Here is a 144179-nt window from a genome sequence, read left to right as displayed (position 1 = left end):
AGTTATCAGGAAACGGCCTGCAATCCCGTTTTAACTGGATTACCAAAATTGTGAACAGATTCTTAGTAAATTAGAAGAAGGTAAAACAATCAAATAAATAACTTTATTTATTTCTGCATTAGTATGATAGTTAGTCCCAGAATTTCTGCACTGGAATAAATCCCGATTTTTATTATTACGTAGTGGAATCTGAAAGTTTATCAATGCAAACAATTCTGGGATATAAAATGCATTATTAAGAGTTTTATATAAAAATACCAAGTCAGTGAAAATTTCCTTTTCTGACAATTTATTCACTTTCACATAATTTAAAAGAGTATTGCAGTTCAACAAATTTTACGAAATACCCATTATAAAACATAGAAAACGAATGAATTGATTTTGAATTCCTTCAACAGCTTGTACATGGATATTATAAGGTAGGTTCCAGACGGAGGAATTATACTCAAGCTCACTTCTAACAAAGGCAAAATATAACATTTGAATGCATTTAATATTAATTATTATTTTTTTGGTAAACTAATGTTTAAGACAAAATTTCTTAAGCATAGCACAAAGGGTAACAATTATTTTTATAAGCAATAATTATTAGCCTGAAACACTCATCCACATTGAAAAATCTCCTGATAAAAGATACATGACGCCAACGCGACAAAAACAACGGGAAAAAAATGCAAAAAAGAAAAAAAAATGCAATAAGCAGTAATTGTTGAATGAAAAACTAGTATATATTGAATTATTTCGCGGATAAGAGATAAGCCGCCATAGCTCAGTGGTCAGAGCTGTCGACCGGAAATCGAACGGACACGGGATCATGTCTTATTTTTAACTATTATTATTTAGTGTGTACGAAAGAGCGAGGACACTTTTTGACACACTTGCTAATAACAGCTGTTGTACACGAGAAAAAATACAAATGACAGTGACGGAGTGTGGATTTTTTATTTATTTTTTGTTTTTAATGGAAACAAAATGTTACCGGACAGCAAAGCGCCCATAACATTTTTTACTCCAAATGGGCTGAGGAATAGCTGGTTAAAGTTTGTCGGGTACTCGCCGATACATCCTGTATATAACCAACCGCTCGAGTGGTTAAGATACTAAAATTCTGTTTTTGATTTTTTTTTGTACAACCCTGTTGAAGGTTTATGACATAGAATAAAGAAGAAAACTAGAAGTGTCTCCAGCACGAATTTTCTAAACAATGTAGCACGCGGTCTGTCTCTTATACATACCTGAAATTGTATACGGCCATCCCCTTTGAATTTCGTAATCATGGTGAAACACAGTTTTGTGTGAAAATATAGACACAAATCGGGCATATATTTGAATCACGGAACACGCCCACAAAGCACTTCTTTTGTTATTCTATAGTTCAGGGTGAACCGAAAATGCTTTGGTTTATGAACTGAAATTTTATTTTCAGACCACGGGCAGTTTTTTTAATGATATTATATTGGACCAATTTCAAACTTTTCCCACTCTTTTAAATTTTTGACCGTTACCGGTTTCAGTCTATTACGGTTATATTTTTTTACTAGGTAAATAATTTCAATACTTCGATATGGAAATTATGTTACGTTAAACGGGGTTATCAAAAGGCAAATATCTAGTTATAGCTACCAAGCTACTTTTTGAAACTTCAAGGCACCTATTTTGATCATATTTTTTCATATTGTACATGCACCGGGTAGCCAAGTCACTCCGGGCAATTTGTCACCCAACCCGCCCGGTCCAGGTAAACGGGCGCTAATGAGACTGGGGACGCTATAAGATAAGCAAGAAGGTGTGACTAAGATAATGTCCTGGGCAGGTACCTACTTTAATGATCACAGCGTTCTGATGATGGATCATTCGATGATGTTATTAGGTAGGTACTGCGATCATGACTCAACCTCAAACTTTTTTTCAATATTTAAACATGAACATTTTGACAGTACCTATGGCAACTAGGAAATCTCACAAAAACGCAATTTTCGATGAGAGCTGTTTGAAGTAGGTAACAATTCTAATAACTTAAAAAATATATATTATTACTGAACAGGGTATCGATTCTGCTATCCATGCCGCTCGCAATCGCAGTCGAAAGTGCATAGGTACCTACATTGATCGACATTATTATTCTTGAGTCTCGTGGAAGGTACGAGTACATAATTACATACGCCAAACGTCAAAAGTCATTCCACTCGTACAATGGAATGAATTCGTCGAGAATTGAGGCACTGAAAGACACTTTTGCATGAAGTCCATTCATGCATATTTTTTCCGTTATTTTGGTTAAAATGTAGTTGTACCACTGTCTATTTTTTTTTCTTTCCTTTCCTAAGACAACTACCATTATGTCTTTTATAGTTATCCGGGAAATTTATATATTATTGTTCATTGGCCATTATTGACTGGGCGTAGCGAAGTCTTGTTTTAACTCAAACTTTTCGATTTCATCTTTTTGTAATTTTGTTTGTTACGTTCTTAAATGTAATTGCTCAAATGTTACTTTCTCAAATGTAATTTATCTAAAAAAAGGACTAAAAAGGCTTTTTTTGTTGATATCCGAGTTTATCCGCGATGCACTAATAACATCATCTCGTCCTCTCAGTACAATGTCTTATTTTAGGTTTGGTACAGTTGAACGAAGCCACCTATCTACTTAAAACCTCAATAATTTACCGGGCGACTGAACCACAAACGAACCCTTTCATATTATGTGTGTACATTGGTCTGTTTAGAATCGTATAATTAATTCGACTTCCATCAAATAATACAGTTCGGTTAATTACAGTGTGCCCGTACGCTGTTCACTGTGCAGTCTGAAAGTTTCAGTAGTTTGGCCGCGCGCGTTGACCGGAACTAATGGATCCCATACGAATAATATGATACATATGAGATTTTTCAAAGGAAATACCGTTTCGATTGTCTTGGGAATTCATATTCGTGGGAGTTCATCAGATTGAGAAGACATTTGAAGTTTACCAAGTGGAAATTTTCTACGCTAGGAAGTAAGCGACGGATACAACATTTTCATTTCTTCTTATTGTTACTTTGACTTCGTATAAAGGAAACAATAATATTTGTATGATGCCTGCTTATGTTATTTATTTATTCATGTTCTTCATAAAATGGTTATTAACCCATATATTTTGGAAAAGATCACAAATTTGGGGTACATGTAAGTATAAAAGGTTAAGGGGGCAGTCGTACTATTTTGTGACGTACATCAAAAGTTTTTTGCTGAACTGTCTGTAAGTGACGTTGATAATGTCATTTGTCATTGCAAACTCGTTAAACAGTTGAATCGCTTTGTTGATTGGTGCGTTCCGATAGGCGTAAGTCCTCGATTTAGGAGTATAAAAAGTGCATGGGATTTCCCACGAGTATATTTCTTAGTAGTATTTCAATATAGTAGTATATTAGTAAGTGGATTAAGTATAGAGATTAGTTAAAATGTTCGCCTAATATTAATTGTTATGATTTTCGCAAAAGCTTTCCCGAGATTTAAATTTCCTTTTATAATCGAAATACCTAATGTATATCGACCAAAACAAAGAAAATTTTTCAGCATTAGTAAAAAAAGGGATCGGTAATTTAAACTCTGAGCTTTGATAGTTAAATTTTAGCCGTTAGGAACAAAAAGGCAGTTGTTTTCGATTCAAAATTGTGTCCAAATATACACACAAAAGTCCTTAAAATATAATCGGAAATACAAAAATTACATTTTACATATCTAAGTAATTAATATATCTAACTTTAATACGCATTTCCAAGTAGGTACTTACTTCTGTCGGATCATCATACGCATTTCCAAGTAGGTACTTACTTCTGTCGGATCATCATACGCATTTCCAAGTAGGTACTTACTTTTGTTGGATCATTACAAAATGCCAAAGCTTATAAAATAATTTTATTTGTTTGACAAAAAAAAAATTGATTTATTTCTAACCCCTATCGTGCAGGCGATCAGTTTTCACGTACAATATTTTTGTTGGAAAATTTGCCATTATAATCGTGCGTTAGATTGGGCCATTTCAAAATGTTATTAGAAACATGATATAATGTGGAAGTACGTGGAATTAATGCGCCATAATAGCCCACACATTACAGAAATTATTTCTACAAATTTGCATTTAAAGCATCGTTTAACAAGCAAAGTGCCGTGGCAAGTATCACAAGGCGAGCTTATTTGATTCCTATGAAAGCTTCTGTTTATTACCACCAGGGTTTGTGGGAAACTAATTTAAGGCATTAAAATATTACCGCTTATTTAATAGGCAAGCAAAATATTTTTCTGTATAATTTGAATTTATTATTATTTATAGCTCGACTCAATAAAAAAAATATTTTTTAAATTTTGTTGGTAAGTTACGGCGTGCAATTTTATGCTCTAAATAAAATTTTATATTGGAACGCAGGAAGTGTGTTATTTTAGAGTGATTTACTATTTACGTCATTATAAAAGTTTATTAGGTATTGTTTGTAGCAATTAACCTTATTTCATTTTGATTGATATACGATGAACGTTCTACCCACAATCAATGAGAAAATTTTAATACACACTTATAAAAATGGTTTTCTGATAGTATCAATCCATTTCCTATCATTAAAGGTATTAAACTTAATTTTCCATTTGTAGATTCCTGTACGACTAGAAAATTATTCTGAAATCATTAAAATTATAAAAGTGTTTTCCAAAACAAATAAAAAGTTATATTTCGGTTTCAATTTATAATTCGAAAACATTCCAAATTCTGTATTTTTAATGGATAAAGCTTTCGGAAATAAGAAAACAAGCAGGGTATAAAAAAATAGTAAAAACTAATAAACTGTACCCATTCAAGCGATTGGTTGTATACACTCGTATGTACAATACCATATTATCTAATTTTTGCCAACTGTTTCCAATCGTCTGGACCCAGTAAGAATATGGCATCCCCAATTGAGGTATGTTGTGAGGCTGAAGGTAGTGGAAGTGTAAAGAGGTAGGGTAGATGAAGGTGAGGGTGTACCTGGCTATTCAGATCTGGTCACCAAATACGGCTAAAGCCATTTCAAGCAACTTTTCTACTCTGAATGGTGGTCTTACACCAGGGCGATACTGAGAGTATCTTTCATTCTGGAACGTGCCGTAATATACTTTATATTACTTCAAATGAATAAATTGTGAAGTAACACAAATTACTAAAATAAAATCTTGCGCAAGTCGGCATTTGAACCCGCGAACTTCGGCTTGCTAGTTGAGAGCCTTACCCCTCGATAAAAATTAATATGGGAACATGTGAACATATATAGGTATTATCCCATAGGTACTATAAATTTGGCAAATTATGACAAGCGACACCTTGGAGGCCGTGCTAAAAGTAGCGGCTTTTGTCTCCCGACTGTCGGAATCATGTTCTTACCGTGCTCGCAAATATCGCTAACTGAACTAAGGTGACGGAATTCTTCAATTTTGAATTGACATGCGTCCTTATCGGTCGTCCGTGCTAGACCTCCACGTAGATTTATTTGGTATCAAAATTTATTTTCTCCATTTTGTGAAAAATCAAATGCATTTTTTCCATATTTATTTACGCCATAATTTACTTGGTTGAATTCTTCAAATCAAATCAACTCACAAAAACAACCCTATAACGACCGACAGTATCAAAAAGGAATCACTCGAGACATTAGCATAGTTAGCAGTAGCTATACGTTGGTCTGTAGCTGCCGATAACTGGCCACTAGTAGCTGGTAGCTAGCTGCTAGCTGGTGGTCACTAGCCTCCCAGTGGCTGTCCGATAGTCAGTTGGCTGATAAGGGTATGCGGGGCAGTGGCGGCTGCCTGCGGTCGCAATAACCGAATCTGCATAATAATATAAATCGGGGTTAATGTTGTATGCGCGTGGTCATGACAGGGTTAAGGCCTCAGTGGACGATCATCACAACTTGCAAAAGACGTTTTGTTTTAGGGTTTGATCAATCCCTTCTGAGAGATATAGATTTATAAGATCATTAAATTGCCACCTTCCAGTAGTATTCGTTTGCTATCCTACATGTCTGTGATTGAAAAAAATAAATTTTTATTTCGATGGTGTTATTACCCTTTGCGAAAGATTTTCAAGGATAATATTCCGCGTTGATATCCGCATTTGATCTTTATCACAAGCTCAGCAAAACAGGAAATTACCAAGTTTTTATTGTTTTAACTTCTAAAAATTACAAAATAAAAATCACTTAATTAAAACTGTATGTCAGCGCTTCTCTGATTGAATATAACCAAATACAGTTTTAAAGTATTAGTTTATCCGGGATTTATTGTAAATTAATTGTTTATTTATTTATATATACACATTGTTGCATTGTATTTACATATAATAACCATTTCTATTGTTCTCTTTTATGTATTTTGTATTTATATTTTTTTTATCTATGTATATTCTGTATTTATAATAAGTAAAAAAATGTTATTCTTTTGTAAAAGCCGCTATAATCGGCGTTAGTAAATAAATAAATAAATAAATAAAAAATAATATCAGAATTTGCATAGTTTTCCCGTGAGCTCCTCGGGTTTCCGCATTAGCATATCCAAGTGATATGGCGGGGAAATTGCTTTGGTTCATGTTGCCTGGCACCAGCGGAAGGTAAAGTTACCCCCCTACCTCAATCCACCCAACACTACAAGCACACCTACCCCCGCCGTATTACGTTTCCTTCCCTGTGTAGCTATCCGCTACTTTCATTATTTTAATCCTGTTTCCAACATAGAATCGCCTGCCCAGCAACAAAAATTGAAATAAACCGATTTAAATAACTATTCTTCATGGAAAAGCACCAACATAAGCTATATTACATTAACCAATGACCTATTCAATACTTATACTTACCTATGTGCTCTCGGATTGCTTTTCAGTTCTGGGTTTTAAAACATCATGAGATTTATTTAAAAAAATATACCCTTAGACATTCCGTATGGACGCATGCATTTAGTACCCACTGAGGTTAGCCTTGAACCCATATTAAAAACTATACTAAAATCCGTAATTTGCTCATTAAAAAATAGGTTAGGTAAATGGTTTTTTTGTTAAAGATTAATCAAAATTGATAATAAATATCGAATTATTCTTTGTGTCACCGTTAACATTTACTTTATTGTACTTTAATCAAAAACAATTATCTAAATTGTTAAAATAATTGATGAAGATGATGCCCTTGATTAGAAATAACACGTTGTTATTTTCGTTTTAATATAAAGCAAAAAATATTAACGATGTCTTGTGAAGACATTGACAGTTGTCAATATTCATTTGTTTGTAAACAATGTATTAAAATGAAAACTGAAAATTATAACGTTGAGATGGAAATTATAATAATTTTGATATAAAAAGTAAATTGACTGAAAAACAATGCATTGAGTAGATATAAACAAATATAAAGCACTAATTTTTTTCGGTTATAATATATGTATAGTTATATGTACTTATTTACAAAAAATATTCATATTATATTTATTTTTGTTTAAGTATATTGTAAAGGTTATACTCCGATGTAATAGTGAGATATTCAGGATCAAGTAGAGGGATTAATACGGCAGAGCAGAGATCTTAAACTCATGATTGTGGGATTAGTCTTCTGTCAAATAGGTAGGAAATCAAAAATAAAAAGAGGATGAACTTTAACAAAACTACAATGTAACCATCAAAAGAACACAACATGGGAGTTCAAAGTATATCAATGTTACATAAAGAATATAAAGTATACACATACCAGATGGACTCCTGAACAAACTATGCTAACTTAACGTAGCCGAGAATTGTAGGAAAAACAACGGATGGCGAACGAAAACTTGATTGTGGTAGAGGGGAACAGACCCGTGACAGGACCTCGGATCTACCGGGAACGGCGTGGAATCCAGGGAAGCCAGGACATCCTTCACATAGGGGAGACAGGGCGCAACACCTTCAAAGCGCTTCTGTAGAATCTTCATCCGAGAAGCACGTGGAAACCAGGGAAGCAAGGTCATCCTTCACTTAGGGGAGACAGGGCGCAACACCTTCAAAGCGCTTCTGTAGAATCTTCATCCGAGAAGCACGTGGAAACCAGGGAAGCAAGGTCATCCTTCACTTAGGGGAGACAGGGCGCAACACTTTCAAAGCGCTTCTGTAGAATCTTCATCCGAGAAGCACATGGTCCAACCAGACTCCAAGTCTTACGGACTTCGGAAGAACCTATAGCAATCCGTGACTTCACGACGCGAGGTTAAACAGGCATAATATTCTAGCCACAACTAGGACCAATCTCTTTACGATTTCAAGTCCAAAACACAAAATCCACAAAATTGAGCACCGGCCATCACCGAAAAAAGCGGAGTTCCATAACCTCCACTAAAAATAAAAACCCACGCGAACTATTCGTGCTAGGAAAAACACCCCGCGCCCTTTCTAAAAGATAAGAACAACTTCTAATCACATGATTAACTCAGATTAAAACACTTTAAAAGGTGAGTGACTAATTCACGTGCAGCTAGCCCCAGCTGAACGGGAGGAAATCACCATAAACAAAAACTCTTTTTCTTCCCCAAAAAATATTGCCAAACTTCAAAAAAAAAAACCATAGACAAAATAACCCAAATAGGCAAGAACTGCACTTGTCACATAATATTTATATGACAATATATTCACTAAAGTGGATTTTAAGCCAAGTGTTTTTAAATAAAATTACAAATACCTACCTATGCATTCCCAAAAAATAGTAACAGTAATTGAAAAGAATTTTTGAATATATGTTTCCGCTTCGTGGTGTCACAAAAAAAACTTCATTACGGCATCTTTCCAATAATAGTTCAAAGTATGCCCACTTATATATTGTTATATATATTGAAATTGGTAGGTTACTTCCATTTCCATTATGTAAGCAAATCTCAAAGACACCTAGTTTTTATTTTATCAGTAAATCTCGTTTGAACGAGAGAAAAAAAAACAAAACAATTTCGTGTATTTTTTAATGAAAGCAATTAAAGCCATTTCAGTAGATAAATAATACAGGCACACCCAATCTTGATAGCCGCCCCGTTATTCGCCATCGAAGAACAATGGAGTAATGGAGTAATGGCCCTTCTCCAAAATAGCCATTAACAAACTTCAAGCAATGATCAAACGTATTCCGTGAACTTGCGAACGCATGAATATTCATAGATCCAGGGAAATTTCTTTCGCGTTATTCTTTACACTTTATATACTTTATTTTATTTTTATTTTATTAATACAAGACTTAGAGGGTACATATTATAGTTTTTTTGATATTTCACCCTCCATGCTAGGGATGACCCTGTGTTATGGCGGGTGAATTTTACAGTTTGAATAGAATCTATACATTACTATGGTATGAAAAAATAATAATAAAAATTGTGAAGAGCTAGTTAGGGTTGCAAGAAGAGAATGAAGAAGTTAGAGAATTATAAGAAGATTATAAGATTATAAGAATTACTCAAATTATTAGTAAATAGATCATACTAATTATTTATTTACATACTATACCGCTAAGTTAGGGAATAAGGATTATGTTATGTTAAGTGTTTAAATGTTTATTATGTGTTGTATGATTATGTATTATGTGTTACAATAAGTTATGTTTTGTCTGAAAGGTGATTAAATTGATAGAGTGTAGAATGAATGGGTATTGTAATTGTAATGTATTCCGTGTGTAAGGATCCATTTCGTAATTTGTTTTTTAAAGGAATGAGGTTGACTCGCAGTTTTTAGGTTTTCAGGGATAAGGTTAAAGATTTTAGGAGCTAGAAAGAAAAATTGTCTTTGAGCTGACGTGGTATGTAGTGAGGGTACTTTGTAGTGACCGTTGGTTATTGTTCTGGTGGTGTAGTTGTGTTGTAAAAGAGTTTTGTTTTTATATTTGAACAGGAAATGTATTAGCGAAAATTTTAGGTGGAGTTGTCGTATATTTAAGACCTTATACTCTATGAAGAGTCGAGTGGAGGGGTATCTTGTCGGTCGCTTGTTAATGACACGTATTACCATTTTTTGGGCTTTTAGAAGAGGTTCAATGTTAGATTGTGCACATCCACCCCAGATTATAATGCCGTAAGCTAGTAGGGATTGGCAGAGAGCGTAGTATACAGTTTTAAGAGTTGAGGTAGTAAGGATATTTCTTAGATTTCGAAAAGCATAAGAGAGCTTGCGGATGCGTGGGGTTAGACTGGCCAAGTGGTGATCCCAACGAAGATGTTGGTCAATGATGACCCCCAGGTATCTTATGTGAGTGACTTGTTCCAGAGCTGGGCAATTACAGGAATAGCAAGTTCTCAGACAGGAGTGAATTATTATCTTCTGGTTGTTGGTAGGTTGGGTTGCAGCTGACAGACTGAAGGTTAAGAATTTGGTTTTTCCAGCATTAAGTGTAAGGAGATTATCATCTAACCATTTTTTTTATAAGGTCTATGTCGTTTTGAGCTATGTCGAATGCTCCTTTCCAGTTTTTATGTCGGGATATAAGCACAGTGTCATCTGCAAAAGATATTAGTTTTCCGGTTATGGGAAGGTTACAGAGTTTATTTATATAAATGAGGAACAGAATAGGGCCTAGGACACTTCCTTGTGGGACTCCGAATTGGATAGGTAAAGGGTTACTTACAGATATGTTGTTAATTTTAACCGTTTGCGATCTATCAGTTAGGTATGATGAGAACCAGTTAAGAGTTCTACCTCGAATACCTATTTGAGTTAGCCTTTTTAGAAGTATGGGGTGGGAAACCGTGTCAAAAGCTTTGGCTAAGTCTAAGAATATGGCTAAGCAGGAATCGCCTTCATCCAGGGTGTTAGTGATCTTATCAGTCAATTCTAAGATTGCAGATTCTGTGTTTAGGTTGTTTTGAAATCCAAACTGATTAGGCGAGAGAATCTTCTGGGTTTCTAAATGGGAGACAAGCCTACTTTTAACGATTTTTTCAATGATTTTCGACAAGACACTTAGCAAGGAAATGGGTCTATAGTTTTCTATATTTGTTTTGTCACCACCTTTATGTATTGGGATAACCATTGCATGTTTAAGTTGGTGAGGGAAGGAACCGCTTTTAAAGCTTAGATTAACGATGTGTTTTAACGGCTTGGTAATCAAGTGAACTATGTGTTTTATTATGTAGGGAGAAATATTGTCATTACCAGCAGCACTGTTTGTTTTAATGGTGAGGATTGTGTCAACGATTTCTTTAGTAGAGGTTGGGGCTAGAGTGAATTCGAGGTGAAGAGAGTTCTGTTGTCTTACCCGTGGGGAAAAGAGTTTTTGTGTTTTGTTGGTCATTTTCAGGATGTTGTTGGCTAAGTTCGTACCGATGTTACTGAAAAAATGATTGGAATGATCGGCTAGGGTTTTTGGGTCATCATGTATTTGGATATTTTTCCCATTAATAACGAGTGATTGAATTTTGTGTGAGGTTTTTTTGTTTTCTGAGATGTCATTGACTACGTTCCAGATTACGTTACTGTCATATCCTGATTCTTCAATTTTTTTTTTATAATAGTTTTGCTTAGTTATTATTATTAGATTATTGCAAATGTTACGATACTTTTTATAGAAGCGCAAGAGTTGGGGGTCTGGGTTGTTTAGGGCTTGTTTGTGGAGTCTGTCTCTTTTGCGTATACAGAAGATAAGACCATTTGTAATCCATGGTTTTAATTTCTTTTTTTTTGTTGGATGGCGTTATAATGGGGAAAGTAGCGTGATTAATGTGAGCAGTTAGTGATGCAGAGAAATTTTCTAGGGCTTCATTGACGTTTTCAGAAAGCAGGATAGATTCCCATTTTTCTTCTTTTAGATTCTTCATCAGATGATCCATTACAACAGTTTTATGGGAAGGATTGCTGGGCTTAGGGGGAGATGATTTAGTGTTGTGTAGTTCAAGAATGGTAGAGTAATGGTCAGTTACAGTGGATTCGAATACAGCTGAGTTAGCAGTTCGCTTTGATCTAACCATAATGTGATCTATGCATGTCTTAGTAGTGAGGGTGACTCGTGTAGGTGTGTTGATATAGGGTATAAGGCCATGTAGTGCCATTAGGTTTAAGTAATTTGTAGTGTGGGGGCTGGATTCATTTAGGATGTCTATATTGATGTCACCGATTATGATGAGATCATTGGTTTTTTCATGAATAAGTTTTTCTAGAGAGTATAGAAAAGGGGTGACATTGTTGGACTTAGGGGAGCGATATATGGCAAGAATATTTAAGTTGTCGATTGAGATATTAAGGCAATTTGCATGGTCGAGTGTAATTTCAGATACTGTATGTGTTAGGTTAGATTTGGCATAAACTATGACCCCGTCAGATTGTGACCTGTGGTGAGACGTGTTGTACACAGAGTAGTTGTTTATTACTTTCGGGATGTAATTAGCGCTAATCCAGCACTCTGACAGTACAATGATATCAAATTCATTTCCTAAGTCAGTAAGTAGAACAAGTAGGTTATCAAAAATTTTTTTTTGACTACGGATATTCATGGCAAATACTTTTAGAGCTTCTGATTTGGAGATAGTTTTTTTTAGTGCATTTATATTGCTTGTTGTTTGTGTTGTGTTATTAAGGAAGTACTCAATAGAGTTAATTGGGTCCACTGTGGGCATCTGTGTATGGTGGGTGTTTGTGTTCATCAGCGACTGGGTAATTTAGGTTTATGTGTAAGTTTGTTGATAAACCATGAATATTGTTATTTGAGATGTGTTTTTGTCGGTACTTAGTGTCTTCTGTTCTTGAGAGAATAACATTAATTAAGCAAGTAAGTATACATAGAAGATCTACAATCGTAATGGTTATTAAATGCAATGAAAGTATGAGATTTATTTGTTTGATTATAACTATGTAGATAATTATAATGTTGGAATGGATTACATGTATAATCAGAGTTACGCAAGTAAGGATTGTAAGTGTTGGTGTTGAGGGTAAGTGGTGTACATATGACTTATTGTGGTTATGAGCACTGGAGTGTGAGAGGTTAGTTTCATTTTTGGTTATAGCTATGATGTTTTTGTATTTATGGATGAACCTGGTAAAGTGATAGGAATTATTTGAGTAAGTGGTGCCATAGGTGTATAAAGATGATAATGGTAGTGAGAAATTTTTACAGTATCTATACATAGTTCTGTCATAACAGAGTTCAATGACATTTTTATTGCAGTAGGTGGTGATTTTCTGGTACTTAGGGTCAAATTCAATTGTATATAAATAATATTTTGGTATTGCAGGGTAATGAGCAATGTTTACATAAAGACTGTTGTAATAGAAAGATATAATCATTAAGTAATGTTTAGAGAGAAAGTAAGAATTGTGGCTATAGTATGCGGTTTTTGTATATTTATAGAAAATGAGAGTGGTGTGATTGTAGAGGATTACGATGTAGGCAAGACTAGGAAAAAATAAGCCTGGATAATTTGGATTTAGTAAGTTACATTTACGTGTAATGATAGTAATGCTATTGTTAATTAAAATATGTTTTGGGTGGTTAAAAAGGTATAGAGTGGCAGTTCTTGGAAATGTGTGCATGATGACATTAAATATAGGCATACCGTGTATCTTTAGTCATATAAGTTGGCGTTTCACTCGTTCAATATCTTCTTCATTGTGTATTGATATTATTTTCGAGTCGTCGGTCTGCCTAAGTAAGATACGGCCAGATTTTATCCATGTGTATTTGAAGTGATGATCTCTAGCAAATTTTTTTGTCTGGGCCAGTAGAAATTTGCCTTTTGCAGTTATGTGTTCCGAGATGTAGATTCGATTTCTTTCCTGCGAGAATCCAAGATCTACTGTGTTAATACTCACACAGTTAGGTGCCCAGTAAAGTTATACTATGCATAATTATTGTTGAAGGAGGTCGTAGTTTTTAATGCGTTTAGTGGGCCGGCTTGCCAGGGTATATAATGGTTAGCCAGTTTAGTGCCCGGAAAATTAAAAAAAAATTATGCCTTAAAAAACATACACAGTGTTTATTTACTGCACACAATCCACCAAACTCATTGGAATCATGAATATATTCTTGTGAATTGTCGTGTTATAACCGACTTAGTACACTTAAGAACAACTAATGCATAAAATTGTGATCTAAGCTGTAACTGATTTTAAGGACAAATTTTCCATATGAAGGTAAATGAAATCGATTATCTGCTAAAGAATTTTATTTTATTAATATCCATTTTGTTTTCTTGAAAGAATAATTAATTGAATAAATGAAATGGATTCTTCAAATTGGAAATTAACCCACTTCGCGACATCCGATCGAGCTGAAATTCAACAGATAGACTCGTTATAGATGAAAATGTATCTTTCAATTGAATTGTGAAACTTAGGCATATAAGTGCATTTTTCTAAAACTGGATTGCTTACAAATTTACAGCAGTTAATATACGAAATAAATCTCGGTACCACAATTCGGATTAGTCTTCAGTTCAGTTTCAGTGCCGGCAACCCGGGCGTTTATTTAATTTCAAGGTTGTTTACATTGTTTTCTTTTCTTTTACCCGCCTCACTAGACAAAGTCTGTTCCGAGGCGGGTAAATCACATATTATATTTGTTCCAAAAGAAATGTATGTATTTAAAAAAAATGTATATATGTATGTAAAAAGACAAAAAGATACAATTATGTGGTGGTAAATTAAATATTTACATACATACTTTTTTTTAATTTTTTTTTTTTAATTTTTTTTTTTATTATTTTTTTATTAGTTACATTCCATGAGAAGATTGCCTATATAACATAGATAAAAGTAAAAGTAAAATTAAATTTTGTGACAATTGAATATAGATATAGCGGTTACATGATAATTAGTATTGCAAAATTGCAGTTTCTCGCATTTGTTTTATTTGAATATTATATAATTTCGTGAGAAATTGTATGAAATGTTATTTATTTAGAATATTTTGAATATCTGTTCTTTCCTTTTCATTCAGCCATAGTACAAATCTTTTGAACAGCCAATTCAAATTATTTGGGGTGACGTAAGTTTTTGTTTGTGTTAGGAAGGTATTGAAAATGTGTGGTGCTAGGTAAGATTCGTGTTTTTTTGCAAAAGTTGATTTGATATGGGGAACTTGAAAGTGCTTATTAGTTTTTGCTCTTGTGTTTTGCGAGTGAGGTATATGGAGATGTGAAGTTTTGATACAGTTTTTGTAAATGATCTTCCTTATGAATAGTTTATTTACGTCTAGTAATTTGTTTTTGATCATTAGCTGTTCCGTCGGATGTTGGTAAGGTTTTTTAAACATAATTCTAATTATTGTTTTGTGATTTATTTTAAGAGAATTGAGGTAAGTATCTGCTGCTCCTCCCCAAACTGATATTCCATACGTTAAAATACTTTGACAGAGTGCGAAATATATTTTTTTTAGTTGATTTAATGACATGATGTTTCGTATTGTTTTGAAGATGTATGATAATTTTCGTATTTTTTTTTGATAATATATTAATATGGAGATCCCATTTTAGTTTATGGTCAACAGTAAAACCTAGATATTTAATATTGTCTGCATAAACAATTTTGTCACAAGTACAGCATGTGTTATTTGACGAAATATTGGTGCAGGGGTTAAGATGTAGTTGTGGTTGGTTATGTGGTTGACCAGCCTTTGTTTTGCTAAAAGTTAGATATTTTGTTTTTGAAATGTTCAGTGTTAGTAGATTATTTTGTAGCCATTTATTTACTACAGTCATCCCTGTTTCTGTGTTTTTGAATACCTTTTCCCATGATTGTGCCTTGAACAAAATTGCAGTGTCGTCTGCATAACTGATTACTTTGTACTCATTTTTTCCTAGGTTTATCTCAGTTAGACTATTTATATATATGAGGAATAGTATGGGACCCAAAACGCTGCCTTGCGGTACTCCATACCTGATATCTGCTTTGTCACTGCTGTATTTATTTATTTTTACTATTTGCTGTCTCTTTTCAATGTAGCTGACAAACCATTTTAGCGGTTGACCAGTTATACCGATATTTTTGAGTTTTTGTTGTAGTAAGTTATGCGAAATGGTGTCGAAAGCTTTTGCTAGGTCTAAGAACACCCCAATCACCTTTGATCCGCCATCTATGCTTTTCACTATATAGTTGGTTAATTCTGATAAAGCATCTTCTGTACCCATTTTGGCACGAAATCCAAATTGACGGCTTGAGAGCAGGTTGTGTTTTTCAAGGTACGCAAGTAATCTTTTTTTCATAGCTTTTTCTAGAAGTTTAGATAGTGAGTTTAGCAAAGTGATTGGTCTATAATTTAATATCAGAGTTTTGTCTCCCGATTTATGTATTGGAGTAATACATCCTATTTTTAAGTGATCAGGGACAATTCCGAGCCTAAAACTTTGGTTGAAAATGTGTTGAAGCGGTATAAGTATGTATTCTCGTAGATTTATCAGTATTTGATTGGAAATGTTATCCGGTCCCATCGCGCAATTTGGTTTGAGAGATTTAATAAGATCCGAGATTTCCTTTGTATTTACTTGATAAGCATTAAACGAGTGATTTGGTCGTATGGAAGAGCAAAGTTTGGATAAAGAGTCTTCTGATGTACAGTTTTTTTTAAGAATTTTTTCCGCTAAGGTAGAGCCAACTTTTGAGAATTGTGTGTTAATAAAATTAGCTATTTTATTAGGTTCATTGTTTGTTAAGACTTTGTCTCCGTTTATTAATAGTTCTTTGATATGTGAATCTTTCTTCAGAGTGGAATAAGTAATATTTCTTACAATTTCCCAAATTTTTTTAGGATCATTTTTGGCGTTTTTTATTTCTTTTTTGTAATATTTGTATTTGGCATGTTTAATTAACTTATTACACAGGTTTCTATACAGTAAGTAATCATTCTTTAGTTTGTTATCATTCGGGTTTTTGTGGACTCGCATATGCATTGCATCTCTTTTATGAATACTGTTGACTATTCCTTTTGTGATCCATGGTGTTATTTTTTTTTCTTTATGTGTGTAGTTCTTTTGTGGATTTTTTGTGGTGTGTTTGGTTATGTAGGTTTCAACCGTATTTATAAATGTGTTCAGCGCTGTGTTTGGGTCTGTTTCATTTAGTACGTTAGTCCAAAGTTCATCGTGAATATCCGATTTTAGGGACTTAAAGTTTATTTTGTCTTGCATGTTGTCATTTTTGTTTTTACTTTGTTCTTTGTTAATATGTATGTTTAATGTAGTTGTAAAATGGTCAGTGACAGTTGAGCGAATAATGGATGAAAAAGTTTTTCTTCTAGTTTTAACGAATATATGATCGATGCAGGATTTGGAGTGTGATGTAGTTCTTGTTGGCGAGTTTATTGTAGATTTAAGTCCGTAGTGAGTAAAAAGATTTAAGAATTCCATAGTTTTTGGTAGGCAGTTTAATATGTTAATATTCATGTCACCAGCAATAATTATTTGTTGAGTTTTTTTATGTTCTTCAAGAAGTTTATTTAAGGAATTTAAGAAAGGGGAGAGATTGTTGTAGCAAGGTGGTCTGTATATAGCAAATATAGAAAGACATGGGCCAAGGGATATTTGAATGCAGTTTGCTTCAGTTATGTTAATTTCTGATATGGAAGATTTAATTGAATCTTTGACAAAGATTACTATACCATCATTTTGATTTATGTGTCTTGTGGTCTGGAATGTGGTATAGTCATTTAAGTTTAAGTTGGTGTAAGAATCACCTAACCAGCATTCACTTAGGATAATGATATCGAAACTTATATCTATTTCATTTAGTAGGACACAGAAACTATCAAAGTTCTTTTGAATACTTCTTATGTTTTGACATATTATGCTTAAACTGTGTTTTCCTGAGACAAGGAATTTGTATTCTTTTGCTTGGTTAAAAGTGTATTCTGTGTTATTTATTGTTTCTAAGTCAAAATTCAGTGCAGAAACCATTTGTTACAAGGATAAAAATAGAAATTTGGATGGAAAGCCAAACATGATAATCTACATAAGATTTGGGAATGTTTATGGTTATTATTAAGTACGAAGTAATATAAGGATACAGTTTGGCGCCTACTTCAGGAACAATTTCTTCCGCTGTTGTACTTATGTCATCAATTTGTTGGTTTTCCTCTAGTTCTTCAATGAGGATGGTGGTATTTTCTGAGTTAGATTGAATTGCTCGCGAGTCGGTTGATCGATGGCGAATATATACTCGCCTTGTTGTACTCCATAAGTAGGTGAAAAGGTAGTTTCTTGCAAATAGTTTGTAGAAATATAGTCTTCTTGTTGTGTGAGTGGCTAGATGTTCATTTATGTGTATAGGTCCACGCCGTCTTGCGAATCCTGTTTTGTTAATGTTCCGTCTCACTTCATTTTTCTCTGTTTTTTTATTGCAATTTTTATCTGTTTCCAAAAACTTATCTCGACCATTTGGATTTTTAAATTTGATTATAATCAGTTTTGGAGTTGCATTTCTCAGAGATGCAATTTTTTTTGGTATATCAGGTGTTGGTATATTACGGTTAATTACCGTTAAAAAATTGGTTTTTATCTTTGTAGAAGCCATAATAAACATATTGAGTAAATAGTGTAATAAGTTTTTTTTTCTTCTTTTTAAATCATCTTAGTAGGTAAATCGTTTAGGTGTCTTATTTCAACCACCTTTGAGTCATTTGTTTTTCTTACCAAAATTTTTCCCGATTTCACCCATACGTACTTATATTCTTTTTCTTGTGCCCTTTTTCTGGCATTCCAGTGTAGATTTTTATAATAAGGCGTTAGTGCTGCATTTAGGTAAACGTATTGGGCTCCTTCCCCGTTGAATTTTTTTATCGGATCACTATATTTAGCAGCTAACATGGTGCGTGCTTTTGTGATGTCTGCGAAATTAATCATGATTTTTTTTTGATCATTTGATTTGTTGGTTATAATTTTGTAGGTATCCTCTGGTGCCATTATGACGCCCGCGAGCTCCGCGATCCGCGTCAGAGTATGGACTGGGGATAAGTTGTCTTGCAATTTTATACCGCTTATTTCTATACTGTTCAATAGGGCTGATTGTTCCAGATCTGCCAGGTGAACTTCTACTGCAGCCAATCTTTTTTCTTTTTCGGCTAGTTCTTCCTTGAGTTTATTTACTTGATTTGGTGTATCCATGATTTTTGACAGTTTGTGTAATATGTCATCGTATTTTTCGTTAACGAAGTTAGTAAAGCTTTTTATTTCTTGCAGCTCTGATGCAATTTTGTTGAGCATAACTTCCTTCATTTCTTCAAATTTGGAATTGATAAATTCCAAGATAGAGTCGCTGTCAATGTTAATCATCGACTGATGAGCCTCCGACGGAGAGTCCATTGTGCCAGACGCGGTTGTTAGTGGTGACGATGTTGTCAGTACTTTCTTCACGTTGGAAAACTTGCTGCGAGATTTGGACATTTTCTTGATGTTGTATTTATTTATTTAATTCGTTGGAAAGTTTCTATTGTTTGTTCATAAATGCCCCTTATTAAAATAATTAAAATTTAAAATATATAATTTAGTTGTTTAGTCTATGACAAAAATGACACTTTTTTTTTTCTTCTTTTTTTTTTTCACAAATTCAAATCCATAAATTGTCTTTGGTTTACAATGACTTGTAGTTTGTCATATATTTATTTTAACAAAATGTGTAGTTATTTTACACTGCCACTACCGGATAAACTGTCACTTTGTTTTACGTAACTCTGGTTTTTAGGTTTATATTGGATTACTGTGTTGATTTGCTTAATTGTCACTTATTTTGGTATAAAGTTTGGAGCTGTCAGAATCAGCTGTTGTTTGTATACCTATGTGCGCGGTTCGCTCATTTTAGTCAGTCCACAGGGAGGAAGGTTCAATTCTTTGTCAAATAAACAAAATATCTATTATTCAAAATAGATATATTTAAAATTTAAAATTTATTGGATGATTTTTTATTTTTTTAAGTACATAAGTAGGTACATGGTTTAGTATTGCATCTATCTCGCTAGGAAATTCTGTATTGAGAGCAGGTGCAATTTATAATTATATTAAACAATAAGGAAAAAAAAATGTTTTTGAAAGAAAACTTCAGCAGAAGTTGGTAAATATTGAGCTTTATTTGGGCACGTGAACTCGTTTACCACAGACTTCTATTCATTGAAATATCATATTAATTACCCTTCTTACAATGTTGCAAATGCTCATAATCAGAGGCGTCGGTAGTCGGACGTTTCTACCGCAAAACAACCGCAAGAAACCATACCACAACCGTCCTCATTTATCACCGATAAGTATCTTCAATCAAAGGTACGAACTTGATTATTAGAACGGGAAAAACCACGTCACTGAGTTGATACTGCTATCAAGTTGCTACCGTTGCATTATTTTTCATAAATTTTATTGTTATTTTTATCTTATACACGTAGAAAAATAAGTATTGCTAATTTATTAAAAACTAAATAACCATTGCACCGTTTCCCCAAAGGCAGAGCAGGACGTACCCCCAAACAACTCGGTTATGGCACACACTCCTTGCCTCATTCACCTTCATACATCGTCTCATAGTTACATACTCTTCTAAGTCACTTGATCGTGCCTTGGGCGTCCCCGATTTTTTTTCGATCCTCCACTAATGGAGTTACCTGCACTTAACCTTATTTCAATATCTCTGTCAGCCTTCCCATCTCTCGTAAACATACTTCCTGAATTTATTAAGAATCTCTTCAATTTATTGCCTATCTGGTTACAAACGGGATTGCAAATCTTTTTGTAAATTCCTAATATATCGGAACATGTGTTCATGCGGTTCCATGATAACTCAACGCAGTGACAATTCAACACACTTTTAAAAAAGTTATATAAAGTCATTAGAAACGATGAAAAAACATTTTTTTTAACCTAACCCAGCCTAACTTAACCTAACCTATATAACCCAGTTAATGAAGTTTTTGTTTAATCACTTTCCATGACTTTATATAACTTTTTAAAGATGTGATGAATTATCATTGTGATGATTTTTCCGGTTACCGTTCATTCACCTGCATTTGCATTGATATAATGATGAAATGCGAAAATATTACGATTTTTGTGACATCGTGATAATATATTCATATTTTACTAAGAGTTTAAGAGGAAACCCTTGTATTTCATTCGTTAAGAGCGTGCAACCCAGTTTTTAACAGGATTAACAATAAGTCGAAGAGATTCTTAATAAATTAGCATTAGGTACTCAGTTTACTCCGTTTTTGATTTTCACAGTAGAAGACATTGAATGAAAATACTAATACTGATTTAATTTAAATATTGTCAAATTGGAACGAATGTGTTCGTCCATCCGATCACTGGGAAACTGAAAAAAAACAGTTGGCAACTCCAGTTGCTATCATGTGTATTTCAATGGCGTTCCGCACACGGCGCGGCAAAAACCAGTTTTCAACGGCGACGCAACTAGTCACTCGAAACTCCGCCTGTGCCTTTTAAGTTGCCAGTTACCCATAGATATGTCAGTTTTCAAGAACTTTTCGATTTTTCCATGCCTCATGAGCTGTCAGATTACGATATGTCCGAGCAGGTAAACATTTTTCAGGAGGTTGAAAAGTTCCATTGCATTAACGACTAAAAGCCTCCTGATTTGCAACAAAAAACATAATAGCGGATACATCAGCACTTGATTCCGCAAACATTTTTTTCGAATTATGATATTGACAGATAACAGCTGAGGTGTTCTTCTTATTATATTGTTAAACAAGTTTAGATTAATTGTGGAATCGTAAACTTGAGTTGCGCCAGAGAAACTCGATTGCCAACCAGTTTCAGTTGACTCGTGAGCGGATGGACTTATGGTGGTAAACTACCTACCTATATCTACTAATAATATTTTTTTCCAGGAATATTATTTTAATTCTGCATTTGAAATGTGCATTTCTTCATTTACATTTATTTGACTTAACAAGGAGTTAATCTTGACAAGTAAATTCTGATCTTGAGATTTGTCAATCGTCTGTGCTTTTTATGAACATGCAATTAATTATTAATCCTACAATTTTAAGGCCCATTGATTTTTCCCTGGTCTGCGTTACATACGAGTATTATAATATAAAGAACTTTAAACGTTCTTTAAACGCAGGTATTGGTGAGTTCACTATTACAGCCAAAGGCCGGAACAGCCATAAGCGAGGCCATCAAAAAATCATTCCCGGTTTTCAGCCTAGCTGTAGGTACTGGAAGTAGGCAGGAGGTTAGATAGGTACTACTAGGCGGTCAGCGGCTTGAGTTACCGGAGCACCGCTCGTAATTACACCTTTGAATGGAAAATGGATTTTAAAAGTACCTACCCGAGTTCCCATTCCGAAATGCTAACTCTCATAGACTCCGTTCAACGCGTGTGTAGGAGACTGTGAGTATTAAAAAAATATATATAAATATTAAATCAGTTTTATATTGATCATGTCAGTTGATTTGACAACAAATTGCGGTTAGAGTAAACATGATGTAACTGAAGTCTTTAGGAGAGAATAAGTAAAGCAGAGAAGATTGTTACGATTGGCTACATGAGCGTATGTTTTAAAGTTATCTGTATTTAGTGATTTTTTATAATCTATATGATAATTAATAGTTTTTGAGTAGGTACCTATACAGGTAGATAAAAACTACTTTCGGGCACGGTCATGTTTTCTTCAAACCGAAATTAAAAAAACGCATTTTTAATGAATTTTTTATTAAAGTAAATCAATGTTAATAATGTTATTATTAAGTTCTGCCGGTATTTTGGTTATTATTATTGTTTCATCTATTTCGGCGTTCAAAGCTATATGTAGATATCTCAACGTGGCATAACTACCGTTTGAAAATGGCTATAAATGCCGAAAAAATATATATTAATACAAAGGGCGTATATAAGAGGGAGGGCTTACAAACCCGAAAAAAAGATAATACATATTTTATTAAGATTACAATCCTAAAAAATACCAAAATGATTTGCACCGTCTTTTGTTTTCATAGATGTGGTAAGTAAATTTTTCATTCCCCCCCCCCCATTCTCTCAGGCCCCTACCTAAGAATTGAACCCTGCCCCATGTGAATTATATAGCAACGCCCTTGATAATTACCCTATTTTAAAAAATAGTAATAATAATATTTTGACGATTTGTATATCACCGTAATGATTATAAACGGCATGTAGCTACTATTACTTAAAAAAAAACATTTTTTCACTGTTAACCCTCGTTACTTTATATGATTCCTAAAAACTGTTTAATTGGTTCTGCTGCTCCGTGTATTATCGATATATTATAATACACATTCACTCAAATATAAAGTAACAATTTATTATCAATTTTTGATACAATATTTCTATAAATTTCCATTTATAAATAATTTTCCGAATCAAATCTATTAAATTTAAAAACAAAACAAAACACGAAACTTTTTATTGAACGTAGTATATTTCTATAATGTCTAGGGATGTGAAAATGTGAAGTTTTGGAAGCGAGTCCGTGGGAGCTGAACAATATGAACAATAACAGCATTAATACTATACACACATACAACCTTACCACCCCTACCTCTCTCCCTCTCTCTATCTCATACATCTACACACACACACACACACACGCATGCACACAAACACATACACACACATACATATGTTTACCCACCTGTACCGGTATTAAATTTAAAAAAAATCTAAAATGCTTTGGGACAAGCTAACTTTTTGCAACTATAACTTAGTACTTAAATACGTTATTAAATTAAATAAATGTTTTTGTTACTTTCGCAATATTTCGTTCTTATATAATTTTCTTACAAGTTTCAATATTTTTTTATTACATTATTCACATGAAGGAAATCCATTATTTGTTTATTTTAGCTATACTGAAAAAATGTCGTCCTGAAAATAAATAAATACCAATCTCGTTTGTAACTCTGGATTAATGATTTCGGGTTTTTTTTTTTGTTTAAATGATATTTTCAAAATTGGAACCAATTTTGTCAAGAACTCGAGGAATTGATAAAGTAGGTAGGTACCTAACCTATTGTAAAATATTTTATTTTTTAATTTTCAAAATTGGAACCGATGTGTCCAGAATTTAGACCAGCAAATAAACCTATATTATTATAATATTTTCAGCAGAAATGCATAATATATTAGTCGATGAATGCCCGCTGCATTCATTCCCCGGCGGGATTGACGGGGTCCACAGGGCGACGCCTGAGGCCCTAGACTGGCTATCTAACCTAGATGTTCCCCTCTGACCCACCTACCACACGAAAGAAGAAGAAGAAAAAAAATCTATATTTAAATTGTTAATTATTATTTATTTCATAGGGTTAATCTTGACAATTAAAGGCAGATTTCGTTTTTTTTAAGTTTCTGCGCTTTTTTATATTTTCAAGAATGCCTTATTTAGGTAATAACTAAGTATTTCGTATCATTATTATTATTTATAGTTACAAATGTAACTATAAATAATCTACGTAACTCCTTACCTGTGCACGAAGAAAACTTACTGACATGAAATAATGTAAATTTATAAAAAAAAAATCTGGCTAAATTATTCATTTCCCTGTTAAAAACTGGACTGCAGGCATTCGACGAATGAATTAGCAGAGTTCCTAACAAAGCGAATAGTTAAAACGAATGTTTTATGAGGATGGCGGAACACGTGTTCATACAAATATTGATATTAAAATAGACATACCTACTGGTATTTTCGAATTCCGTCCTTAGATTTATTAGGAAAAGAACACGTATTTTCTATATATTCTGAATGGCTAATATTTTAACAGGAAATTGCTACATATTTTTCACATGATCATTGATCTCTGGTTAGGTTAGATTAGGTTAAGTAGAAATTCTAGTAAGTGGTAACATGGAAAATCAATCTCTTTTGAGGAGGTTGCATTACTTTTTTTGAATCACTCTGTAGACAGCCACCATTATTAGTTTCCTAACTGTTTAATATTCAAATCATTATTCAAAAACTCATTGTTGTGTTCTACGAGACCACAGTAACTAAGGAGAGCCACACACCGACGCAAACCAACATACACGTTTTTATACAAAACATAAGAGGGCATTATATATTATACACGCCCATTTTATCTAATCTCTGATTCACATTACTCAAGAGTACGACTTTGCGGTGGCTTAATTCCTAAACAATACTCTATTCTGAAATTCATGAACGACGATAACAAAGGCTAATAATAAATCAAAAATGATGAAAAAACGGTAAAGTTGTGTTTTTAAAGTTGGTCTGATACAAATCCTGATGAATGGCAGTTAGACATGGAATTGGCAGTCAAAGGATCAAAGTATGCAGAAGAAATTAGATCAGATTTATGAAGTAAGTACCTACCGTAAAAAGAGGTAACTTTGATAATTTTTCAACTTTGAAATTAAATAAACTTTTTGTGAAAACCTTCGTGTAATATTTATTTTACGTGCTTAAACTATTGAAATATAGCTATTTTTAAAAATGTATGTGTTCAGGGTGTAAAAAAAATAAAAAACTGGTTCATCAAAGTCTCCTCTCCGAGTGGGGCGGCTTTGACATCCCATGATTTTATAAGCTAATTTATATCCCAATACTAAAAAAAATATTAAAATTTCTGATTCCGAAAATGCAAGTAAATTATTATACACATTGACAAACACTTATATGCATACTTTGCAATGTAAATGACACGGAACTATGATAATCGTTGTGGAATTAAAAATTGTTCTAACTTTTTTTCTGTAACAGAAAATATTTGAGAAATAGCATCACAATTCAATCGACATTGTGTTCACCGTAACTCAAAAGCAACTAATTTTACACTTATTTTTGAAGCATCCTGAGGATATGTTGTGCTTCTTTGTCCGAAAAAAAAATCGTAAAACATAAGTGTCTAATCGTAGCGAGAATTATTGCAGATAATCGCAATTTTCAAAGTAGCCCCGTATTACGGTACCTTGATATTTCACGAATTTTGAGATCTAAAAAGAATGCAAGGCCGATGTTATTCAAATTAGTATCGTTAGGAAAGATGGCTTCTGTGTCTCGAAAACGTCAAGCAGTCGATAATTAGATAGTACCACTTATCTAAGTAATTCTAAGAAGTATAATCGTAGACGTCACAGGAAAAAAATAATGGTACTTTCAAGTAGGTATCTAGATCAAAAACTATCGTGCAACAATTTTTTTAGGACGAAGTACGAAGGAGGAATTACCAGTACAAGGGTGATTGATTGATGCAAAAGGGCGTAAGCGACAATTTAGTAAAAATCGGTTATATATACAGTTTTGATCAGGCATAAATTCTAATCAAAACTATGTGATTAACTCATTTTTTACGAAATTGTCGCTTATGCCTTTTTGCTTTTTCGGTGTCGAAATGTGTAATTTGAATATTGGAAAGCATAGCTCCAAAAATCTTTTAAGATTGTCGGAAGGTGGTTGGGTCAAAGAGGGTAGTGTTACATTAGTGTAAGTAATAAAAAAGGGTTTCTCTGTACGGGTGGAAAACGTAAAAAATAGGTAGGTACCTATCAAACTAATAGGAGAAAGTTAACATATTTTTTGCTTTATTTTTATGAACGAAGCTACCATCACGTCAGGGCCGGCCCTATGCGGGCGCAATCGGAGCAGTCCGCTCCGTGCGCCGAATTGCTAAGGCGCCAAGGCGTCGATAATACCTCACCTAGCATATCACCCTTGAGATTATTATTTATAAAAACGGCGTCACACGCTAAATACAAATCATCTTAATATTATTGATTACAGTGATTTCCTACCTAGGCCCTAGGCGTCTAGTGGTTTTGACAAGGGTCGCCTAAATTGTACTTGCGCCAGGCACCGCGCCGTTTGGATCAGGGCCAACCCTGCATCCCGTATATCATTGGTAATAATATTATGTATCTTTACTGCATTCTCAGTACTATAAATTTACTGGAGTCCCACGAAGCAATATTTCCAATATACATTATTAGGTAGAACAAAACTAAGGAGCCTAAAAAAGATTTGTATCTTCATTGAACATGTGTGCGGCAATGATTTTAATTTATGCAAAATTAGGTAGGTACTTCCCATATTGCCTGTAGCCTCACGAACAAAGGAAATTTTACTCACCCTAACATAACATAGCGGCCTCTTTTGGATGCTTCCACGTTCCAACTCTTACCTTCCATGCCTCTATGTACGCTACGAAGGTACAAGTAAATGGCCTATGGTTAAGCTAGGCCCGCCATGAATTTATTCCACATGAATATTTATTAAGGAACGGGGGATTGCCCTTTGTAATCGAAAGAGCAGGGAATTAAGCAAATCGCGGGTCGCTCGTAGCTCGTAGCGAAGCCCGACGTAGGCAGCAGGAAACCGTAGAGCCGTAGAGCCCAGCGTTTGGTGCCCGCCGCCCAATACCAGTGGCGAGTCGAGCGGCCCTGCCACCGGATGCTACGGACACAGCCGAAGTGGATTCGGACACGCCCGACCGCCACAAGCATGGCGATGCATTAAAGATGAGCAGTGGAGGCTCGTGGAGATATTAAATGGAGGAAGTGCTTTTTACCGACGAACGAACAATGAAGACAAGACTTTCAAATCAAATAGCATTTCCTCGTTTACTTGCAACTTGTAAGCTGTAGTCCCATTCTTGATTGCTTGATTTGATAAATTCAATCACTGTTTTCATAATAATCTCTGCAAAACCGTACTAGTGCAACTTATCTAAGATGAAAAGGAGGTGTTTGATTTCGTTATTTATAATGCTTTTAAGATAGCCCTCATAAAACCTTATAAATAAGTACCTTGAAAATTTATTCCCTCCAATTTTTAAACATTAATTATAATTAAAATATACATATTTAAAAAATGTCAGTGGACACTAAAAAACTTTCTGTGTATGTTTGATATTACATTGGTTTAATATTTTGTTGAACACTCTAATAGTGTGGGTAAATATATTTTTAACATAATATCTGGGTTTTCACCTATCTGCCAATTTATTGAAGTGAAAATTTTTTACGCGCGTTTTTCATTTTCGAGGACCGGAGTAAAACCGACTCATGACCGTCACGAAAAACCGTGATCATTTCGCTATAGGAGCCTAGCTAATATTATAAACCTAGTTGAGGTCACTATCCAAACTCAGCTTCGCGGTCTAGAGGCAGAGCGCCCGACTGTTGTCGTGAAGAACCGAGGTTCGATCCTCGGTCTAACTATTTTTTTTCTTTTTGTGATTTTTTTAATACGAGGAAAAGTGATAAAATGCTCTCGTGCTGCGACTTTTAGATATTTTGACTTTATGATATTTTGGTCGAAATATAGCTTACAAATCGAGCCGGTAGAGTCGCTCTGTAATTTGATTAATTATTTTTATTTTGAATCATTAAAATTACTAATCAAGGCCGATAACGCGACTAATTACCCTCGCAGATGTGCGTGACAAGTTTTTTTAGTAAAAAACACAGCCGTAAGTGAGTTTTTCAAAATTTAGAAATGTTTTTCAAATTCAGACTACATACGGGTATGAGACTGTTAAAACACGATAGATCTTTTCCAAAACGGACAAATATACGGAAATATTTTGAAAAACGACAGATATGACTTCACACTGCCGATATATCTTCGATTCGACCCTATATAAAGCGTTAACGAGACGTTATGTAATATTATTCATTTGCCGTATTTGAAAACGAAAATTTGCGCGGGACAAGTCAACTGAGGAGTACACGTTGTATACGCGGTTCTCGTCGCGCGAGATACCTCTCCTAGCGGTCTAGAAGCAGAGCGTTCGACACTCTTTATGCAGGACCCGGGTTCGAATCCCATATTTTTATAACTTTTAATTTTTTTATCACATGCTACTTATAAATATATCAATATTAGGAATCTAGTTAAACGTTCATTTGTTAACAACACGCCTATAAATAAATTTATGCTTTTTAAAACTATAATGTACAGCATTCTGAATAATAATAATATGAAAAAAAAGAGAGTGAGAAGAATACTAAAAGTTTCACTTTCGTCGTGCGTAGGTTTGCCACACACTGTATTTTTTTTAATATCCTTAATCGTAGACTAAAATAATTTCCCTAGATAGGTCGATGGACCATTGGGAGTGGTCAAAAGGTCTCCCCAAACCAGCCTTTCCCGATCTGGCACCCTTGCTAAATCCTATGGTATAGGTATTGGTTATCCCATAATATGTTTAAATGGATCCCGGGGCGGTGGTACCTACCTAAACCAGCCTTCCATATTGCCAATACGGTAGGTGTAATTTTTTCTTTGCCGAATAAATTTTATTATATTTTTTCGTTGTTTGTTAAACCATGGCCGCATAATTACGAAAAAATATAATTTATCAGCTATCCGATAAAATCACTATCACGGATAATACATTTAATTTTGTTTTTGTTTTGTGGTTTATACGTAACAAGTAAATAGGTGGAACCTTAATTAATATCCTATTTTTTAAATCTATTCTCAGTTCCCATGAGAAAAATTGTGGCAGTGTAAATCTTATTTTCTGTGAAGTGAAAATCATTAAAAACTGGTGGAATTTTTTGTAATGGCCTTACTCATTGTGTGGGTAGGTAGGTACCTCACATCAGCCATGCAAAGCGCTCCGGCAGTAATTTGGAAACATTGAAGGTTCCCACATTAGGCCCACCTCGAGTGAACTTTTCCACTTCTATTGTCTTAGAATGGGTGACATTTGAATAATCGATTTTCCGCGCCGCTTCCAACCCTCCCCTCCCCTGGATGATCCGTCGACCAATCAGTACCGCCCATGGCTAAGCCGCACCTACTTGACCCCGCCCCCGGTCTCGCGTCCAATCAGGCACGCCCCTCGGTCAAAACTTTTCAAGAGCTACCCGACTCAAGGCGAGACGGCACTGAACTTTTATCAACGACGTCTGCAATTTAGTGGCACGTTATCGAAATGTGAAACAAACAATGCAGGCGATTTTTGATTTATTTTTACAATTACACAGTTCTTTTTACTCAGTGGTAGATATATATTATTTACTTGAAAACTGGGATCTCTTATAAGGTTTTAACAATATCAGAGGTTGCGCAAAGGACTCGAAGTAAAGGCTGTTTGCGATGGGCCGTTGGTTGTATCTTTATGAATGGTCTTTACATATGGAAATATTATTATTGTTGCCTATTGGTGTTTTAGCTACTAGGGTGGTCCGGCGGATGAGTTTCATTGTCTGACCAGTCTTTGTTTATTGAATTGAATCTGAGGTTTAGATTGGGTTTTTCTATGACTGTCGTGATGAAAGCGATGGCCATAGAAAATTATTCTTTTGGAGTGGTAGCTACCTACCTATTGATACCTAGGAATTTCCGCATAGGAATCTACGACAGAAGGAAGGTTTAAGCAGGAATCTCAATTGCCTAATAACCGCAGGTAATATATTTTTTGATAATTAGTATGGAATAAAAAAATAAAAAAATAATTTCACACAAATAGACCATTTTTTTATTAATTATGTACGCACCTGTGTAGGCAGGTAGGTAGGTACCTTCTAATAATTACTAAGTTGTCTCGCTGTTGTTAATTTTTCTGATAAGAATCATATCATATCTGATTATGATTACCTACATTGTTGTGCTCAATTGTTGGATTCAATAAGAATTATTTCAACATCTTCGTTAAAACTCTAATTTATTTTCTCACTCACGTATTTCACATAATTTTATAGAAAAAAATTAATACGGTAGTTTTAGCAAAATACTGTTAAAAATATCTTAATAAAATATTAGTCATTCAGAATATATCTGGCCTTATCGTAAAAAATATATTGGAGATGTGAAAATATTACAATTTTTAAGAACACTTGTACTGATTTTCTCCTAACATATATTAATTAACAATATTTTATATCAGTAAGTTATAAACATTTGCGTATGAACTCGTGAACATATTAGGTACTTTCTTAAAATCAAAATTATCAGAAAGTTATAACAAAAAAAAAAAAAACTTGCTTTTTTTAAGTAGTAGATACCTACCTACTAATAGACTACTGTCCAATTATTATGCAAAACAAGAAATGGTAAAAATAAAAGTAACAGAAAAGTAACGGTTAGTATACTTAATGAATGAATGAAACAAAGTCATATGTTGTACAAATAATGTATACCTACCTAAGTACCCTCACGGAGAGATTTTACTAATATGAAATACTGTTAATTTATTAAAAATCTTGTCAAATTATTTGTTTTCTTGTTAAATATGGGATTGCAAGCAGTGGCGGCCGCTGTCCTAAAAAGGTGGTGGTTCACTGACAATCCAAAATAAAAACAATATGACAAAAAGATTATGGGTAAATTATAATAATTATTCCACCCACCTTATTTGTAGATAAGGTCTATTCTACGTTGTTTGTGAAGAGCAAAAACTTTCAATACTGAATACAGATAAAGCATTCAAACGGTCTTGACTGTTACCCTCGTAAACCACATTCCCCTATCTGACATTTTTTCCATCATCAAAGATAGATCCCGCAATGTTTGGTCGGAGTATTGGCACATTGCTAGTCAATCCAAGGGAGCCTGCTATGCCTCAATACAAAGGACTATTCCATCAAAACCGTGGTTTCAGCAATTCCCTCATTTTTCCAAAAAAGAAATTTCTTCACTCATTCGAATGAGGATCGGACATTGTTCCGTTCCTTCCCATCTTTTTAAAATTCACGTCATTGACTCCCCAGATTGTACGTTCTGTGGTCTAGAAGTGGGAACTTTAGATCACATATATTTTGGTTGTCCCTCTCTAAACAAATATCCTCTCTTCTATCAAGCCTTATCTAAAATTGCCTCCCCCCCATTCAACATCTCATCTCTTCTAAGTCTGAACTCGACTCCAATTTTCATTATAATTTTGAAATTTGCCTATTTAAATAAAATTAATATTTAAATTCACCTTTCATTTCTCAATAATTTTAAATGATGGCCAAGAACGCCCTTGAAGGGTGAAAGCCAGAAATAATGAAAAAAAAAAAAAAAAAAAAACTTGACTCATCGTGTTTCGCAAGAATGATTTAATTCGTTTTAGGGTAGAAAAACACCTTTCGCTTTCCACAGATGTCATAGGTATTGTACATATTATTTTTAAAAGCTTCACACACTCCGAAAACGACTCGACTAAATTATTTTTATAAAAAAGTTGCAAGATTGCCACTGCACTATCGGCGTTAATAAACTGTTATTATTTCTTATATATTCGACACTGACTACACTCATTTTTATTTCTTATAAAGTTACAAATTAAAAGGATTAAGTTCAGTATTAAGCTTGATCAAATTACTCGATAAATCAATACCACAATAATTACGTCACGGCTCGCGATAACGACGCTATTATTGTCCACTATCGATGAAGTTCGAAGTTCGACGAACTTCGGATGTATTCGGATAACCTCGGGTTCATCGATCGGTAATCTTTGGCAATGATCGGGTTATGTCGGCGGCGTGTGTCACACGAAAATCAGCTAATTCCTGGTACAAATGGCTAGATTGACGAGCTTGCAGTGTTTGAAAAAAAAATACAAAAACGTATTTTCGTCCGTTTGCAAATCTGTGCACACGGCGGAACCGAGCGCCGCGCAGCGGCCATTCTTTATACTTGGAGAATCGCTCTCCCTGATAATATTAATTGCATTGTATTGGTAAGTAATATTTTTAAATGATTTTTATAGTTTTTATAGTCTTCAGTAAGATATTATTAATTAATTTTAGCCATTACAATTTAGATAGTGCTGCACACGAACGCACTATGCGACCAGCCGCCACTGATTGCAAGCCTATGACGATGAATTGAAAGAGTTACTAAAAAAATATCAGTCAAAAGCGAACGTTTTATAAGGACGGCGGAAAACGGGTTCATGCAAATACTGATATTAGGAAAAGAACACCTGCTCTCGATATATTCTGAATGACTAATATTTTATCAGCATGTTGGCTTCCTCATACTACATTATTAACGCTACAGTTCTCCTTTCGTACCTAATATCGGTAAAATAACATGCCTATTTTTAATTAAGTATCTACTTACCTACCAATCAGAATGTTTTTAAACAATTATATTTTTAAGACTTGCTTGAACTATACGAATCTCTGGATGTAGCAATATTTAGGGAATGTTTATTCCAGATAACCTGGGCTTATTTGTCCGAGATGGTGCAACTAATCGGTTATCAGCATTAAATCTGTATTAAAACTACAAGGTAAACCAAGACCAAACGTTTATCTGACACATGCATAGTTCCGAATTGTGCCGCCTTTATTCGGTGTAAAATAATTAGAATTTTACTGTTTTGTATTTTTTTTAAAGTGATAATATGTTACGCTTTCCACTTGATATTTAGTATGATAAACCTTGAAAAGGCTGTTTACGGAATGCCTAAATAACCTGCTTGGTTGGTTGATGACGACAAAGTGGGATATATACTAGCCAGTACTCGTCAGTACAGCCTACTCGGGTCCCTAGTAAAATAGTGTCTCTAAAAACCTTTATGGTATGTAATTTAATATTCTGATTGTTATTTTGAAGTACACGGCAAACAGATAGATTAAGTTGACTTCTCTTTTATTTTAGCGGAAGTGAAATGATCTCATATTAGATTACAGTTTATTTTATTGTGAAATACTTTAAATTAACTGCATATTCCAACACTGAAATCAGCGACCATCAATATCATGTTTAATTGGTGGAATTAAGAAGTTAAAACAACTTTCTCTGGCAAAAGTGAGTTGGTAGATGATAGTCGAAAAAAAATACACTTTTATATAAATAATTATCATAAAGAATCAAAAAATATTTAGTTTTAACAGAAACAATTATTAAATTTCGTGTTCTAAAAGTTACTGAAAAATAGAAAACAGTTTTTACTATTCATTTTATTGGTAAAATAAAATGAATAAAAAAATTTTGAGTGATACCTTTGTTGGTTCTTTTAATCAAAAATATACATAACGATACATTCATTTAAGTATAATAAAGCAGTAAATTAATGTCTTCAACTACCCGGAAGAAGAAAAACAAAACCGGTGGGTAATAATTATATGTAAAATAAAATTAGTGGTTACTTTCTTTGAGTGTAAATCACAGGATAATGTTAGGTACCTACCCGAAGAAATGTCAGACAATAACATTTGGCCTAAATATTGAAATGAAATAAAAAGATTAAAAAAATAAAACTCTATCACCATTTACACTTTTATAATTATTATTATTTTTATATTAACTCCACACAGGAGGCCCTGAAGAAAATAATTTCCCTCAGGGCCTATGTCATCTTTGGGGATGCTGTGTGGAGAGTCTTTTTGTGGAGAGGAGGAGTGAACATCGGTCTTGAAGAGTCCCAAGTTGTAGGAAGGAGGAAACACAGAGGCCGGCAGTTCATTCCACAGCCGAGCTGTTGAACTGTTGAGCTGTTGAACGGCACGCTCCACGTGAAATATACCTACTCTCAGTATCGCTCTGGTGTAAGACCACTATTTGGAATTGAAACGTTACTTGAAATGGCTTTGGCCGTGTTTGGTGACCACATCTAAATAGCAAGATACTTCCCACCTTCATTTCCCCATCTCCTTCCTCTCCCCACTACCGTCGCCATACCCCAATTGGAGAAGACGCCAACTTTATTATTGATTAATCTGATTTGTTTAAAAACATATTTTCTTACATGTTCTTACAAACATTAGATAAAGATAGTTATAAATATATTTTTTTTTTACTTATATTTCTGATAAATGTCTCTTTGGCCACTGTAAATCACTACGTCACTGTTTGAAATAACGAACAGCACATAATAATAATTCATTGTAGCAGTCGGGTCGTTGGGTGCGCGGAGGATGGAGCAAAGCGAACTCAAACAACGTCTTATTATCTGCTTCTGCCACGAGATGATAAATGCTAAAACGCTACCAGACTCTTAAGGACTCGCAAAGGGTACAAAACAACCACCTCCATCTACTGCAAGCACTCCTGTTATCCTTCTCTACTTTGTAGGTTATACTTATAGGTAATACTACTTAGTAGATAACAGTGTTGCTTACAGTGACATATAATATATATTTCTTGATGATAAATAATACACATTTAATCAAATTTGTTGATTTTTATTAGTTTCCATAGCTACGAATCTTTTATTTGATTATTTCATGATAAGTTACTCATTTATTATGTAGTAGGTATGTTTGCCGCACGTTCCAGAGTCATAGATACTTTCAGCATCGCATTTGTGAAAGACCACAATTCATAGTCAAAATGTTGCTTGAAATGGCTTCAGTTGTGTTTGGTGACCAGATCTGAATAGGTACTTCCTCTTCCCTATCGTATTCCCCTTCCTACTGCCTTAAGCTTCACTGTATTCAGACGGCTGGGAGCAGCTGGAACTCTTTATATATTTTCTTTTTTACAAGAAGATATTAATATTTTTTTTTAGACTACAAGAAAAAAATATAAATCATGACTTTCAGAAAAATTACACCATGCAGAAAATAGACAACAAATTTGTTTTTTAAATGAAAATATTAATAGATTTTTTTTTCTAAACTTTCAAATACACACGTAACAAAGACAAAATTTGTTTCAAATACCTACTGTAAAAATAACATATCACGGATTAGGTGTGATGATCAAAATTCAAGTTATTGAATGATTTAATTTAATAGCGATAATATATCTGGCGGTGAAATCCGATTTTTGATAATTCTTGCTTAGTTTTTTTTTCTTCGGTAGGGTTTTATTTTCTTTTCTTTCTTTTTTTTTCATTTAAATTCTATTTAAAATTTATTTTTAAAATAATTAATTAATTTATCTTTATTTTCATCTCTTTCTTATATCAGTTAAAGCATTACCTATTTAACAAATACATTACATTTCACAAAATAATATATTAAAAAATGAATCATCTAATTTATATAATTACCTATACACAAATTTCGACTACCATAATACGGATATGTGTCTAGTGTGGTAGTCGAAAAGCATGTAAAAAAACTGTATTCAAATATATTTCATGAATAAAGATAAAAAAAATATTAAAACACATGTCTACATGGTGTAATAGTATGTCGTAAATCAAAAAAATGCAACAAAGTTTTAAGGCTTTTTTATTGAAATTTTTAATCTCTTAAAAATATTTTAGATGCTTCAAGTAAATGCTACGTGTACATATCTTGTCCTTTGATTTTAGACTTTGCTTTAGAGTTCAAAATCTCCTACTTACGAACCATTTTCGGTCATACTTTTATTTTTTAATGTAAAAATGAAAAATGCTAAAACATTTTAATGTTTGTGCCTGAACTTCGCAACATAAAATAAAACAGCTTTTGGCGATAATTTCTTCCTGGCATAAATCAAAACCGGCGTTTGGTGGTAAGAGGGAATTTAAACATTATCGCCCTATACATAAATACTGTTATTGTTTGCTGCCCAATCCCAAATGTTACACGACGTGGAGCATATAAAAAAATTAAAAGGGAATTGCTAAGTGCTGAAATAATAACCCCCAGATAAAGTGCAGGTAATAACTCCAATATAAATTATAGAATAGAATATAAATTATAGAATAGAATGTAAATTATAGAATAGAATATAAATTATAGAATAGAATATAAATTATAGAATAGAATATAAATTATTAATCAACATTTCATCTCTTAAAAATCCCTGCACTCCACTGGTTGGTAGATATTCTCCTCATAAGCGAGGATTTATGGTTTGAAAATAGGCGGCTCGTGATATTGACGACACTTCCGTAGATATCTTTTCCTATAATAATGTAATAAATCACGGGTTATGCAGCGCATCTTTATCTATGATTCACTACATAACTTGCTTAGGAAAATATGGTTGTTTTGGTTCTGGTTAGAACATGAAAAATATCGAAATATTTTTCAGGAATAGTGTTTAGTTTGACGCACGAGAATAGTTAAGTCTTTGAGAATTCCATGTAGGAACGTAAGTTTTTTCAATTTTCTTTGTTATCGTTAAATAAATTGGAGAATTCTTGCGGTCATATCTACGCACATTAATAAAAGTGAAAAGAATGAGACAAATAAATAAAGGCCATGGTTAAAACAATGGCATTGCTCTATCAGAGTCTATAAATATCGTACCCATTTGAGATTTGCACTCTGTACCGTGCACTGTAGTGCGTAACCTTATCAACGGTAACATCGAGAGCTTCCTAGGTCTACGTACGATCTGCAGTTTGCATTGTCTACTATCTGTATCTGTACAGCCGCCACGGCCCCCACCACCTCACCCTTCCCACCCACCCCCTGCCGAGGTATTCACACCTCACCATCGCTAATGAGCGTCTACCATTACGCCCTTTATTTTAATTCCAACCGCTCTCAGCAGACAGGGATAAAGATATGTTTACGAGCTCTGTCGGCGAAACAAAAGATCACCTGTGCTCACTACCGAAACCGAGAGCCACCTGTCCTTTTCCCTTGCGCGATGCTCGCCGGGGAGCGAACGAGAGCGGTCGCGAATCGGCGTTGAGTACAAACGCCAGCGCTACCGCGTCCAGCTCTCTCCCACACTCGGGCGGGGAGGAAGGAGAGAGAAGGCAGGCGACGTGAAACCTGATCGAATTAAGCCGGTAGGAGTGAGAGCGCCGATCGAGTTACGGCAGTATAGAATTTAGCCGCTTCTGTGCAAACGAAAGGTGAGCTTCTGGCGCCGCCTTCCCTGTCTGACAGCGGCTCCGGAGTGGTGCAGAGGGAGACGCAAGAGCCGCTGATTGATGAGCGGCGCACGCGGGCGCAGGCGGCGGAGGCTGCGGTCTGGGCCGAGTGCGATGCGAGCGCGATGCGAGGCAGCCAGGCCGGACAGGTTGGTTAGAGGCTGATCGCTCGCCCAGTAAGGTTGACCAGGAAGTGGCCGAGAAACAATGATCGATTAATTCTCAAATTCGGAATCGCGTTTCGGGTTTCAAAAAACGCGCTCATTGTGGACGAGCTAATCGCGCGCGAATGTCGTCGGTCGATACCCCTCGAATATTGTGAACATGTTTTATAAACTTTTAAACTTTCGTGAACATTTTTTAATATCCAGTGATTTCCCAAATAGAAAGGAAGTGATAACAACAAACTTTATTTGCGTGTTGGAGTGTTAACAGCTGCGAGATTACGCGCCGGCACTTCTGAACAAATACCAAACTTTCAGTATTGTGAATGAAATATCCGGACTGATCGTCGCTTCAAGAACATCTGAACAAACTGAGTACTTGAATGATTGCGAATTTCATTGACAATTTTCATTGTGAGGCTTCGTTTCATCAAAATCAATTTTCCTTTTGAAGATACTCCAACAGACAGTGTCAATAAACCTGATGACTGAACAGACTGTACTCAATTAGTGCTTTAGACAAACAACTGTCTGTCCTGGTTTTGTGTTTCGAATTGCCGTCAATCTCTTGTAAAAGAAATTATATTTTTAATCAAAGACTATAAATAAAGTGGACAAGTTTGAAGAATCTTTTCATCGATATCGAAATGACTCAAAAGTCAGTTTGGATACCAGGAACGCAAAATATCTAGAATCTCCCAGATTTTGGCAAGTTTCTGCTTACTCTTCATATCACCACAGATACGTGCAAGGAGCCAGGAGCAGAGAAGGTGGAGGAGTATCGGCACAGTCTGTGGCTGGTCGCTGTAACATGTTAATATCATCGCAGGCAGGGGCAGTGAGCGAGTTCTCCCCCGCGTCGTGCTGCGCACCCTGGAAGATGGAGCCTTCGGGCCCTCCTGCACCCCAATCTCATCCCTCCGGCATGTCATTATCGCCTACAAGTAAGTTATCAAACCTTTTCATCAAGCAAACTTCGGAATTAAAATGTTTTTTCTTCAACTTCAATTCACACATGTCGGTGGATAATTGAACGAGAGAATTTATTGTACGATTTGCTTTATTTGTTTTTTTAGAAATTATATACCTAACTAACAACATAAAATTACACCAACGATTTAGTGGCAAGTTCGCTATGACAATACAATCATTTTCATACACACTTTTCAATCATAATTACCTGCATAATTTATTTCAGATATATCAATTACCTAAGGTTGATAAATAGAAGAAAGTAATCCGATAACCACCCACTTCATCTACCGATCAAGAAAATGGGCTTGTAGTTAAATGCATTTATACTTCTGTACTTTTTATTAGGAAAATTGATCATCAACTTGACAACACTGCACATAGAAAAATAAATAATAAACAACACAACAAAAAAATCTTCTGAGAGGTGTGCGTAACTTAAACAGTCCTAAATGGTTTTCCAATGTGTCATAATTATTTGAAGCACGTCAAAACAAATAGACTGATACGAATAAGTATGTAGTTAATTTTTCAGAAATCGTCAGTGCATATTAATATTTCATGTTCCTGGTAGGTTCCTATCTACAAACGTGGGTAAACAAATAGTTAATTGGAATAAATTTATTTCCCTGGTAAGATTCTAGCTATCTTTTCTCCTATGGTCGAGATGCAAAATCTTACAAATAGCGTAAATAAAGAAAATAGCTGTTTTATTAACCCGTGGCATCAGCACTGCCACCATCAAAATCAATACTGCGTCGGTTTGTATACGTATTTTCACTGTGCAATTATTTTTTTACATCATTTTAAAGAGACCCGTACTCATATATTGCTGTATAAAAAAATGTTTAGTTGAATAATATTTTCTGTGTTAGAAATTTGAAGAATGAAAAAAAAAACGTAAAATTGAATTTGAATCGCAATTCTAAATTCAAACGGATTGAACTCTCAATAAAGACGGTGTGCATGAATAAATATAAACACGTACCCCAAAATGATCTGCGTGTACCCAATATCCGTAAGTAGGGAGGTACCTACCCCATTGTCTATGTTTTGAAAAACAATATTAGGTAGGTACCTAACAACGGTGTTTAGGCCTTAGTTAAAATGGGAACTTAATTGTATTGTAGTTATGTGAGGATCATGAGCATGAGTGTACCTAAGGAGGACATAAAATGACGCAAAAGGGCATGGAAGAAGAATACGAGGGCGTTCCAGGAATATATAGGTATATGGTATGATCAAGCAAATAAATTTCATGGGCACTTTAGTCTTGTCTTGTGTCTTAGAAAAACAGAAAACTGTGTAAAAGTCGCAATAATACAATGAATCGCGATAATTTTAAAAGTACGGAGATTTAATTGGCAGTGTAGTTAAAAAAACTTACGAAATTAATGTAATATATACCATCTTAATTTATATCGATTTAAAAAAAAACGTTTCGTATCACTTTAGTGATACCATAAAATTCTACAAAACAACATTTTTATGTGTGGAATATAATTCACATTACAAACTATTTACTTTACATTAAATTTATTGTCTCCTTCAAAGACCAGTTTCGCATAATAAAATCACGAAACATGTTTCGTAATAAAATATCGAAATTTACATAAAATACTTAAATCTGATACGCACAGAATAACAATAATTTACATTTAACATACTCCCGCGATATGTAATCTATTTTAAAGTGGATGTCATCTCACAGTGTTTTTCTGACATTCACAGCAGGCTTTTTACAAAACTTTAAAATCGTATGTAAATTCTACCCCAAGCAATTAAATCAAAAACACTATATTTTTTAAATGAAAAGCCGTGGGTGCTTTCTTCATGAGGGGTAATTTATTCCTTGGATTTAAATCAACGTAATTTATAGGAATTAAACATATTTGTAGATTGGCCTATTTGAAATTTTAATTTTTATTCGTACCTACATTTCAACATCCACATTCAAACATAAATACAATTTTTTTTTAAATTTCGTTTTCATGGTTAAATTAATTCTCCAAGTTTGAATATTTTTTATCCCGCCAAAAAGATCGCAATAAGAGCAGTAAGAAGCGGGTGGGTGCGTGACGTCATCTGTGCGCTGAACGTCCTGCGGTTAGTCCATTTTGTATGGAGATTTTTTTTATTCTTTAGTAAGGAATTCCAGTATATTTTTATGAATGTTTACTGTCTAACTAAATTAAGGGTATTTTTTATTTCAAAATTTCATACTGACATTAATTTATAGTGATTTATTTTTGGGGTATTATGCCGTGTTGCGCTACCTCCTTCTTTAGCCAACGTTTTAGAAAGAATTGCAGTGTCCATCATCGTAATTTAAATTACACATCCGCCCTGATAATGGACACTGCCATGCTGTCCGAAACGTTGGCTAAAGAAGCAGGTAGCGTAACACGGCATAATACACCAAAAATAAATCACTATAAATTAATGTCAGTATGAAATTTTGAAATAAAAAAAATACCCTTAATTTAGTTAGACAGTAAACATTCATAAAAATATACTGGAATTCCTTACTAAAGAATAAAAAAAATCTTTAGAATTTGTGATTCTCGTCAAAAAACATGGCCAAACAAAGGCCGTACACTGAAGTCTACACGCTATCATCGATGTATCTACTTAGTTCACGCCGCGACAGTACGGCGGGTTCTAGCCACGGGGTTATTGTCATTACTTTGAATTTAACAAAACCCTCTAAAATTTCTGATACTACGATGTATGTTAAAACAATCGACAAAAATAACCACAAATCATCACAAAAACTCAGATCAACCTACCTAACTACACAATATAAAACAATATACCACCCTCTTTCTCTTATTACAGAAGTACGCATGACAGAAAGAGTAGTTTAATTATTACTTTGTACTAAAATAACACGGAGTACATTTGACATTAGATTTTGTTCGACCAATCATGGAGCTCATGTACAGTAAAGCTTTTAAATAATTTTTCAAGAAGGATATATTAATTTTGAGAGTAAAAACATAGAAATATAAAACTAAATTCTGAATCGGCGTTTTTTGACCTAGATGAATAATTTTTCTTATTTATAATTATATGTTTACTTACATTCCTCATTCTAGGTCGGTAGGTACGCGTAAACGCGTCTAGTTCAATATTCAAAGATAAGAGTAATTTGTAATTTTAGCGCCACGTAAGGTTGACACTATCAGATGTTTTTGATATTTGTTTAATAATTATATCTCTATAGGCAATATAAATAATATACCTACTCTGGGAAGTCAACAGAATAAAGCAGCATTTCCATTGACCTTTAATTTTATTGTTTCAAAATATAGAGAATATAAATTAATACGTACCCTAAGAATTTTACCGAGCGTTCCTGAGCACATTTGGAGTAAAAAATGTACATGTCATTTTACTATCCAATGAAATTTAATTTTCAGTATCACAGGAGAGAGAATGCGTATCACGTGATCCGTTCGCGACGCATAACAGTGTGATCAGTGGTGACGTGTGATAGAAACATAAAAAAAAAAAAATATATATATTTAAAAAAAACGTAATCATCGGGCATCAAAATTCAACAAAACAGACGTACCTATTTACTATAGTTAATTTATTTTGCATTCAAAAATTATAAGTAAGAGTTTAGCAATTTACAGTAAAATTTGTCTGTTTTGTTTTTCGAATTTGCATACAAAGAAAATGTTATTTACAAAACTGAATTTGATGAACAAAAAATTAAAAATTATATAAAATAACACACCTAAAACGGAAACCTAAAGTTCTTAAAAATAAAATAAAAACAATAATTCGGACAGAAACAATCCTTCACCAACAAAATTATTTAATTTACATTAAATTTAATGTTGGTCAGTATCTACCTATCAAATAAACAATTTAAAGCAGTCTAGCTACTACTTATGTATCTACCAGTGGCGTGCGGTTTGTAACCATGTAATCTTCTTCTTCTTAATATATAAAAAAAAAAACTTGCGTATGCTTTCGCTCGCAAACCTCAAAAAGTAGTCAAATGATATCGCTGAAAATTTCAAAGTTTGTTTAATTTAGTGCTAGGAGTGTTTAAAAAGTTGTTTGAATGGTAGAAGAAGGCAGAGACGCCCGGGGAATACTTCAAAATAATGAATGAGATACAGAGTCGAATTAAAGATAATATAATGTAGTTTTTTAATAGTAACATTGTGGTATACAGTCGTGAATGGTGAATAAAGTAAAATACAAGAAATGGACGTGTTTTATGGTTTAAAATTCTGGCAAAAATTTAAATTTCCAGTACTAAACTGTCTTTCACCAATATTCAAATGGGATGGCCATGTCCGTACGGGCGATTTTCGGCATTTGAGCGTTCGCTTTACTTAGTGTGCCAAATTTATAGAACATAATAATTCGTTACAAACGGTGAAATCTAGGTGGATTCATTAGCTTTAGACTGCAGTAAGCAGTTTATATGCTTCCATATTCTTTTTTTGAGGAATGATATTAATTAAATACTATGGTTAATGTATATAAGGTTAATACACCTATATAATGTTTACAACTAATCGCTCGAGTGGTTATACGATTTCAGGCAAGTGTAAGAGATGCAATGCTAAATGGGTTAGAACCAAAAAATACTAATTCAGTAGCGATAATCGTTTCTATTCAAATCTGCATTGATGGCATTTCTGGTGTTTATATTCTATTCAGTGCCATGTAGCAATGGCGTTCCTCTGTAAGTGAAGAATTAATTTAAAAAATAGAAGTTTGTTAAACGTTTGTTAAGATTGCTAATATGTATTCTTACCCGCCATTTTTTACCAAGCCTTGAAGCCAACTGTTTTAGAATTCTTCGACTGAATAATTTTTTTCAAAAATATTACCCTTCGGATGGAAGATTTTTGTTTATAACTAAAGAGCACCAGAATGAATAAAAAAATACAATTCTTGTGAACTTACAAAACTAGAAATTTTCTTCTTCAAGACCACTTTCGTATGAAGCTTAATGGATGTTGTTGTTTGTTCAGCAATTATTTCAACGCACGGTTAGATAAGCTTGGCAAGGAAAGGTTAAATATATATATTTTTTGTAATTTAATATTAAGATACCCACATTCCACTGTTTTGCCTTTGATATTTTTCTACGCTTTCGTGTAACGAATTATTTTTAGTGGGTGTATTTTTAGAAATTGTTGAAAAATGTTATACAGTGTTGTATAACATGTAAAAAATAAATTTAGTCTTTCCGCACCATAAAGAAACAAGGCGCTCGGGTTTGATGAGGGAATTCTACCTCAAATATTAAAAGTTATGTAATTTAGCAAAAATTTAATATTTTAAATAAATAATCAAAAAAAAAAAAAAAAATAAGACTTAGAAAAATATAATTACAGATATGGACTCTTCTAGTCATTTTAGGTAGTTTTTGTAATTAATCTGAAATTCATGAACACGTTCGATACTTTTTGGATTTAAAGGAAGGTTGTTAAGTAATGTAAGTTATCACTAGATAAAGTTCAATTTGGGAGGCGGGTACGGTTACCGTCGCCCCGGAAACAATTTATTGGATAACACCATAGGTTGCACTATAGGTCACCCCAAGTGGTTCGTTACGCTTGGTGACTTGGTGTCCTGGTCTTAGCGACAAATGCGTCTGCTCACCAACTGCTTTTTAGAAAGACTCACCACACAGCATCCCAAAATATGACATAGGCCCTCAGGGGAATTATTATGTGCAGCTAAAATTGAAAAAAAATGAATGTTGAATTTGATTGGAATTTAGTTTTGGGATTTTCATGTTATTAATTTACTTAGATTAAGCCCCAAGCATTTCGAATTTATACCGATTTAAACCATTTTTTAAATTTAATTTAAGTTTTTATGTTCCTGTATTGTTTTGAAGTAGAATATCTATACAGATTTACTTTGTAGAGCCGAAGAGGTAATAATTTCATGAAATTCCCACAGTAGAAAAAATCGCTAAGTATACCAACAATAATTTGTGGTACCTAACTAGATGTCCCAAAAAAGTTTTTGATAATTTTCCAATCCTACCCCCTCTTCTCCATTCGCCGAACGCCTCGTTAGGGTCGAACCCCCCCCCCCATGTAAATGCTATAGATACTCCTTTGTAAATGCCTATCTAATGCAAGCTTGCATACGAATAGAGTGTCTGCTAAGCTAATTTATAGTAAAATTCCTTTGATAATAATATTATGCTTGACAAAACATCAAACCACAAATCGGGCTTATCAACATATATATTATTTTCTGTGTATATGTAAATGTTTCGCTTCCTACAGTTACAGTATACATCATCAGGACAGATGAATAGTGTAACGCTTTCTGAAAGGTTGGCTAAATAAGAAAGAAGCGTAACACGCCACAATACCCCAAAAATACATCACACTATGGCCGTGAAAATTTAAAATTATATTCGGTTTATTTTTTTGTATCTGCTCTTACGTCTAGTTGAATGGAGTTTGGCTATTGGTACATAATTTAACTGCAGCCAACAGTTTGGAGTTCTGTCCCCACAAAACACAGTTCGCCAGTTTACAGGTATGTGGGAATGCCAGTTTTCATGTACTTGGATAATTTTAAGTGTAATGTATTGCAGACATGTTCTGTTTTGAAGTGTTTTTATTGCGAACGCATTAAATGCGATTCCGGGGCATAAATTTCAGTGCACAGACATGATCTGCAATTACAGTCGCCATTATCGGCATCGGAATCACATCATTTCATATATTGCCTTCTGTGGCACTTGAAGCCGTTTCACCTTACTCACCATTACCATCGGGTCCCCACGGAGGCACGAGGTCCAACATAAGTTCATGTCTGACGTATTTATTGTACAGAAAGTGTAACCTCAAAAAGATGGAACTGGGGAAAATCCGTTTGGAAATTTGATGATACAGAAGAAAATAAGTGTTTTTCATTTTGAGAATTTTTGTATATATAATTTTCTAACAAGACGTTCAAATAGATAGACCAGCCAATCAGAAAAAGAGAAACAAACCAAGGAAGCGGAGTTCCGTACCCCTTTCTGTGATTTGTCAATAAATGAATCTGACAGTATACAAGCAACTAGTATCGTTATATCACTTTTTAGTCCTCATGAATAAAATCTGCTTAAGAATTACTCGTCCTTTTCACAATGCCGCGCAAATCGCTGGTCCATTGCAATCCCAAATCGGATAAACAAGTTCAGGCTTAGATTTTAAGTTGGGGCAAATTGGGTGCCTATGATTTTCTATGTTATTTTACATTTTAAAGTTTTAATGCTTTCTACTAAATGTAGAAATGTCACAGAAATGTGGGTGGAATTGCTGGATATCGTCTATGAAATGGTCGACAAGACACACTTTTTACACATTTTGCATTCGATGTGGGTTGGAAGTCTTCCGTGAAATGGTTGCGGAGGTATTCTAAGGCGTACTTTTTTAAATAACTGTGTGAGTTGAACTATTCTACAGAATATGAAAACAGTGTGGCGTTTGCATACATTATATTACATACATATTTAAATAAATTTAAGAAATTCAAACAAAATTAATATTTTTGCAGTCAATTTAAATCAGACAACTGAATTTAAGGTCAGCATATAATTGAATTACCAAAAATCTTTTGGATCTTGGCTGATTTCATCAGTTAAACATCGCGTATTTATTTAGGACTCAACTTAAGGGAAAATTTTGAATTGAATGCTTTCTGCAAAACAACTTCCAATTTTAAGACAAGCAGTCCGACCCCTCATAGGGCTATATTTATTACGACTCTTCTTGAGATACAATACACTTAATAAAAAATCTACTTATAGTTAATTGTTGGTCATCTAAAATATTGTCTGGTAGAAGATGGTCACAAAAGCGTTGATGCTACAACAGTCGATGCCGCGAGCACCACGAAGACTGTTTTTTTTTGTGATAATATACGAGTAATTGCTTGATTTCTTGTTTTTTTCCGTATCCAATAACCAAAAGTATCACGTGAATACAAAAATAATAGTTATCATACAATAATCTACAATCCGATTATGAATTAATAGCGATTATAAAAAATAATATTTTCATTAATTTCTTATTTTTCCTAATAAACTAATATCTCATTTTATTATATTTATGATATTACCTGAAAATAAATAGTGTATTTACACTTTCTATAGGATGTGTTAGATTGCAAAAACCTACTTACATGAAGAATTTTACGAACATTGAGTAATTTAATCGGATTCATATAATTTTTTGTTATTTGTTTTTGAGGAGTTGATGATGGACACTGTAACGTTGTTCAAAACGTTGGCTAAAGAAGGAATTAGCGCAACACGGCATAACACCCCAAAAACAAATAACAAAAAAAAGCCGTGAAAATCTTAAATCATATTGATTCATATAACATTAATTCATTACGATAGTGAATTTTGTTTAAACTTATTTATTTGCGTTAAATATTTTCTATTGGAATATTCAGTACAGATAAATTTGTGCCTGTCAAGAACTCAAAATGATATTACAATTAGTATTCTTCCTCCACTGAACATTACAAGCCAAAAATCAGACCAAACCTTTCGTTGAGTGATTTACAACTACTCCGCAGTATAGTCACATATAGGCGCAAGAAATGATAACACAAGAATGTCCAATTGTGAAGCCGTCCCGTGGTCGGGGGGAAAAAGCGCGCAATTCCCCTCGGCGCGCACCGATATTAATTTAGAGCACGCAGTTCGCGCTCATGTGCAATCGTTATTCCTGTTCAGGGATACAGGTACGGTGTTGGGGTAGGTAGGTACGTACCCACGCAAGTACTCCGCACCCAATGGCGTTATTAATTATTATTAATGACTGTGAATGAAATATGACGACAAGTTGAATGAAACAAACGAGCAATGTTGGTTCATTAATGAGCAACTTCAATGTTTATCTTTAGTAGTTGTTTTGATTTTTGAATGAGAGTGGGATTTGAAAGCGTTGCTATTAAATTTCATAATAATATGACAATTTTTTTAACTAATGCTCACTTATTAAGAATATCTTCAATTAATTGTAATCGGTTAAAAACAGGATTGAATTGATAAGTTCCCTAATAAACTTTCATTAAAACACGAATACATTACCGCTATGTCGGAATTATCAGCACAAATGAAGGTGCATACACCCGTGTTCCAATTTATTAGAAATGTACTAAAAGTTTAACAGGAATCAGCCTGCAACCCGTTTTTAACCGGATTTTAATAAATCAGCAATACTCATTTTTCAACGTTTATCAGTAACACTTAACTGATTATTACGTCCTTGGATAGATCATATTACAAACTTGTTGTAATATAGAAGTTCAGCGAACCCACCTGATTGTGTAGATTTTGATAAACTTTGTCTATTTATTAAAATAATAACGTCGTCTCAATCTCAAGGGCGCATTAAATTTTGTGAAATGAACCAACTGCAGGTAACTTGAAGCCTCAGTCTGTTCATTTTCAAACTCATAAAAATAAAAATAAATTTCTTCGGATAAATCATATAACTTTCAAACTTAAATGTGTTACTAGGCAACCTATTCTATTTTCAAAATAACTTTTAATGGTAAAGTTATATTGTATTCAATGATTTTATTGGAATTTATGGAATGTGTCATCTTGTTTCGGTTATAACAAACTTTATTCAAGACAGTATTACTTTAAAATAACTTAAGTAAATACATTTACTTTACTCTAACTTTTATAATAATACTGTCTGGGAAGTGTTAGTTATAAACGAAACTATTTAACACAATGTGTAAATTATAATTAAGATATTGAAAACAAAATAACTTTTTATTCGGTTATGATTTAAGTATTATAGTGATTAAATGGGGTTTTATGCCGTGTTTTGCTACCTCTTTCTTTGGCCAACCCTTTGGTTCCCTAAACATAAATCACTATAACTCTTAATTTAATTATATTTTGTAACTTGTTCACGAAAATACAAAGAAGTATTTTCTTTAATGAACAAAGTTAAATACGTTTTAATTCAATTACAATATCTGATTAGACGATTCTCATGACATCCTTGTTTCGTAACCTCGTCAAAAAATCGTTCGATACAGGACGCAAACATTGAGTTTTTGCCTTCATACTAAGCATACACAAGGCCCAGTAGCCCCGGCGCTGCTATGATGTTGTGACAATGTTGAGATGCTGTGCGCATGACAACCCCATCACTTCGCTGAGATCAGAAAAACCAGATTCCGTCCATTCCAGTTCGAGGTGCATGTGGTAATGCTACATGGGTAAGCAGTGATACTGGGACGATTCTTTTGCCATATGGCTACATACATGTTCAGTAAAAACATGGATATTGACGACACAGTATTTTATGTTTATTGATCAGAGGTTATCATATTTTGTTCATCGATAATAATTGATAAAGCAACGTTAAAGATAGTTTAATCGTTGTATGACAAATCATCCAAAGTGAAGGAGATAATCTCCTTGAATTTAGGTAATGCATGTTTCTTCAAAAAAGTATTAAACAAAAATATTTTTTTTACTCATGTCAATTGCGGGTGGCAGAAAACGTTTTTTTTTCATGGGAGTTATAGATTTTACAAATAATTCATTTGTAAATAAACAAAATAAATTACTTTTATAATCTTTCGCCCACCTAAATACAGTTACAGATTTGCAGATGTAGTACCAACGTAGTAAATAGAGCATTTCGGTAAAGAATAAATATTCCAACAGTAAATTAATAATTTAAATTCTAATGAAAAAAGGCGGTCCCTACGCATTACGACTGTACCTAGAAGTATAACCTCAAAATTTAATTATCATTACATTAAACTGTAAAACTGCACGACACCTACTTGGAAACAACCTTCTGATAATTGACGAATACGTAAATAAAAATTTAAAAAAAACACATCACAGATTGTATAAAAAGTAAAGGTATCTACACAATTTTTCCAAAACCTGTTCAATCCAAACCAAATATAATTTAATTTAATTTGTACTATTTGTAAAGGTTTATTATTGTTATTTTTTGTATCAGTTGCTATGTTACTGTGAGAAATGGTTAGGATGCAGGCGAATTTTCCTATTAATGTTTTCTTATTGTCATGTTTATTACTACTTTTATCTGTGTTTTCTCAAAAAAAACTATTATTTTCATTCAGTTACTGATTAGTAACATATTCTGTATATTGTTTACGTAAATTGTAACCTCTTTAAAATGTATGTATGAGAATGAAATGGAAAAAGAAGTAAGATTGGCGAATGTACGAAGGTACACATATAAATATTTTAAAATATTAATCCGTTTTCAGCATGATGCCAAATGGATGACTACACCTGACAACAATTCATTTCAATTATTATACCCAATCATAGTATTATGACTTCTCATTCCTACGCTTCAGAATGCACAAGGACCAGTAGCACATAACTACGCAGAGGCGGCTAGTAGAAGCACAGTCAACAGTCAACCTGCAACAGTCCGCATCATTGTCTGGGGACTAATAACATTAACTTCCAGCAATTGAATAGCTCTGATGAATTATTGATGGGGCGCAGCAACTGCCGGTGACTCGGCCGAGGAGTAAAAACATTGCATTTTAGACAAATCGACTTGTACACTTTGGATGCGTTTCACCTCCGTGCGAGGTTTTTGTCGCCTCTGTGACATGACGGCCTTTGAGAAGTCGCGCATTGTCAAGGCTTGTCGACAACATCAGACAAAATATTTCGGACAGCAATAATAATAAGTAATGTGGTTTTTATTTAATTTAGATGAATGAACTTTCTACAGGAAACGGGAAAGATATTTTATTACTTTGAAGTAATTTCATAAGAGTTGTAAAATGTTAGCAAGTGATTTAGTGATTAAGTTCGGAATTCATTGTGTCTTCTTTGATCAGAAACCTCAAAAAACGACAATAATGCCAACAACAACAACAACAACAACATCAAAAACACACACAGAATAATAGTATGATATATATTGAAAATTTGAAATAAATAGGTAAATAACGAAATTGAAATTTCGTTATTTACCTATTTATTTATTTAAATGTCCAGAGAGTTGTTACACATTGTATTACATCTTTTTGAGAAATTGCAATGAGTAATAAAAATAAAAATCACATGAGAAAATCTAAAAATACGTAATCTACCAGTATCCACCAAATCAATATTACTATTAATAAAAACAAAAGTGTTTAAAATTGTTGTTAACTATGTAGAAATAGGTTGGGCATGGCTTTTGAACTATATTGATTTCAAATTATTGTCAAATACATCCCATCATTTATGTATTTGTTGCAAAAACTGGGTAAAATTTGTATAAGGAATGCAATCACACATGATCATAATTAAAACTGTGCCAGTACTTTACAAAGATTTGTTTTTTTAAAGCGAGCGATATGTTTAGTCACAATCAAAATCGAAACCAATTTAATTTGATCATCCCGATAGAAACGCAAAAACTAGTTTTAACTTACAAACATAATTTGTTATTTGCTTAAGATATTTTTTATAAAAAGGGAATGTTTAAAAATTACCTACATAAAAATAATCGTACCTGTGAATATTACTACCAACTTGCACTTTTACTTATATTATTTACTAGCCTCTACTGAATTGAGGCTATGGTATTTTTTTAAATTTAGAATGAACATTGTTTTTTTCCCCACAAAATTGATGCGTGTCTTTTATTTTTGATTTATCTATAACACCGCCCGCGTCACGCATCTGACATGGCGGGATATAGGGTGACCGCGACATCTTTCACCTGCCGCTAAACAAACAACTCCGCCGTATCGAGTCCCATCACAACCTGTCGGCCCGAAACGTCAAAGATTTATTATCACTAAACGCGGCAATCATAATATTCATATACAAAGGGAAGAGTCTTATAAAAAGACATCATAAGCTCCCGATTTAATTTCGGATGACAGTCACCTTTTCAATTCTGCCACCCACATTACAATGTAGTCCAATATGTTTTCTTAGGAATCTTTCAACATCTATAAATATATAATACTCCACTACAGTGAATTCTAGGTAAAGTCGCAAAATATAAAACAAATTATCATAAGCAATATTTATTCACCTGAAATACCCACACAAATATATAATATCCACCGAGAAAAAATAAATGCCTCCAACGGGAAAAGAACTCGCAGCTTTCAGATTACCGGTCAACTTTTCTAAACCACTAAGCGACGTCAGCTTATTCCAAACTCGCCAAATAACTCAATATGTATTTCTATTTCAATCAAAAATTATTGCTTATTACATTTTTGACCTGTAAACAACCAACTTTATTTATTCGGTAGATATTTTCTATTTGTATGGGTATTTCAGGTGAATAATTATTGCTTTTAATAATTATCCTTTGTGCTATCCATAAAAAAACCTTGTCTTATAAACATTAGTTTAACATTAAAAATAACAAACTATTAACACCGTTAAAAAATGTATGGAAGGTTTAATGTTTATTTTTTCTTATTCTGACCATTGTACTAAAAATGTGTAATTTTTTAAATGTGTAATTCATAACTATTAATTTGTAAAACGATCTAAAACCACATACTCCGAAACGGATCCAACTGACTACAACGTTATTATGACGTACAAAACGCCACTGGCAGGTAAGACGGCTGTCACTTACGTTGTCCTGCGTGAAGTCAAAGCTGCCATATTCACGAATAAAAACGAGCATGTCGTTTTGGCGGCAAATCGAAAATCGCACATTTTAAATCATTTTTCATGTTTTTTAGAGAATAAAAAAAAACAGTGACATTTTTCTATTGAACCAATTTTACACTGAAGCTCATTAATTTTTTCAACTACGCAGAATTTTGATTAAAACCACGCAGCCACAAAGCTTGAACATTAAATACTTATTTTTTCTTCTTTTTTAATTTTAGTCCCATGAATAGGTGCATCCTTGCCAACTGTAGTTAGGAATAGTCAGGTAAACTATAGTTAGGTATAGTATAGGGATTAACCATAAAACTGATCCTTTTACTAACCGACTTATTACAAATACTATAAAACAGATTACTGCGATACGTATTCAAACAATTTCTATAGGTAACTGAAATAAGTGAACTTTATGAAAATAATATATATAAAAACGGAACATATATTAACGTGGACTTTATAAAACGTAAAAGGATATAAGTTTACTGTAATAATTAATTAATCATAAAAAAATCTGTCAGTCTACAAAACGAAATCGTTATCATTAAAATCATGAACCCATAAAACCTTATAAAATATAATGTGTTTCAATGTCAACGATACCCCCCTCATGAAATCAGTGGGATACCTTTGTGTAATTCATAGGTGAAGTATATATATTATTATAATTTCGAAGCGCGTACGAAGCCTTCAGGTATACCGACAGAGGATATCCGTAGACGGCGGTCGCGTTCAGAAAGATGGATGCGATTTTTTCGGACCGCCCGGTGATCGAAATCTCTTGCTAAACTGTCGCCCGTCGCTTAAATTACCAGAAGAACGTGGACAGGTGGAGAAACTAATGAACATTTTTATTCACAAGGGCTTTTGAAAAGAGGCAAATGAAATGTTATTATTCCCTGAATATTCCAGATACTATAACTCCAAAATCTTATGTTTCCTAAAAAAAATTTGAAAGTTTTCAATCACAATGTGTATCCGAAAAAACAAAAGAAAAAAGTCTCTATAAAATAATATTTTCGGTTGTCTATATCATGAACGAAATCAAATTTTGTGTGAATTTAAGTTCATTTTAAATAAGTTTTTAATTTTTAAAGTTTTCGTTTTATATTTTTGAGTTTTTTTTTGTAAATTTCATAATATTATCATATAATTTATAAATGAACTATTTTTTTATAAATTACATAATAATATTATTGTTTGGTATCTACCGTAATTAGCAAATCATTTTTATTTTTGTAGCAGTCCGTGATTAAAAAGTCGTGCCCTTAAAGCAAATGAGGTGAGATAAATACGAATGAGGCTGACCTTCTATTTGCTTACTAATTTCAAACCAAAGAGCGACAGGGAATATTTTGATGAAATTTACTAATATTTTTTACATCAAACTTTTAGGTTGAAAAAAAAAATCAATAAAAATTATTAAGATTTTGATGGGAACTGTTCAAAATATATGTAGGACGTTTACTCGCATAATAATTTTACTATATATTCTAGGTTTTCATTCAGGTACTGCCGGTAAAAAATACACACATTTCGTATCTGATACATTTTTTTACCTAACCAACACTATAGCTATACTGGTGTATAAATTTTGGTATGATTCCTTGCTTCTTCATAGTCACATTCGCCCTTTCAAAAATTGGCTTCTTAGTCACCGGTATAGTGTATCGAATGGGGATGAAAATTTATTATTACCTCTCTTATGCCTTTTCACGTTCCCTATTTCAACTCCTCCCTCTTCCTTCCACCTCTTCACGTCTCTCCCACACCCCATGCAGGGTAATTCACATCTCTATAGCTTCCCTTTCGATACACTCCTAACCTAATCGACCACAGAATTACACAACACAAGACACTTGAGTTCGCGCTGGCTTTTTTTTATATTGAAGAATGATGTTTTGTCGTTTTTTTTATGTCATTTTATGAAATTTTACACACCTAAATATCTAATGTTATAAAAATGGCGCAACCTGCCATACATCCAATGTGTCTATATAGCTAGTAATGGACATGTTCCCTAACAAACTTCGCGAAGAGGCAAAATCTTATGTCTCTACCGCCGCACAGATTTGACACCTCCTTATTTTTTTAGTCTGTTATATTAGATGTTATTTGGTTATACTAAACTTAAATAAACCAGCCACTTTACACCAAATTAAAGCGAATCAGATCATCCAACATCGCGCGCGCATTGACAAAGAGTTATCCAAAATTTGAATGCCAAATTCGAGGATTAACGTTATTTTTTGAAATATTTTTTTTTTTTGTATACCGGTAATAAAATAAAATAAATTTAAAATTATTTTTAATGATTTTTCGAAATTGTTAAATTTTAAAGCCTTACGCAGAATCTTGAGTTTTAGTAATTTAATAATAATAATAATAATAATAATTGGATAATTTGTATAGCGCCGTTTTTGTGAAAAATCACCTCAAGGGCGCTGTACAATTTATTTCCTAGGATCTACATTTGTTATTTAGACCAACTGTGCCAGCACGAGGTTCGTCATCCGTTCAGGCATGTGTCTGCCGCCAATATAGCGCTGACATGTGTCTGCTGCCAATAAAGAGCGCTGACACAACATCCTCACATAGACAACAAACCTTGGCAGCACCGCTGTGACGCTCGACGAAGACAGAAGATGGAGACTCTGCTGCAAGAGTCCTAGGTAGCGAAGGAACTGTACCAGCTGCTGCAGGGAGAGAGACTACCCCGTCCACCAACTGTGCCAGCACGAGGCTCGTCATCCGTTCAGGCATGTGTCCGCCGCTAATATAGCGCTGACATGTGTCTGCTGCCAATAAAGAGCGCCGACACAATATCCTCACATAGATAACAGACCTTGGCAGCACCGCTGTGCAAAATCACCTCATCCTAGTTTACCTTAGTCTCTCCAGTCACCTAGCAGCCTTTCATGCCACCTAGTGCATCCTCTCGACCCTTTCAGACTCCTTCCTGGCTCCAATACATTCTTTCTATTGTCGTGATCCGACGATTTCACACCTCTGTCTCAGACCCTTAGGGCTCGCTTATCGCAGGCTATCATAAGCAAAATCTTGAACCAAAGTCAAAGTGAAGTTTATAAGTGTCATCTGTAACAAAATACATAAACAAAAACAGAAAATAAAAACAAAGACAAAAACTTTAAGTAGCATTTGGTAGTTCAAAGATTACAAAGATTTAAAAAAAAAATTTAAGTCATATGTTGCTTTATCTGACTGAAATTTTCTACCACAAGAATCCCCTAGCATCCTTCCTCAAAATGGGTTTAGCTTTTTGCGCATCTTGTATTTTGGTTTGATTACTTGCAGCCATTGATTAAATAAGACTGGCCAATACTTGCAGCGCATATTCCTAGTACCTAGGTACCTATTGAAGAATCGCGTGTTCTGAATCACTCCACCGAAATCGCTTAATCTGGACATGCTCCGATCTACGGACTTTGCAAATGATTTTACTGCCTTGCATTTTACAGTTTTTTTACTACCTGGTTGTCAAGCAGTATTCATCTCGTAATGACTTGCTAATGTAACTTTATGAGAAGCTGTAAAGCTCAATCACAATAATGTTAATACTCCCATTGCTCCGAAGGCCATGTTCCTCTATAAATATAAACCATCCCGATGGGCGATGTAGAACGCATCTCAACGACTTCATCCGAATATCGTAAAATAGTTACTTGCTCTTCTATGTCTACTTCCAGTAATTTAAAGCCATAATAATATAGATCTAATTGGTTAAAAGGTTGGCACCTTCATCTAGAATTTAAAAAAAACAAACTCAAAAATATTATCATCAAATCCTTTAGTCATTTTGGTCATCATGTGTGAGCTAGTGATAAGGTTTCAACTTTTTAATATGATTTGGGAATACTGAGATAAAGAGCTTCTAGAAAATCATTCCTCATCATTCCTGAAAAAATATTTTCTGTAACCAAGTTTAGGAAATTAGAAAAATCTTCAGAAAGTCTTTAAAATAGCATTTTTCAACTTAATTATTAAATTTAAAAGTTGTTTCAACAAAATATTTAACGCATTCGGTTGTTTTTGAACTTTGAAAAAGGAATCATTTAAAAAAAATGTTTTTTCTGTTACAACAACCCTTTAAAACTTTTAGATAAAGGGCGATCAAAATATATATTTTTTTAATAAATAAGTATTATTCGTAGACAAAAACGTTTGACCCACCTAATTAACACCCTCTACAAACACACAGAAGCCTATTTATTTTCGTACGACAGCAGGAATAATCAATCGTTTCCACGTCACGAACTCGGGAAAAAAATATCCTTTCTACCGCCGCGAGGGTGAGCCTTTAAAACAATCGATAATGAAGTCCCGACATAACGGCGAGTTGTTTTTAGAGTGGAGTTGCATTTGCATTTGGCAAGGTGCGTCGCTGGTTCGGTTACCACGCGTCACAATATCACACAGAACTAATACAAAACAAACATCACACAACATTACAGAACACATAGGAATACAGCACACATCATACAAGAATATAATACACACTATACAGAGCTATTATTTTATACCAACAACACAGCATTATCTACCAAATAGAGAACACTCATAATAGCTCAAGGCTTTCTTGTCACTCGCGGCCAAACTGCCAACAGCTGCTCTGTCCTGTCTGCCTTCATTTGCAGGAGCTGCTACCGTTGGGGCATTTCTAACTTTGGGACAGGAATCCATTTCAATTCATTATGCCTTTTATTGACTCCGTATTAGGAGTGTTGAATTTTTATCGTGGTTTTCAAAAAAAAATTTACAATCCGATTAAAATTCTGCAAATTCAAATTTTTCTAAATATTTATGAAGTTTTTTTGATCATCAGCTATAAATACAACCACTATTGGACGACGGTCTCTAAAAGAATATTTAGTTCTACACTGACACTTATAATTTAAAATTTAATTTCTATTAATTCCATTCTCGAATATTTGCGGCACGTTCCAGAGTGGAAGGTACTCTCAATATCGCCATGGAGTAAGACCACCATTCATAATTGAAACGTTGCTTGTATTGGCTTTAGTTGTGTTTGATGACCAGATCTGAATAGCCAGGTATTCCTCCACCTTTCTCTTTCCCATCTCCTTCTTCTCCCCACTACCTTCAGCCTCACGATATACACCAATTGAGGAGGCCATAGTCCCACTGGCTCCAGACGGTTGTGTTGGATTAGCAGTTGGATTGGCAGTCTGGTGCGGTATTCACATAAAAAATCGATTTCTTGCACCTTTAAAACATAAGTCATAAGGGGATTGGAAGTAATCATTGCGAGCAGCCAATGATGCAGTGCTGATACCAACGCTGATGTATAACAGTGAGGCATGGCACTGGCAAAGGAAGGATGGAAGTAGACGGAATGAGATATCTGAGGCAAATGTGTGGTAAAACCATGTACGTTGAATAAGTAAGATTAAGAAAGACGTACCTAAATGGTTTGGCAGGGCATTTAGTGCATGTAGAGAATAACCAATGAAATGAGTATATGGGGAATATATTATGACAGTAGAAGAAGTCGGTGACATTGCATGATCAAGTTAATCAAATTTTTGAGTAGGGCCATGTCAAGAGTCAGAATAACAGAAGGGTATGATACGATGTATGAATATGAGTGAAGCTAAGAGTGTGTGGTAAGGACGAGTCGTTTGGCAGTTCATCATCTATAAATATATCATTTATAAATGTATAAATTCATTTAGCATGATTTGATCATATAATAAACAAACTAATGTTGATAACTATTTTAGTGGATATTTAATTTGTACGTAATACAAACCTTGAAAATCTTCAGTAAACGCACAAGAAATCTAATAAGCATAGACAAAAAAAATGTGTTACAAATGAGTAAGTACGTCTTTTTCAAGATAATGTCAAAATTGTGACTGCCTGACCATTTCCTAATAATATTAGTCGTTCAGAATATATGTGAGCATGTGTTCACGCATGTGGCCTTGTCCGAACAAATATAATAAACGAGATGCTTAAAAATTATTATTTGTAAGAACACGTGTTCCGACTTCCTCATAAAATATTCTTTAGTTATAGTTTGTTATAAAAATGTTCAAATCATTTGTTATTGGCCTCCAGTCCCGTTTTTAACAGGAAAACGAATAATTTGATCAGATTTTTAATAAATTAACATTAACATATCAGTTAGTTTCATTTCAGTAAGTTTTCTCCATATACATTTTAATGAAAAATACCCTAGTTTACTACCCTATTATCTTATCACCTTCACGGGTCCTTCCCTCCTCACGTCACAAAATCATTTCAAGTCATAACTCTTACCACCATATCACAATGTTATTTTAATGGTTGTTTAATCGTGTAATGATCGCGTATCTAAACGCTGCTAATTGCCGCGCCCCCACGAGCTGACTTCCAGGTGTCTGCTACAATTAGCCATTTTCACTGAACACGAATTATAATGTTGATTGTGGTATTAAACGATACACGCGCTATCAAAAAATGTTAATACGTTTGGCTGAAGCTCCCTTAATGTGCTCCGATTAGCATCTCGGTGTGCATTGAGCCCCCCGTGGCAAACACTTCACACTCCATCAATTATTATCAAGTGTTTAAGGTAAAGAAACATACTGTGTGAAAAAGTTTTTTTTAAAGCTTAAATACTGGGTCCGGCAATGGCGGCAATAGAATTATGAATAAAAAAGATTTTTTTGGCTTAAATTGAAAACAGAAGCAACAATCGAAGTTTTTATTTTTTGCGTTGTTGGAAAACTGCAATTATCAAGATTAGTTATTAGTGATTGATTACTTAAGTCAAATACACATTATTTGTTTGTTTAACTAGCCATTTTCCTAGGTACTTACTGTCAAATTTCTTTTGAGAATATCTCTTCAAGGTACTTTACGAAGTAATGAAATATCATCAAATAACAAAACCTAATAATTTGAAAACTTAATTTAACATTTTAAAAGGTTTTGCCAGTACAGTAGCATCCTCAGGGCAGTATAATTTTTTACTGTGTAATAAAAAACTATTTTTTTTTAATACACCACAGTTTTCTTTAAAGATGCTGTGTAAATGGTCTATTTGAGAAGAAGAAGGGGTGAAGATTGGTCTTTAAGACACCCATTTTGCAGAAGGGAGGAAACAGAGAGGCCGGCAAATCGTTCCGCAGCTGAGCTTTTTTAATGTATTTTACTGCCCTGAAGAAGCTACGGTGGTAGCATGGTCTTCTGGTCGGTAATAGGTATAAAAAATAAAAATAATACGTTTTCAAGGTTATCGCTTTATTTTAAAATTTAATTTCACATCACAAATTATATGATTTACAAATAAAACATTAAAAACTTTTATATTAATTCGCCCGAAAATCGTTGAAATTTTACTTTTACGAATACAAATGCACAAAAGCTCAAAGTGTACAGAATGGTGCCAAACACTTTTGTAATAATACCTACAATGGATGTCAAATACACAAACGACAGATGTAGCTGAGTTGGAATCGCGTCTGGGTCCCACCCAGTTGTTGTCGTTAGTTCTATTCCTCGGCTGGCTAAGTTCTTCATCACGATACAAGCAAAATATTCCGCTTTCTTTGGTAGTAATAGGAGATTATCGGTCAGGTTATTAGAAGCGTTATTATTTTAAAAAAAGAATCTTAATCAAAGACTTCTGGTTATTACCAGCATCATGACAGCAACCATGATTTAATACATAGTTATGTCAATTGCCAGACCCTGTATTTATAAATAAATAGAGTAAACTGTTTTAATTTGTTTACATGTGTTTTTTTTTCGAAACCCGGTGAACCCTCCTTGAAGTTCCTCCCGTAATACTCGTCCCGTATCTTCCGCGATCGTTTGATCAAAGCTCACGGTGTGAAGGCGGAACGCGGGATAATTTACCGCCTTATAAGTGCCCTTAACTACAGTGAAATTGAAACAACGTGTAATTTCTTTCCTTAATCGCGGTGGCTAATTGTATATTTTGATGAGCAATAAGCAATTCCAAACTCGAACGCCGGAGATTAAAAATGAGTTATCATTTTTTTCAATTTCGTCGTCGGAATCAATAATTCAATAATGGTAGGTTCGTAGGTTGCATCGTATGGTAATCTTGTTTGGGTACAGGATTATCGTATATAAATTTTATTTATTTTTAAGACTTGTTTTTGAAAAGTGTTTATATTATTTTACGACTTCTTTATTGCCTATTGTAATGTTTTTGACAGCACTGTTTTAACCAATTTATTTACTTATTTAATTGCGTTGTTTATATTTACAACATATTGTGATTAAGGCGAAGCTTAATGCCAAATCATTAATTTGATTAATCTTTATAACAAATTGGTGTACATTTTGAATACCAAAAAATATGCCTTAAATAAATTGAAGGTTTTCCTATCGCTTCGTTTGAAAATATTACAAATAAAAGAATAAATTACTCTATAGAAAATATAAATGCAAACTACCAAAAAAAAAATTTTTTTTTTATAGAAATGTATGAACGCATAAAGGAAACACATTTTTAAAAATACAGTGTTATAGCTAAGATTATCTGTGACAGTTTCACTTGATTTACTTTTTGCTTTCTTATAAAATTACGTACAAAATAAATAAAAAAAAACAGTTTTTTGCTTGAAATCGAACGTTACTAAACTCCGTTTGTTAGGCAATTTTAATGCCTATTACCTACGATATAAGGTATATATATTAAGAATATATACATTTTTGGCTTGTAGCTTCCTCTTAATAATAATTGCTAAACTCTGCATTGTATTTTATTTGTTGCGAAGCCGATCGAGAGTCCTGCACGGATCCGGTGGATCTGTGATACAAACCCCTAATTCGTGTTGTCTTTTGATGATGACATAGGGAAGGAGGTTAGAAAGTATCTGATCACTTTCGATAGCTAAATTCTGCATGGTGGTCAATACATAAAGTTTCTTCCACTCTCAAACCATTTATTATAAAAATATTATGCGTATTAATAAAACCATGAACGTGTCAATGAGTTGCCATCGCCGGATTTTTAATTCTTTATTTCAAAGCTTAAGAGCTTCCCGCTTTGTCGTCATGATTGGCAATAGTTAACCAATTAAACTAGAGCAATTTGGAGAAAGAAACTTTTGAAATTCCAAATACATTTGATCGTTTTGGAATTAGGAGTTCAAAGTTTACAGCAATAATCAATATGGTTTTAGAAATTTAACCTTTAAGCATGTATAAGGTTTCTGATGTTACTTTCGTTACAATTAGTGAACACTGGGAAGTATCAGAACGTCCCCAATTTTAAATTCCGTATGATGAATCAACCTAAAAATTTAAAGAAAACATCAAGGTTATTTGATGTTTTCTTTCATTGATGATGCATTCTTATGCAGTGGTGAGTAGCAAAAAATCTGCTGGCAGCGTTGTAGAAAAAGTGGTTTGTATTTTAATTTAAAGCCCGTCCAACTGTCACCATAATCAGTAATGACTAGACCAGGGTAACAGAAGACATGAAATGATTGCAAAAAGCTAGAATCAGTGTAATCAGCCAGCTGCTGAACTACAAGGCATAAGGTAATAAGAACCTCGAGTCATTGAATTTACTCTTATTGCGTCTACTTGAAAATTCCCCGTAATCTGGTCGCTGGTGTCTACTGGCTTCTGACTTTGCTTGGCTGATAGAACTATGTAACTATGGTCCCGCGTATGTCATTATGTGAATTATTTCCCAGTCGCGGGCCTTCAATTAAGCTATTTAGAATATGGGGCTACATTCTGAATGCGTTCTTGATTCATTATTCTTTTAATGCAGCGAGTTGCGACGAAGCGCAAGCTCCTTACGAGACTTTAATGACTGAGCAGAGTAAGCAGGCAGCAAGGGACGGTGGTGACCGTGTATCGATGTCAATGTTATTGAGATAAGTGTGCTGTTTTGTAGAGGTATTCGTAAAAAAACACATTGGAATGCAATTGTGAAAGCAATAGCCTTACATTGAATAACTAACACCAACGATTTCTTAACAATGTTTCAAAATGTATTAATACCTTTTCACGTCAATGTTATGTTTCAATTATCTTTCACTACTAAGGAAGCTTTAGATACAAATCTGACCTTTTATTAAAAATAATAACCACTTTATCATGAATAAAGGTGCTACATTAAATTCCAGTCACTTCTATTTTTAAAGAACTACTTAATAATGATTGCATATGTGTACCATACTGGTGATAAGTTAATGTGTGCTTGCACATATTTACTACCGATATCATCAAACATACCAATTTAGATTTTTGGTCTGTCTGTGAGTGATTTTGAGAGGATAAGAAATGCAAAACTCATCAGATTACCCACAAGGAAAAAATAAGCAATTTTTTATACCGAGCCTATCCAACTTTACTGTACTACGAAATTATCAATTATCGAACCACTGAATTTGAAAAAAATCAATAAGTAATCAGTAATCATTATACAGAATGTTGAAATGCAAAGGTACCTGATTTTCCAGAGTAGAAGATACTCTCAGTATCGCCCTAGTGAACGAACAACATTCAGAATTAAAACGTTACTTGAAATGGCTTTAGCCGTATTTGAAGTTTGTTTTAGCCCGATCTTAATAGCCAGAAACTTTCCTCTTACCCGTATTTCCCCCCTTACTACCTTTAGCTTCACAACACACTCACTGGCATTGATATTAAAATGGAAAAATTAAATTGTAACTGCTGTAACAAGAATTCAGACAAGCATTAAAGTACCTACCTGTAGTATAATATTTTTTAACAGATTTGTTATTCTACAATTGAACTGTGTATTTCTTTTGTTTAAATAAGTTTCTGAGGGTTAAGATTAATCTTGACAAGTAGTCAGATTTCACGATATTTTTAAGATTAGAGCTTTTTCCATTTTCAAGGTAGCGTTATTTGCTAATTTTGTAACGTAATATCCCGTGATTATTCACGGTTCTGCGTTAGATAATTAAAATAAAATTGATTTAAAACCCAAATTATAATATGTACAAATTAAATGTAGGTGTTCATAGTCACTTTTCCTAAATGATGATTTTATATCATGCAGCGTTAAAAAAAAAATCCGTCTATGAAAGTAAATAAACCATGAACCCACAAGAAATTTTAAACTTTTAATCATTGGTATATTGGAACTAAAACACGCTATATCTAGTCAGGTCCTATATTGTTGATATTATCAACATAAACTAAGCAGGTATACCTATATGTAAGGATGTCATCGCTTGTCAGAAGTACAGGCTACCTACTTGTAGGATAAAGCGCGACTAACGTATTTCTGATGCATATTTGAATACAAGTTACCCGCGCTATAATTTCAAAAACTAAGCACGGGAACTAAAATCACGTTGACTAAAGATTTACCGTGAAATGAAACATAAGGTAATCAGAACGAATATAGAGCTACTATCTTGCAAAATTAACCTTTTCAGTACCGCACATTTGTTTCCAAAAAATTAACATTGACAATTATTTAAAAAATTCCTTTGCCTGCAATTTAGATTTTTTTTTAAATTTGTGTTTTATTATTCTTAAGCCTCAAAGCGTTTTTTTTTTTATTTTATCAAATCAAATTTTTTTAATATTTAAAAAATATATGTATTTAAGTGAAATGTGTAAATTATATAAATTTACTTTAAAAAATATTAAAATAATAATGGATGCCAGTCCAACAAAACAGTAAAATGGATTTTGTCCATATACTTGTCGGTAGAGTAAGGATTGAAACCTAGCAAAAAATGGCATTAGGAATAACCTTTACCAGCGATACGCAAAATACGGAGCTATTTAAAGGTGATTAAATGTACATAAAAAATCTTAATATTGAATACAATTTCCATGAGAATGATGGTAAATACATACCTTTATATTAATAGAAAGTACCTAGTAATTAGTTGTAAGGATCATCAAAAAAAAATAGAAGAAAAAAAATTTGTTCACTGTTTAAAAAAAGTTAAGGATAATCGCGAAAACCGTTTATGTAATTCCTTCCATAATTTACATGTTATTTCCCCTTAGGTACCTAGTAGGTAGGTACTACCTACCTATCTCACCTTCATTTGACCCTAACAGACCAGTTCGATGTCTAATCGTTATAATCACTGTCGCCAAATTACGAAACGACTTTCGACCACCAACCCATAAGCGTCAGACAGACCAGAGATATTAAATACTTGTCCAAGTATATTTACGTCATGTTTCAGATACTCTCAGTATCGCCCTGGTGTAATAAAACCATTCAGAATTGAAAGGTCGCTTGAAATGTATTTAGTCGTGCTTGGTCACCAGATCTAAGTGGCCAAGTACTTCCCCACCTTCCTCTTCTCCATTTCCTTCACCTTGAGTCTCACGACATGGGGATGCTATCGTTTCACGAGCTACAGACAGTTGGAACTCTGGTGCGGTATTCACATTGAAAAAGTGGTTATTTTTCACCCATTAACTTTATTTATTTTAATATTTATCAGTAGGTACTATATATTAACGTTATTTTGTTTAATTTCAGTCTCAGTATCTTCGTCGGGTGGCGGAGCGCCGGGGCTGTACTCGGGCGGGGGCCACCTGGGGGGCCTGCCCCCCCTGGCCGCTAACCTCATCTCGCACCACCGCCTGCTGGAGCTATCCAGGCTAGGGCTCCGCCACTACGACCTGGCGCAGCACATGCTCACCCAACAGGGGGCTGTCACCAAGCTATTGGGTAAGGTCTTTGAGTTCTTGATTAGACGGTTTAGGCACATAATACTTCAATTGATCTATTATAGCCTCTTCATATCATCGAATTTAATAGAATAAGTGGTTGTAAAAGAGCTCTCGGTGGCAGAGGTATTTATAATTGGCTTGTGTGCTTGGCTTGCTAGTAAAAAAAAATTATAGTTTTAAAAAAAATAAATCATTGTTCCCGTATTTTATTGATGGTGGTCGCTGTGTATTGAATTAAATTATGCCAAAATTCAAAAGATTACAAAAACCGTTGATAGTTTCACCCATTGACGATATTTTAAAAATTTATTTATATAGCAAATTTATTTTGAACAGAAATAAAAGTTACACAACGGTTTTATTTACGAAGTTTTTTATTCAAGTAGATACGAGTAAGTAGGTACCTACCGATTATATATTTTATATGAAATTTTGAATGGTATTCCATTTTCAATAAAAACCTGTGTCAAAATTAAATCCAAAGCACCCACCCACAGCCTTCCGAATTAAATTATGTGCCTCACGTGGTTCGAATCCAATAAAAGCTTGAATTTTTCTACAGGCCGCTTTTTGGGCTCCTCCCCCAGTAAGTATCGAGTGTTCTTGGGACATTTGAATTTATAATTCCCCATAGCAAACGAGGCGACGACTCTTAAGATACTTATCGACCATTCGGCTACTTGAAAATAATATTAATTACCACCTTGGCTACGTCTGTTCGGCGTTCCCATGCAACGAATCCATATTCCGCCGCGAGACAAGTCTCACGAGGCCGATCACTGGTGATTTATGCCCCGAATTTCATTATTTCGGACAGATATTATTATTCAGAGTCCCAGATGTTTTATTAGATAGGAAAATGGAATTATGGCACTATAATTATTATTGCCGTACATTTTTCTCCGATCATAATTACAGCGTGATTTTTCCCAATTTATAATAAGGCCCAATGAGTTCTGTGCTACCAGGATACCAGTGGTGCTGTAGATGGTCGCTGGCTGCTTGTTCGGAACGCTACGGGCTATGCTTTAATTCGATTACATATGATCAGATTAATTTGAATAAACACTGTCTAAGTCGTATCGTTTGCCTTCTGGTTATAGATGTTATTTCTTTCCCGTGAGAGACTTTTTTTTAATATTTTAATACTTGAACACTATCGATTTATTTACATTATCTTCATTTAGATCGAATCATTTTATAGACTTGAATTTTTGCAAATGAATTCGTAATGGAAGCATTTTAGAAATGGGAACATGGCTTCCATACATAACACGCTAAGTTTTCTATTATTTAAATTGAAGATCTTTAAAGGTTTCCTAAAACATGCTGGTTAGAATTGGTTACCAATTATTTATGTATTAAAAAATCCGAAGAACAGAAAAAAATTATGGGGGTTAAGAAACTAAAAAGTCACTAAGCCGTATACATTTACATGCACAGAGTTTTTATCAAGGTAGATAGTTGGAAAAATAGCGAAATAATTGATACTAAAAAACTTACCACTGATAAGTTTTCTTTAGAATGGCAAAGCTGCTAGCTTTATCCGATATCCGTTGGATTTGGGCCACATCAATAATCCAAACCGCTTAATGTATGTATATTACAAGACAATTAATCTAAAAAAAATCGCACGAAAGAAAGCCAACATAATAATATGATATTTATTTCAATAGGAAAACTGTGCTAATTAATAGAGGTACCAAAATATGGCACTGATTGCTGTGTTTGTGATTTGTACTAAAAGCACGGCCTTTTTCGACACTAACACAAACGAGTCTTCTCTTGAATGCACAATTCGCATGGATATTATTTTTTTGTGTAGATTAGTGTCAAATTTTTTTTTAAAGAATAATATCAAACATTCCCGGGTTACGAATAACCTGAAAATATTTGAAAATCTCATACTACCTTGTAATGATCTGCCCTTTTTACTTCAAACTTTTCCTTCTCTTCTTTCTACGATAATTTTCCTTAAGTCCCGTAGGTAACTTTTCCATAAGGCTTTGGTTATATATATATCCGGGGTAGGAAGGTCCTCCCTGCCGTCTTTTCTTTATTACACACCCCTTCAAGTGTGTACATCCTAGTTTGTCTACGTGACGTACGACCTTGAACGTACTCATTTCACGTGACGGTTCAGTATAAAAAGGCTTCACCGAACGTTGTGTTGGGTTTTTGTTTCTCGGTTTAGAAACCTAGTTATTTATGTATGTGTGGTATCCCTTGGTTCTTTTGAGATAGAGTGAGTTGAATCCATTACCGCTGTGTTTTAAAACCATTTTATAAACCTTATCTTCTAAGTCGCCTGCTCCCCCCCCCACTAGCTACTCGATTCTACCTATCGTAGGGTAATGTGAATATAATAAAGTGTTAGATTTTATATATGTGATATACATACGATAAGTTTATGGTGTTAGTTGTCGGCGCCATCCATGTATATATTTTGGGAGGGGAAGGAGAGGAAAGGAAATGAATTTTTTTCAAGCTAAGATTGACTCCTCCTCTTACCAAACAAAACTGATGGATGATAATTTGAGCAAGGCGATCGATATCTGCGTGTCTGGATATCACAACCGGCCGGGTCTCCCCTTGTTCCAAATCGGCAACCTTCACGCCAGAATAAAGAAAACCAGGTCTCATCACCAATTTCAGAATTGCCCCAATCTCAAACACCTCCAGGAAAATCTACTTTACTGAGTGTAGAAGGGGAAAACCATGACATCCCTTGTCACGAATCTAGTCGCGAAAATGTGACACGCAAGGTCCTAAGTTACGTGCCACCTCCAGAAAACGTTGTAACTCCCACGCCGTCGGGGATTTACATCCCTTTCTAGGTCAATACATAGATAACACACGACGATCTTGTCGACATTTAGCCCGCTTTTTAACGATAGGTTGTGTGCCTACCCATTCAGCCAATTATCATGTGAGATATATGTAAGGTCTACTCGAAATGCCAAATTTAGGATGAGGACTGTCTGTTTTTTAATATTCGGTTCTAGTAATTATTTTATGAGGTTACTAGCATCCTCGTGTATTAGGTATGGGTAACTCCTACTGAATACCTATCCTCTCAGGTAGGTATAAACGGATAATTGGTTTGATTTTTGCATTTAATTTAAAGAGGCTGCCTACCTCTCGAAAGGTACCTGTTGAGAAAAGTTGTTCGGTTGGTAGTTTTATTTCGGAGATTACCATCTCCCTCTTTTGACTTTAGATTTGTTTTTGTGCATCCCAATTCGTAACTTAGAAAGTCAAACAATAGATGAAAAGTATTAAATTAGAAAGTCAAATAACAGAAGAAAAGTTTTCATTTTGTTCCGTCTGGTTGCATCCGATCGCTTTCAATTTGGGACGGCATACGCTAGCAAAACTTCCCCTTTGACTGACTGTACACCGCGCCTCTCGTCCTATATATGAAAAGGTCGTTGACTCGTCTCTCGCTCACAGCTGATTGACGGTTCGCCTAGCACATCCCTGTTAATGATAACATTATTTGGGCGGCAGGTGTCGTAAACTTAGTTCCTGTACCTCGGTTGTATCCGTCTTTTAAAAAGGTCCTCTGAAATTTAATAAATAATATAAAACTCACCCAGTTAGTCACCTCTCATTCTCAGCGTGAAGCTTACCTGGTTACACTATATAGCTAAATCACTTTAATTTTCGACCTCCTCCCTACGCTTATAAAAGGGTAATTAAATATTCCTGTAAATAAAATTGTACCTCCCTAATCTGTTAGGATTCGAACCCACAGTTAATAATCTATTTGATTCTCTGGTTTTCGGTCTCCGTGGATAGAATGCCATCTCGCCAAATCAATAACTTAGCCCGATTAAACACTTCCTGCCTTTAAGTACATTCACTCTGTTTTAAAAACGCAATCATTATTTTTATTATTTTCATGTTTTTAAGACAAGCAATCTAGTTCGAACTGTATACGAAATCACGTTTAAATCAACACAACTTTATAACACAATCGCGATTGCACAACACCTGGCGCCCCTGAGGTGGGTTTTTACAAAACGGCGCTCTACAAATTATCCAATTATTATTATTGTCATTATTATTAATTGTTCTCTCACTGAGTCGAACCACTTTCACTTCACACAAACACCGGATCAATAATCTTTCACTTTAATTCAATATTCCGCAACATTCTCTAATACCATTTGAATTCAATAATTAACTGTAATTTCAAACAACACTTCTGATTTGTATCCATTTCTCGGGGCTGTCAATGCACCCAAGTTCAAAACTCGACTGTCCCTCCGGTCTCTCCTTTCCCGTGGGAATCTGTTTACTCCAGGCCTGTCTGTCAATAAATCTTCCGTCGTTGTCTAAACAAAAAATTTTTTTGAGCACGTTCGTTTATTATTTATCGTTTATTTTTGTGGATATTCAAAACATCACAACCTCCACAGTAAGCGAAAAATATTGCTGTGTTGGAGAATTTAATCAGCCGAGGAATTGAACACACGACGCCTGGGTGGAACTCAAACGCAATGTAAACTCAGTCACCGACCGGTGAATTAACCGGATTTGAATGACATTATTAAGTGATTCATTTTACGTACTTAGTTCCTGCTTTTGTCACGTTATGATTTCTTGCAATATTTTTATATATTTAATTATGATAACATTTTTAAGTGAGTACGGTAGGGTAAACAGTGCTCATGTTCCTGTGTGAATTGCACGCCACTGAACTGCAACACACATAACTAATAGTAGAAGATTATGCAAGCGTCCTCTTTGTCTTTCAACAAGTTTTGTAAATGTATTTTGATGAAAATAATTTAGGAAATTTCGTACAAAGTAGCCGATCGCCGGGGCTTTTGCGGATATTACGGGAAGCAAGTATGAGCGGAGTAGATGCTAATTATTATGCGGCCCGTATTATGGCCAACACGTGTTTCCGCGCCGTTAACTTCCATTAAATTATTTCCATTCCTTCCGTCTGTCCATCTCCCAGGTGAATTAACTGCTCCATTGTTCTGCTGGAAATGTCAGAAAAGATCACCCGTAAGAGTGAACAGGCAGAGCCGTATTCAGTGAACCTTTTAGATTCTCTGCAAAAAGAACAATGAATGGAAACTTCGTAAAAATAATTACCTTGATCTATTTCTGGAGATTGAATTTCAACGAATCCATTTTCAATCAACATTTGATTACTCAATAATTTGCAAAGTATTTGTACTGATTGATAAAATGATAAGATATGTTCCCTTTTAAGAGGTCTACGACATTGGTAAACATTTACAAAATATATGTTAATGAAAAACTTTGTTTTCACCACTTTTAATTAATAATAATCTACATGTATCAAAGCCAATGACTTCTTCGTCAGGATAATTAAAATAAACGATTTTAAAAATAGATAAGTATCGACACATAAGTACATTTATACAAACATTTTACAGTAAAAGGTGATTAATTAGTAATAATATAACAAAATCTTTATTATTAAATTTATATATAGTGATTTTTATAAATAATAACACATTTATGCATAAATCGAAAACTTTTACAATTTAACATAAAATAATCAAGGAGTATCTAAGATGTAGGTATAAATTACAAAAATAAAAATACAATTTGATTAATATGTTTGCAAAAATAAATTTAAGACATGGTTATTTTAAAAATATTTGATAATTATTGATTAAAAGTGGTGTAAGCAAGGTATTTAATTTATTTATTAAAATGACGCCATAAAGTATTTTTACAACTATTGAAGAAATAAACAAAATAATTTAATGATTATAATCTGGACAAAAAAACTCAACTAACATGGCCATTTTCTTACAATTAACTTTTTTAACAATTTAATAATCTGCACTTGTATAATACAAAATGTAATAAGTACAAGCAGACATGGTTGCAATCCTCCGCATTATAAATATTTATTTTTTCATCATCGTTATTTAATAACATAATTTTTTATTTTTGTTGAAATTAATTTAACTAGCTTTATTATTATTTATTGTTTATGTCTACAATATTATTAATTTTATTTTTCTATTTAATAAATCAACTCGCTCTTGTAAACAGTGAGTACAAATTTGTAATGTTCCTTGCAACGGCCCTGCATTTCGGCGTCATGTCATGATTGAGACGTTTGTTTCGCTATCTACTAAAACGGTTTAGAAAGATGGATGTATCTTTAGGAAGAGCAATCTTGCATCATCTTACATCTGATTTTTGAGGAACATTATAAACGGCCAACAAAATCACATTGTGTACGCTTTTCGTTAATCAAAGGTCCAATCCACCCAGAAGCTCAGATTTTTACTGCTTTGTAAAGAAAATTGTAAAACTTGTATCAATGAGGAAAATTATAAAAGTACTCTTCAATTTTAACCACACGGAGCAAACTTAAATATTGTTAATTTATTCGTTTTCCTGTTTAAAACGGGACTAGAGGTCTATAACGAATGGTTTGACAAATTTCATAACAAACTATCAGTAAAGCACGAATATGTTATGAGTAAGTCGGAAACAAAATAATAATATTTTCGCTTCGGATATATTCGGATTATATTTATTCGGAAAACGTGTTCAAATATATTCTGAATGACTAACATTTTACGAGGAAATAGTAATGCAGTCACATTTTTGACAGTATCTTGGAAAAAAAAGCCGTACTCATTTTTCTCCGTGCAGCCTCACAATTTTACCATAATTTTAGCATAACAAGTTTATTACATGCATTATCATAACATTAAGTACATATTAAGTGTATTTAATAGTAATAAAATTATTAATTATTATATTTGTATCACAAAAAAACTACGTAAGTTCAACATATCAACACATCTAAAGATGATATCTGTGGCTTCCCGTTTTATGCTATAAATTCCCAAATATTAATTTGAAATCAAGATCAATTTTAAAATGTTCGTATTTTGTTACAGGCAGCAGCGCTTTGATCTATATAGATTAAAATGAATGTAACAATTAAATATTTAATAATGCGTTACGAACAATTGAAATTGAAACCTCGCCACTACGTGTGTACTTACGCCCTGATAAGATCTGAAATATTCAACGGAATAATTAAACGTTTTGCATTCCCATATCTCTCTTTCTCTTGGACAAAACCTCCTCAGCGCTCCTTCTACCTCTCTACGCCATATCCCTCCTCTCAACCGGTCTGCTACTTCTCACGGTCCAAAAAAGTCCACTCTCGAAACCGATGTATGATGAAATGCTGAAATGAGCGATTTCCGAATTTGTAACGGTATCCAATATCCTATACATTGTTTCTCTGCAGCCCCGATTATCCGATCCCTGATAAGGCGAATTAAACGATAGCCTCCATTGTTTCAGCACCGACTCGCTTTGTATCCGGCATCCATATCCCGCTTAATTAATACGTTCAACGGCGCTATTTGCATTTCTCCGGTACTTATGATATGTTTCTATTTGGATGGAACTCACCTGTACAAAGCGGTTAGAAGAGACAGGGCTTTCAATAAATAACAATGTCGGAATAATACAAATAATTGCTATATTTAAGGGAGATAGCAATGCTAATGGGGTCTTTTCCAGAAGGAAATCTTAATGTTTATCTACTTTTTAAGAGGAAGTTACAAGCCAAAAATGTGTATATTCTTGGTAATAGGCATTAAAATCGATTGACAAACGGAGTCTAGAAACGTTCGATTTCAAGCATAAAACTGGTTTTGACTTAATTTTTTAAATAATTTGATAAGAAAGCAAAAAAATTACATGTGAAACTGTTACAGATAATCTTAGCTATAAAACTGTATTTTTTAAAAGTTGTTTCCTTTACGCGTTCATACATTTCTATTGAAAAAATATTTTTTGTAGTAGTTTGCATTTATATTTTTTATTGGGTAATTTATTTATTTATTTGTATTCTACTCAAGCTAAGCGATAGAAAAACCTTCAATTTAACTAAAGCATATTTTTTGGTTTTCATAATGTACACCAACTCGTTATAAAGATTAATCAAAATAGTGATTTGGCATTAAGCTTTGCCTTAATGATTTCACTCGGTGTAGAAAGGTACATAAGGATGGTTCCAGGTTCCAGACATTAATGCACCAAAAGAAGAGAGGATGAGTATGGAAATGTATATTTGAAGAAATATTTTCTATTTATTTGACTTTCATAAGTTATTTCGTAACGCAATCATTTTAAGATTCATGCTTTGGAAGTCTTTACATTCTGCAAAATAAACAAATGGATAATTTTCATTGCGTCGATTTTGTGAAAAATAACCCTAGGGGCTTGTTCTTGATATTTATTAGCTCGCTAATAATTTGAACGTTCCATGTCTCTTTGTCCACCGCCTTCTAAGTCCACAAAACAACTGTCAGCCCCTATTATCTCTAGTACCAGCTACCGAATTAGCATGACAGATGACGCTTACCACAAATTGGTCTAATTTCAAATGGTGTTTACTCATCACACACCCGAAAAAATACTGTCCGTTTGAAAGGACTGTCTCGAACTTTGCAACTTTCCAAACGGTTGAAGGTGTTCAAAATGAGATATCTTTTTGAAATAAGATTAACCCTAGAAGCCTTATCTACGCCTGCGAGGCGTACACACAATCTTAAATTCTATTTCTCTTTCTAACGGTTGAAGTTAACGCCTCGTGCTCTTTAACCAACCCAGTGGTCGACGAGAGCTCGCCGATGGTACCTGTATCACTGAGGTAAGTCCAGCCATTTTTGAGTTTTTGAGGTATAGTACGCCTGCGAGACGTATGTTTAGGCTTTGTGTAACTTTTAACTAAGATTATGTGTTTTTACTTTTGTTTATTTTTCTGTATTACTGATTCAGGTAATAAAATTCAGGAAGGAAAACCAGAGCCCGAAAATCGTAAATACTGCCCTCTTTGCTGCTAAAAAAAGAGAATGTCGAAATTAGTGTGCTGTAAGTGCAAAAAGTAAATATTTTCTGAGCACAAAGTTGATGTCTGTGTAGATTGCTCTAAAATTATATCTAGTAATTAAAAGCATGATTACTTTTAATGTTTGCCCTAAGAATAAGAAATTAATCTTAAAAAATATCTGATTATTTAGAAAAAACATATGTTCAAGTTGATTTTTAAGAAGATGATTTTTTGTTTGAATATAAGCATAATGTTTTGATTCGTTGTAATAAATGCTTGTGATAGTAGTTTTCATTGATAAAACTGTGTTTTATTATTAGTTTACATACCAACCTTAACTTTCCATCGAAAAATAGGGCACAAGTAGGTTTATTTTGGCCTACTGGCTGTCATTTACATGTGTACGCCTCTGAGACGTATGTTAAGGCTTTATGTACCTATAAAATAGATTAGGCTTCTAGGGTTAATAAATTAGAACTGATAAAAAAAAGCATAAAATGGTTGATCAATAATCAAAAGATCAATAGTAAACTTCTGAAACATGAAAATACTATACTTAAACGAACATACTACGTAGGTAAAGTTCGTGTAATGCTGCGAGGGTATGAAGTTTCTCACGATTGTGTCTCTAAGTGATACACGCGAAGACCAAACCTAACTTATACTTCTTGTGTTTTCAATATCCAATTATTGTAAATAGATGGATTTTTATCAACTAGAGGCGTGATGGGAGAGTCGAACACAGAAATCAATTTGCCGATTTCTCGGAACCAACAAGGAACTGTGAGGTCTCGATGATTCTTCTCACAAACTCACAACAGCCCGGGTACCAGTGTTATGCTGCACGTTTTAGAGAAAAAAACTTTAGTGGCATTATTTGATTCGGTTTATCTTGATGGACTATCAACACCAATCACTCTCGGTTGAGCTTTGGATACAAACAAGTAGATACATACTCTTCGTGTTGAAACTTTTGTGAGGTATCTTGGAACTGGTAGCGTAAGTTCTTATTTATATTGCGATAGAACATTGAAAGGAACAAATATTGCAACAATACAATCCGCGGATAATCAAAGAGGGTGGATCGTAGTTTACACCAAGCCGCTTACAGTCTTCACGGGAACCGTTTACTGATTTACCAAAACCTCTGCCATAGGTCAACTCAATTTGTTAGCTAAATTTGGTGACTTAGCAGGGGTGCCTGGGTTCATGGGGGGAGGTTTGTCCAGGTCTAGTCATGCCCACCAACCGCGGGTGGGGCCTGTTGATGGAGACCCTTTGATCTCTCCAGCCGGACTCATTCGACCTCGCCTTGCACCGCAGGGGAAGGGATGGATCTTTCATACATCTAATGGACACACTGACCCTCATACATTTTTCTTAACCTGAACTTCATTTTCTTATTTTCCTTAAAATACCCTCCAAACAGCATCCCCAAAGATGACACAGGCCCGAGGGAAACATTTTTCATTTAGATATCTTATTTCCATTTAACATTTTATTTGAAATCTACATTGGTTATAATAAGCTATTTGATGTTTCAGGTAGGTGTAGGTACCTGCTTGTTTTTGATTAAGATAATCAGAATTATTATTATATTAAACATGACACAACACAAAGGGTATATCTTATAAATTGGTATTCATAACAGATCATAATATTTAATTTTATTACTTTTTTATACGCCCATGGGCCTTTTATATTGGGTTACAATTTTGTATACAATGGTTAGTAATAAACAGTGGTTTCATTTGGTTTACAATTGATAAAATTATAACTAATATAATAATCAAAACATATTCAGAAATTATATATTGGTTGATATTGAATATAACCAACAATTTTTTTTTGTTTCCAGGTATAATATTTAGTACACACAGAATGTTCGGAGGTAAAGTTCTCAAACTTCGGGAGGAGATTCTAATTGATGGTCGAGTAAAAAAATAAATAAGTTTTATCAAAATTCCAAAGTTTTAATGACGTTTTCAGGTAAAAAGGTTGAATTGTTTGCATGGAAAAATAAATTTTCTTCGAAGTGAAAATATTTTTGTATGGAAAAAAAGCATTGGAATTTCGAGAAAGTTATTATTCTTTTTGCTTCTACCATCATTTGGTTTTTTATTTTTTTTTTTTTTTTTTTTTTTTTTTTTTTTTTATTTTTTTTTTTTTTTATTGCACAACAAATAGATTATCCAATTACTGTACAATTCTCAATTTGACAATCTTAACACCTATGAAGATAATTATTATACAAAAAAAACTTTAGGCTATTTAAAGAAGAATTATATATATCTAGTGCTTCTGAGATTTCATTCAATAGCACCATTCCTCTTGTCATGCTATGTTGTGCTATGTTGAATCACCTCCCGAAGATTGTGCACTTTACCCCCGGACACCCTGTATTTCTGTTATTAATCGGCATAAATATCATTTCATAACTTTTCTTACGCAATTTTTAGAAGCCTTTTCTATTAATATTACCATTACCAACCGTTCTGCACAGAGTGCAAATTATAGTTAAGCAAAAATGTTGCTTATCGCAGCCTTAAGAAACTTGCTGCAATTATTGTAGAGTGCATAATCGGTGGTCGCCAAGTCTAAAGGCTGGCCAGGCCACGATTATCGGACCATTTAGCTGCATGACACCCTCATTACGGGCTGTTTAAACCGCTACCATTCACCTTACCTATCCCACCTCCTACCTGTTACCAACTGCCTACCTGGTCTTGGTTCGATTATGATCAGCCAAGGAGCTAATTATGAATCTAATCATTAAATCTTGCTATTTAATAATCTGCAATGTCCTATATCGAAGCTGGTAACGATGCGTGGGGATGATTTGCGTCCTTTCTATTAAATGTTTCATAATAAGCGTTGTTTGATATCTTAATGAAGCTCAATTACAACAATTGTAACTATTATTGTAATAATTTATAGCTGTATTGATCAATAACTGGCAGCAAATGCACATCGTCACATAGATGTATTGTCAAATAATGTTTTAAAGTCAAAGTGAAAAACAAGATAACGATATTGCGGGAACTCTTCGTAGATAAACAAATTGTGACACTAATTTTGATATTTTCTCAATAATTATTATCAGTATTACAATACTAACTAAATGTATGTATTTTTATATTTTAGCGAATATTTGAACATAGGAATTGTATTTCTTAGTCCTCCTCACTGGGGTGTCGTGTGCTGAGGCGGATTACAGTTATTTAGTTCTATTTTATTTGTCTTATCGTTTTTAATGTTTTTTTTTAAGTTTTTTCATTGACCTCTTTCAGCCAGATTTTATTCTTAATTTCTAATCATTAAGCTGTTCTATTCGTTTTATATCTGGGGAAAGATGTTGAGGAGTTTCGTAACAAAATAAATGTTTTGTCCGAACGTGGTTTTATAACGTAGAATGTATAGTTGTGGACTGTCATAGATATGTATCATGGATTGTTTTTGAATTTTCGAAGGATTGAAATGTTTGAATAGATACAAATGAAATTAATCTGAAGAACCTTTTTTAATTAAAACTTTTATTACCTGTTTTATTTTTACGAAGGTTAAAAAAGCAATCCATACGAATTAATGACTCACATGACTTTGTTACCATCTACATTATAATATGGGAGTAACAATCTCGTGTCTCGGCAATAATCAGATGTACCTAATCATATAAAAGTAATATATGGTAATTCTTGGTAACTTCTACGAAACCAAGCAAGATTTTCATCCAATTTCTTTGTTGCGGGTTTAGACTGCCTTTGAAAGTAAATACCCAATTTTATTTCAATTCTGTTGGTTGCTTTTATTTACAATAACATAAAACCTCTGTCTTTTGGATCACACGGAACAACCGGTGGACTAGTCAAGACACCATAGTAATTGCAGTTGAAGTTGTAACTGCCCATTTATTTTGCGCGTGTTTTATTGCGAACATAGTAGTTTTGCTCAATAGGCGCATGCGCTATTCTCCATTTTATTATGACCATTTCCAAGGCACGATTCCTCCATTGAACATTGAAACACAAAATGCCCTCCTCTGGTAAATAATGCCCGCAGAATTATTATGTGTACACAGACCATTGCAGCAAACACGCGCAGTTGCCTTGCAATTAACCACAGTATCCATTAGGACTCAAACAAACCGTTCATATGGTAAACACGGGACTTAATATATGCTTCCATGAAGCGCACATTGATAATATTATATTGTTAAACAAGTGCTTATGATCATCCTATTTTAGTACGGACAATGCTCTCCTCCAATGCATCTGTGCAAACAATAGTTGGTAAATGCATCTCTTGACAATATGGACATTCATTATTGGTGTAAGATATCATTGTCACTACAGCTGTGAAGGTGACAAGCATGTGATACTTATGTAAGAGAAGAATTGAATCTTGCCTTGATCTTGAAGACGGTGTTCATTCATAACAAACATTATTTTCCGTAAAACGTCTGTTATGAATTTAGTAAATAAACGAAAACCCTTTTCCGTACTACACCATCCCATTGGAGCACATACTTAAATAGATATTTCATTCCTTGTTGTTTGACTGTTTTTCATATTAGTTTTTTCCGCGTTTACACAACTTTTGTAAATACATTTATCAAGATGAGTCCAGGCCTGTCCTTGTGTACTGTCTTAGTGAGCGAGTAATTGGACGAAGACATGCGATAATTTAATGTTAAACTCGACTAATTATTATTGTGAGATGATTACGTTCGGCAATTTAGCTATCAATCAAAATAGAGCTCAAACAAGAAAATCAACTGCATCGTAGTTTGCAATCGAAAAACAAAAACCCTTTACGTCTCCTCGCCAGTTACAAGCACGAATAGTGGTGACATCGAGATATATATATTTTTATTATTCTTGCGTCTTTGCTGTGACAGTATTTAATGCGGTCATCATCCAACAATTCGTAAATATTTAATCAAATACATTATATTATAGGAAGTACAAAAAAGTTAAAAACGTAAACTATTTGTATCTGGCTCCACTTCTGTTTAATCTTTTTTTGGATTATATTAAGTCTTCCACTTACTTAGTTTAAGTTCAAAAGATTTTTTTAATTTTATTATTAATTTTTTTAATAAACCATTATCCGATAATAACACAGTACAAAGTATATAATACGAACAGAGAAACAGCAGAAATGAACGAAAAGAATGGTAGGGACCAATAGCTACACCTGAATAAAGCATTGACAGATTGCTCGAAAACACACATCAGTAATATTTGATTCCTGAACATGGTTTTGATGAAATACACGAATCTTGCGATATCATAAGTTTTTATAGCCCGAAAGAGTATGTGGTGATTGTTAAGATGTTTGTGTTGATCCCCCGAATCCATTTTCATCCTTGTCCTTCCTTAAATGATAGGATTTTGTATAAGTTGCATTGCTAAAAACAGAGTTAACCCTAGTTATTTTATTCTTGCTTTGTTGCTTTTTGTGAATAAAAATGTATTTTTAACAATAATAATAATGATAATAAGAATAGAAATGTATTTTTGTTTCAAATATTGTTAAAATGCATTCTCAAAGTATCCAAATGGACTCATACGACATGTTTTTTTTCTTTTATTTTTTCTACTAAAAATATTTTGTGTTTCTGTATGTAGCGATTATTTTATATTACTTCACTCAAATAAATAAAGTGTTAACCTTCTTACAGGCCATTATTAGTCACAGTGAGATTAATTATTACGCGAAAAGTTAGGGTTTATGTTCTGCGAGAAGCAAAAATAAATATTTATGGTAAATGAAGGTAGGACTTACGAGTCGTGTGTATTAGACAGTTATTTATTTAATTTAAGAAGACATATAAATTCTTAATAATTTAGCAATCCTCATTTTTCTACGTGTTTTAACAAAATGTGTTAAGAAGTGGCAAAATTTGATATGTATGTAGTGATTATTTTTACTTATTTGAGTCAAAACTACGTTTTGGTCGTGAAGTAAATTATTTAGAACCAAGATTAAAGTAATAGCTGCCCCTTCAAATTGGCTCTTATGATTTTAACTTCACGTTCATGCTCATGTTCGATTTACATTATTCTTCAGAGTCCTTTAATTTGCATTGATGAAATCCGAACAGATTGCGAATCCAATGATTCGCATTTTGGGCTTCTGAAATCATCGTTATTATCATTTCATCGCCCGCGAACTTGTTAATAGATGGGTCCTTTCCACGCCTCGCACAATGCTCCAGTTCGATCTCTTGTGAAGGTTCTGCCCGATATTCAGTTATTCAGCCCTTGCCGCGAGATGGGGGCAGTGATAACGATTAATTTTAAGGCTTACAAATAATATCTGGGACCCATTATCACCCGCATGCCCGAAGCACTTTGTGTAACCCTTACAAGTTATTCGGACACAAAAATAATTTTATATTGTTTGATATAAATTGGATGACGTTTTAATGACATGTGCTTCACCCTTTTAGACTTTAAGGAAACGTTCTCCGGTGAATGGCGTAATATTGCAAAGGTTATAATTATTAATATACCCACTGGTATGAGCTTGCACGCATAGCACAAACATCTGCCAGACCAATCCTGAAAATTGGAAACGTTTGTCATCAATATATTTTTAATGCAGGCTAGAACAATATGATTATTTAGCACCAAATAGATGATCCTAAGAAAAGAAAAAAAATAATTACGCCTTTTTTCATAAGACTTTTCAAACCCTTATCCTCAGACAAGCAAATGAAATTGATTTTAAGTAAGGAGATATTGAGCTGACTTTGGGAATGCGGAAACACCCACAAATTTTTATGAATTTTCAATTTGAAAATAAATGATTTTTTTATGAAATTATTTGTGTCCGGAAATTTCACGTCATATTTATTGCACATTTAATCTATCGAAATACATGTTTAAAAACATTGTTTATGTGTTTGGGGAGTAAAAAAAAACATCATGATCTTAGTCACCTTTCGGAGTGGGGCGGCTTTGATATAAAACCATTTTTTAGGTTAACTAATACAACGATACGCCAAACTGATAAAAAAATGAGTTCGAATATTTATACCGACAGACAAAGAACGTGTGTCTAAGTATATGTAAGTATTAACCATGTATGAATGATACAGAATAATTACGTGGAAGTGTAAATGGGCATGTCTACTTTGTCTCTCGTCTTGACTTACGTACCTTTCGACATTTTAAATTGAAACCTAGGGATACTAATAACCAGTGTAATTCTATCCATAAGAGTAATAATTGACTACCCATCATAAAATAAACACTTACATACTGTAAGTATGCACGGAACTTTGTCTAAGTATATTCATATACATATAAACACGGTTATCACTTTCAAGTGATAACCGTGTATGAATGAGACAGAATAATTATGTGGAAGTGTAAATGGGCATGTCTTCTTTGTCGTTTGATTCTTTGTTTGATAATAAAAACCACAGTAATTCTACCCATAAGAGCAATAATTGATTACCTTTGATTGATTGATTGATAACTAAGAGCATGATTGCAAATAACTAGAAACCAACAAATTTGACACATTTTTTCGAAGCGTCATTGCATTCACGTTACCCGAAAAAGTACATTAAAAGAAGAGTAGCGTGAATCATGAAGATATTGCGATGGTCAAAGTCACACCGCGATTCAAAAAATCGCCCTATATTACGGAATCTCGGTTTATCCGATATAACGATGTTTATAAAGAGCTGAATGTTGATGACTTGTATAAAACCAACTGATAACATGAAGCATTTAAGATAAACTAAGTTACTGTGGAATATAAACCAAAATTTCTCCTCAATCAGTTCTTGAAGAAACTCTGTGGAAATAGTGTTAGTGAAGGTTGTACGGACCACGGACCCATCCCGAGTCCCTTTGCCGCGAGGTTAGGGGTGTGTCGCGCGGCGAGTGTAAGCGATAAGCAGGACGATAAATCATCAAGCCGAAGTGATGTTCGGAAGCCTTCGGCAGCTTCCGTCCCGCGAACCCTGTCGGTAAGGGCGTGCACCAAACAACTCATAATTTTCACCTCTGGGGCAGAAAACCTCTCCATAAATCTTGTACCTACAGATCGTGTTTTAAAGAATTATAGTGCCTAATTAGAGGTTAGGCTGTTTGTCACGCCCGGTCGTGGCGGTGATCAATTAATATTCATTCACAAACAAAATAAATGTCTTTTAAAATTAGTTTATAACTATTTCCTTTTTATTTATTTATTTACCATTTGACAAGTGAATTAAAATCATTCTGCCGATGAATGGAATCGATATGACTGTTAACAGCATTGAAAATTTTTATATCATTAATGAATGGTCTTGCCAATATAGTCAATGAATAAAAGAAAGAGTACAAGTCCTAAGTTCGATCCCTGTGGAATCCCGGAGTTGGTTTTGTATTCATGAGAAAGATTGTGTCCGTAAATGGCAAACCGGCCATAAATTATACCGATAATTTCTAAAATAAATATCTTGTTTTGTGCGTTTTTATAAAACTCAGATACAAGTCACATCCATTTGTAATCAAAATATTAATAAAGTGGTGTATAAAATATTAAACTCAACGCTTTTTGCCACCGGGCGGAGAAAGAACGTAGGAACAATGATTTTAATAGTTTTTTAATATCCTCAAAACCTACTCTAGTGACTTCATCGACTGCAAAGTTGAATGTCCAGCTAAATTATTTTTATTTTTAATAAAACCAAAATTCTTTCGTAAACCAGGGGGAATTGATTAGAAACATTGCTAACGAGTTACGCACTACGTTTTCAGTCAATTGTTTTGTCTAATGTATAAAAATGAATTATAGCGTTGCGTGGAGAGAATTAGTTTGGCAGCCCGCATTACAGCCCGCCCCCACCCAGCCTCAGGTCAAGTCCCCGTCTCCGGTCCAACATCGCTTCTGGTTGTGCTCAGTCGTCTGGGCGGGGACTTGTCCGATTTATTTCGTTGTTATTACAAAACGACGACCGTTTTGTTTATTTCCAAAATGAATATTAATATAATCGCCCGCACTGTAATTATCACTTGGAGAATAACATTGGTTGATGTTGTTTTTTTATCGACAGAGGTTCTCAGGCGGTGATTTTGGGGAGTAAATATACATAGTATGTACTAATTCCCTCAGGGCAAAGGCGCGTCCTTTAAAGTCAACTTTGGAAATTTTTTTAGTTTCCTAGAAAAAAGTTTCAAATGCCCTTTTTTGTCAGTGGTTATTATAATAACGTTGTAGTTGGACCCACAAAATATTTTTTTCATATACGGCTTTTTATGTGTTAATGCAGTAAAATTATGTAACATAATAATAGAAATAATATATTTAAACCTAATATTGTTAATTGCCTAGAGAAAGTATCAAAAATTAACATCAATATAAAAAGAAGGGTGTAAATATGATCAAAAGTAACATCAAAAGTGTGAAATTATTTTTAAAAATATTACGGAAATTTAAGGATGAAATAAATAAAAATATCGATGGAACTAGATTTATTTCCAAATCGAAAAAAAACTATTTCAATCATTCCCGGGTCCAGAGGCTACATAGGCCTCTGGACCCGGGAATGATTGAAATAGTTTATTTTCGATGAATAAACAAAGAACAGCTCTGGAAGCCTAGTGTTACGATTTGTTACTTGGAATATAATTAGCTTTTTAAAGTCAGGCGCATCCATTAATCCATTAACTAATATGTATAAAAGTGCCAAATTTTTCACGGTGTTTTTTAAATTTTAACCCCTCACAGAAGGCCCTGAGGAAAATACTTTCCTTTTGTCATCTTTCAGGATGCTGTATGAAGGGTCTTCTTAAGAAAAGGAAATATTTGAAATGAAAAACGTGTGAGGAGTGGGTAGGAATCTAGGGATCAGCGTATCCAGGAGTAACGGTCGAATGAATATAACCCGCCACGGCAATTAAAAATTGTTGGTTAAATCAAGTAATTTAAATAAATTATCACAAATTAATTTGTCCAAAGGCTATGGATTTTTTGAGATTGATGAACCTTAAACATTAAATATGTATTGTCTAACTGTTTGCTTCTTTATTATTAGACCATTTTTACGGTTGCTCTAATTGAAATGTGCTTTTCGTAGAGGAGCACAATAATTGACTAAAAACAAAATCGAAATATTAATGGATATAAGAAAGGATGAATATTTATGTAAATTATAGGTATATTAAGTTTTTAGTGTTCAATTTTTGAAATTTCTCCATATCGTTTCCTCAACTTAAAATAAATCATTAGGTTGATATTTATGTTTAATTAAAGTTCATAGCTTACACATCTATGACAGTAGATATTAATGATAAATTTGAACACCTCTTTGTAATGCTATTTAAAAAAAACATAAGAATTTACAAAGTATATTTGAGAACCTTTAAGCTGCTCCCACCGTAATGCAATCAATACTTTGCCCATAACTGTCAGAATAAACCAGTGCGGCCTTAAAACTTTTATTTTGAAAAGTACTGAGAGTGAAATAAAATCTTCTGATTAACAATCAAGCTCTAACCATGACAAAGGCTAAAAAAGAACAAAATTGTATTTTAATAAGATTTTTTTCTCACCGAGAAGAACAAAAATTATCACAAACGATACATATAGGACCAGTGGCAAGTCTTGGGAGTTTAATATTAAAGCGATTTAAAAAAGGGAAGTATTTCGGCTTTCTTTGAGCACCTTTACTTCTTCATCGCCTATAATAACTTAATATTATTATTGTAGATTTAATTCGTTTCAAAAGTAGGTTGGGAATTATTAAATATACTATGTGCCTTCTCTATGGCAATTCATAAGTTTATTCAAAAGCACACTTTTCGACAATATTTGTGGTGTTGTATTGTTAAACGATAAATTGAATATAGTGTTACTACTTTTCAGGCACTCTCCGCCCTCCCGGCCTGATAGGCGGCAGCAAGCCCAAGGTGGCCACCCCAGCCGTGGTCTCCAAGATCGAGCAATACAAGCGGGAGAACCCCACCATCTTCGCCTGGGAGATCAGGGAGAGGCTGATATCAGAAGGTAAGCCCATATTTATATATTTGTAGGTGACTACGGTCGTGGCTCCGTACCATGCCTTTCCTTTCCGAGGCGTAGATAAATGACAACACATCGATTATTACCTAAGTAGATTGTTTTATTGGCAGAATAATATCAACCGCTTAAAACCTGAATTACATTTATTAAAATTATGTCTTATGTAGAAAAAATACCCATTTCACCTCTATTGAACTCTAATATTGAATTATATAATCTAGTCCACACTCCATCGCCTACTGTTGAACTCGATCACTTCGTCAGCGAGCTTGGGAAATTCCTCTACCCAGGTGACATACAGCCGATTGTCTTCACCCAGTGAATTATTTAAATCAGAATATATATTTGTCTATGCCATACGTGTGATTATATGTAATCATTTAGTGGAACATTATTTAAAAAAAAGCAAAATTGGTAAAATAATAATTATAAAATAGAACACAACATGCTAAAGAATAATAAAAGCTAACATTCATTTATAAGGTATGTTATTACAACCTTATTGTAACTAAATAAATATTGGTGGACATTGGCTTCATTAGTTAGATAAATTCGGTAATGCTCCTAATAAATGTAGCAATAGTATGTGTGCACCGATTTTTGACTTCCTCGTATAAAATTGATTTAATGGTATTTTTTAACATCTAAAGTAGATTAGAGATAAGAGAGAGGCAACAAGGGTATAAGTCGAGATATCCGAAGACCACTAAAATAAACAAAAAGGTATGAAATATGATTTGAAATTCACAGACGCAAAGTATTTTCGTGATCTGCCATTTGCCATTATGAAGGACACTGCAAGGTTGTCTGAAATGTTGGCTAAATGAAGAGGAAGCGCAAAGCTGCTTAGTACCACAAAATTAAATGTTGAAAAACGGGATTTTTTTCGTGCTCACATTATAAAGAGCGTTACAAAAGTTCCTGGGTGCAGTTTCGTTGGTACATGCTTCGATGATGTCCCAAAATACTTCCATAGATTCATAGAAATCACACATAACATATGGCATATTTTTATATTTTGAGAAAATACTATAATCTTTACCTACTGTATCCTTTTGCTTCGAAAAAAAAATCCTAGCTCTGATCAGAAGTTCTTTCTATGTTCCGATTTCTGCCACTCTTTGAATCTTGTGGAAGAATTATTAATTTTGTTTTGATCACAATAGGTACCTATTAGTGAGATAATGAACTAGCGAGAGGGTCAATAAATTTTTGGCAATAGAGAGTGTATTGGTCTGAAAAGGAAGTATTAATCAATACATGCAAGCGTATCATTATGAGAATACATACATGGTTTATGGTTACGCAGTTTGGTAGATTATGACTACAGCAAAAAATGACAGTCATTATCTAATCGCCAGCGCGAGTGCATTGGAAGATTATTATTTCTTATGTGTTTATGCTTCAAACATGTTATTATTAGATACGGAACAGAGTGTTTTATTAGATGATCGTTACAACATGTTACGTGTATTGACCATCCAATATTACCCATAGCAAACACGTTTCTAAATACTCACGTAACTAATATAGTTCAGTTCAATTATGGTAGAAATTGCTCGTTAGATAAACTAGTGCTAGTAGATGTAGCCTATATCTACATAAGTACTTCGTAATATAATCTGGACACATGATCCTAACTATTGTGCCTAGAACCAACTGCCTAATCTACGTAACATATCACGTACGCTGGAAGTTTGATGGTTTTAAGTAAGGCGATTTAGGCTTCACGAAAGCCAAAAAATGTCCAATGAACATTAGGAAATAAATACCCTCGGAGTTAAGTAGGTCATTGAGCACCTTCACGTGTAAAAAAGTAATGAGATTAGGTTTTTTTTCGGAATACGCCGCGTTTGGAATATTTAAGCCGCTTCCCCCATTTGGAAATTCTGTCTAAAAATATACTCCAGCTCGTGTCGCTGCTATTTACTTATGTAAACGGAACGGACACTTGAAATGTGCTGATAAGACACAGGCATCAGGTTCCATAACCAAAATTCATATTTTTATTCCTACTTAGTTGCCTACTTTCTGGCAAGTCCTCGGTGGGATTCTTTTACAAATGCAATTTACTTGGCTTTATCTAATTTGATAGTATTCATAGTACGTAAAACTGAACGTTAGAAGTTTTTTCGTTTTGTTTTTACCGTTTAGCCTTACGATGGACCCTCCTCCTTTATGCAGTCTTGAAATAGGCTGCAAATTAGTTGAAGTCGTTCCTTAAGTTCATTCGTTTTATTCGTTACTACAGATAGAGTTAGCATTTGTGGAGGAGGCTAAATCCAGCTCTACACATAACGTCGTATCATGTATATATCATGATTTTCTCCACAGATTGGCGAATGTGAAAATTTTAACAATAAACTTTTAAATCAAAGTCAAATTATCTGCATACATTTTTCATGAACAATGTTCTCTTCATCAGGATGAGTCGTATACGACGTTAAATGACGTAAATAAATTATTATCACATGCCTATATGGAATGGAAAAAGAATATTTTTTTCAATGGGAAACGATTTCTTTAGTTGTTGATTTGAAAATACATTTTGTAACAACCCCTTATGAAAGTAGCTGCAAATGATGTCAAGGGATGCTAGAGAATTTTCAGGTGATATACGTATATCCCGATGAAAACCATTGCAAACCACTGTACGTATTTACCTATACTTCACAAACAAACCTATTTATCTAAGTCATCTACATAATAAAACATTTAATCAATTAACATACATTATAAAGCAAGAAGCCAAACAAAAACCTAAATGATAAGCACTTACTTATGATGGGTAGGAAAGTAATGAATTCGTCAATGTGGATCTGTGTAAGTGATGAATTCATCAATATGGATCTGTGCAATCAATATATTCATTTATATGGATTTGTGTAAGTAATGAATTTATCGATAGCAATCTGTTCAAGCAGTAAATTCATCAATATGGATCTGTGAAAGTAATGAATTCATCAATATGGATCTGTGCAATTAATGAATTGATTAATATTAATCTGTGTAAGTAATGAATTTATCTATATCAATCTGTTCAAGTAGTGAATTCATCAATATGGATTTGTGTAAATAATGAATTCATCAATATGGATCTGTGTAAGTAATGAATTAATTAATATGGATCTATGTGCGTGATGAATTCATCAATATTGATCTATGTATAGGTAAAAATAAAACGCTGGATGAATGCAAACCTTTAAAATTATCAACTCATTCAATATAACATTCCTAGTCCAAAACTTCACGGCATAAACTCATGAGATTTTACTATACCTATATATATATTTTGTTATGAGTTTCAATGCTGGACTTGTTTTGCAATCCAATTAATGATATTTACCCAACACGTAATTGTTGGTTTGAATGCGAAGCAATAATTGTATCGCTGGCTCCATTTTTGTTTAGTGCTCTGTAGCTGTAGCCATGTGATATTGGTGCAATGTGGCGTGCGTGTAATGCGACCGCCATTATTTAAAAGTGCATGTGAAGTCGCCGTGGCGGGTGAGAGTAGGGACCAGGGAATAATGGAGTAATGCAGTAAAGCTGTCTATGGTGGGTTTGGTGGTCAATAGCCATAGATTGGGTAAACATCGGTGCCCGTGCTCAACGAATTCTGGGTATTTTATGATTTTGATATTATTTAGGTAATGAGTCAATGGGTTTTGGTTCCTGAAGATTCTTGCCTAATACTTATTATTAAAATATAGAATTTTAAGTTTAACTCTTCAGGCTAATTTTTTCTGCTTTGCGAACAAACAGCAAATACCTACAGAGTTGATTTTTTCGCTTTTCGGAACAGCTCGTATGGTCTCACAGAATTCGTTGTCTCTCCCTTACCCTCGTAGTTAGAAATATGAACACAACGGTGTTGGAAAGAAAAAAAATGCCAAGTTTTATATCAAAATACGGAAGTTCACTACAGAATAATTAAAATTTACTCGTTCAATGAAACCAAAGGTTCCGACCACAATTTGAGAAAAAAATATGAAACTTTGTGTTTTATTATAAATTATTTTTATGAACAGGGTGTTCGGGGGTAAAGACCACGAACTTCGGGGGAGTGATTCTACATGACGGTAGAAATAAAAAATAAATGAATTTATACTGTGGTATTTTTTGTGAATTATTACCTCAAGGGCGCTTAATCACTTAACAGAGCGAGAAAATAACAAAAACAAAAAATACAGACGAAAACAAAAACCTTAAAATAAAGACAAAATTATCTTAAAATAAAAAGCAAAATTTTAAAAATAAATCACTGATATTTTAAAAATAAATCGCTGTTAATTAAGACAAAATTTTTCAAATCACAATAAGAGTCTTAATAGATTCCTTCATGAATCTAGTGGAAATTATTTGAAATTTTTATCAATCTTCAATGTTCGAAGTAAATCAAACTCACCTTACAATTATTAATTTATTCAACTAAAAATTTTATTAATACAATCTATTTAGATGAAGGTACGTTCTAAGGAATCTTAACTCTTAACACATTATTGACCAAGGCTGTCCCATTCATTATTCATATTACTATGGAACAATTTATAATGTAAATAGTTTGCATACCCCTGCAGCTGGGTAGGTTTGGATGTTACCTGTTCAGATTACGGTAAAAAAGGTGGCGATAATAGCGCATGAGCTGCGCATTATTATTAGTGTTTTAATAATTTAGCTTCGAAGAAAGCTGTTGTAAGCGTTATGGGTGAGTAATTATTCGCAGCCGACAGTAATCATGCGTGATGCATGCGAGTTGCACTGCAGTCAGCTTGGGCTAGGAACACTACATTTATCATTGCAATATTGTAAAGGTGAACAAGGAAAATCAAGTAATATTACATGTCGATCACTAGGAACCCATAATACGCAAAACATAATATAATTTTAATATTTTATCTATTTTAAAACTTCTTTTCATAATAAAAATTGGTTTGACTAACGATTCATTCTATCTACTCAGAAACTGGAATCAACGAATTTGCAAACCTCGCGAATGCCAATCGGGTAGGACCGACATTTATTTCGTATATTAACTTCTATGAAGTCATCCGATGTCATGTCGTGACATGGTGATTGCCACCAAAATGCATGACAACGAGACTATCTGCCGAGTTCCAGCTCGATCCGATATCTGGAAGTTTTTATTTTTTTATTTTATTTATTTATTGCACAACAGATAGATTATCCAATTACTGTACAGTTCTCAATTTGACAATCTTAACACCTATGAAGATAATAATTATACAAAAAAAACTTTAGGCTACTTAAAGAAGAATTATATATATCTAGTGCTTCTGAGATTTCATTCAATAGCACCATTCCTCTTGTCATGCTATGTTATACTGAAATAGATTTATTTTATAATAAATAAAATCAGATTTAACTCACTAGGCCGTCTTTGGGGATGCTGTGTAGAGGATCTTTTAAAATAAATAAATTATATGAAGTTCTGTTGAGGAAAACGTGTAAGGGGTGGGTAGAAATCTGGGCTCATTGTGTGCAGAAGTAACGTATAAATCCATCCTTCCCAATTCGGTGCAAGGCGCCATGACCGGGACAAACCTCACCCCATGAACTCAGCTACCCCTGTTAAGTCACCAAACGTAGCAAACCACTTGGGGTATCCAATAAATAGTTCTCAGGGCGGCGGCTATATCCATACCCGACTTCCAACAACTTTGTTGGAAGCTCTACTTCAAGCATTTATGTAGTTCCTGATTTCAACGCAGCGCACAGATAAGTATTTTGCCTCGAAAGTTGGCCAAAACTATTGAGTGAGTTGATTCATAATGAAAGATATTTTAGAGGAATTATTTAATATTTTTTCACAAATCACACATAAAATTACACAAAAGCATTTTTTTATGAATTTGTGAAAAAAACTGTGAATGCTCTTCTGTTGCAAACATAGACCATTGGACAGACAGTCACTCATTATGTAGAAATGTTAAGCAATTATTTATTAATTTTTAAAAATAGTTCGAATTTCGAATTACGAGCGGTTATTTTCTTCTTAAAATTAATCTTAAATGACATAAAGTTGCTCAAGTAAATTTTAAGCAACTCTATCACTTTCTAGATATTAAAAGATTTGTTGAAGTCTATCATACAAAAACGTTTACTTTCCGTCAATATTTCAGTTTAAAAATTGTATCATACGCTCATAAATGGACTTTCAAGAAAACTTTACCAACTCCTGAATTTGCGAAAAAAAAAATTACATTAGATTTTAATAAAATCCTTTATCGACATCTAAAAGTGATAGTCAATAAAATGGCGCATTTTTTAAATTTTATCAGCGATTATCAAATGTAATACTTACCGTCAAAATAATAAGTTAAATCGAAATTAATTTAAGAAAAAAACTTACACTTCTGATTAGAAATGCTACTATATCGACCATACTATTAAAACTAAATATTCTAAAATAAAATGTATTTTTTTTTTTTTTTTTTTTAAAAAGACAAACATTCCCAGGTTAAGAATAACCCAACAATGTTTGAAAATCTCCTACTACCACCACAGAAAGCCGAAAATGTTGCTTGTGTTGTGATGGAGGACTTAGCCAGCCGAGGAATCGAACACGTAGGTATATGTTTTGTATCTTCAAGCGTTCATGTAAATAAATACATGCGACAAAAATAAACAAAATATATTAACCCAACGACTTCAATAATACTGTTTGCCGGTGAAGGAGGGGGGGGGGAGTGGAATTATAAAAATGGCCGCCATGTGATGAAATGACTATCGAGCTTTCAGAATTCATATTTTTTTTTCATTTTAAACATAGCAAAATGTTTCCGACTTATGGTCAACTTTCTTCATAGAAATACTTCTCTGTGCGGCGTCCCTTATTGGTGGAACTATAAATACGACATTAGCACAATAAGTACGCCAATCGATGTAATTATAATCATCTTAGTACAAGTACTAGTACTTTCTATAAATGGCGAGGAGGATCAGTGATGTAAAACGTTATTATCGATCATGAAGGTGGAATTACTTGTGCCGCGTATTAACCAGCCTAATTTAGTCTCTCTCGGCACGTCTTTCGCCCGTATGTTAACCACTTAAGTTCTGCTATCCTATCTCCCAATACGAGTAGCAGATTTATCTCTCGTTATAGGGGATCATTCGCGAGCTGGAAACACCGAGGATCTGGTTTCTAGCTATAATACGTACCCACTACCTACCTACCTACTTACTGGCAATAGTCAACAAGATACTGTTGTAATAAAGATAGGTAGGTACTTTGAATACTTTGAATGTTTTGAATAGGTTTACTCACTATTTTATTATGGTTAAAATCTGTCACGCTCAATCATCATCAAACACACTAATTTCGGCTGCGTAACTCTGGTTTAATGAACTAAAATTTTCTTTGAATTTTAGTACTGTCGCGACTATGTCCATCTACTTTAATATGTATTCCTTCGTTCCTCCACCCAATTACCTGTCGCTGTCTGACAGTGTGTATATATACTTATATGTCTATTACGGAAGCTTCTGCAATGTTCATCTGCAGTGTCCTTCAATACCATAATATCGATTTGCAACAAGACGTACCTTTACCAAAGACCAAGAGTACCTAAGTCAGCATCCATTTCTAATTCTAACTATTAACCATAGTTATTCCAATAGTTGTATCAAATATTGGTTACAGGCAACAAAAAAAAACACAAATTGATTTGCAACTCCATTAAGTGTCAATTTCAAAATTAAAGCTCATTGTGTGAAAGGTACAGACTAGCGATATAGTTGGTACCTACTTATAATACACTTAAGTTATTTTGATTGTCTTTTTCGAAACTTGAATTCTAATATCTCGTGATTTTTCACGGGTCTCAGCTAGTAATAAAATTAATATCCTAGAAGATTGTGATATTTTATTCAGATTTTCATAAAGTTATGTTTACAGATAATTTTCTTTTGTTAAAATATTTTTCTAATAATAATTAAATAAATAAATAGGTACAAATGTAAGTTGTTAGGTACATATTAACAACACAAAAAACGATTTTTCACAATAAAATAAAACAGTTAAAATAGCTTCAGACGATAAAACAGCTTTTAAAAGCTCACCCATCTATGAAGTAAATTGATCACCTACATACAATGAGAAATTTGGTATGCAGAGTTTGTAAGTAACATCCCGCGAAGTAAATAATGCGTCGCTTCAGGCACTACCAGGGTAACACATCATGGAGGAATAATCTGTCAATTTCTTTCCCGCATATTTAGGCAAAATATTCCCCACGTTATTAAGTAGAGCGGCACGTGGAATAACTTAACATTTATTGCATTCGATAAAGTAAATATGACGAGCAGTATAACAATTACACCCACCAAACCCAATGACATACCATTGACATTTTCAACGTAAATCACAGACAGCTTAGTCACTATTGTTGGACGAATGTCACAAAATAGTAAAACTGTCCCCATGATCTTTTTATATATCTACTTTGATCTATTTCCTATCAACCTTTTCGATTTATATCAACGTGACGTAACACAAAAATGACACCTCTTGCATGTGTTTAATGTTGTTTTATTTTCAATATATATTTATTTCTATTCTCGTACATACATTTAACAGATGTTTACAGTTTACACAGATAACACTTTCCAGTTATACGGAAAATGTTAATAGCCACTCGAGCGATTTTTGGCATATTATGGTAAGTTTACGAAAACCTTATAAATCTAAAAATATGGGATTGACGGTGAAACTTAGATGGGTTTATTGGCTTTAAATGGTAGTGAGCAGTTTGTATGTTTCCGTATTAATATTTTGAAGAATGATATTAATTAAATAATATGGTAAATGAATGAATGACTCTCAAATTATATTTAATAATTAATCAACTTTACGTGTTGTCGTGTGCAATTTCACCTCGTTGACAGTCTTTTGAATTGAATTTAACTGTGTGAAGATGTAGACTGCCATATACTTCCCAAATTTCATCTTCAACAATCTCATTTTCTTCCACATGATTTGGCCTTTTGGTTTGTGCATATTCATCAATTAAAATAAAATGTTTTAAAACACACGCCCTCTGCATACAAGAATATTTACATGTTTCTGGGCATGTTGTCATAACGATAATATGCACAAATTCGCTAATGGGTGTAAAATGAAAGATTTATACTGTTTTTAGGGAGAGAACCAACATCTGACAAAAGCCGCAATGCCCACGGCTTAATTCCTTAAGAAGTTTACCTTGCCGAAGAAGAGCAATTCTTCGATAATGACTTCAGTCTGCGTATAATTTAAAAGGAATCTGATTTATGTGGGAATAAACGATCAATACATCAAATCAAATTCCTGCATCCACATAAAAATAAAACCCATTACGAATATGTTTCCAAGTAAATGTTGAATGTCTCTAAAAAATGGCACGATTTCAATCATTAAGATTTCTTAATAAAACGGTTCACTGATGATTTCGTAAGATGGTAGCGAGGTTACCTGTATTTACTTTACTAGATTAATAGGCTAATGGGATGTTTGTTAAATGATTTGACGTTTGTTAAAAAAAATTCATTCATTAGACAGATTAATCTAATCAACATTTTTGCTGATCTAAATATTACACGAAATGAAATATATCAATATGAGTATTTTTTATTAATCGATAAATATTTAGAAATACATTCGTGAGGCTACATATTTTGATACGAAATATTTACATTCACCTTCATTAGACAGAACTGAACAGTGCTAACATAAATAATAAACAAATTAAAAATAATCAACACTTAATTTTAAAAACTATCATTTTGTAAAAACAACCGACATGTTTATGTTTATTTACATTGGTTACATCCCAATGATTAACTTTTTTTTATTTTATTAAAAAAAAATGTTGAGTAATTTACAGAAAATAGATAAATTCTTTCGCCTAATTTATGCATGAGATGAACCACCATAATAAAACTATAGAATAAAATATAGTGGAAGAAGGATGAGGGGAGGGTGTAATAGGGCTTAATTTAAAATGGACACAAATTTAACGGAGGGTCAATCAAAGAGATATCATTAATGGCGTTAATAATGAACTTAGATGTTTTGTAATTTGTCTTAAATCTAATTTTATATTCATCACAAAAAATAATTCATTAATGCCTTTTACAAAACACGAAAGGTGCAGGCAGCAAATATAATATTTACGTTTAAGTCTGATTTTTAAAGCACAATAAATTCGTGTCTCACGTTTAAGTGCAATTAAATATATAAATATAGGGAAGCGTTTAAATCGCTTACGTAGGTAATAAAAATGGAAAGGTGTTGTTCAATGCTAAATTGATTCAACCAATCAGCGAACCTTGCCATGCTGAAATCTGCATGATCACTTGTTTATGATGTCCTGCGCGTCATATTCATACAAACAAAATCAATACGCACGCTAGCTTAAACATTAATACGATGAAAAAGAATGATTGCGTAAAATGGAGTTAACCTTTGATCGGAGAATTTTACGCCACTCAAAATGTAATGTTTGATGGCCGATTTCCACAATTAAATTGAGCAATCCAGTTCGATCGTTGGCCAAAATAATGAACTTTTTCCTTGAAGTCAAAATTATGATTTTTTAGACAATTTTATTTATTTTTATTTATTTAACGCCCAGGGGGCTTTTACATGTAGGTGGTACAATTTTAATGACATACAGTTTTGAAACATGAGAAAGAAATAATAAAAATAAAATTACTTTAAAAAATAATATTTGCAAGAAACAAAATTAAAAATAACAAGAACATAAATTAAAAAATACTGCGATTTGACTGGTTTACAAAAATAAAATAATTTTACTGTAGCTTTGTTTTTACTCTACCACTAAGAGCTTTTTTTAACATTGGGTTTGCCTAGAAAGCTAAGTACCTATTTATATTGTGGAGACCGGATAACTCATGAAAATGAAAATTCAACACACCTATAAAAAGTGCTATAAAGTTATTAAAAATGATGAAACAAAAACTAGGTTAAACCTGTTACATATGTAACTAAAATGACAAACATTTTAATTGCCGACAACCCGGGCGTTTATTGCAATAACATAATCAAAATTACATACCTGAAAGTAACTCGACTCACTAAAAGATTTCTGTTCTGAGGCGCGTACATATATATGCTTACACATACACATACATTTATACAAATATATATACATGGAGCATTCCATATATAGTTACACACAAACAGTAATTTCGTAGGAACTTTAAATTTACATAAATGGTAGCGTCTAAATCTCATAGTAATAACAAATCAAAAAAATAGTTTAAACAACAGTATTAGGTATTGATAAACTAGGCATGGGTAAAACATAAGCAGTTTTAATAAGATAGAGTAAATCTCTATAAATGTAAATAACACATGTATGTAAATAATGAATGAGAATTAGACTGAGAAGGAATTGCTAGTAACTTGCTGATGCATGCCCTTTTTTGTGTAGTAACCATGTGTTGAAATGTTCAAGTAAACTTTTTGGGTATTTATGAGTGTTGCAATAAGTGGTTTCTTTTAGGAATGCGTTGAAGATGAGAGGTGCTAGGAAGGATTCGTGCTTTTAGGCAAAGGTTGAATTAATTTTTGGCACTTGAAGGTGATTCGTGGAATGATTGATGGAACCTCACATTGTATATTGTACCAACATAGTTACATGACACCATAAGAAAATAATTTTTTAACTAATCTTAATATATAATTTTTTTTCCTGTACATGTTTGCGCTCGCAAGTCTCCAAAAGTCAACCGAAATCGCAAAAAATTTTGGAGTTTGTTTTTATTAGTGTCGGGAGTGTTGACAGAGTAGTTTTAAGGTAGAAGAAGTGGGGGAGGCTCGAGGAATACTTAACGTAATATTTCTACATCTGAATGATATACGGAGTCGAATTAAAATCGTTGAAATGTAGTTATTTAACAGTAAAATTGTGATATTCAATAGTGAATGGTGAAAAAAGACGAAGTGCGGGGTCCATTAGTGATACATAAAACAAAATTTTGCGAATAAATGTAGAGCTATTTGTGAGACTTATGACAAATACATTTTGAAACTACTTCGTAATTATTGGGTAGGTAGGTAGTGTAGAGACAGACCAGTGAAAAAGCACGGGATTCAAATTTCATAAAAAAGTAATAATATTTAAAAATATCACCAAGTAACTAAGTAAGTAACTTTAAGTAAAAAAAAAAATTACCATGGCCGAGAATCAAACCAACATCATCAGAAGACAACGAAGTTTATCATTTCACCATCAATTATTTTATTAACGGCGGCACAATTCATCATAATTTATGTAGGTTACAAAATTATAAAAATTACAATTTTTGATTTTAGTTTCAATACTACGCTGCGAATACATTTAAAACCGAAGCGCGAGCCAAACCAAGAATTATAGGACAGGAACGAAACACCCGCAAACGACATTAGAAATTATATTGCTTGTAATTTTGTTATTTTTTGGCGATGCAATACGTGGTAATGCAAAATCATGTGTTTTTGATTTGAAAATTTGGTCGCCTAGAAATGTTTTAGATGCTTTAATTAGATACTGCGAGTAGAATCTTGGCCTTTAAAATAATCGAGTATTTTTAAGATAAGTCTTTTTATAAGCCCAGAAAAAAATAATTTTTAGGGCCTATGAAAACTGCTTTAAAGTTCAAAATCTCCTACTTACGAACCCATTTTAGGTAGTTATTTTATTTCATAATGTTGCAAATTAAATTATTTATAAAATGATCGGAAAAAAATTAAATATTTATCCCTGAACATCCACAAAATAAAATAAAAGGCATTTTTTGGCCATGTTTTTTTCTTGCATAAACCAAAACAGGCGGATGGTGTTGAACGGGAATTTAAACCTTATCGCCATCTACGTAAGGGGTGTTATTGATAGCGGCTCGATTTAAAATAATACACGACGTAGTGCATCGCCTTAACTAACTAACCCTCATGCCGTTTCTCCGGTAGTCCCCGACTTCAATGAACGACTTCTTACATGCCCAAACCATCTTATAAATCTTACTCATTACGCTTAGATAAGCCTTTCATTCTTTGCGGATCTCCACATTTCTCACACGATCATACTTGATTTTACCACACATACGCCTCAAGGATCTCATTTTTACAGCATTTAGTATTGACTATGGAATGGGTCTGTTATATAGTCAAAAGAGAAACTGACAGTGCGACTTATTTTCACCCATCCCAAAACTTTTTCTTCGGTCATTTACCTACGAGGTATCGCGTGTCCCTCGACATGCATGTTTTGTCGAAGTGTATGTGTTAGAGTGGCGATATGAGGGGAATATTTGGGAACAAAAAGTTTAGTTTAGAAATGGAATAGTTCCAACGGATGTGGTTCCGCGGCCTGGTGCCCATTGCCCAATGCGCAATGGTTCGAGTCGCCGCTTCTATTCCTTCTCGGGATTCAACCAATAATACCTGGCGTTTCCCACAGCTCCTCCTCCCTAGCACAGAGGCACCACAATACTCTGTACTGTCTACAAACTTTTCCATACATCTACCTGCTCGCACTTCCCACCGCTCTTACCTTTCACCAAATAATGTTAGTTTGTTTCCACTTCTTGTATTGTTGGGTAAACACCGTGGGTACCTTTATTCAGTAGGTAAACAACAGATACCTGTTGAACTAAGTAAGCAGGTAGGTACTTCATTTAGAGTTTCTAAAAAAACTAATGTAAATGGTTGCATAATATGTGAATGATTCATAATACCTGGCTGCGTAGGTACCTACTTATTCGACTCCCCTTTGCTTAATCGATTCACGAGTAGGAACTTTTAAAGTACTTTTTAGTGGATACCATTAAGTCCTACCTATTTAGGTACCTAAATTATAAGTAGGTAGCATGATTGTTATTTTAAGAGTTTACGTAATTTAAGTAGGTAAACACAAATTGGAAAATATATAAAACCCAGCTTCGAGGTACCTAGTCATTTTTATTTTCTAAAAACGTTAACAATTGCAAAAAATGGTTTCGTCCCCAATAATTTTTTTCTGGAAGTTATGTGGGGAATTTTTTACCTACATACTTATGAACTTTCGGTCGTAAAAAATGTTAGTAGATTTGTGATAGTATCTTAAACTACAGAAGCACTTTCTAGTGATTTATGTTTTGGGTATTACACCGTGTTACCTTACCTCCTTATTTAACCAACGTTTCGAACATCTTTACAGTGTTCATCATAGAGCATATGTGTAATCTTTATCATTATCACAGATTACACATCTGCCCTGATGATGGACATTGTACTAATGTACAAAACGTTGCCTAAAAAATGAAGTATCACAACACGGCAGAATACCCCAAAAAGAAATAACCACAATACTTTCTGCCGTGAAAAGCTTAAATCAACTCAACAGAATCGTAGTTTTATCCATTATTTTTAATTCCCAAATAATTCTTATGTTAGCTTAAATGGCTTCGAATATTTACTATCGAATTAAGGCTTACGTTCTACTTTAATTATCAAACGAGGCAAAAAGGATATCTTTATAAGTTTCAAAAGGATATATTATCCCATTGTAAGCTAAATGAAATAAAATATCTCAACCCTAACACAGGTGCACAGTCCTTAAAAACTGTAAAAAGAAACTCGAGGATTGAAAAAATACAAGAGATACGCACCTATTTAAAACATTCGAGTGATTAAATATAAAGAAAAGAACCTGTTGAAGGATCAGGTTTATCCCGTCTGGTCCTAAATTCGTTGCATAATATGTATAACACAAAAGAAATGGAATTCCCGAGCGCAGGTCGATTGTCAACCGACATGTGTTGGAGATGTTTGATTTGATGTTGATAGATGTCGGTAGCGACTAGCGACTTGTAAGCAGTATAGTATCGTGTAGAAACGATTAACATCACGGTGGTCATGACAGGCGGACAGGTAGGCGATGTGTCAAAAAATATAAAATTACACCCGCTAACCTGTAACCAGCCACCAGTAACAAGATAGTTTGGGAAGATATCCATAGGTCGGTCGGCATTAGATCTGGGCGTTGACATCGAAAAAAGGCAGCTTCTGAAAAAAAGGAGATTGGTGTTAATTTCTCGGGAGTATTTGTGGTTTACTTTGAATTCAATTTAATTGATTGTATTTTAGTAAGTTTTGAATTACTATAGATATAATATGCCGATAATAATAATGTTGATTTTTTTAATACTGTTTTTTTGAAAAATTACCACAATATACAGCGTCCTTGAGGTGATTTCTCACGAAAACGGCGCTATATAAATTAGCCAAATATTATAGCAACTTGTACGCAGCTAACTACTGAGACTCGGAACTAATGAGAAACATTATTTATGACCACTATTGTAATAAATAATATTGTATTGTATGATTTAATGACAAAAAATACCTACAAATGTATGCAATACGTTATAATATTGCTACCATACCAACATGTGAATAGTTTGGACATCATTTAGAGCGGATGGTATAGAAAGCAGTATATATATATATATATATATATGGAATATAGTGAATGGTATAGGGCGCCCGAGGAAGACTTAGCACAATTAATATCAAATACTTGAGTTGGGTCCATAGATATTGTGTTTTGTGTGTTTATTGTTGGGTCATGTAAAGAGACAATAAATAATACAAAAAACAAAATGGGCGTCTTGTCTAGGGTTACCAGATTCTTCAATAGTGACCACTGCAAACCATGTACAAATCTCAAGTTCGTGCGACAATTGATTTTGGCAGCCATTTCTGGACTGGAGCCCCCAAATACTTGATAAACCGTATGATTGTATGTATGATTGAAAATCCGTTGCTAACAGACCCATTGCCATATATAATGCACGCACGAAATGTAGGCGTGCCATGTCTGCATGTATTTAAAAGCCTGCTCAAGAAGTTGCCGCATTGATCCCCTGTGCATCAGTGCAGGTACGTGAAATTTGACGGAAACGATCGTAACACCCGTTCAAAGTTTATGTTGGATTCTCATGAGAACGGGTCGTTTTTTCGACTCGTCTTAAATACGAGTTTTTAAGACGGCTCGCATTTGGAACAAGTTACAGGCAATACATATACTTTGTTAAAAATCCTTTATGAAACATATGAACAATAATATGTAATAAATAAATGGCTTATAAAACATTCTGTAGATTTAATTGAGGCAGTCGAAACGATAAAAGACCTTTAAAATGGACTGCTTCGCTGTCTGTAAAGGTTCAATTTTTTGCCGTAAGTGGATACAGCTTCTAATTTGAAAAAATGAAAAAAAATCACAAAAGGTTATTGACAGCTGCGATGACTTTTGATTGATTGTCCATAGTCTATTATAATAGCTCGCATAGTCTTCTCATAAATACACTATTATTAAGGCTAGCAATGATAGGCATCACTTGGGTGAATCATTTAATTTGTTGTTTTTACAGATTTTTATTTGTGAAAAATGCTTTTGTAAGTCAGAAGCTAGTAACTTATTACAAGACATGTTTGAGAGAATGCTGAATTTTGCGCGAAATTCGTCGCATCGAAGCATGAATAGCCATAAATTACTTCGTGTCGAAAACAGCGCTCACTCATTTTTTTCAAAGTTCTTTTTTGTGCATTCGAAAATTTACTATAAACTTCCGATTTTATTGTCCGGGTTAAATCTTCCCCATAGGAAAAACTAAACCCTTTTACTCACTTTTCCACAAATGATCATCTAGTCAATCAACACTATGCAAGTGAATTATATAAGCAAAATAAATACAAAACAATACAAGAACAACACGTCAACTCACCAGAGATCAAATGGGAAAATAATTCACCGACTCCAGATATTTTCATATCAGAGGGTTCGGCTCGGTAGAGCTTCTAACAGGGCCTATAAATCCTACTGATCCCTCAACATAAATATTTAAAAAATCTTTCGTTATTCTACATGTATTCAAAATGACCGACTTTTGCATCTTTATATATAAATTTTTTGATAGATCTAATACGCCTAAATTTTTAATGAGAGAGCTAGGTATAATGCCAGTAGCCGAAATAACGAATGGTAATATTTTTATAGTCTGAGAACGCCAAATTCTTTTTATTTCATTTCCTAAATCTGTGTATTTTATTGATTATTATTTATTTTATTAAAAATAGTTTTGTAAAAATCCGTCTTTAAAAACGTCGCTTTTTTGTTGCATAATATTAGGTTCCTACTTATTACTCGCTTAGTAGGTAGTTATATAATGACAAAGCACAAAAAGTAGTTTTTAAATTAATAACCAGCTTATAACTTGTCTTTATGAATATGGCCATCATCATAGTGATGATATAAAGAAATCAAAGATTAAAATAGTAAATTGACTTTTTTTAAACCACTGCTTGATTAAAAATAAATAAAAAAGGATAATTTTTTTAAATAGTTAAAATGATGCCCCAAGTGAATTTACAAAATATCGAAGAAGATGTAAAAATAAGTTAACAAACATTTTGCAAATGTAAATATAAAAAAACAGAAAACCTTTATTTTGGTTTAACGTTTTTTAACCGTTCAGTTCGACGGTAATAATAATCCAGCTACAAAGCTTTTTCTGTCACACGTCCGCAAATTATTTGGACCTCCAACTGTGCTCCTAAATCTGTTCCATCAGTTTGTGGTGATTTGATTGCTACTGTGATATTTTTTCTCCATTATTTCTGATTTATAATTTGTGCACTTTTTTCACCATTTTTTATTGTAGAAATGTGAATTTAATGGAAAAATTGCCCCGCAAAAAAATGCGTTATAAAATGTTATCTCACAAGAAAAATGAAATTATATTTTTTAGTTCTTCAACTTGAATTTCATTCCGTGCAAACCTAATTAATTTCACTTTTCTAATGGAAAATTTTGTAAAAAAGTTTGTAGTGAACAGTTAAACCTGAAAGTATTTGTGACTTATTGAAAAATACACGGAGAAAAATTAAGTGTTGTTAATTTATTAAGAATCTCTTAAAATTATTGGTAATCCGGTTAAAAACATAAACTTTTTGAGAATTTCACCTGCATTTGACTTGATAATTTACAATGACGAAATGCTAAAATATTAGAATTTTTATGAAAACTTGTTCCAACATTCGTAGCTTACGAAAAATTTAATGAAACGTATCAATTCATTCGTTAAGGGTCTGCAATCCCGTTTTTAATAGGATTACGAATAATTTGAAGAGACTCTTTACTAATTAGCAATATTAAATATCCGTAAGTTTTCTCTGTGTATTCTTTTACAAATTCTTACATATGTATTAAAAACGAAATTGAATCTTCATTCAAATTCATGTTTATCCATTTATATTCTTGCGAATTTGTTGACAAAAAACGTTAGCTCACATGCTACGACACGATGACTTGTGATTTGTCCGCTTAGGTTATTGGCTTTAATCAATCTATTAATTTATATAAACTACAGATTCAATAAAAAAATATTATATTGAACGTAATTATCGTAGTTTATATATATATTATACATTGATTGCAATTGATAACCCAAGCTGAAAAATCACAATCATCACAATTTGAAGACTTTCCTCGAAACATTGAAAAACAAACAATAACAAAAGGTTCTGTGATGAGATATATCGGGTAGCACGTTTGTATTCGGATCCATTATCTATTCCATTACAAATTTTGTGTGTACAATAATGCGTGTAATGATTCTAGTTACTTCCACTTCTATGGTTGGTCCGAAGGTGTAATTTGGTCTGCGAGCCTTGCGCTTCCTCTAATAGGTTAATAAGTATCGGGCGAACCCCCCGGGGAGGGAATATGGCACTAAGAGGTGTCAGCTCCACGGGGGCCGAGGATAATAAGCCCGATGCTGGATTCATCCTTGTAAAGGGTATTGATACCAAATTAGAGCCACCAAATGAAACGCTGCAAAGGTATTATCATTTCATCTTATGGGCTTTTAGATTATTGTTCAATAATATGAGATGAGATAAATATGACGAGAAACTCATTAAGAAGGGATACATAACTAAGATAATAAGATAAGTAAAACTTAGTGCTTGACTACTGGAAGCGTGTTTTTATGTTTTAAATTACAATTGCAACAGTTAAAATTGTTTCAATTACAATTGTTACACTTACAATTGTTACAATTACAATTGTCACAGTTACTATTTTTTCAATTACAATTGTTATAATTACAATTTAGAGGTTTGGATTAAGATTATGAGGTAAATTATTTAAAAAATATATTTTGGAAGTGTTTATTTCATTGCTGAATCGACAGTTGTTTTTATGATTTAAGATTTTCACGGCCAAAAGTATTTTTGCTATTTGTTTTTGGGGTGTTATGCCGTGTTGCGCTAACTCCTTCTTTAGCCAACGTTTCGGACAGCATTGCAGTGTCCATCATCAGGGCAGATGTGTTATTTGAGGTTGTGTTAAAATGTGAGCTTATACATGAGGTTGTGATACCGTGTTGCCAGCTCCAACCCTCTGTATATGCGCAAGAACTCTCAATAAGGAGTTTATTTCGATCAACGTTAAATTGTCTTTGCTTGAATTAATTAACGATTTTGAATTTATTAATTTGTCCTTGAATAACTCCTGGGCTAGTCCTGATTGGACTAAAACAATGGCCTCTGTGACATAGCAATAATAACTAATAATTTCCCGGTCACAGGCGACGGAGTTTTGGTACTTTGCTTATAAAATGTCAAACAATGGGCGTCCGATGGCGACGCCACGTTTTATTTGAAGCATTAAAATTATTCAACCAGGGGGAAAAGTCGATAATTTTGTCACGAATGAAGTTTTGTACGACGTCGATCGTTATTCAGCAGATGTGAAGCGCATTAAATGAACAAGAGCTACCCAATCCGTAACTAAAAATACCAATCACAATTTATATAACAAATTATTATGCTCTTCGAGGAAAGCCTTGCACTTGCAACTAATTCAATTTTGTTGGTTACTTACGAACAATAAATGTTAATTTGAAACGATTGTTCTAACGTTTCCTGCACTTTATTGTAAAGAAAAGCAGTTTCCTTAATTTCTTCGATTAAGACAGGTGCCAGAGGCTATCGGTTGTCAAGTGTTTGTTTATTTGTGTTTAAAGGCAATAAGTACCTACCTATAAATAGTTACTGAGACTGGAGGGCTTCCTCTTTCCGTCATTGTAATAGGGCACAATTTAATTTAAGTATGTAGCGGGCTTGTGGTTATATAATATACATAGGTACCTTTTGACGGATTTCCAAATAATTTAAACCCGGCATTTCTAAATGCCGTTAAGGTTTTAATAGACGTAGATAGAAGATGCTAATAGGACGTTTTAATTAGGTGTGACAACTAGAACAATATGAAGGTAGGTAAACAACGAAGGTACTCGTACAATGGTCACTAATAGTAAGTTTTGATTTTGAAATATGTATATTAATTAGTAGAGCCCTGGATGTTAAGGAATTGAAAATAACAATTAATACGATTTCAAGCTACCCAATTCTAATTAATACAGTGGTTCCTCACCAGAGTTGCAATACTGGCAGAATAACACACTACGGAATATGGTGTTAACGAATTGTATTGTTAAATGCCTATCCTATAAGTGATTTTTATTACCTTTACGAGGTTTCATTAATTTAGTCTGGAACCAACAACCATTGTGCCCGGAGCCTATGAACTTCAAGATTCATAAATAAGATCATGCCTACTTCTTGGGTAATCTTATCTTGCTCTAATCCACTTCGTTAAATGCCATTAATATGATAAAGGAACGATTAACGAGATAAAAAGCACAGCACATCAAACAACAACGCGTGAATAAAATTATTGTGTCCTATTCAGTTTTTCATTTCGACTTGATGATCCATTTTACCTCTAGTATTGTCTTCTTAATCTCCGTGGCTTTTTGGATACGGAACCTTGTGAACCAAGTATTGGTAGAACCTCAAACTGAAGGCTGTATATCTCTAGCAGGCCGTGTAGTGTATATATATATATATACTATGTTGTGGCTATAACTGATGGGAGCCCGGAGCACAGAAGCTGCGAGGGGTCTGGTGCGATGCGCTTACTAACTGAGTATTCCACTCGAGCGGACTGCGGTCGGGACCGGCTCCCGAGTTTAGCGGGACAGACTTGCCCCAGGGGCGCTGAAACAGCTCGAGAATTATCAAGTTAAATAATTACTTGTTACCTTTGGATGTAACAGATGGCTTCTTTGAAAATAAAACATTTTTGAGAGATGTTTGCAAATGTGCCCGAGGGACAACGGTCTCCCAATCAATACTCCTAAATAATAATTCTATTATCTTCGTCAGGAGAAATTCATTAATAGTTACTTCTTTATTTTAAAAAATACGTTAGATACCGCCATTTGTGAGAATTAACTACAAATAAAGGTATAAAAATAAAAATAAATTTAGAAAAAATTGACAGATACGCAAAAAAAGTCGAATCTTTAACTAATTTTCAATTTGTTTTGTTTTTTACGGCCTTGTGGTCAAGGGGTAAGGGTTCAAATCCCGGTGTGCGCAGAAAATTTTATTTTATTAATTTGTGCTATTTCATGATTTATGCTTTTAAAATGAGAGGTATATAGTATTTACAGCACGTTACAGATGCTCTCAGTATCGCCCTAGTTTAAGAAAACCATTCAGAATTGAAACGTTGCTTGAAATGGCTTTGGCCGTATTTGGTGACCAGATTTGAATAACCAGGTTCTTTTTCAGCCACTTTCTCTTTCCCCTCCTCACTAACTTCAACCTCACAATATAACTCAATTAAGGATGCCATAATCTCACTGCCTCCAGATGGTTGGGAACGGTTGGTACATTTTTTCGGTTTTTCACATTTAAAAAAGTCGTAACAATACAGGGTAGATTGGTAATAAAACAAAAAAAAGAGTTAAATAATTCATTAAAAAAGTTATAAATACAACAATTATTAGGTTGGTACCGAACACAACACTTATAAATATTTAATAATTTGTTAAATGTTGTACCTTTATAATTATTTTAAATGAACGGTAGTAATTAAAGTTCTTATATTTCATTTGGTTTGTGAATACGCCAACAATAAACCTTATATTTGAAAAAAATTAACCGTTTATTCAAAACTATATCATGTTTACATTTCAACCTGTAAAAACCGCGTTTGTTAGCTCATATACCCCTGATGTAATACTACCTGTCATTTTCGGTTGGGTCTTTTTATTCAATAAATTTCTCGGAGTTAATCGAAAAGAAATACTTTTTTCTATCCAGTTCATAACGAGACAATGCGGACGAACAAGGGTGCGAGGGAAAAAGGATGCGAGAGGATCCCGACTCCCGAGCCAAAGGACATGAGATGAACGCATTGTCTCGGTAGGCCGCTGAAGAAGCCTCGTCTAACGCCTGACTGCTCGCGTCGGCTGCAATTAATCTTCGTGACTATTAACAAATCCCATGGCCCCAAAAACAGCTCAGTTGTGTCAGACAATTTGTCGTCAGATGATAAATTATGTCTCGCCGCATTTCCAATGAAAAGATATAAAACAAAGTGGTGTGGATGTGATGCAATCGAACCCAAATAAATCTACAAATTCCAATAAAAACACATAATAATATGCATCTTGAGAAATACCATTAAAGTTCTAGCATATATGTTTCAGCCATTTGACACTCACAATAATTTGTATACAATCTAGCTACAATAAAATAATTGTCAGCATAATAATCATGACATGTTTACAATATGTGTTTTGTGTTATCGTATTCATCTTATAAAGTATTAAGTTCGTTGGTTCCGGGGCTTGATAAAGACATTAAGATGTCACTTTTCATTGTCTGGCAGATTCTACAATATATTGTTATAATAGTAAGATGGTCTGTAACAGATTTAAATAGGATATCTATGTTAATAAATTAGCATAAAACCATCTCAATATTTTCTTTAAAAGCATCAATTCTTGATTTGACATTTATTGAATAAATTAAGTCGATTTGACTTCTCGTAATAGAATCGGCACACATGTCTTTTTTGTAAAAATCACGTGGGTATTGGAAAATGAGGTCATAAAACACACGTAATTGAAAGTGTATCTACTACTACCGAATACACCAAGCGTCACTTCGTGCTCTGTGTATCAATACATGCAGTTTAGTATTTAAAATATATTGATTGACGTAAAGGCGAAGAGAGGTTACCCCTAATCTTCAGCAGTCAAATAAAATTCTATGGGCAGTCACTTCTCAGCCGCATCAATCACTTCTGACACTTCCTTTAACTACTGAACTGCTGCAACAACCCTCTCATTATTAATTCATCGTGAATCGGTGCTGTATTCAGTGAGTCTATTAAATAGGAATACTTAACACCTTCGATCTGTCAGACAGAATCGTGTTCACGTATGCTAAACATTATCCCAAGAATACAGACAACTTTGAAAAGTATGAACTAGAATTCTTTTTGTAGTGTATTTTGCCTGGTCGCATGGGATGTGGTTGTCTTTGGTATCTAGTCACGACTTTTCTCATGAATTTCGAATGCCTTTATAAGGAACTCAGAAGGCGCCAGCTTTTAGTTTGGCTCCATCAGTAGCTTTGAGCTTTGACTGCGGCAGAAGCTGCCAAGTAAAGCTCTCGAACCAAAGTTATAACTGTCAAGTCCCTCAATACTTTGTGTCTGGCGAGTCAATGAATATTAACGTTTATCTGCCATTCAATCGGGTGATGATTTGTTGAAAAGCTCTAACAAATGATAAAATATCGTGTTACAAGAAACACTTTAAGCATTTTCACTAAGAAATTATAATGAAACATTTCTGAAAATAACTTAGGTATTTTCAAGAAACTTGCATAAAACATTAGCTTAGGTTAGCTAATCCCTTTGTACTTTGTCATGCCCATTTTGAATGGCAATAACATTTTACAGATAAAATATCAGACACTTCGATAGAAGCAAAAAATTAAAGGCAAAAATTTATTTACTGTGGTCCTGTCACTAAAAGCTACTTTATAACGTGTATTTCTATAAACAACCAAGTTTAACAGCGTTCTGCCAATAATAAAGGCCTAAAACTAGTAACTAACCCAACTGAATTTCAAATTCTGTAATTTACCTCGTAAGATTATTCTTCGTCATTAATAATGTTTTTTTTGTTGTTTATCTTACAGGTGTTTGCACCAACGCCACAGCACCCAGCGTATCCTCTATAAACCGCATTCTGCGCAACAGGGCGGCAGAGCGGGCAGCGGCGGAATTCGCCAGGGCGGCGGGGTACGCGCTGTACGCGCCGCCGCCCCCGCCCTACGCGCCCTTCGGCTGGGGTGGACCCGCACCCGGACTGGGCGGACCTTGGCCGGCGGGCCTGCGCGCCCCTGGCCGCCCTGGCTCACCGGACATGGCGGCTGCACTTAGAGCTGAGGCTGCAAGAGGACTAATCGGTAGGTGTTACATTTTTTTTTGTTTTATTATCAAGACGATGAAGACATTAATTCAAATTATAAAAAGTATACAGATTTAATACACATAATCCATACATGGTTGTATGCAAAATGGATATTGTAATATGTAATAAATATTGAAAGGTACCAAAAAAGTTAAACGCAACGTTCGTTATAATCGACGGTCGGTGGCTTAATTATCTACCTATTTTTTTTTCATCTTGTTTTTTTTTGTCATTGTTCTTATCTCTCTCTTGTATATATTTATTGGTGACCGGATAAATCATCACAATGATAATTCATCACATCTGTAAAAAGTTATATAAAGTCAAGGAAAGTGATGAAACAAAAACTTTATTAACTGGGTTAAGTAGGTTAGGTTAACGTTAAAAAATTTTTCATCGGTTCTTATGACCTTATATCACCTTTTAAAAGTGTGTTGAATTGTCACTGTGATGAGTTATCATGGAACCATATTTATCATCTAATACGGCAGACTGGGATTGCACTACCCTCCTTTCATGCTGGATTAAAACTTAAGCAAATAAAAATAAAATATTTAGACGTATTATTTGTTTGCGCCAAAAAAATTAAAACTTAACTCTTTCAAGAAAGGCATACAAATACAATATGGGATTGAATCATCGGTACAGTATTCTCTTTATATGCCTTTTTTGAAAGAATTGAGTTGTATACGGACAAAACTATTTATTTATATTCATATTTCATATATACGGGCGCAAACAAATACTTCGTCTGCGAAAAGTGAATTTTAATAAAATCATTAATTTAACGACATTTATGAACGCGTAGATTATAACGCTCATTATAATCTACTAATTGGATTGAATTTGTATGCCCTTCTCGATGAATTGAGTTTTTAAATTAAAACTATTTATTCATATTCGTATTGCGCATGTACGGTTATAAACAAATAATTTGTCTTCATATTTTAATGCAATACCTTAAAAAAGCGTTTTATATAAAATAATTTAATTAACGCCATCTATTAACACGTAGATTATAACGAGCGTTGCGTTTAACCGCTTTTTAAGTACGTAGCGGATAAGTTACAATACAGGCGTGAATACAACATTGCCCAGACAACATTAGTGTCGAACTAGGCATAGCCTGTTATGAAACTAATCATATGCAAAATTACAATATGTATATGAAAAAAAAACAAAAAATTAAAAATACGAATAAACTGACAAAGTTTTGATTCTCCCTATACCTGGATTTGCAGTATTTTTTAATGTTTTTATTTATGATTATTAATAACAATTAAATTGGTGGTGTGCTGTGCCTCTCTCACCAGGATCTCAGGATGTGTTGAGACCAGGCGCAGTTTACAACAAAAACAAAAACATAACAAGACAATATTATATTTAAATTCAAAGACAAGCAGGATCTAACCATAGAAATACATAATAATAAATTGGTTCTTAATAAAATCGTTGAAGCATATCATCTTAGCTGATGATACAAGATTTGGTACCTGATTTATATTTAAAATAATTTGTGTTCTGTCTAATAACCAGTTGAAATGCATTGTTTGGTTTTGTTGCAAAGTATCTAAAATTTATTTGGTCAAAAGCTGTTGTAGCTTGAGGGGTAAGAGATTATACCCTTTGATTTTAGTATCATGAGCAGTTTGAACATTGTCAAAAACATCTTTGGGTTTGAATAGGAATGCTAGTATGTTTTTGGCATAAAGTTTCCAAATGTACAAAACACAGATTTTCCTTAAGATTTCATCCGAACTGCTCGTGATTGGTAGTTTTAGAATAATCTATAAAATTAGTCTTTGGCCTTTAAAGATCGGATTGAACACAAGACGCCAGAGTATAGATCTGATACTTTGAACAACTAGGCCACAATCCATTTTTGCATTTTTATATATTTTTACAAGCCCTGGCAAAGACATAACAAAACCAGCTTGAATTTTTTTATGTTACAGTAATGTTCATAAATTTGCACATAGCGTTTAATAAATTGTAATACTTGAAATGTAATATAATTTGTAAAATGTGTATGTAAGCGTTCTAATGCCCTGTCTTCCCTATAATATAGCTCCAGCCCACCATTTTTTTAACGGTGAAAACAGACTATTCATGGAAGCCTTCCTTCCAGATGTGGACGGGGATGACACGGGATCGCTGGACGGGGAGCAGCCCAAGTTCCGGCGGAACCGAACGACCTTCAGCCCTGACCAGCTCGAGGAACTGGAGAAGGAATTCGAGAAGAGCCACTACCCTTGCGTCTCAACCAGGGAGAGATTAGCATCCAAGACTTCGCTCTCAGAAGCTAGAGTTCAGGTGATTACAATTATTATTTTATACAATATTATCTACTCAACAATTACAAAGATTTAAATACCGTTAATAGAAATCAATTTTGTAATCTTGTTATATTTCAATTATCTATTGTTTCAAATTGCATTAGATAGTTGCATAGTAAAAACATAGTGAACAAATTGTTTCCTATCAACCTACCAACTTTCTAAAATGTTTTTTTTAATGAAGTTAAGTCTATAGTTTTCTTTCTCATTTTCTTATCTCTTAATAGTTCATTGAATTTTCAGGTTCGATTGATATTTAAAAAAATTACTATCGGCCATTACTTATAAAACCGCCTATAAAATATCAGTATTTTTTGGAAAATTTATTGAAAACTTCAAATTGTTATATTTTAATAATCGAAGACAATATTAGCGACTTTCAAATGAAAATCTGAAAAACAAAAATCAGAAAAAGATTCGGTCGCATCTAGGAATTGATCCCAGGACCTCCGCCTTGCCGGGGCTTTGCCTGGCTTTGCTATGGTATAACTGGCAAGACAGAGGTCCTGAGCTCAGTTACAAGATGCCAAACCTTTTTCTGATTTTTTCGGTCCAAGATTTTAGTTCGAGAAAAGCTTATATTGTCTTCAATGATTAAAATTAGAATTTTATTTATCCTGTATTTATCACCTCCAAAATAAATCCCTACTAACATTATCTTAATAAAGGGTAATAAAATATGTTTTTATTAAATTAAGGTACATTGGTACACTCAAAACCTCATTCCACTTTTTTCTTCATTCTGTTTTCTTTAAATGAAATTCACAATCTTCCTTGTAAAAGTGTCCCTGAAGTGTGTAGTTTTGTGTACCAAATGACAACCAAACTAATACTCGTATTGACTGACAGGTTTGGTTTTCCAACAGACGAGCCAAGTGGCGGCGTCATCAGCGGATGAGCCTTCTCAAGCGCGGGGGATCCTCCCCGCCGCCCCCGCCCAGGCCTTCCGCCCCTGGCTCGCCGCCCCCCGCCCTCACTCACTCCGCCGCCCCACCTCACTCCGCCGCACACCCACGGATGGGCGGAGAGAATAGCGCCTTCAGAGCGCTGGTCCCTTCTCACCTCAGGGACCTCCAATACCTACAAGACCTCCACTCCTCAGATGAAGAGATCAACGTCAATGATGAGTCAGACTGCGAGATGGAAGATGAAAGACTTCTCCTTGAGCGAAGAGCTCTGAGGATGAGGTATCAGGACCATTCAAGGACTCCTAGTCCTCCGGAAGCCAGGAGCAGTGATCACTTATTGCCTCCGGTATTGCCGGGGGAACATTGTCAACCTTTGCAACTAACTAAACACGATCGATAGACATACCTGCTACATTATACTTGAATGCAATGGATAAGCAATAAAAAATAATAGTGAATTTGCCTTCCGTACAACCAATTTTATGCTTGTAAATTAATTGATTTGTGAACTAAGCAAACAAGACTTTATCAGCGGGTTATCGGCAACGAACAATAATGTGAGAGGCTTAGGTATACTAAGACGACTTTGACATTAACATTGTGTGTCCCAATATTACAGTGTTTAAATAATTTGATCAAAATAAAGCTTTGTGTGTGATACAAAGAAAATTTTAACGATAAGATCTCTGTAAAAAGTATGTAATATTAAGACTCTTTGTGATTGTTTGTTTTACCTATATAAGTCCATTCAACGGTGTTGAAGATTTGCAAAATGATAACTTATGATTTTGACCATTGTGTAACTTTTGTAGCATTGCTGAGATTAAGTTTAATAAAGTTTTTTATTGTTCAAATTCCTAAAAGAATATTTTTTTACTTTGATATCATAATTGCAAACATGTTCAACAACATTTTTTTAATTCAATCTTATCTAAAGTCCAGGCTATCGATATAGAAATTTACTTAAACATAAGTTTGTTCAAGCGAAGACAGTTTTGTCTATGCATAACTATTTGATGTGTCACAGGGTGTTTAGAGAGTAGATTCCACCAGTATCAGACCAGAACTTCGTTTAAGCGGGTAATAACAAGGAAATTATTATCATCTGGACACAAGTTCAGTCCAGTAAGTCAAGGCTAAGCAAATTATTGTATTTATGTAAATTAAATGACGCACGGTAATAATTATTCGAGTGTGTATTTATGTTACTTCTCCTCAATAAGACTGCAGGTCTGAATCAGAGAAATCATTACAATCAAAGCAATGTTTAGGTATGTTAATACAAGCATAATTATATTATACCTACTTATTAACGTCAAATCATTTTTCGATTGGTTATAGGAAATAAATTATCATTTAGATTGGGTTTTTGCAGTGTTTTAAACGAAAGTTTCCAGTATCCATATGCTTGCGAAAAATTATCAGTTTTAGATAGATAGTGTTTGTAAATATGATAATAACTTTAAAAAACTGATATTTTATCAAATACAACTTTAATATTATTCTTAAAATCTGTTTCACCTGAAAACGGTACACTCAAAATATGTTTTCAATCCTCTTATTGTAGGTATGTAAAAAGTATTAATATTAAAGTATTTTAATGTGTAAAAAGTAGATTTAAGCGTATTTCAATTAAATATGTTGTATAAATTAGACACAATTATTAACTGCAATTTTTAACACGTTAAAATGCTGTGAACAAGAAAGGTGAATGTAATTTATTTGCTAGTTAGCACTGTACATATATTATAGTAATATTATTATAACTCATGTATTCCAAATGAACTTTATCTAGTTTGAAAATAAAATTAAACGAAACAGTTATAACTCTGGATTTTTATTTATTATCGTTCCTTCAAAGAGCTGAAGAACCAATTTTAAATGTTAGGTTCTTTACATTTAGTAATCAAGATCATCTAATAACAAGACCTGGGCCTCGATTCTCGACGAAGTCAAATAATAAACGGGAATAACTTTTGACGTTTGGCGTATGTAAATATATACTGGCGAAAAGACTCAACAATACGAATGTCGAACAATGTATGTACTTTTGACGGCGATTGAGAGCGGCCTGGATTGGAGAATCGATACCCTGGGCGGAGAGTTACAGTTTATTTATGAAAATAAAATTATTAAACCAACATTACGAATCAATGATGAAAGTTTGGGCCACTTCATTGCATTATTCTTCTGCAGCTTTGTATGAACATATCATATTAATTAGTATTATTAGTATCAATGTTTTCGTATAATTCTCATCAAGCTTTCATTTTCAGTAGAATAAAACTAGGAGAAAATATGTCTGAGATTACCTCTTTAGGAGTGATCAATGATAATTTATTACATAAATTATTACAAAACATATATATTCATTAAAATCCAACTCGCATTCAAGAATAACAATACATTTAGTAAATACGAAGAGACCAGGGTATCGATTCTCAAATCCAGGCCACTTGCAATCGCCGTCTAAAGTACATATATTGGTCGACATTCTTATTTTTTAATCTAATCGAAGGTACATACTAACATACGCCAAACAACGAGTGGGTCGACCCACTTGTTGTTCGAGTGGAATGATTTCGTCGAGAATCGGGAGATGAAACAATGAATAACGAGACCAAAGAACAAGTAAAAAAAAAATGTAAGTAGGGATGCAAGTCAACAATTTTACAAAAAAAAAAACTGGCATCACGTTTTTTCTTCTTCTTTCGGTCTTCTCGCGAGACTCTTGTGTGAGTAAATAAAAAAAATAAAAAACTGAAATTTCAGAAAAACAAAAAGGTTTTTTTTTCCATATTTTAGGATATACCTGAGGAAACCTAGATTTTAAAGTGTTGTCAACAGTCAAAAGTTTATTAGGTATTATATAGGTACTCTGATAGTTCATAGAACGCAAATACGTACTTTTACACTGTGGAAATGATGAAAGAGGACCAATGACTATCTCAAACACAGAAAAAATTAAAAACTCTAACTATCTCTTAAAAATAAGTACACATATTTTAAACAATTTGAAAATATTTGACAAAACATCCAAAAAAAATTCTATTATATGTAAATATTTATATTTCATTTTAGAGCCCAACTGGGCTTTTGTACTGATTTTAAGAATAATTCTAAATACATTTTTTGACATGTAACAGTTCAGAATAAAAAATATATATTGTAACACTGCAAACTGCATTACCTACGCTATAATGTGTAGGATTCAACAAACTGCTGGAGCCAGTAGATAAATATATCAAAAGTAGGTACTCCTAACTTCTTGTTACTCAAATGGTGCATCATATTAGTTGGTGAGTGTGTTTGATAGTTTGTCTTGTCTAGTCGATACACGGGTATGAATAGTGGAGACGATGGCAGGGCTCTAAATTAGGCGGTTAGAGACTGTACGTAATACAAACAGGTCTAAAATGATACTGCAATCAATTCATCAAACTTACATTCATATTCATTTTTTCTATTGGAATTTTGAGCTTGAGCACATTTTATAGAAAAGGGAGCAAATCGGTGAATTATTCTCCACCTCTTATTATTACTAATGTAACGTAGAGCGTTCTCCTACCATGTAAGGACCTCAAATCAATTAAGGTTCTTCAAATGAAGTCTATCATCGTTAACACCTTGTCAGTTAGGTCGTTAATGGCAAGTAGTTTTCATTTAATATTGAACCATTTGTTGGTTAAGAAGTCCTCGGCGTTGCCCGGGTTTTATGCAAAGCTTTTGATATCAGATTTAGGCAGTGACCTTCCTCTTGTTTTGACCAATCTCGGAATAAAACTGTGGATTTTTATAAAAATCAAATTCACGCCGCCCACCCAACGTCCCCCACTTGGCCGCCCGCTACAGACACTTAAACCTACCGCAAGTTATTAAATATATTGGCAGCAAATTTATTTATATATAATGCTTTTATGCGCTTTTCCGTGGCTTCTAATTTGATGAAATATTGGCTTAGGTTCAGTGACTCTTCCACTGAAATACCGCATAGACGAGAATATCTGTTTCGTAAATACTTTTAAATGCATCAGTAAAGAGATTAACTATTCCTACGATACTGTCGGTACATTTTTCTTTTAAATACACGTTATTACAAAATTATCAATGGTTTTTTAGTAGAGTTTTAAAAACTCATTTTTTAACATTATAGTGTACCTACCTCTTTTTTTATTAGGCTTATATAATCACTATAGAATTTAATTGATATTTTTTACACTGTCTTCGCTGTCTTGTAAAAGTTGCATAATCATTAAGATTTCTGGTAGGTTTGTTTATATTTTCTCATAATTTTTTTTTATGTGATAATCTTTTTTTAATTCTCTTATTAAACATTTAGGGTAATTAGGTGTGACGTTGACCCTAGGAACAAAGCTTTCCATGGCAGTATTTAAAATTGACTAAAAAGGTAATAACTGATCTAATCAATATCTAACCTGCTTGGAAACTTTCCCCTTAATTTATTTATTTGGTAATATTATGGTATTCAGCTTCCGAAAGGTTATAAGAATAGACAATTGTGTTTGAAGATCTTCCAGACATCTTCTATTATTCTCTGTTACGTTAGTTTCTAATGGTAAAGGATGATAATCTAGAATAATAGATAACAATAATTCACCAGATTGCTTAATCACTATTTTTGAATTACTTGAAAACACTATTAGATTTCAGGAATTAAACACATCATCTGATTATGTTTGTATTAGAAATATAAACATATCATTAAAATAATAAATATTATTATAAAAAAGCTTACATACTAGTAGATACCGAAGTTTTAACTAATAATATTGAAGTGAATGACAAATTTGAACACAGTTCGAAACCAATTCAAAACAATCAAACTGAAGCACTAAAAATTTGATTCAAAGTTCAATTAAATTGTTGCACGTTTCATTTGCACAAACGTTTAAATTGAAGCATTCTAAATAACGAAAGCCGAGACGCAATCTCCTCCAGCTCGCAGCCAGCTCCGGATGTGGGGCATTACTAGCAATTATTTTTGGCACGGGTTTTTCGGCGGTATGTTACAACGTAATGATCGCCTTCCTCGCTTTATCCTTGATATCCTTTACCGATAGCCCTTCTGAATATCAATTATTTAGGCCACAAAAAGGCTTCGTGAAACAATTTAACAAAGCGAGCCATTTCTTATGTCTGATGATAAGTATCAATCAGAGAGATTCCGATACATTTTTATACAATTTATTAATATGATACCGGCTGACACTTCTTTGATTTGCGACGTATTTTTACAGGAAGGTTATGTTTTAATTGTTCACCTGTCTGTTTTCTGCACTACTGGTGATGATGACACCTGGAGGAAGTAATGATTATGTATTTTAAAAGGTGAAAGTGTTTCAGATATCACATACGACATTGTTATTTTATTCGGAATTATAAAAAAGTTTATTGTAAAAGTTGGGTTAAATTTCAATAAGTAATTGAGAAAAACTTACCTTTTTAAGCTGTCGTACCCTTAAATTAAATATACCATTCCTAAGAGAAAGTCCAGTATATTCAAATTTTCAATTAAGTCCTAAATCCTGTATCTAAATTTCGCCAATAAACAATTAGAAAATGTTAATCTCAAGTGACCTACCAGGTAAGTATTGTACTGTATATTTTCTCCATAAATAGTTAAATAATAACATAGATCACTGTAGAAATGTATTATAAGTTTGTACAGCGCCCTTGAGGGGTTTTTGCACAAAAACGGCGCTATACAAGTCATCCAAGTATTATTATATTTCTACATGCAACTGAAAAAAGGGACGGCTTTTTTGCAATGGTTTGAATGTATGTATTCTTACATCTAAAATTACATTCGTATGATACCACGGATACATTTCATTATTTAACATAGCATTGTTCGTGATATTTTAATAAACGCTTAGTAGCGTAGGTATATATTCCCTCAACGACTTAAATAGGGAGCATGTTATTATATTATGTCTTGCATTCGTTGACAGGTGTAAGAAGCGTGAATTCTAAAATAATAAATGTATGTGTGGGGTTTTGGGTATGTAATGAACTTAAAACCGCACACATACATTTACATTATTCTGAACCACTTTATTAGAATTTATATATTGTATCAATTGGCTTCGGTTATATTCTAAACTAAAATCCTTTTTAGGACAGAAAGTTAAGATGTACCCGAAACTAGTTGACAGAATTAATTTTTTGTACACAATTTATTAACAAAAAAACTTTTCACTAAGCGTAATGTCGAGGCACACTGTGAATGATTTATTTGATAATTAAATAAATATATATTGAGCATAAAGAGTTTATATAATAATAATGTTTGTTTATTTCAGCTGAACAGAGCGGTGAGTGCAATACTGGCTGCTATATAAAAGCATACATCTAAATAAATTACAAGATATTTAATAAAATAAAATACTTTTTGGTTTAAAACCACGAGTTAATAATAAATTTTAGAACCGACCGGTTCCGCTTTACTTTAGCATCTTCATGGTACAAATCATTACTAGTATGCTTGAGTAAAGCGAAACCGTTCGGTTCTAAAAATTATTAAAAACTCGTGGTTTTAAAACAAAAAGCATTTTATGTTATTAAATATGTCCAACCACAAAGTGATTGCTTTCTACAATTATATGAAAATAAAATATAAAAGTGGTTATTTGTTTTTAAAATATTACAATTTTATTTATGCTTACGAGATTTGAGGGTTGAGTATTTTCATCTACGGTTTCTCGAAATAAACAAAAAAATAGTTTTTAGTATTCAAAATGCCTTAATAATCTAAAATTACTTTACTTTATTGTGCTTTGAAGACTGTATGAAACCACTGAAAAATACCATTCCCAAAAATGGCTTGAAGGTATATAATTAATAAACGAGAAAAAATAATCTCGAAACATCTACGATGCCGGATAAATAATGTATAATAAAGGTGTCCAAGTGTATCACGAATCGTATCATATATTGTTTTACATTTCAGTAAATTATTTTCAGTAGGAAGACTGCAGTCAATATATTTTTACTGTACATATTTGTAAACTCATCGGGATTTTTAATCTACCAATCATTGCAATAAAACGTATTACTATCTGTAACTATTCTGTATTTTTATTCCTTCCGCCATAAAAAGATTTCTATAAATATATATATATATATATATATATATTTATTTTATTCCGTTTTGCTACAGTTATCACGATTTAATTATTTTTGTAAGTAAACCAACTACAAAAAAATTACAAATACAGGGTGTCCGGGGGTAAACTAAAAAAATAAATAACTTTTTTGTTCCAACGTTTTATGGTAGTTTTAGGGCAACATGCTGAATTTTTTGTATGAGAAAAAAAACATTGGAATTTCTAAAATACTTATTCATACTTTTTCCTTCTAACATCATGTCCAATCACCTCCCGAAGTTCCCTTGTTCACTATGCATAAATTATTATGTAGATAATAGAATTATAACATGTGTAGAAATGTGGAGTAAGAAAGACATAGTAAGGTATCGCACTCACCTCGTCCGACTGCTGGTCAAGCTTCCTTCCCATAGGCCATTGGTCTCTTTAATTAATAAATAAATAGGAATATCCAGGCCTGGGTATTTTTTTGAACTTTCTAAAATTTTGCTTATGAGAATGAGAAATCTTAAACAAGTCTACATTTTGTTAATTCCTTTCCACAAAGTAGTCATGTTCCAATTTGTGGGGAGTCGGTTATCTAATTTTTATGCTAATTCTTTCCGCACACTCAAAACGGAAACAAAGCAAACAACGCGTCACTTCCGTCAATCCGCGGAACGGAAACCCTTGTAAGTTGAGAGTCGTTTGTTTCATGACGACATACATCCTTCTTCTAAGGAATCCGCTTCATAATGAAAGTAATTGATGATGATGATTCTTACAAACTTAAAACTACAATCTTGACAATCTGGTGACAGTTGAAAATTAATACCGGATGCATTCTTGTAATACAGGGGGCTGACTTAAACAGTAAGGTGGTTGGAAGAAGAATGTTTAAAACGAAAGCAAAATAAATCATTGTATAACAATTAGTGTAATACTCGGAAAAAACTTGCTGATATAAAATATTGCTAATTTATTCAAAATCTTTTTAAAATATTCGTTACCTACTGCATGCGCTTGCACGAATCAATTGATTGGTCTTCTGTGAAACATATCATATTAGTAATGAGAAATGTATCATCGCGGTGTCATAACTTGTTCATAAAGATCATAATACTTTCGCATTTCATCATTATATATTATCAAGGCATGGTGCAGGCGCATGAACACGTGTTCTGATGTATTAGGAATAAACTAAAAGTTTATCAAGAAACGACCTGCAATCCCGTTTTAAACCGGATTACGAATACTTTGAATAGATTTTTAGTCAATCAGCAATACAATTTTTTTCCGGGCAGCAGTAATAAGACAATCGAACGTGTAAAAAAGGTGTCTTAAACAAAAAATATTTTATTGAAACTGATGGTGAATCACTAATAATTCCCCATATCCTCTTCCCTATCTCCTTCCCCTTTTATATATATACTATTAACTAACTAACTAACTAACCATCACGCCGTTTCCCCGCAGGGGTAGGCAGAGAGGACGGACCGCCAAACAACTAGGTCTTGGCACACACTCCTTGCCTCATTCACATTCATACATCGTCTCATACATACTCTTCTATTGTTCTGACTCTTGACATGGCCCGACTTAAGTATCTGATTCACTTGGTCGTGCCATGTCTTCCTCGGGCGTCCCCGACTTCTGCTACCATTCACATTTGCATAGTGTATTCTCCTTAGACTCCTTTCTTCGCTCATTCGCTCTACATGCCCAAACCATCTAAGCGTCCCTTTCTTGATCTTACTCATTACGCTTACATCAGCCTTGCACTCTTTGCGGATATCTACATTCCTCACACGATCATACATGGTTTTACCAATAGCTTCACAAAATACCCCTGTCGGGGATACCATAGACTCACTGGCTCCAGACGGCTGGGAAAAGATGAGACTCTTGTGTAGTATTCACATTAAAAAATAACATTTTCAATCGATTTCAGTAAAAACACTTCAAATTATTCAACCCTTACCTAAATTACATAGCTAAATGCTAAGCACTACCATCAAAGATTTCCGCTTACAGAAGAGATGATGTTTGATTTTACACACTTATTTATTTACCGAATAAAAGATTAAGATCCATCAGGGTTGTCGAAGGCTACACCGGCTTTTGCCTCTGTGTGAATGAAGCCGTCACAGGATGTAGACTGAAGTCGTAGATCTCAAGGAAGTCCTTTATCACAGGTTGTTCCTTGACTGCTTATCTGCCATCTACCGGTGCATTCCCGATCTAAACAGACACAATTAACAGAGGATCTTTAAAATAGGTCGAACTTTTTTTATAGGCTGGGTCTAATGACAAATTTCTTCAGTCACGGAGTTGTGGATATGTAAGAGAAAGGTTGATGGGAGATAATATGTACTAGGCTTTTGGTCTAGACACCCATAAATGATCAGCTACTATTCGTCAACAATTTATTAGCATCCACAAAATAGGGAAAACATTAAATTTTGTTGATAAATTCTTCTCAAATAATCAGTTTTCAAACTGATATGTAATGTAATTTTACGATAAATTTCAGGAATCATTAACAAAGTATCAACTTTTAAGTGCATTTATGAAAGACAATAATAATTGATTCGCAAGAGTGTGTGGATACCCTCAAAGAATCAATATATTTTTAATATTAATTCTTTAAATAGGTTCTTATCGATGTGTACGGATTGGTAAAACAACAGTAACTACAGGTTATCAGAGAAATGACAATGTGAAAGTAAAACAATAAAATATATTTTAATTTCTTTTTTTTTATTAAATTTATTATATATATTTTATTTTGGTAGAAAGCAGTCACTTTGTGGTTTGACATGTTAATTAAATAAAACAATGACATATTTGTATATAACCATTAATTTAATTTATTACGACCGACTGGTTTCGATTAATACAAGCATTGTCAGGGTACAACATTAAACCATTTCACAGGATATATTATCTTAATGTATGTCATATATACCTACATTATTAGTGTTATAAAAGTGTAGGAACCTACAGCATGATATTATGTATTTTCAGAAATATTGGTTTTCTTTCCTACGAAGCAAGTAGTTGTTATAAGAAAATCTGTTACCGTATAATCTTAGTTTACTACTCAATTGCGCATTATCTCCCCATATAGATTGGTCGAGCCACTATAATAGAGGTAAGCGGGTATCATTAACAAATTGCTAGACCCAATAAAACATTGTACCTTTCACACCCTTGCGCCTTGAGGCAAATGGTCGTCCGCTTAGCACCAATAAAACTAAACAGTATCACACTGTTAGACTAAATAACGCACTCAGCAAAACTACTCATCATTCCAGTAATTTCAAAGATGAAACAAATCTTACAATAGCACTTTTTCGTAGAATGCCTCAATTTTAAACTCAACTGATGATTCCACTGTGGCTATTGATCTTATTCGATCTCAAGTAGAATGTGACAAATATAAGGAACTCAGAGAGTAAAGGTTCGTATCTCAAAAAGTTCAAATTGAAAAACGTTTTCAAATCCGCAGCTAGGGTTTGATATGACATCTTGGTGAAGTTGTATGGTACTGGTTTGAATCTTTGATAGTTGTGGGATATTTTTATATCTCCAAGTTCCATGTTCCGTCCTTCTTACACCCTTGTTCCGTCTGGGCAGATAAAGTTGTCTCCCGGACTTCATGATGCAATAACAATAAATTACACTTTAAGTCCGATGGGTTCCCGATATGTCTCGAGACTCGCAGCTGATTCTGCTCTGCCTACGCTCATCTTCTGCTCTCTGCTCTCCTGGACCGGCCGGTGATTGTACCAGCTACATTTAATAGACGGAAAGTCGATCATGTTCACGGAGTCCGATTTATGGGGCAAAGCCATAAACATACTGATGGGTTTATTATGAACAACACGATTTTTTAAAACCGGATTAAAACAAAAAAAAACTAACCATATATCCAACTTAGAAGGTTGTCGAAAGCTTCCTACTCATACAATGTTAAACAAGTGAATTCCTTTATCTTATAATATTTGATGGGTGGGGAGGTTTTTACCCTTGTAATTTATGAATGACTTTGTCACTACATAGGTACATTTTTTAAACTAACAATAAAAAAAACTAATACAGATTCAATTTTAGAGTCCAAAATAAGTATTGGCTAAAAAACCTGACAAGCGTTGCATTTAATTGAAGATTGCTGATATTTTTTTATAGAAACAGTGATACCTGGCTAAACTAAAAGATAACTTATGTTTTATTTATACACCATTGAATTTGTGTAATAAGTCACCTCAAGGGATCTGTCGGAAAAATACAAGAGAATGAAAAAAACTAGTTTTCTAAATGGAAAATTGGAAATGAAGTAACGCCAACATTTTTTCAGGAATTCAGGAAAGAAATAAAATTATTAACATATTCCAGGAAATGTAAATTGTCAATAGTATAAGTTAGTGACAAGCGCAACTAGTAGGTGCTAGTACTTGTAAATGCACCTAATACCATATCTAACAATACTAAAATAGTTATTGTATACTAAAAATCCCACATATTGGTTCCATCTAGAAGTAAGGTTCACTTCATAAGTAAGACAATTTAGATAACACAGCTTTTATGGTGATACTTTATTCAATTTGTCTCGGACCCTAGCACAATAGTGAGGGCAACCTTCCACCGGTAGAATAGCACCTACAGTCTTTCAGTTTGATGAGTATCGATATGTTAGACTTATCAGTGTATAGAGAGATCAAGCCATGCTAAGTATCCATTTATATTGAGTAGTGGTCTGTCACCACGCTCAGTCTAATTTGGTAACATTGCGCAGTGCACAAAGTTATCCGGCCGGGCACTGGGCACTGGGCACCGGGCAGCAGGTAACGTGTATCAGCTAACAGGGAACAGGGAACCAGAAACAAGGCTTGCTGGTTAGTCGCTGCTGATGGGCCCATTCATCTTCCGCAGCCTCTTAACACCGGGCACTGAGCCGGCCCTGGTTCATACTCAAAGGACAGTTTCCACAACCGAGTTTTACCGAAATAACATATTTAATGGAATTTAAAATAAACAATATTTTAGTAGTCAAGCTTTGTGTGATACGTGATGCTTTTTGGTAAATGGTGAAATTTGTCGATATTGATGGCATCGGAAACTTTGGAGCCAAATATTAATTTTCAATGGAATTATAGTTCATTTGATTAATCAGAATCATGTCGGGTCTAAACAGATAAGAGAAGGAAAAATACAACCATTTTACAACAGCCATGCATATCTTTCCAGGTCGTGTGATTGTTTGATGTGGTTTTTTTATATGGTATTTTACTATTTCGTATGGTGGGAGGAGAGGGGACATCCAGGTCTGCAAACCAATATAGGGCTTCAAGCGTCACCATGTGAATCTGGCCAATCTCGCCGTGTAATTAATGAAACGAGTAGGTATTTGTAGACCACATATTTGATGGTCCGAACCGCACCGCATTCACACATCGCGGACTCGTTAAGGCCCCAACTAAGCATCGTGTGAACACAGCGGCTATGAGAGCACCTTATCCTATTAACGGGGACCAGAGCTTAGTGAGAACCTAGACTGTCTCTCAGTGGAGTCAGCAACGAGATGGACATCAGTCTGCCAAATGCCACTCAAGTATAGGTGACATTTATCTGGAGGAGCCTCTCTACTTCCATCGAGAAGAACATTTTACTACATTACTGCATTTATACACAGATTGTAGCGTACACAAAGCTTGGTGTATGGGCTATTTTCAATAAATGGAACAAAGGGGCTGGCTTTTTTTCACAGGATTCGAAGTAAACATTTGAAAGCAATGAAGCAACGTTGGAGTTATTTGGGTTTTAGTTTGAATCTGGTAATTTAGTGCATTATTGTGATACGTACCTATATGCAAGAGTTTCAATTGCCCGGACCCAGTGACACGTAACACCCCCATTTTAGGGGAAGATTCCAAGAAAAAATGAAATCGTTGAATCGTAGGATGTTAGGTAATTGAAATCTATTAAAATTTGTCGTAAGAAACGTTTCATTGGTAATTATGATACACAACCATGACGATTGTTGAATTATTGAATAAAATACAGAAAATTAACGTTTAAATAAGCATATTCGATAGCTCCTATTGATAAATAGTCCCTTCCAAACGATGCAGAGCCGCTGAGGTAATTAGGCAAATCGTCCAATTGAAGACGTCTGATTCTCGCCTCTGCTGATAGAGAGCTATCGGCAAGGTAATATATGCTGTGTCTCTGATTAGTTGGAAGGAGTCTGCGAGTGTGTGGGTATCTTTGTGGATAAAAGTGTGTGTGTGTTGTTAGTTTGAAATGTGGGCTTTATTGAGAAAAGCTCTGGCAGATGTGCTTACACAGTTATCAAAAGAACATTACGCTAATCCACGAGAGCCTTATAAAATGAGAATTTAAAACACGTAACGAATGGTAAATAATTTCGGTTTGCTCTAAGCTTTAAACTGCCGTTTACTGTTTATTTTTTTATTTATTATTATAATTATTTTCCAATTTTTCAAAAGATAAATATTAATAGGCACCAATAAGTGTCAAAATAATTATCTTTATATAATCCTTTAATTTACTTTCCATGAATGTGTGAATAACCGTATTTAAGAACTGAACCTCTGGCTTAAAAAAATTACAACAATTTATCGTTAATCCGTATAATTCTGAATACAAAGTTTACTCATAAAATTGCAAATATTCCGAGAGATTTGCGAGATTTTACTGTAACTTCCCGCGCCCACGGCCCAGGTATTGTTGAAGCGGGCACTTAAAGGAGAAATTCTTATTGGATATGAAATAATCGTCGCAAAATCATACGATCGATTGGATCCATTGAACAAGATTGGATAATGTGGACCCTATATTGCAAAATATGACGTTCGTATTCGTGATCAGTCTTTCGTCTCTTCACCCACGGAAAAAACTGACTGAAATGAAACACTGTTAATTTATTGAAAATTATATTCGTTTTCGTGTTATAAATGGGACTGTGGGTCTGTAACGAATGAATTGAATGATTTCTTAGCAAAGTATCAGTCAAAAGCAATTGTTTTGTGCGGACGGCGGAACAAGTATTCATATAAATACTGATAAACTTGTATTATTCCGAAAATAACACGTGTTCTCGATACTTTCTGAATGACTAATATTTTACCAGAAAGTTAGCATGCTGTCACTTTATAACAAGATCATTTTTCTCTGCGCACATTCTATAATAATTATTGATGCCTTCCACTCACAAAGACCAATTACCTGCAGTTTTATAAACTAGTATTGTTTCCGGGACTGATATGTGCATCTAGCTATAGCTATTCCCCCGAAAAACACTCCTTACTTTCTACAAATAAATAATAATACTTTGGAAATAATTTTGTTTACCTGAAGTGAAACAACTCAATCTAGATAATCGTATTATTACTATGCGTAAATAATTACCTAAACGGAGCAAAATGAGTACGGATTTTTTAATCTAGATTTTGAAAAAAATGTGACTGAATGACCATTTCCTAATAAAATATTAGTCACTCAGAATATATCTGAATACATCTTCACGCAGGGGCCCTTGTCCGAAAAAATATAATGGACGAGATGCGAAAATATAATTATTTTGAAGAACACGTGTTCCGACTTTCTCGTAACATATTCGCGCTTTACTGCTAGTTGGTTATGAAATTTGCCAAATCATTCATTATAAGCCTTCAGTCCCATTTTTAACGGGAATATGAATAATTTGAACAGATTTTTAATGATTTAACAATATTTCATTTATATATATATTTCAATATTATTTAATCATGTCAGTAACTGTTATCAGTGCACGTACACATTTTATTGTTTTTTTTTCAAAATTCGAACCACAATCTGTGCAGGTAACGAACGCTGTCTCTGATTGAGGGGCCGAATATTGAAAGATCTTCCCACCACCAAAAAAATCAGTTTAGACTCCGGTCCATGAACCTGCACATATACCACGCAGACTTTCAAAGATCTCAATCGAAGTCATTATTTGAATAGTAGACAAGCTGTATGGCGTGCTGTTTTGGTATGCCATACTGTATGTTATCATATTTTACAAATCACCTTCACAAGAGGTAAGTATTACCTAATGAATTTTATGTCAACTCTTTAATATGACAATTCGGAATACCCACGCGAACTTTTACTGGCAACCTTGCGGATTCGATATTAAAATATGAATATCTGTATTACGGCGAGCAGGCCTGATAGGTAGTAGCCATTCGGCGGACTGTATTGGGGTTAGTTATCGCTTGCGCTGACCGTACACACAATCCACATCCACTCATCCACATGAGCGCGAGATAAAAAGCCAGATGAGGAAAACAAATAATTAACCGAAACCTCTTTATTTGGTGAAGTGGTACATCCAGATATCACTGCTGACTCGCTACACCAACAGAGAGGAGAATATTATTAAAAAATTATTTAAAATTATTATTTTGCACGAGTGGGTAGGTTTATCATACCGCGCGCATTTTTTTGGAACCCTTTAAATAATTTTTGAAGTGGAAAACACGGAACAGATGAGCAGCAGATGAAATAATTAATTTTTTCAATTCTATTTGTGTATTGTAGTTGCCTTCAAATCTCGATGAATTTGAAGCTTTTTTTGTTATGTCGGTTCTGAAATAGGAGTAGTAATTTGACTATCCAAAATGCAGTATTTTTTTATAATGATTTATTTCAATAATGTAACTGATTTGGCGATGATAAAATAAAATTCTCTTCAGTGATATATTTTTGCTTATCCGAAGGTCTTCTAAATTAAAATTATATAATTCTAACGAACCATGTCTACTTTTTTCATGTTTTTAGAAAACAGGGTCCGAAAGTTATCCGACGGTTTTTCAAATATTTGTCAAAATCAAACAACCGCATTATAAATGATTTTAAAACATTTATTTTTTACAAGACTTTTCCGTAAATAAATATGTGTAAAATTAATCTAAATCCAATTATTTTCATAAAAAACAATTAAATCAAAATATCTACAAATCTACTCATTAACCTTTTTGACAATTTTTTTAATAAAAATATACCTAAGTCTAATCGTGATGCATGATATATTGAAACTCTATCTAAACATGTATGAAAAATCTTTGCCATAGACATTATTTTCATACTTACAATCACATAAAGATGGTTGTCATTATAGAAAACACAATATTTGATACGGTACAATACATAAATTACATAAAATATAATCGTCAACCATATAACATGAAATATGTTTCTCTCATTTTCCTTTGCAACTTATTTAATTTCACAATCAGCAATAAACACAATACATTTTACGGACTTTTAACAATATTTTTTAAATAAACATGAAACACTCCCGCATAATATATTTACTTAGGTAAAACAGTGATAGGCGACAGTTGAAGTCAAACAATGTCCGCCATCTTAAACAAAAATCGGTACCAAAACTGCACTACATTTTTTTTAATCACGAATCTATAATATTACGAAAAGATGACCTACCTATATAGAAACTGAAAGAAAAAAAGCATCGTGTAACTAACCCATTAGAATCTAATAAATAATATCGTTATTATTAAAATAATTCCTCTGTTTGTTGCACCCGATTCCCGTTCCAACTTAAGTGGACAATGTCTCCCCGTGTGATGTGATTAGGACCAGTTTAGTCCCAATAAGTCCCAATAATGAAACACTCGTGGTCACACCTCGGGCTTTTATCGCCACTGAAGAGCGCCCGGGACAGGCACGGCTACAGGCAGTGCTGTCCCAAGCATTTATTGGGGTGCAGCGTGCAGGAAAATGGGACAACTTTAATAGTGACGAAATGAAATTCTTTCTAGAAAATATACCTACACAATTATAAAAACATGGCTTTTTGTCTGACAGTAAATGACGTTGAAATTTTTAAGTCATTAAAAGATATTTCTTTAAGTATACCTACACAATTATGACATGTACAAACATGGCTTTGTGTCTGACAAAAAATGACGTCGAAATTTTTAAGCGAATTAAAGTATTTTTTCTAAAAGTAAATGTTAAAATAATTATATATTATTCCAAAAGGTATGCTGTATATGCTATACATTTCGTGATTCAAAGTTAACTAATATAACAATATATACGTAAAATAAAAATAAAAAGAAACGTAACATAAGTATTACAACTTATGCAAATGGCCGGTAATGGAGAATATTTGACCGTTTCTTATCATGCTATTATAGGGGACTCCATCCATGCCATGGCAGTGATGATGGTATTCTTCTATTGGGATTATTCTGCGCCATAAGTTTTACGTGGGGTGGCGCTGCAGTATCTCGGTAGGCGGAATAGTTGATATTGTTTCATAGTGCTTTCACACAAACGAAGTATTGAATTCCGTAAGTCTAAACTTAAACTTTAGGGTGCACAGTTTACACCCGCGCTGTGCAAGCAGGTTCCCTACAGAGCATCGGACCATCCCATATTCATTACTGTAGAAGAATTTTAGCTAAACCAATTGCTTATAAATGAAAGTGATTTAATAACTAAACGGCATTTGATAAATCTGAACTACTTTACTTTTAAAATGTTTTAAAAGTATTTATTTTATTTCTCTACATTATAACAGTTATCAGTTATGATACCTGATACATAAAGGAAGATCCCGCACCAAATGACTTCAAAGCCTATATGACTGGTTGGTTCGAGTGCAGTTCCGCTGATTTAACGTAAGATGTGATGATTGCAGATTTAGTAGATTTATTTATATCTACAAAAACGAATGACAAAATTCAAACTTTAAGTTTTACAATAAAAAAACGAGGAACGTTCCGATAAATTTAGACCGATTAAATGTCTTATTAAATTAAAAGTTTTTGTTACTGTGGATTAGATTTTCACATAGAAAATGTACCTACTGTACTATGGTAGATTAGTTTGATTTTCCGCTTCAGAAAAAAAGTTTGAATTAATGAATATCCAATCTAATTTTTACAATATTTCTATTGTAAGAATATTGTACGTGGTCCATTGTGTCATCGGAAGTATTCGCGCGACAGAAGTGAGAAGGTTGCGTGGAACTAAGCAGTTTAAAAGGCGCCCACTTTAGGCGCGAAATGTTTTGTTTTAAAAAATGTAATTACCGAGCAATTCTCCTCACTGCGCTGGGACCCTGGGAAACTAAGCCATTGAAAAATGTCAACACTGCATTCAAAATACTAATACTTGGGTACTAAATTATTTTCTTTGCATCCCAAAAAATATTTTTGCAAGTTTGTTGGCTAACGTCCTCCAGTCGTAGAAGATAGGAATTAAGATAAGCAAAAGCCTTAATTTAGATAAGGATAAGCCATTTTTACAGGTTCTGTAAATATTAACGCAATGGTGTTTAAAATTTCAACATATTTTCATTCATCGAGGTATCGAAAAACATATTATTTATCCGGAATTTTATTTTATTTTGCTTTAAACAAAATAGAAAATGTCTAAACCTTGCATCGTCTTGCGCAGCGTGTGGATTTTAGCTCTAAACAAAAACATTTATAATATTTTGAAAATGTAATTAAAACTGAAAAAGTTGCAAACAGATTCTTATAATACACACTTGAGGTTGTGTTACAATCACCAAACCGTGATTTGTAAAAGCATCTAAAATGTTTGTAGATATAACCATGAACCCTTTTCGTGATATCATACTATTTTCTCGTAGGCGGACAGGTGGATAGTAGGCAAGTCTATTGAAGCTCTTTATCTTTTTCCTAGTCACTCAATTTGGCAGTAAACTCCATGTAAGTCGTTTTCAATGATCCCGGAAGCTCCCAACATTCACACAAAATAATTGCGCACATGAAACAACGGTGACATCAGAATTGTTTGCAATAAACGCGAATAATAAAATGCATCATTCCGCAACGCGTTATTTTATTACCTTCTCTCACCTCGAAGAGGACGAGTAGAGTAAAATCATTTTACTATAGTGCAAGTACCTGCCTAATAACAATAATTGAGATTTGATCCCCGCCACAGCTTTATACGGCCCGCTTCGATGGTCCGATTCTCCGACACCTGTAGCTAAGGATAACAGTTATTGGGACGGCTTAGGTCGCAACCAAATAACGACGGCCGTAATAAAATACTCATTTTATAAAGATTGTACAAAACGAGAGCCCACGATCATAACAGTTATCGACAGTAAAACTCACGCATTACCAAGTCGCCACAATTTGTTGTGTTATTATCGGCTCGCCACAAATTATTTTACGGATACAGTCTAAAGACGCAGGAATCACAATCCTCGCGCCCGCATTTGCACAAATAGCAAGTAAAGCCTTCGCTTCTCACAGAGGAGGCTGGGAGTTAACCCACCCGAGCAATGAAATCGTATAATTTCCGTGCAAATTAGATCATTTTATTTTGATCACTGGAAAATTTATGTTGTCAGGAAATAAGCTTACTTAACAAGCTTTTACTAAAGTCATTTTATTTTCCTGACTTACCCTCAAACATTTTAAACCAAACTCAGTCCACAACTTTATTAATTAAAATTAGATTCCGAAAATTCTTGGTTTACTACTTGTTCATCTCACCAATACTGACCAGATAAAACTAATTATTTATTAAGGTATCTTATTATTTTTTGAAATTATTGAACTTTTCTGAAATAATTTTTTTAACCTACTACATAATAAAAACAACATGTTTAAAATCCAAGTTTTTCGTCAGGAAACAAAGAATTCCGAAAATTAAGACATGTAATAAAAATACAGAAATAATACCTTCATTTTGTCTTTATAGGTAGGTACCTACTTATTTGCCAATTGTCATAATTTGTCCTTATTTTCAGTTTATTTAGTATTCTGGTAAAAAATCATCTGGTTTTAAAACAAATTGATATTTTTCTCTATGTTTCTTTTTTGTTTCGTTAAGTTTCTGAATATTGGAATATTAGAAAAAAAAACAAAAAACTGTGTCTTTCTAAAACGTAGGATTATGTGGTCAAATACACAAAATCCTCTACCCTCTACTACCTATGTACGGGTAAAGGTAGGGAAATTGTGAAAGAAATGTTGTAAAATATAAAATTATATGTGATATATTCTAGAAGTCTTTTGCAAGCCCTGGAATCGTAATAGCTCTTAAGCAGATGAAAAAGCACTCACACCAGAATACAAATCCTATTAAAGAAACTTTGCTTTTTATGACTTAATTACTTGATAACACGACCCGTAATAAAGTTTTGATGCGCCGTAAACAACGAGCATTTGACACCGTGGAATCGTTTTATTTTTAATTTAGAGGCTAGGAACAGAACAACCGTCCACTTTATACCATTTCTTCTCTCTAATGAGCGAGACAGGCTTCTGTCTATGACCGTAATCAATTCAAATTAACTCTATTTAAATTCAGTTTAGCCATTAATGTAGGTTTCAAATATAACATTATTTTACGCTGATTCAAATTGATGAAGAATTTTGATCCGCGATTTTATCTAGGCTCGATTAGCGCTTCTGAATAGGACTATTATTTTGTTTCAACACGATGGAGGCTTCAAATATTGGAAAAATAAACAATGAATGTCTACAATCCTAATATTTTTTTTACTAATAAAAAGGAACCAAATTTAAGGACTTCAGTTCAAGAAGGAGAAACTAGTGCATTTCCCTCCAAAATATTTTTTTCATTTAGTGAATGAAAACTTGGAGACACCATAATATAACAAGAATATTATGGTTCCATGCTAACTCAACACAGTGACAATTCAACACACTTTTTAAAAGTGATATAGTCATAAAAAACGATGAAATTTTTTTTTTTCAACCTAACCTAACCTAACTTAACCTACTTAACCCAGTTAATAAAGTTTTTGTTTCATCACTGTCCATGGCTTTATAAGACTTTAAAGATATGATGAATTATCATTGTGATGATTTAACCGGTCACCGAATATTATATAACTTGCTTCAAGAGATATCTGAACTATTTCTGTAAGTACCTTAAAAACTGTTTGTTGATTTCTGATGGTTTAAAATTTTCTATTATACAACCTAATTTAGACATATTTTTAAAATTATTTTGTTTATAATTTTTGTAATGTTAAGCTTTGTATGAAAATACTGATATTGTTGTGTTTGCTTCTGTGAATGTGCAAATGTGATTGCTGCAGACCCATTAGTCTAGGGACATTATTATTTGTATGTAAATTTATTTTATACTACCCACGAGAATGTACTTAAAATGTCCAGTTTGCGTCTTAAATAAAATAAATAAAAAATAACATCTATCGGAAACTTCGAGTGTAACCAAATCATGTAATATATTATATAGAAAACTGTATCTGTGAAAAACAAAATTTTATAGTTTGTGCTCAACCGTAAAGCATGGTTTGAATTTGTTTAAAATAAGCTTAAGCTTTGTATCTAGTATAGTAGTTCCAAAGAGAGTTACATAACCTGATCGGTCTAGTACATTGTCTTTTATACAACTACTTAAATCCCACTTTTATTTTCTGCAATGAATGAATGCAAATCTTGGAAACGGAAATTAACCTAGCTACCAAAATCCCGCACTGAGCTGAAACACGGCAGATCGACTCGTTGTCGATGACAATGCATTCCACCAACTTTTGATGGCAATCACATAAACACGCGCTGATATTTACGTATTTCTCTGAAATCGAATGACAAAACAGCAATTAATAAACAAAAGAAATGTTGGGCCTACCCGATCGGCATTTGGCGTGGTTGTTAGCACGGTTGACTACAGTCCCATTTATTTTTACGGATTAATTTTTTCGTTATATTTCGTCATAGGTATTAGGAGGATTTTTTTTGCCGATGAAGTACTTTCGACCTCTATGGGATTACTATATTTATTTTTCTATAAGTTTTTACTAATTGCCTAAAATCAATAAGTAGAATGCATTATTTTTTTATGTACCCATATACTCTGCATAAATAATTGTTTTAGTAAAACGACATTCACCGAAAAATCATTCGCTTACTGCAAACTAAACATCGGTCATATAAAGCAGATTCTTAAGATCGGGAGAGGCATGTTTGGGAAGACTATTTGACCTCTCCAGTTTGTCTCACTCGACAACGTCTCACGTCTAGTCTTTCCAAAATTTCCTATCCTTCATTTCATTAAAAAGACCCTCGACAAAACATCCTCAAAGATGACATTAATTGGAGTTAGTTATTTTTAAAACACTTATAGTATGTTTCGAGAAACGAAAATTTTATTTCCGAACTCCACCCTCCATAGCGAAAATGATTTGATTCGGGACGTTGAGGAAGTTATTCATACCCAAAGCAGGGCAAATTTATGCATCATTTATTTAATAATAATAATTGGATGACTTGTATAGCGCCGTTTTTGTGCAAAATCACCTCAAGGGCGCTGTACAAACTTATAATACATTTCTACAGTGATCTATGTTATTAATTAACTATTTATGGAGATAATATACAGTACAATACTTACCTGGTAGGTCACTTGAGATTAACACTTAATTAACATTATCTAATTGTTTATTAGCGAAATTTAGATACAGATAAGATAATTTAGATATTTATTGTGGAGAACAGTGAATGCAATAATATTTCAAATAAAAAACAGCCTCATCGCAATCATTGAGACGTCAATGATCATTGAAACATAGCCTTGCAATAAAATATATATTTATTGCAATCTCGAAGAACAGAAGTTTATCATAAAATCATCAACCTCAGAAGAAAGTTATGTGTATAGGACTGTTTTTTAAAAATATTTTGTGTCTACGTACGTCTTGTGTTTATTATCCGGGAATTATATAAAATACCCGATAATATAAAAAATAATAAACGATAGAAGATAAAAAATTAGTAATTCTAGGCAGGTTAAAAATCAAGAAATCAGTCCTTACATTATACTGAAGATACAGTGACTTGTAGAGCACATAAATTCTTTCAAATTTTGAGCTGAAACCAAAACATGAGATTTATAATGAAAGGACAGTAAAATTTAATTGGGGATTGTCCAACAAAATGGGCAGCCATCATTTAATTTATTGATTCAGTAAAACCAGCCCGGGTTAACGAGTCTGTGTCAAATACTCGTACTGGCCTGGTCACCCTGGACAGCCTGGACACGTTCTACTTCATTACCTTCCTTAGGACCAACAGCTTTCCTCCGGTTTCTATTTTCTAGACAGGTTCTTCGTTCTATATTGGAGTATTCCAATGCTTGGGTCGACTAATAAACGAACCTAATGTTCTAGAGTTAACCCCTTAGATCCTATTTTTTTAGAAAATAAAATATAATGTTTTTAAAATATCCTTCACACACTATGTACCTACAAAACTTACATAATTGTTTATGTTAATTGGTTTTAGTGATATCTATAAATTAGCGTACATTGAACTTTTTTTTTTTAAATTTGTGAATTCCAAATTCATATGACGTAAAAAAAATCAAGATTCTTTTTAGCATAATACATCAATTTTTATTAATAGACGTATTTAAAAACACTTTTTTTATTTCAAAGAGGATTGACCCTTCTTCCCCAAGGACTGACTAAAATGAGTAACCGCGGTATCTATTAAGCCAAAACCTAATGGGATGGTACCGAGATTTATTTCGTATATTAAACGCAGTAAATTTATATGATGTCATCCAATTTCAGAGATATGCGTGAGTCCCACCAAAAATTGATAGAATGCATTGTTCAATCTGATTCTATCTTACGAGTTTCAACTCGATCGGATGTCAGAAAATTGGTTAATTTCAGCTCCCAAAATCAAGAAAACAAAATCAAAATTCAAATAGATGTATTGAAAAAGTCTAATTTATTGTTGCCGAATTATATATGAATCTCTTGTTCGCAATATTCTGTAATATATTTCCATTATCTGGGCCCCTTCTGAACAAAACCATACTCTACAAAATATAGAAATAAAAAAGTACAAAAGTGGTTAATGCGTTACCTATATATGAGAGAAAATACGTACAATCCACTCCTGTGTCCATTCTTAGCCTTCACAAAAATACCCGATTTCAACACCTTAGAACAAGAATAAATAAATAAATTAAATAAAAACTTATCTATTAGAAAATTGATAAACAAATATTTGGTTATGTGAATAAAAATGGTCCATTTTTTTTGGTTTTTGCTTTTGAAATGAGACAAACCATTTAATACATAGTAGAAGTGTTGAAATTTTTTTCGTCTCAAATTTTGGGAGATTTTTTCGGTCTAGCAGCCTTGACCAAATGAAGCCATCCCTTTCATTGGAACCGTATACATATTTTGAAGTCTCTGTGACCTATTTAAAAATTTGGGCCGCATTTTTTAAAATGAGCTGAATTTATTGTGGTATGTGTAACATAGAGAAAAGTTTTTATCAAATTAGATATTTAATTGTTTTTAAAAGATTTTTTTGACACACCCTAATTAATAATACTTATAGTGATTATACAGAATTAGATATTTAGGAAGTATTGAATTAAACTGGAAATAAAAAGTGTTCGTTTTAAGCTGGGCCTCGAAGGGTTAATCCAAACATTTTATTTTAGGAGGTGTTGACGCCTCTCTATCCCTGACCGAGGGCAATATTTTATATTCTGAACAATTATACGAGGACATGGAAATAAATAGTCGGACCACTTAATTAAAATATAAATTTAAAGTTTAATCACTTAGCTCTTTCCCTGCTTTATGCTAATCGACCGTTCTAACGTAAACTGATTGAGCCCAAAGTAAAATAATTATTGGATTAAAAGAATCAATAGCTTACCGCAACACTTCTTTATGCCACTCTACTAACTAAAGGTTGCTTTTGGGAATCTTTTTTTTCTTTTTAATACATTTATGTTTTGCTCCTTTATAAATTAAAAAAAGCTTTTTTAAGATGATTGATGACAAAATAATGTACATAGACACATACACATTGAGGTAACGATGTTAGTTGTAAGTTTCTACATATGTAAATATATATGTCATTAAGACAGTAGTTATAGGCCTTAGCCTTAAGTGGCTAATAGGTATACGACGATAAGTATTAGATATAAGTCAGTAGTTTGATAAAATTATTTAATAAATATATTTGTACAGCGCGCTTGGGATTTTTCACAAAAACGGCGCTAAATAAATTAGCCAAATATTATTATTATTATTTTTATTTTTATATTAACTCCACACAGGAGGCCCTGAAGAAAATGATTTCCCTCAGGGCCTATGTCATCTTTGGGGATGCTGTGTGGAGGGTCTTTTTGTGGAGAGGAAGGAGTGAACCTGGGTCTTGAAGAGTCCCATGTTGTAGGAGGGAGGAAACACAGAGGCCGGCAGAATATTATTATAAAGGCAAATTTTTCTTACGGTACTTACCTATTTCATGCGTATTTGACTGAGCTTAACGAAGTCCCGTTTCGACTCGATAGCTATGATTTTCGGCTGTCCGTAAATTTTTTTGTACGTTCCGTTCCAATTTCACGATGGTGACAGTTTTATAGTTCAATAGTAAAGATAATATTTAAAATTTTGGAGTTGTCATGTTTATTTAGACTACCTCAATCGCATTTTTTTCAATGTTATGATACCTACCTCAATTTTCATGACGTTGAGGATAATTGACGTTTCTTTGGAGAAATTGTCTTGCTCCTTATTCGAAATACATTAAAAATTACCTAAAATATATGGTGATAATAAATAGGTGAGTATTTAATTTTCTAACTACCTACTTCCAAATTTTATGATTTCAGGGGAAATTTTAAGTTTGATTTGTTAAATAAGAGAAAAATAGAAATATTTTTTGTCTACTGTTCACAAACTACTAGCTATATATACAGGCTGTTAAGGGACGTACTTGACTTACTTTAACCAGTAATTCCTGACATTATTTCAGAAAGTAAGTAAGTCAAATACGTCCCTTAACACCCTGTATACATTTGTAGGTTTATTCGATATGTTTACAGATTTGTTGCATTTTCGAACCACAAAACATATTATATCACAAAACACTATTTTTAAATGACATATTTTGTATTATTCTGTTTATATGTAGAGTCTGATACATCAATATGCCTGATTCAAGTGAGTTTTTAGCAAATCATCTTACACTATTTTACAATATTTATGATGACGTATTTTCTTCGCGTTTGAGAAATTAATAAAAAACGTGGATTAAATTGTGTTTTTATTATAAAACATTATTTGTTTGTTTATGATAAATTATATTTAATTTTAACCCCCTTAGTAATAAACGTGTTGAAAATTACTACTATTACTTAATTATTAAAACTACTGATAAACAACCATTTACCACAAATTAACGGTTGTTTATCAGTTATGTAAAATTTAAGAGACGTTAATTAGTAATGTTTGAAAGCCGAGATTACGAGGGTAAATAACTTTATAATATCTATCGAGTATATTTTCAAGCACAGAAATCATAATATTTAAATATTTTAGTACTATCTTTAACGAAATAGGTACAGCGACATTTTTAAGAGCGGTGAATAAAAAAATCATAATCCGAGCCACCGAAATAAATTTTGAAACGTTTTGAACCATTTTAATGAACCTCCTATAAACCAGATTGGCATCAATTAAAACCTTTGATTTCGGCTCGATACTAATGATGGTAGCTCTGCTTCCACCGGTCTAGTCTGGTCATAGCATTGAGGAGATGAATAATGAGGTGTGGATCGCCTATCACAGAGTTGATCACCAGAAGCAAACGATTACACAGAGGTGTTAACTGGATTGAAAAATACCACCATTTTGATTTCGCTTAAGTAAGCAGTTAGTTGTAATTTTTTTGTTAGACAACCGAATTTAATAAAATTCTTGTTACCCAGTTCACAATTGCAAGATTTTTTTCAGGTACACGTAATTTTTTTTTTTTGTATTTTTCATTTTATTTTATTAATTTGTACATTTAAATTTACAAATTACTAATTAATTTGTTACGTGTAAATATACTATATTTTTTTTGCTTGATGTGCCTCCTACACAACATCTTGAACTTTCCAATTGGTGCAGACTTCAGGTTTTCCGGCAGCGCATTATAGTATTTCATCCCTTTATATAGTATACTATTCTGAGTATTTGCCTAATCCTTTTTTGGTAGCCTGATTTCATTGCATGTCCTTGTTTTATGTTTGTGTATGTCCTTGTTGTATACAATTTTATTTGAAAAATATTTGGGTAGCAGGTTGTTTACTATTTTGTGTACAAATATCATCGTGTTCAAGGTCAACAACTGTTTCACCGCTAGCCAATTTAGTTCGTTTAACATTTTATTTACTTTTGAATATCTATTTCGTCTGAGGATTGTTCTCATTGCCCTATTTTGGAGAATTTGAAATTTATTTTGTTTTGTTAAATTAAACTTATTTTCGTAAATTTGTAATTTTTTAACTAAAGAGCATAAAAGCCACGTACAATTTCAATTAGCAACACAACATGCAATGCTACAACGTTTCAACAATTTACCATACGTTGCTGTGCGCACGAACTGCGCACCGGACGGGCATGAACATGAACTATGGCAATTTGTTGAGTTGCATGCGTATGCGGTTTAAATTGGAATAAATTTCAGATTTGGACTACTTTCCAGAATCTACGTGTTGTTTGGTTCAATAAGCCTAGCAATACGGAAGCAGCGCTTTGGTGAATTGAGGAAATTTGAAAGTATTGGTCTATTTTGCTTTGGGTTTTACTAGCCGGTGTTCCTTGAGTTAGACAAATCTGTTATAAGCAATTTGAAAACACTCCCGACATCAGCGTGAATTTTAATTATTCGTCAGTTGCCCCAGCAATTATTAGTCAGTGTTTTCAATATTCCGGTATTTTTTTTATTTTTATGATCCTTGGTAGTTTTTGCGTGTGAAGTCTGTTTCATCATTGTTCGGAAACCCAATATCTGTAAAGATTTTTAGAGTCTTTTGACGTCCCGAAAGTTTTTATCATTTGCATCACTGTTTTTTCAGTTTTGTCGTGGTTCTGGTGAGTCCGATTATCCTTTGAGGATATTTACGTATATATATAATTGCTATTTCATATTAATGGTTACTCATTGATGTTTAGTCTATGTGGTTACACTAAAAAAACTTGGATGTGTAAGACGTTGAAAACTCGATAATCAACATATTTAAATGTGTTTTTAACTTCAATTGAATGATTTAAAAATAATTAAGAAATTTTGTTGTAATAAACTCAAATCTTATTTTGAAATAAAACAATTCATAATCAATGTTACATTGATCAAAAGTTGTCCTGCAAGAGTGATAGTTAAATCGTATTAGAACGTTAGTTATTATCATTAACCATTTGTGTTCGTATGTGACATTTTATAGGTAGAGATCTGAATAAATTTTATTTAACGCGCAGATTTATTTGATATGCATTAAGAGGAAATCAATATTGTATTTTAGATAATGCCTGATTTAATTCTATTGAAATAAGATATGTTTCCACAAAAACGGAAAAAAATCAAAACAACATTGGTCGTATCGATAGATATTATGCATTCATTAGTTCAATGATTTATTTGTGAGATCAGATTTTATATAAATTTATTAAATTTAATCATAAGAATTATTTATTTCATAATCACTACGGGTAGTAAGTTAATAAAATTTCAACACACTATCTATCTTATGTATACATAAAAATGAATATTTCCTCCTATGCTATTTATCCAATTGCAATGAAACTTTCAAAATGTGTTCTTATTAGTGTTAGGAGTGCATAGAGTGTGGTTTGATAGGTATTTTTTTACAAATAAAATGACGGGACGCTCAAGAAAGACTTAGCGCATTCTGCACTATAATGAGATACTGAGTCGAGTTACAATCAACATAGTGTAGTTTTTAACACCAACAATGTAGATTTCATGAAACTACATGAAGCGAATGATATAAAAAGTCGGGGAAGCCCGAGGAAGATATGAATCAAATATTTTTTTATGGTAAAATTAGACGGAGGAGACATGTGATGGACGAAGATGGAGGTGTACGGAGAATGTATAGACTTGGAAATGAATGGTTGAGTGAAAAGAGAAACTAATCCTTATTACATTACAATAATGTAATTTCAACCTTTAAAATGCACCCAGTTGTTACAACCTAAAATTAACAACCTCACAACTTTACCCCAAATCATTTATAAGTCCCCGAGCATCGCCGGGTACACGTCAGAAAGTATATTATAAAATGCCAGGTTTGATAATATTTAAGCGTTGGTATTTTACAGATCAAATTTTGTTAGTGAATGTCTTCAATTTAAAATAATGTTACGTTGAATGCAATAATGTTTTTATTTAATGAAAAATATTAATTTTCCGCAGAATCAAACGCTTTTCGTTTAAAAAATCCAATTAACGACATTTTTTTCTACGGGTAAGATATGTTAAAACTCATTCAATTCCCGCAGAGAAAATGAATAAAAATCAAATGTTTATCATTGCGTTAACCATTTCGGTATCTTCAAACCTGACAATTAATTTCATTACACGAATATGAAAACACATTACTTCATTTGATTGGATTTTCAGTACCTACTTTACCTATCTACAAATAATCGTAATCGACTCTTGAGAAACGACATTTCTTTAACCGTCGCAGATATCTATATAATCCAAAAAAGCGGTGGACTATTCTCTATAAATATTCAGTCGAAGACTGGAGAAGCGATCGGGGAAGAATTAATGTCAAAAGTCCATGGTGATAATAAAAATCTAAATACCGATCAAATACAAATACCTATCAAATGGCTCCATCTTACCGCTAATAAAGAACACATCAAAAGCGATTAACGTTTCACGTATAGTAAACAACTCACATTAAATAGACATTAGAATACCACAAGTAGGAACTAATCAGTGAGGAGAACGAGGCTTCGTTTAATGAAGTCAGATTAACAATCAACATCGATTATTATTGACTTAAACTATTTGGGTCTTGCGTCCTTAGAGCGCTGACCCAGAAGGAATTTAAACATTTTACCGTTTTGTGTGAGGATTTAAAATAAACCAATCTTCTCAGGAATAATTAAACTAGGATGAATTCAATAAGATTATGGACACAAATATAAGAAACAGTTCAAAATCATGAGCTAAACACAAAAATCGATAAGGTTTTAAGTATTATACAATTCAGCTTTTAGAACGTAAAACAAGATTCGTTCAAACCTGACCAAATTGTAACGGAAAAGGGTGATAGATTAAATAAATGGACTTGGTACCACCAAATCATAAACATACATGTCATATTAATTCTACCATCCTAAGTTAGGAACTTCGAGTACGATAAAGTCAATAGATAAAAATAAGAAACTGGACGTATTGTATAAGTAGGGCAAGCAGATTCTTTAATAGTAACTAGTTGCTAACCCTGTATAATTCATAAGTACCTACGTCCTGCAAATGAATTTGGGAAGTAGCCCCTAAATACTCGATAAACGTACTTAGTACTTGATTCTGTGCAAAGGAGGGCGGTTCTTCTGATTGACAATCCGTTGGTAACAGATTGATTGCCGTCTCTAATGTAATGAAGGCATGCTTAGTCTGTTCTATAGGTATTCTAATTGACCCTGCTTTAAGGAGCTGGTAGCATTGATCCCCGATGCACCGGTGAAACACCCGTTCACTGTTGATGATGCCTTCATGAGAATGGATCGTTTTTTTACTCGTTTTTTTTGTAGGTCGGCTCGTATGTGGAACGAGCTACCGGAATCTGTTTTTCCAACTTTTTATAATCCGGTATTAATAAAACCCTTCCTATAGGCCCTACCTTAAACCGCATCACAATGGGGTGGCAATATAATTATCCTGTCTTTACACTGTACAGAAAAGGGAAAACAACACGCAAGCAGCACTCTAAAAGAGTATTGTCATAATACATATCAGGGAGTAAACAGAATACTGAACACAACCTATTCATGAAAATATCCTAAATGAGAATCGACAGTGTTATTTGTTATTGGCATTCTATCTGTCTTGCACGTACTCTGTAGAGTACGTGCACTGTGAAGAGGTTTGATATCAGGCTTAAATACGATACGCTATAAGTGTTATTTTAATTCAGTGGGAATAAAAGATCGGAGGCAGTGCCCTGTGAAATAATTAGCACCCCATGGTAATCGCCGATCATTTGTTAGGACGGTAGGGCCGGTCGATTGGACTGTTGGCTGATATTTATTTATTGCCATTATTACTGCGCATATCCACCACCGGTTATGCTAATCGCGGGTGATAACTTTTTATTAGCCGAACGTGAATAAGACGCCCAACCGAATGAGTCCAAGGAATGCCGAAGGGCGGCGATTGATGGTACTGGCTTCTGCATACAATATCGTAACTAATAAAGTAAAATGCAAAAATGGTTTAATTTTTAAAAAATTGTCATATATTATTTTCTTGGGGAAACAGAAAATCCATAATCCAAGACTTTGAAGGCCCAAGCCTAAATCTTGACTAAAAACTTTGT

At 33.6% G+C, this 144179-nt stretch overlaps 1 protein-coding gene across 1 annotated transcript; it reads left to right on the top strand.

The window, feature by feature from the left end:
* Positions 1 to 38403: 38403 nt before the first annotated feature.
* Positions 38404 to 113067, top strand: LOC149423828 (paired box protein Pax-6-like). Its single transcript, XM_089632141.1, has 6 exons — positions 38404 to 38723; positions 64908 to 65099; positions 84837 to 84977; positions 109114 to 109383; positions 111517 to 111701; positions 112574 to 113067. Exons 1-6 carry the CDS (start codon positions 38591 to 38593, stop codon positions 113030 to 113032), a joined length of 1380 nt encoding a protein of 459 aa, XP_089488267.1. The 5' UTR covers positions 38404 to 38590; the 3' UTR covers positions 113033 to 113067.
* Positions 113068 to 144179: the final 31112 nt, after the last annotated feature.

The sequence above is a fragment of the Hesperophylax consimilis genome, chromosome 5, assembly GCF_061612785.1.
Source record: "Hesperophylax consimilis isolate HC1 chromosome 5, BYU_Hcon_1.0, whole genome shotgun sequence".
Classification (NCBI taxonomy): domain Eukaryota; kingdom Metazoa; phylum Arthropoda; class Insecta; order Trichoptera; family Limnephilidae; genus Hesperophylax; species Hesperophylax consimilis.
The sequence above is the reverse complement of the archived record's forward strand: the minus strand, read 5'-3'. Positions and strand labels throughout refer to the sequence as shown.

What these genes read in the sequence shown, in the direction of transcription:
- LOC149423828 (XM_089632141.1), top strand. Translation starts at nt 38,591, where the DNA reads ATGTTAATATCATCGCAGGCAGGGGCAGTGAGCGAGTTCTCCCCCGCG. An exon ending in GGCTGTCACCAAGCTATTGG is followed by an intron (nt 65,100 to 84,836) that starts GTAAGGTCTTTG and finishes ACTACTTTTCAG; the next exon opens with GCACTCTCCGCCCTCCCGGC. An exon ending in GGAGAGGCTGATATCAGAAG is followed by an intron (nt 84,978 to 109,113) that starts GTAAGCCCATAT and finishes TTTATCTTACAG; the next exon opens with GTGTTTGCACCAACGCCACA.